The 116,968-nt window shown below is 47.4% G+C and overlaps 9 protein-coding genes across 9 annotated transcripts; 7 read left to right on the top strand and 2 right to left on the bottom strand.

Moving 5' to 3' along the window:
* Positions 1-5,413: 5,413 nt before the first annotated feature.
* LOC102447886 (olfactory receptor 6F1-like) lies at positions 5,414-6,358 on the bottom strand. Its single transcript, XM_006135720.3, has one exon. It carries the CDS (start codon positions 6,356-6,358, stop codon positions 5,414-5,416), a length of 945 nt encoding a protein of 314 aa, XP_006135782.3.
* Positions 6,359-17,556: 11,198 nt separating this feature from the next.
* LOC102448140 (olfactory receptor 13A1-like) lies at positions 17,557-18,489 on the top strand. Its single transcript, XM_006135721.3, has one exon. The coding sequence runs from the start codon at positions 17,557-17,559 to the stop codon at positions 18,487-18,489; it is 933 nt and encodes a 310-aa protein (XP_006135783.3).
* Positions 18,490-26,382: 7,893 nt separating this feature from the next.
* LOC102448380 (olfactory receptor 14A16-like) lies at positions 26,383-29,713 on the top strand. The gene is made up of 2 exons (XM_089774420.1): positions 26,383-26,480; positions 28,734-29,713. The coding sequence occupies exon 2, from the start codon at positions 28,760-28,762 to the stop codon at positions 29,711-29,713; it is 954 nt and encodes a 317-aa protein (XP_089630546.1). The 5' UTR covers positions 26,383-26,480; positions 28,734-28,759.
* An 11,795-nt stretch (positions 29,714-41,508) lies between these two features.
* Positions 41,509-47,116, top strand: LOC102448613 (olfactory receptor 11A1-like). The gene is made up of 2 exons (XM_089774421.1): positions 41,509-42,450; positions 47,033-47,116. Exons 1-2 carry the CDS (start codon positions 41,515-41,517, stop codon positions 47,114-47,116), a joined length of 1,020 nt encoding a protein of 339 aa, XP_089630547.1. The 5' UTR covers positions 41,509-41,514.
* Positions 47,117-57,850: 10,734 nt separating this feature from the next.
* LOC102449090 (olfactory receptor 14I1-like) lies at positions 57,851-58,807 on the top strand. The gene has a single exon (XM_006135724.3). The coding sequence runs from the start codon at positions 57,851-57,853 to the stop codon at positions 58,805-58,807; it is 957 nt and encodes a 318-aa protein (XP_006135786.3).
* Positions 58,808-65,849: 7,042 nt separating this feature from the next.
* On the bottom strand, positions 65,850-66,847 carry LOC102449334 (olfactory receptor 14A16-like). The gene has a single exon (XM_006135725.3). The coding sequence runs from the start codon at positions 66,845-66,847 to the stop codon at positions 65,912-65,914; it is 936 nt and encodes a 311-aa protein (XP_006135787.3). The 3' UTR covers positions 65,850-65,911.
* Positions 66,848-75,688: 8,841 nt separating this feature from the next.
* On the top strand, positions 75,689-76,615 carry LOC102462636 (olfactory receptor 5V1-like). Its single transcript, XM_006135696.3, has one exon. It carries the CDS (start codon positions 75,689-75,691, stop codon positions 76,613-76,615), a length of 927 nt encoding a protein of 308 aa, XP_006135758.3.
* A 10,047-nt stretch (positions 76,616-86,662) lies between these two features.
* LOC102449562 (olfactory receptor 5J3-like) lies at positions 86,663-87,608 on the top strand. The gene has a single exon (XM_006135726.5). It carries the CDS (start codon positions 86,667-86,669, stop codon positions 87,606-87,608), a length of 942 nt encoding a protein of 313 aa, XP_006135788.3. The 5' UTR covers positions 86,663-86,666.
* Positions 87,609-98,828: 11,220 nt separating this feature from the next.
* LOC102449802 (olfactory receptor 6F1-like) lies at positions 98,829-99,840 on the top strand. Its single transcript, XM_006135727.4, has one exon. It carries the CDS (start codon positions 98,914-98,916, stop codon positions 99,838-99,840), a length of 927 nt encoding a protein of 308 aa, XP_006135789.3. The 5' UTR covers positions 98,829-98,913.
* Positions 99,841-116,968: the final 17,128 nt, after the last annotated feature.

The following is a 116,968-nucleotide window of genomic DNA, read 5'->3' on the forward strand; positions in this document are numbered from 1 at the left end:
GCAGAGAAAGACGTACCCTAGACCTGATCTGTAAAGGAAATCTTAAGAAGATCTGTGATATTGCCCATCCACACTTGTCATCCTGGAGTATCGTCTGCCCAATTCTCTCTTTCTCCATGTGTATAATCAAACTTGTGTTCTCCTGACCCTCCTTATCTATCTCAATCTGAACTCAGCCAGCTCTCTCCTTCTCTCTCTCTCTCTCCCCTTAAACTCTATCTATCTATCTATCTATCTATCTATCACTCTTTGGCCCATCCCTATGGGATGGACACTTCTCTGGGCTGGGGTTGTTGGGCAGGTGCATTTCACAGTCATGGTCATTAAACTCGAATTCAAAAGACGTCCTGGTTCCTGGTCCCTGCTGGACTCGTTGCCTGTATGAACTGCGAGTGCCCCAGGCCGTGTGGGGCGAGTGGAGCTGATGGGGGCTCACTCAGGGTGGTGCTGGGGGACTGACTGTCACAGGAGCTGTCACTGGCCGACGAGTGGCCATAGGGAGATGCCCAGGGTGTGTGATGTGCTGGGCCCTGGGGCTGCGGCTGGGCCAAGGGGTCTGATCAGAGATGGGCAGGGCAGACCCAGCGGGAACGCAGCCTGGGCAGCGTCGTGTGGAACAGGCTGATGTCCCTGACTCTGGCTTAGGACACAGATAATCATCAGCTAGAAACCCTGCTTTGTCCTGCGCTCATTAAACCGTCCTCGTTAGTGACACGGCGACTAACGAGCAAGTTCCCCCACTAGCCAGACGGCACTCGTCTCTCGGTGGGATTTACGGGAAGACTCCTGGCTCATTACACCTCCTCCTGCCTTAGCCAGAGCGCTGAGCAGCGCCGCGCCGGCCGGGGAGCCGACAAACCTCGCCCTCAATTAAGGGCCGGCGGCAGAAGCAAAGTTGCTGGTTGTTTAAGTGGGTCCTGTGGGAGGTCGTTAGCCGTTAGTGTTGCTGGGCGATGCGGGGGGCAGGCCTAGGGAGGCTGATCAGAGAGGAGAGTTGGAGGCGCTGAGCGGAGTTAGGCCGGGGAAGGGGCCGGTTGGTTTCTGTGGCCAGTCGCCCGGGCTGTGGGCAGTGACGAGGTCAGGCCTAAGAGGCCCTTTGAGACCCTTCACTCCCCCACGGCCCAGCCTAGTGAGGGGCGTGGATTGTGGGAAACCGAATTGTAAACACACCGGAGGGTCCCCCTGGGTCCGCCAGGCAGCCTGGCCCAGCTGTAGGGAGAGAGGCAGCGCCCGGCGCGCAGGCCTCAGTACCAGATCAGCCAACTTGCCTGGGTTGTTACAGGCTTTGCTGGGCTGCTTATGACCCCCTGTGCTGCGTCTGTCCACCCTCTGACCCTACATCCTCCTACCCCCTGCTTCCTCAGTCCTGGGATCAGCAACACACAAGCACACACAGGCCACCAGTCCTGCCAGTAACCACCAGTCCCCACAGTCACCCACTACCCTTCCATTTCTAGCTTCCTATGCACATCACTCTACTATTGCCCTTCCACCCTGCCCCACAGCCCCTGCTCTGTAGGCCCTGCCCCACGTCCAACAACCCTGCTGTTCTCCGAGAGTAGTTATTAATGGTTCATGGTCTGCTGAAAGGGCAGAACAAGTGGGGTTCCGCAGGGGTCTGTTTGGGGCCGGCTCTGTTCCATATCTCCAGCAGTGGTTTAGATATTGGCATAGAGGAGACACTTATTAAGTTTGCAGATGGTCCCAAGGTGGGAGGATAGGGTTAAAATTCAAATTGATCTGGACAAACTGCAGAAACGGTCAGAGGGAAATGGGATGGTGTTCACTAAGGACAAATGTAAAGTGCTCCACTTAGGAAGGAACAATCCGTGTCACACACACAAAAATGGGAAGTGACTCTCTAGGAAGAATCCTGCAGAAAGGGACCTGGGGTCAGAGTGGACCACAAGCTGAATACGAGTCAGCAGTGTGACACTGTTGCAAAAAAAGCAAACATGATGCTGGGAGGCATTAAAAGGGGAGTTGTGAGCAAGACACGAGGAGTCCTTCTTCCGCTCTACTCTGCACTGGTTAGGCCTCAGTTGGAGTATTGTATCCAGTTTTGGGCAGCACATTTCAAGGAAGTTGGGGAGAAATTGGAGAAGGTCCAGAGAGGAGCAACAAAAACGATGAAATCAGTAGTGTTGAATGGGGTTGACCCGGTGTCCATTTTTCTTTCAGGTCACCAACTCTACCTCTGTCCCCCACCTTGAATCCTAGAGACTGACCCAAGAATTCCAAAGGGTTGACCTGGTGATCCACTTGGTTTCAGAATACCAGGTAAACCCATACTCTATGTCTACGTAGGCATGATTTTGTGCAAAAGCGTTTGCTTTTGCGCAAAATCTTGCCACCTGTCTACACTGGCTGCAAGTACTTGCGCAAGAACACTGACGTTCTTATGTATAAATTCAGTGCTTCTTGCACAAATACTGAGACGCTCAGGGATAAGCCCTCTTGTGCAACTGGTCTTGCGGAAGAGGCCAGTGTAGACAGGCAACATCAGTTTCTTGCGCAAGAATGCCCAATGGCTAACATGGCCATCAGAGGTTTCTAGCACAAGAGAGCATCTACACTGGCACAGATGCTTTTGCTCAAAAGCACATGCCAGTGTAGACACTCTCTTGTGCAAACGCTTTAACGCAAAAACTCTTGCGTTAAAAGTATTTGCGCAAAATCATGCCAGTGTAGACGTAGCCATAAAGTCTAAAGGGGTTGGCCTGATGGCCAATTTCCTTTTCAGGACAGCAGGTAAACCCGTAAATTCCAAAATGTTTGACCAGATGGCCGGTTTCATTTCAGCGCATCAGGTAAACATCTACACTATGAGTTTTCTCAGGAAAATATGCTAATGAGTAACTCATTTGCATATTTTCTGCCAATCTGTTTTTGCTCGGTGATATTGTGCAAAACCACCTTTTGCTGCCAGATGGGCAGAAAATATGCAAATGAGATCATGACTCATGCAAATGAATCCCTCATTAGCATATTTTTAGCTGAGAAAACTCCACACCTCCCTATGTTACCTGGGGTTCTTTCAACCCAAACTTCTCTGTAACTTTCTGAGATGGTGTCAGGAAATTATTCAGGGGAGACACTGTCATCCGACCGACAGACGGATTGTACAAACAGGACAACATGACAACACAAGAGTGCTGTCAATTAAAGCTAAACTTTACTTAGTCTCACGCACTTACACACGTGCTCATCAGGTTAGTAAAACACCCCCACCCTCAATAGTTATCAAAGTTGAGTATGGCTCTCGAGTGACAGCGGGCAGGCTTCCGATGGCCAGTCTTCCGTCTGCCGGTGGAGACGGAGATGTGTCCAGATATGAAGAGTCCTCAAGGAATCCCTCCAAGTGTTCCCCCAAATTGTCCCCCTGACTCAAACTTTCCTTCCCTATTTATCCATTAGTATTACAATAACATGTCACTAAAACACTTGTAAGGCAAGCACTTTCTAAAGATTAGGCAAGAGGTTTTCTTCTGATATTACTTTCACCAGATGCGTTTTTTTCTTTTTCAGACCTAATGCTTGAGGGCCCTGATAGATATACGTCTTAGGGCATCTAGACGAACTTCCTGTTTTTCTATATATATAGTTGAGCAATTTCTATAGAGATTTGGGCCTCAGGAAGGATGTGGGGTCAAGCTGCCCTCTCTTTAGCACCCAAACTCCCTTTCTTCCCCCCTTCCTGACTTGGTCAAACTGTGTAGGCCTATTTTGGGCTAGTTAGCTTGGTTGCTAACGTTTAAGCAGGAAGCAGTAGTGGTTCAGGCACATTACTGGATTTGCCAAAATCTCTCCCTGCAAATGGACCTTGGGTCTGACCTAGGGTATGTAACAGACTCTGTGGAGTCAGGCTGATCTTCTGGGTAAAACGGTCTAGACACCAAGACACTACTCCCATCTATGCCTTATGAGTGATAGAAACTTATGGGAGCCTGGTGTTTTCAAATAAGTTAGAGCAATAGAAGCTGTTGTGAAAAGAATGGCTATTAGTTCAACCCAGCTCTTTGGTGTGTTACTTCACTTTCCCCACCCCATACCTCCGTAATGAGAATAGCCCATTCCTTCTTGACCCTCCTACTGTGGCCCTGGAAAACAGTTGGCCATAGTCTTCTTTCTTCTTTCTTTTGTCATGGTCTACTTTCTTTTTTTGTCTTTGTCATCTGTCTTCATTCATATTCATCTTCTTTCTTCTTTCATCTTTGTCTTTTCCTTCATATTTTTCTTCATCTTTTTTTGTCATCGTATTTCTTCTTCTTTTGTCATCATCTTCTTCATCTTCCATTTTTCTCCCTCCTCTTTGTGATACCCTTTTAGATACCTCAAAACCGCTATCATGTCCACTCTCGGTCTTCTCTTTCGAATCTAAACAAGCCCAATTCTTTCAGTCTTTCCTCATAGGTCATGTTCTCTAGAGCTTTATTCATTCTTCTTGCACTTCTCTGTATCCTCTCCAATTTCTCCACATCTTTCCCGAAATGTGGTGCCGAGAACTGGATACACTACTGCAATTGAGGCCTAATCAGTGCAGAGCAAGGCGGAAGAATGTCTTCTCACGTTTTGCTCACAACATTCCTGCCAATGAAGCTCGAAATCATGTCCCCTAGATTCTTTTCTCTATGACTCCTTTCTAGACAGTCGCTTCCCATTCTATGTGTGTGTGTAAAATGGACTATTCCCTCCTAAGTGGAGCACTCTGCATTTGCCCTTATTAAACTTCATCCTATAGATCTCAGATCATTTCTCCAGTTTGTCCAGATCAATTTGAATTATGATCCTACTCTCCAAAGCACTTGCAACCCCTCCCAGCTTGGTATCATCTGTAAACATAATAAGCATCCTTTCTATGCTGATATGTAAATCGTTGATGAACTGAACCAGTCCCAAAACAGAAACCTGTCGAACCCCACTTGTTATTCCCTAGTTATAATCTTCCAGCAGGTTTCTACTGTTAATATAAACCATGGTACAACCACATCTTGAATACTGGATAAGTGGTGCTTGCCTCATTAAAAAAAAGATATATTGGCATGGGAAAAGGTTTAGAGAAGAGCAAGAAAAATGATTAGGGGTTTTGAAGAGATTGCATATGAAAAGAAATTAAAAAACTTAGAAAAGAGGAGGCTAAGGAAGGATATGATAGAAGTCTATAAAATCATGACTACTGTGGAAAAGGTGAATTAGGAAAAGTTCCCATAATACAGGAAATAGGGGTCACCAAATGAAATTAAAAAGTTGCCGGCTAAAAAAAAAGCTGTTCAAAAGTTTAACAAATAGAGAAGGGACATCAAAGATGCTTCTGTTGGTGGCGCCATTTTGTCTAGTCTTGTCCCTGTCCAGTGCAAACAGGAAAATAAGTTGATAATCAAGCCAGTAAGATGTAAGTAATTCAAAGCTAACTTCATGTCCCACCGAATACCTTCCAGAAAGCCTTCTTCACCTCTTTATTTCTCAGAGTGTAGATGAAAGGGTTTAACAGGGGAGTTACAATAATGCCCAAAGTGTTGACAATCTTGTTGATCTCCATAGAGTTCTCTGTGGAATACCTGACATATAGGAAAATATCAGAGCCGTACCACATAATCACAACAATGAGATGAGCAGAGCATGTGGAAAAGGCCTTTTGCCGGCCTTGCGCTGACGGGATCCTCACGATGGTGGAGATGATGCAAATGTAGGAGACCATGGTTAACAAAAACGACCCCAGGATAACGATGATCGCTAGGGTGAGAGTTGCCAATTGATACTCAGAGGTGTCTGAGCAGGAGAGAATAACCAAGGAATCGGGGCTACAGAAGAAATGGTCGATGACGTTAGAGCCACAGAAGGACATCTTGGCCATCAGTGAAGTTGGGTAAGATATAATCACAAAACCAGCGACCCATGAGCCCAGGACCAGCTGAGCAGACTTGGTACTGCTCATCATGGTGCTATAGCGCAACGGGTAGCAAATGGCCAGATAGCGATCATAGGCCATGGCAGTCAAGAGGAAAAATTCCGTGCAGCCCAGAGAGAAAATGAAGTACATCTGCAGGATGCAGCTAACATAGGGGATGGTTCTGCTGTTCCCTAGGAAAATGGTAATTGCTTTAGGGATACAGGCTGTGGTGTACCAGATCTCCAGGAAGGCGAGGTTGGAAAGGAAAAAGTACATGGGCATTTGGAGGTGAGGATGGACCATGACTAGAGCTATTATGGCAAAGTTTCCTGCGATTGTCAGGACATACGTTGTGGTAAACACCACAGAAAGAGAGATCTGGACATATTGATTTCCCGGGAATCCCAGGAGGATAAACTCCTGTCCATTGGAGAAGTTTCCCTTCTCTACTCCATACGCGAGCTCCATCTGCCAAGAGAAAGGAGACGTAATTCAGAGGCAGTTTTGTTCTATAGGTTGTTGGACAGGACTTTTGCAAAGGTGTGGAAATGATTTAGAGGTCTAAGTCCGAATACAAAATCAGCTTAGTTGATCTGGACTCTGAAGAGTTTCTAAAGTGTTTTTTGTAGTGCAGTTGGAGATTTACAAAAATGCTTCAGAGGGTGAGACTTTTGAAAGTCCAAGCAATCGTCCCTCTAAACCTTTTGCCCATGAAATACCTTTGAAAATCTGGCACTGAAACATCAAAACTCTTTTGAATATTGGCCTTCCCAAGTCACCAACAGCCAGATTTTCAAGGTATTGAGGCATGGGGAGCCAATATCGTTATCTCATCTCACCTTCTTTGTAGCACAGGGAAGAGAACTTCTCCAAACAATGTCTAGAGAAGGTAGAGTTTTTTAAACATTATCTTGTTTTTAAAATTCTCACGGTTGGAGAATGCACCATTATGGTTAGTAAATGGCTACAAAAGTTAATTATTCCCAATTTTTCTTTAATGTCCCAGCCTGGTTTTGCCTGGCTGAAACTTCCATTCACAGTTTTGTGCTATACTTTTCTGTGCAGGACTGATTCCCCGTGAACAACTTTACATGTTGTGGTTAATTCCCACCTACACCTCCTTTTCATTAAGCTAACTAGACTGGGCTCCTTCAGTCTGTCACTACCAGGTGGACAGTCTAATCCTTAACACATTCGTGGGGCTCTTCTCAAAAATTACGATCGGTGTAATAACACCTTGTAGAGCTTTTTGGTTTTGGCATTTTAGGGTCTACCAGCATTTGTCTGACAATCTAACCCAGCCTCTAATTTTGTGTCCCTATGAAATAAATAACAAAGGAATGTCAGTATTACATTAGTGCTCTTGCTCATCCAAAGTATCAATAACAATAATAAATCTCTGTGAAGGCTATTGCAGATTTCAGAATGTATAAGTGTGACTGGAAAGGAGTTTCATACGGATTGATGCGTCCGACAGAGCTGACTTGTTCATTAATTATACTGCCAGGCTTTTCCCTAATGTTTGTCAGCAGCAGCTCTCAAAGTCTTTTTAAAAAGAGACCCAGAGCTGTCCTGGTGGTTAAACACTGGATTAAATTGCCTAGAGAGGCTGTAGAATCTCCATCACCATTTAAGGGCAGGTTGGACACACAGACACCTGTCACGGACGGTCTAGCCGGTGCTTGGTCCTGCCGTGGACTGGTTGCCCGCTCGAGTTCGCTTCCAGTCCTAGTGTTCTATGATTCTTTCGTTCTCCCTGCTTTACAAACTGAGAAATGATAAGCCAGAGCGAATGCCCCTGGTTTTGCAGGGATGGGTGATGCCACTCGCTTAGCTGAGTTGTGAAACTAAGAGTTTACCCAGGCAGAGAAATGATTCATTCTCCCTTTTAACTGGGATTTTGAAAGGAGTCTGGAGGTGATAAAACCCAACTGCCAGTGTCATTCAATCTTTGGTAGATGTTTGATTGCCATCGACTCGTTTGAAAACCCCTCCTGACACTTCTCTTTATTCCAAGGGAGCCCAATGTGTCAAAGCTCATAAGGCCTTTCACTTGGTCACCTCTTTCCATCTCCCAGTCGCTGTCCACTCCTGCGCTATTTTGTTCTCTGATGGGTTGGAAAGTTCTCCCTGGTATTAAGGACTTTAGTGCTTTTTGGAAGGGCCCAGCACCCCTTCGGACTCCTTAAATGGCTATTAGCCAGTGTGGGTAAGGAATGGTGTCTGCAGGCTCTGTTTGTCAGAGGGAGGAGATGGGCTGGCAAAAGGGAGATTGCTCGATCATTACCTGTTCGTTTCACTCCCTCTGGGACACCTGGCATTGGCCACTGTTGGTAGACAAATTACTGGGCTGGATGGACTTTTGATCTGACCCAGTTTGGCCGTTCTTATGTTCTTAGGTTCTTATGATCTAAGCCGTTATCACTTGTCTGTTAAATGAGGAGAAATTAGGGGAAAAGGATCCAGCCAGGGGATATATCAGAAGACCGGAACAAAATCCAGTACAGAGACGAGACGCTCTGGCCTTCTAATGACCCAAGTTCCATGCTTACCGAAGGCCTAACCCAAAGACAGGGGAATTCCACGACGGTCTCTTCATTCCTCCTGGCAGGCTTGGGAGAAGCGCACGGATCTCTCTCAGCTGCACCACCCCAGCGACGTGCTTAAGGAAGATGAGCAGCGTTAGTTCCTTTATTGACAGACAGGGAAACTGAGGCATGGAATTGTGTGAATTTCACACAGCAAGTTAGTGACAGAGGTAGGACAATCAGCAACTTCTTAATTCCCATCTACCGGAGCAGGCCACAGCTGAGAGAGCCAACGCTACCACATGGGCCGGATACATAAAGGCATTCAGGTGCTCAGAGAGATGTTTCACAGCAGCTACATGGATTGGGAGAAAGGATTTGTAGTTGCCTACATGCTTCTGAACCTCTCAGTGGAGACGCAATTCACTGGACACTCTAGTAGTGAGATGAACAAATTCTCCTGAATTTGAGCGAGGGGTGGGCATCAAGGGGTCTTTGGGGTTTTGAAAACAGCCCATGTCTGAGGGAAAGGACCCGCCCACTTTTAGTTTTCTGTCTCATTGACTCAACAACTTGCAGCTGCAGCAAGAGCCGCACCCCTGTGGTAGGGGTCTCTTATGCACACAGGAGTTGAGAAGGGACGAGATAAAGGCAGCACGCGCAGGAGGGGGGAAAGACATGGATGTATGTGACCGACATGCTTTCCTTCCCCCAGGTGGGATCACTCCCGAACGTGGTGACCATGTTTGTTAACGCACAGATTCACCTGGCCTCCCTCGGGTCCTTCACTCCACTCGTTTGGGGCGGGTGGGTTGGAACATAGAATGGAAGTGTCCTTGGTTCATTTCAATCATTGTTCTGGGGTGGGGCAGGGGAAGACAGGACAAGGAGTAATGGGCTTAAAGTGCAGCAGGGGAGGTTTAGATTGGACATTAGGAAAAAATTCCTAACTGTCAGGGTGGTCAAATATTGGAATAAATTGCCAAGGGAGGTGGTGGAATCTCCCTCTCTGGAGATATTTAAGAACAGGTTAGATAGACATCTGTCAGGGATGGTGTAGACGGAGCTTGGTCCTGCCTTGAGGGTGGGGGGCTGGACTCGATGACCTCTCGAGGTCCCTTCCAGTCCTATTATTCTCTGATTCTATTATTCTAAGAGGGTGCAGGCTCCCCCAGGGACAGGACAACCCCAGCCCTCTCTCACTGTAGCAGCGTAGGACCAGGTGAGACGTGTCTCTTCATGGCTGCTGCAGCTTCAACGGACACAGCCGAGGGAGGGGTGCATGTCCCCCACCTGGGGCAGGTCCAGGTTTATCTGCCCCCTGCGTTCCTCAGCCAGAGTGAGGATGCAGCAAACGGGGCACTTTCCCTTCATCCCTCAAGCAGGGGAGCAGCGGGCAATGTTCCTAAAAGAATTGGAAGGAGGGATCTTCAGTGCTCCATGCAGGTCCCTAAACAGTGCTTGGTGGGGGAGAAGTGGGGCTGGCGCAGTCCCAGACAGGAGTGGGGCTCACCCACAACCAGCCCCATTCACCTGCCTAGTGATTGTGTCTCTTTTCCATTTTTGGTTTTCTGAGAAGTGATCCCATTCCGGGTACGTCCCATTTTCCAGGCACCATCCACCTCCTACACCACTCTACGTTATGATCAAAGGAAGCTGCCTACCGAATTGTGTGGCCCTAGCTCTTATCATTTGGGAAGAGTTCTTGGACAAACACACAAAGACAGACACTCACACAAATACACAGACCCACAATCTCTCTCAAACATGTATGGTAAATACAGGAGGTTTTGGTAATATTTCTTGGGTAGTCTCTCTCTCTCTCTCTCTCTCTCTTTCATGCACACATACACATGCTTTGGAGGACTTTGCTTTTTAGCTTTTGTTGAGAGAACTAGCCAGACCCCTCCCTCATACTCTGTAGTCTCTCATTAGAAAGTAAAGTAGCACTCCTGGATTCTGAGGGGGAAAAATCACCGCAAAAGAGGGAGCCGTCTTTCTCCTCCACTTACACATCAAACATTTAAAGTTTCCATAAACCTCCTCCTGCATCTTACACCGATTTCTGTGCTGATTAGCATCTCGTTCTATTTTCATTTCATTACCCTGCCGGTGCCTTTCCCCTTACCTGCTTTGTTTACAGACGGCAACTCGGCAGGTCTCACAAATAACCCCAATTTATATTCCTCAAAAGTGACCCTGGAGAATGGGTCTCCACAGACTTTCATGGGCTTTTCTAGAATGTGCCAGCCCCTGGCTTGGTACGGGTGCTGTCCTCTGCTACAGACAAGCAGGGGCCATTAGGGAGCCTTGATCCCGTGTCTCCGTTCTCCTGCAGATTGACCAGTGTGCACTTGTTTAAGTTACTTGGAAATCACAAAAGGTCTGACTGAGAGACGCCCGTTGCTATTTTCACAGAGCACCTGGGAGCTAACCTCCACCCATGGCAGTGAGCGTTAGGTGTCCATGTGCATTTGAGAGTCCCATTAGGTGCCCAAACACCTTTCCAATTCTTGCCCTTAGTGCCTGTTGAGAGTTAGGAAACTGCATCAAAATTTAATCCTGCAGAAGAAAGGGTGAGGGGGGATTTGCGAGCAGCCTGCAACTCCCTCAAGGGGGGGTTCCACAGAGGATGGAGAGAGGCTGTTCTCAGTGGGGGCAGGTGGCAGAACGAGGAGCAATGGTCTCAAGTTGTGGGGCGAGGGAGGTCTAGGTTGGATATTAGGAAAAACGATTTCCCTAGGAGTGTGGGGAAGCACTGGGATGGGTTCCCTAGGGAGGGGGTGAAATCTTCATCCCTAGCGGTGTTTCAGTCCTGGCTTGACCAAGCCCTGGCTGGGATGATTGAGTTGGGGTTGTCCTGCCTTGGATAGGGGGTTGGACTTGATGACTCCTGAGGTCTCTACCCATCCTGGAATTCTGTGATTAATCAGTGTAATAAGTGGTGTAAGATACAGAAGTACAAAGTACCAAATGTTTAATGTCATTCAGATGTCTAAAGATACCCTGTAGTTACTTAATTACCTATAAGGGTATGTCTACACTCCAGCACTATTTTGAATTAACTTTATTTGAAATAGCTATTTCGAATTTGGTGTTACTTCTCGTAGAATGAGGTTTACCAAATTCTAAATAAGTGCGCCACTATTTTGAATTTATTTTGAAATAGCGGTTTGCCTGTGTAGATGCTTTTAAAGTTAACTCGAAATAACGGCTGTTATTTCAAATTAACTTTGTAGTGTAGACATACCCTAAAAGATCGTTCCTGATGCACCCTGCACTAGAAGTTCCCTAGTGTGCTTTAATGTACAGGTTGAACTTTTCTAATCCAGCACCCTAGGGCCTGACCGGCGCCAAACCAAAGCTTAGACATGAAAGGTACCTTTGAATATCCTGCGATATTGGTATTACTTGCCCCCTTAGCATACTTGCCTCCTTAGTACCATTGTGGAACTCAGTCTTGGTGCTTAGCTAGCCAGTGCTAACAGGTTGTCATTGTGCTCATGAACCCCGGAGCTGGCCGGAGCATTTGCCATCCCCATGCGGGTGACGATAACCGAGGAATATCAGGCCTCATAATTGGAAACACAATGAAAACATGCCAGACTAACGAGTAAATAACATTTGAGTTAGGGACAAAATCATTGCTGAATTTATGCAGCTGGTCTTCCTTCCCTTAGAATCATAGAATCATAGAGCTGGAAGAGACCTCAGGAGCCATCAAGTCCAGCCCCCTGCTCTAGGCAGGACCAATCCCAACTAAATCAATCTGGCCAGGGCTTTGTCAAGCCAAGACTTAAACACCTCTAGGGATGGAGACTCCACTACTCCCTAGGGAACCCATCCCAGTGCTTCACCACCCTCCTAGTGAAATAGTTTTTCCTAATATCCAACCTGGACCTCTCCCACCACAACTTGAGACCATTGCTCCTTGTTCTGCCATCCGTCACTACTTAGAACAGCCTCTCTCTAGCCTCTTTGGAACCTCCCTTCAGGAAGTTGAAGGCTGCTGTCAAATCCCCCTTCACTCTTCTCTTCTGAAGACTAAACAGACCCAAGTCCCTCAGCCTCTCCTCATAAGTCATATGCTCCAGCCCCCTAATCATTTTGGTTGCCCTCCGCTGGACCCTCTCCAATGCGTCCACATCCTTTTTGTAGTGGGGGGTCCAGAACTGGACACAATACTCCAGATGTGGCCTCAGCAGAGCCAAATAAAGGGGAATAATCACTTCTCTGGATCTGCTGGCAATGCTCCTCCTAATGTACCTTAATATGCCATTCGCCTTCTTGGCTACAAGGGCGCCCTGCCTTACTTATCTCCAGCTTCTCATCCACTGTAACCCCCAGGACATTTTCTGCAGAACTACTACTTAACTGGTTGGTCCCCAGTCTATAACAATGCTTGGGATTCTTCCATCCCAAGTGCAGGACTCTGCACTTGTCCTTGTTGAACCTCATCAGATTTCTTGTGGCCCAATTCTCCAATTTGTCTTAGTCACTCTGGACCCTATCTCTGCCCTCCAGCGTATCTACCTCTCCCCCCAGCTTAGTGTCATCCGCAAACTTGCTGAAGGTGCAATCCATCCCCTCATCCAGGTCATTAATAAAGATATTGAACAAAACCGGTCCTAGAATCGAACCTTGGGGCACTCTGCTAGAAACCGACCACCATCCTGACATCGAGCCGTTGATCACTACCCGCTGGGCCAGGTCTTCTAGCCAGCTTTCTATCCATCTTACCGTCCATTTATCCAATCCACATTCCCTTAACTTGCTGCCAAGAATATTGTGGGAGAAAGTATGAAACGCCTTACTAAAGTCAAGGTCCACATCCACTGACTTTTCCACGTCCACAAATCCAGTTACCTCATCATAGAAGCTAATCAGATTGGTCAGGCACGACTTTCCCTTTGTGAATGCATGCTGACTAATCACTTTCCTCTTTTTCAAGTGCCTCAAAATGGATTCCTTAAGGATCCCTTCCATGATTTTTCCAGGGACCGAGGTAAGATTGACCAGCTTATAGTTCCCTGGATCGTCCTTCTTTCCCTTTTTGAAGATGGGCACTACAGTTGCCTTTTCCCAATCATCCGGGATTTCTCCCGATCTCCACAACTTTTCAAAGATAATGTCCAAAGGCTCCTCAGTGACATTTGCCAACTCCCTCAGTATCCTTGGATGCATGAAGTTCGGACCCATGGAATTGTGTACGTTTAGCTTTTCTAAATAGTTCCTAACTTGTTTTTTACCCACCAAGGGCCTTTACATAGACGTAGCCTGGGATCTTCAAGAAGACCAGAGCTGCTGGCCAGGTTTTGTCAGAACCTATCCTGTCCGGAGAAGGACTTGCCCTACACCTGACCCACAAAATAAAAGTTAAAGAGGTCTCCATTCACTGCCTCATGCCAACAGAGTCCTCATACCCTCCGCTGTCGCTGTCGCTGTCTCTATCTATCTATCTATCTATCTATCTATCTATCTATCTATCTATCTATCTATCTATCTATCTATCTATCTATCTATCTAATTGGTCCATCCCTGCAGGATGGGCTCTTAATTGGGCAGGGCCTGCTGGCTGGGTGCATTTCCAGCACAGTTCTTGGTAAGTTGTATCAGTGTGTAACTACTGTTATCATTAAATATTTTCGCCCGATTTTCAGTTAGAATTTGTCCAGCATCCATTTTCAGCCACCACATCATGTTATATGTCCAATGGTCTTAAATTACAGCACTGAAAGTTTGGGTGGGAAATTAGGAAAAAAACTTCCTGCCTGTCAGGGTGGTCAAACACTGGAATAAATTGCCTAGGGAGGTTGTGGAATCTCCATCCCTGGAGTTATTTAAGAGCAGTTTGGACAGACACCTGTCAGGGATGATCTAGATGGTGTTTGGTCCTGCCAGGAGTGCAGGGGACTGGACTCGATGACCTCTCGAGGTCCCTTCCAGTTCTAGGATATATTGTGCTCACAACACAGTTCTAGGACCCTGGTTCTGTGTCTACAGGGAAACTCACACCAAGGTGCCCAGATACGAGGCCAATAAATTGCATTGCTGACGGCAGAGGAGACACTCCAGTGGGGAGAGCTGGTTCAGATGATTCAATATGGAGTAAGGGTCACTGATGGAGAAGGTTGGTGGGTTTTTTGGTACCGATTTACCTGTTGCCTTCTTCTCCTTTGAGGCCTTGTTTGAAAGTGAACTTTCCTCCACTTTCACAAGGGATACAGGACCTCCCTGCAGAAGGTTACTAGCTATAAAGAGTGAACATCTTCAAGAACTCATATCTCTGCCAGAGACTGTGTTTAAATCGACATATAGTTCAGTGTAGAATCATAGAATCCTAGGGCTGGAAGAGACCTCCGGAGTCATTGAGACCAGTCCCCTGCCCAAAGCAGGACCAACCCCAACTCAATCATCCCAAACAGGAATTTGACAAGCCAGGGCTTAAAACCTCTAGGGACGGAGATTCCACCCCCTCCCTAGAGAACCCATCCCAGGGCTTCCCCACCCTCCTAGAGTTTTTCCTAATATCCAGCCTAGACCTCCCCCATTGTAACTTGAGACTGTTGCTCCTCCTTCTGCCACTTGCCCCCACTGAGAACAGCCTCTCTCCAGCCTCTTTGGACCCCCCTTTTGGGGAGTTGAAGGCTGCTCTGAAATCCCCCCTCGCTCTTCTCTTCTGTAGATGAAGCAAGCCCAAATCCCTCAGCCTCTCCTCGTAGGTCATGTGCTCCAGCCCCTGATTTATTTTGCAGGACCCTCTCCAATGTGTCCACATCCTTTCTACAGTGAGGGGCCCAGAACTGGACTCAATAGTCCAGATTCAGCCTCCCCAGTCCCAAATAAATGGGAATAATCACTTCTCTGGATCTGCTGGCAATGCTTCTCCTAATGCACCCTAATATGCCATTAGCTTTCTTGGCTACAAGGGCGCCCTGTTGACTCATATCCAGCTTCTCATCCACTGGAATCCCCAGGGCCTTTTCTGCCGAACTGCTGCTTAGCCTGCCGGTCCCCAGCCTGTAACAGTGTTTTGGATTCTTCCGTCCCAAGTGCAGGACTCTGCCCTTGTCCTTGTTGAACCTCATCAGATTTCTTTTTGTCCAATCCTCCAATTTGTCTAGGTCTCACTAGGTGGATTGAGTGAGAGGTGAGAATATTAATTTGCTTGTGTCTTTCTTTCTTTCTCGCTTGCTTTCTCATGCTTGTAAATGATTCCTTCTGATTTCTTCTAGTGGATATTTTAACCTTTGCAATTGTACGTGGCACCAACAGGCAGTAAAATGTAATAAGAATCAAGTGATTAATTCTTTTATATGCTTTTGAAATTGAGCCAAATTTAATGTCTGTCATTTCATGTTTTGTAATTTGGCTAAATGTACTTTGCAAGCACACACATTTTCATAGGTATGTTGATGAATCTTGGACCATATTTTGATCTCAATTTGCCCAGTGTAATTCTGATGGAAATTCACATACAACTTTGGAGTTCACTTGCATGCTATTATGTGTGAACCTAAAAGCAATGGAAATGAGGTACAGTAATGCTGATGTAAGGACTAACACTTTCACAACCTACTCTCTGTACCCTTAAAGTTTGCAGTCCAATTTCAAATGTGACCCAAAGGGTGGCAATTTATTTTCTTAAAAAGTTGTTACATTATGAAATACGGAAAATCAGTCTGATAAAACCTCACCGCTAGTTACATTTATTCGTCGTGAATCTTTTCTCATTTTTATCAGATTTACTGTTAAGTAACTCCCCTGATTTCAGGTTCCTTGCACCTGGAGTGGGAGGAAAATCCAGAGAGGTAGAGAAGAAAGAAGACGAAAGTCAGAAGACAGTGAAGGGAGACTTAAATGTAACGCAGTAAGCCATATTTATCAGATCATGTAGATGATATTTCCAAAGAAGCAAAATGTACATAGTGCCATGTAACTTATCTTCAAAATTAATTTTTGGAGGACATGATTCACCTCCCATTTACACAACTTGTATAACAGCGTAGCTCTTGAATTCAACCCTGTTGACTGCAACATAGCTTTAACTGATTTACTACAGGGAGTCCAAATTCTTTTATTGTGCGTCTTGCTTCTTTATAAATATATGAATATGTTACTTCCTACAAATGATTGTTATTTTTCTATCATCCATGTTGCGTAGGTTACAGTCTCTGTTGGTGTCCTGTTTTACAAATGGTCTATTTCGCGAGATGAGGCTACAATTTGGAATCTTGGTCATTTATCAGATTGAGTGTGGATTGATTTTCCAGTCAAACGGTAAAATCCTCTGTCAGGCAGTAAACCAAACATATAGCTTTCATGCACCTTTGACAGAGAACATCTGGAAAGTTATTTTTCCCTTCTCTGTGCTGGGAGAACAGAGATTCAGTAATTCAGACAGATTTTTGTGCTAACATATTTTAATCCTCTTCAGTTGGTTCATGTATTGCATTGCAGGCCTCAGCTGGAGTATTGTGTCCAGTTCTGGGCACCACATTTCAAGAAAGAGGTGGTAAAACTGGAGAAGATGCAGAAAAGAGCAGCAAAAATGATGAAAGGTCTAGAAAACATGACCTATGAGAGAAGAATGAAAAAATTGGTCTTGTTTAGTTTGGAAAGGAGAAGACTGAGAGGGAACATGATAGCGGTTTTCAAGTATCTAAAAGGATGTTACAAGTAGGAGGGAGAAAAATTGTTCTCCTTGGCCTCTGAGGACAGGACAAGAAGCAATGGGCTTAAACTGCAGCAAGGGAGGTTTAGGTTGGATATTAGGAAAAACTTCCTGCCTGTCAGGGTTATTAAACACCAGAATAAATTGCTGAGGGAGGTTGTGGAATCTCCATCCCTGGAGACATTTAAAAGTGGGTGGGACAAATATCTATCAGGGATGATCTAGATGGTGCTAGGTCCTGCCGTGAGGTCAGGGGACAAGACTCAGGGACCTCTCCAGGTCCCTTCCAGATCCAGGATTCTGTGATTCTATCATTAAATGTGTAGAAGTTGCAAGTCCCTTTCTCTACCTCTATGTCAATTTTGCTCTGTCTAGATGGCTCAATGGCCATATTGCTGCAGTTTCTGGTGAAAATACCTGACACCAGGTTTCCTCTCTGTTCCTGCAGAAGGAGCTCTCCAGCCATGGAACCCGGTAACCACACCAGGGTGACTGAGTTTGTCATGCAGGGCCTCTTGGAACATCCTCACTACCGGGGGCTGTTCTTTGCCCTGTTCCTATGCCTCTACACAGCTGTCATCTTGGGCAACTCCCTGATCATTGTGGCTGTGGTCCTCCACCCGCCTCTCCACACCTCTATGTACTTCTTCATCGCTAACTTGGCCACGGTCGACATCATGTGCAGCTCCTCGGTTCTGCCCAAGATGATGGAAAACCTGCTGCGAGGGAAGAAATCCATCTCCTTCGAGGGCTGCATGGCCCAGCTCTTTGCCTTCTCTATGTCTGGGGCAATGGAGCTGATGCTCCTGACGGTCATGTCATGCGACCGCTATGTAGCTATCTGCCACCCCTTGCATTATGTCAACCTCATGACCAAGAGAGTTTGCATCACTTTAGCCATTGGCGTCTGGGCTGTCAGTATCGGCAATTCATTGATGCACACCTTGCTTATGCTGCGTCTGGATTTCTGTGGGCCCAACCTCATCCAGCATTTCTTCTGCGAGATCCCATCTCTGCTGGTGCTGTCCTGCAGCTCCACCTACCTCAACCAAGACATGGTGTTCCTGGCGGACATCTTCATAGCCATAGAGAACTTTCTGCTGACCACCGTGTCCTATAGCTTCATCATCATCGCCATCCTGAAAATCCGGAGCTCCAAAGGGAAGCAGAAAGCCTTCTCCACTTGCTCCTCTCACCTGCTCGTGGTAATCTTGTTCTACTCCACCGTCATCTACACCTACATCTCACCCACCTCCATTGACTTCCTGGCTAAGAACAAGATGGTGGCCATCATGTACACCCTAGTGACTCCCATCCTGAACCCTCTAATCTACAGCTTGCGCAATAAGGAAGTCAAAGTGGCCTTCAGGAAAATCTTCCCATTTGCCATGAAATAGGAGTCTTCCCAAGATTCTTACATAGCTTGCTGTTTCTTGGATAAGTCCTATAGGAGGAGTAAATAGAATCATAGAATCATAGAATCATAGAATAATAGGACTGGAAGGGACCTCGAGAGGTCATCGAGTCCAGCCCCCCGCCCTCAAGGCAGGATCAAGCTCCGTCTACACCATCCCTGACAGATGTCTATCTAACCTGTTCTTAAATATCTCCAGAGAGGGAGATTCCACCACCTCCCTTGGCAATTTATTCCAATATTTGACCACCCTGACAGTTAGGAATTTTTTCCTAATGTCCAATCTAAACCTCCCCTGCTGCACTTTAAGCCCATTACTCCTTGTCCTGTCCTCAGAAACCAAGAGGAACAAATTTTCGCCTTCCTCCTTGTGACACCCTTTTAGATATTTGAAAACCGCTATCATGTCCCCCCTTAATCTTCTTTTTTCCAAACTAAACAAGCCCAGTTCATGAAGCCTGGCTTCATAGGTCATGTTCTCTAGACCTTTAATCATTCTTGTCGCTCTTCTCTGTACCCTTTCCAATTTCTCCACATCTTTCTTGAAATGTGGCGCCCAGAACTGGACACAGTACTCCAGCTGAGGCCTAACTAGTGCAGAATAGAGCGGCAGAATGGCAAATAGTTGTAGACATTAATTTCTACTGAGGTCCATTCATTTCATGGAACACCAATGATTTGCATCAGCTTCAAACAAGTTGCCTTGATTTATACTAGGTGTCCTTTGGACTGTATTAACATCTTTGGAGCTGTGTTGAAGCACACTAGATGGACCAGGTTCTTTGGGCCAGAATTAGCTAACAAGTGTGATTTTCATATATCAGAAAACTCAGTGGCTTCAATGACCGTTAGCTGCCCTGATGCCTCTGAAAAGATCTCATGTGGTGTTTAAATATGTCTGAAAATCTGCTTATTGTGTAAATAAATATCTTGCATGCAACCTCAGTGAGTCAGAACATTTAGGCTATGTCTACACTGGAAGCTTCCTCTGGAAGAACAGCCGTTCTCCCTCTAAAACTTGCCGGCTGTCAACAGAGGGATGCAAATCAAGCACATGGAAATTGCTAATGAAGCAGGGTTTTAAATATCCTGTGCTTCATTAGCATAAACATGGCCACCGCTCTTTTTTTCGAAACCCCCCTGGCAGTCTAGACGTGGATCTGTCAAAAATAAACCATTTTTCGACAGATCCTGTATTCCTCAAAAATGAGTAGCCTTAAGGTGTATTAAGAAAGGGATTTAGGCACCTGATACTTCGGATGCCTAAGTGCCAGGATAAAGTGTCACTGGTATTGTAAAAAAGGAGACACCCCTTCAGCAGCTGCTGAAATGCAGTGGGGGCCCCAAACTCACTTTGCACCTACGCTTTTCAGCGTTAAGTCTCTCAGGCAGCGATGGGCATGCAAACTGCACTCCTCTCCCGGCATCTGGCCAGTCACAGAGAAGGAGAAGTTGGTCTTCTACCTCCCTTGATCCCAACTTTCTTTGGGACTAGCTACAGTCTGCTCAGTGATCCAATGGCTACGGACAAAAGACAACATGTCCCCTCTTAGTGTGTACAGTCTCCACTGGGAAGGTTTGTGATAATTACTCTGGAGTAATTATCGTGGTGAGCACCAAACACCCCCTAGGAGCATCTATCCAGTGCTGCAGAACATATGTAGACTGATGGCTCCCAGATAAGCATGAACATAGAATCCCAGAACACTAGAACTGGAAGGGCCCTTGAGAGGTCATCGAGTCCAGTCCCCTGCCCTCACAACAGGATCAAGCACTATCTAGACCATCCCTGAAAGGTGTCTGTCCAACCTGCTCTTACATATCTCCAGGGATGGAGATTCCACAACCTCCCTGGGCAATTTATTCCAGTGTTTCCCCACCCAGACAGACAGGAAGTTTTCCTAATGTGCAATCTCAACCGCCCTTGCTGCAGTATAAGCTGTCCTTAGAGGCCAAGCAGAACAATTTTTCTCCTCCTCCTTGTGACACCCTTTTAGATACTTGGAAACCACTCTCATGTCCCCCCTCAATCTTCTCCTTTCCAAACTAAACAAGCCCAATTCTTTCAGTCTTCCCTCATATCTCATTCTCTAGACCTTTCATCATTCTTGTTGCTGCTCTCTGGACACTTTCCAATTTCTCCACAACTTTCTTGAAATGCGGTGCCCAGCACTGGACACAGTACTCCAGCTGAGGCCTAACCAGCGCAGAGCAGAGCAGAAGAATGACTTCTCGTCTCTTGCTCACAACACTCCTGTTATTCCAGCGCAGAGCCATGTTTGCTTTTTTACAACAGTCGTATATAGCTTGTGGTCCACTCTGACCCCTAGATCCCTTTCTGCAGGACTCCTTCATAGACAGTCTCTTCCCATTCTGTGTGTGCGAGACTGATTGTTCCTTCCTAAGCGGAGCATTTTGCATTTGCCCTTATTAAACTTCATCTTATTTACCACAGACGGTTTCTCCAGTTTGTCCTTATCATTTTGAATTATGACTCTATTCTCCAAAGCAGTTGGAACCCCTCCCAGCTTGATATCTTCTGCAAACTTCAAAAAGTCCTCTCTATGCCATTATTGAAATCATTGATGATCGTCAACTAGTTCAAATCACCAACTTCATTGGTGCTTTGCAGAACAGCTGTTGGCCAGCAAATGTTACACGCTGATGTTACCAATGTTTTGTGTGCCTGCATTCTTCTGGGTGGACAATGTGAAGGGAACATATCCACTCCCGAATGAGCCTGATTTGACACTGGCTTACACCTGGTGTAGCCATTTTGCTTTGAACAAGACCAACGTGATTCTCCTGGAGGTCTGCAGTAGCGTCCAACCAGAAGTGGTCTCCAACACAAAAAGGAAGCTGTTGGAGAAACAAGTCCATGGCTTGCTTGGCTGTGTTTTCAAAGGGAAAGACAAGAGAAGAGAATTCAGTAAGGAGAAGCAAAGAAAATGGTGAAATGAAACACAGGGTGCAGATGAGTGGGGAATTCTGAGGTAATGCCCTTGATTCCTATCTACACTATGGACTAGAGTCACAGACTTCAGGAAATCGCTGAGCTGCTCAAAGTCTATGTCAGGTGCCCTATCCACCAATGGGAGATGCCAGAGGCTTATGTACTAAGCTATACCCCTCTTGGGATGTCAGCCCCTGAACCCAGACTAGAGGAAGACACCTAACTCTGGTGTCGCAGCTGTTGGCCTTCTCTGCTGAGTGAAGCCATGGGGAAGGCCTTCCCTCATAATTTATCACTCTGAGATGCAGACACTCCTCCGGGGTTGGGGAGACCTTGATACATGTCACTCTGTTGCTCAACGGGATGGGAGCTGTAACCTACGACTGCTCTGCTGAGTGTTACGTGCATCAGGAGAGTTTGCAGAGGGGTGCCCTTTGACATCTCCTGTGATGAAGACTCCAAGCATCATTAGATCAGAGGGAGACACAAAGAGGAAGTGTGAGAATGAGTCTCCAGACTATTTGGTGGCGTCGGCCCATGGAATGCAGCAGAACTACAATCCTCTGTCTCTGCTCTAGTGAAATTCATAAAAATATGTATCCATGATGGAACCGTGTCAACAAGAGACATTGGGGGACCCCAACGCCAGGTGCTAGGGCACTCATAGAATCATTGAATCATAGAATATTAGAACTGGAAGGGACCTCGAGAGGTCATCGAGTCCAGTCCCCTGCCCTCATGGCAGGACCAAATACTGTCTAGACCATCACTGATAGACATTTATCTAATCTACTCTTAAATATCTCCAGAGATGGAGATTCCACAACCTCCCTGGGCAATTTATTCCAGTGTTTAACCACCCTGACAGTTAGGAACTTTTTCCTAATATCCAACCTAAACCTCCCTTGCTGCAGTTTAAGCCCATTTCTTCTTGTTCTATCCTCAGAGGCCAAGATGAACAAGTTTTCTTCCTCCTCCGTATGATACCCTTTTAGATACCTGAAAACGGCTATCATGTCCCCCCTAAATCTTCTCTTTTCTAAACTAAACAAACCCAATTCTTTCAGCCTTCCTTCATAGGTCATGTTCTCTAGACCTTTAATCATTCTTGTGGCTCTTCTCTGGATCCTCTCCAATTTCTCCACATTCTTCTTGAAATGGGGTGCCCAGAACTGGACACAATACTCCAACTGAGGCCTAAACAGTGCAGAGTAGAGCGGAAGAAGGACTTCTCGTGTCCTGCTCACAACACACCCGTTAATGCATCCCAGAATCATGTTGGCCTTTTTTGCAACAGCATCACACTGTTGACTTATATTCAGCTTTTGGTCCACTATAACTCCTAGATCCCTTTCTGCTCAACTAAGAAGGCTTTCTTCTCTGAGCTCCTGCACACCATAGGTCCTTTATCTTTGCTCAAATAAAATTTCCTTGACTGAGGGAAGACCTTTCTAGGGAAAAAAAGTCCTATCTGGATTTTAAAATTGGTCATGAGGAAGAATCCATGAAACAATGGTCAAATTTTGCAAAAGGTACTAGATGTCTTAGCAGATATACCGGGCGTAGCTCAGGTCCTTAACCGGAGTAAAGTTTTGGGGTCTTTTTTTAATTAAATGGAAAATGTGTGCACTTCATTGGCATGATTGTCCAAGGCGGGGAATATAGAGGTGGGGGTGACTCAGAGCGCAGGTTGTGTGTCTGGAGACCATAGGGCAGAGATTGGGGTTGCAGGAACTAGGGCAGGGGATGGCAGGTGTCCTGAAAGATAGAGGGCTCAGGCAGGGGGCTTAAAGATGGGGGCTGCTTGCATGCTGGGAAAAGTCCCTGAGTTGGGGGGCATTGGCTGGTGCCGAGAGGGGATCAAAGCCCAGAAGCCCTTTAGCCTGGCTCTCCCCCCAATCCCTTCTCCACCTACTACCTTGTGTATCCCACCACGGCTAGGCTGAATCTCACCCCAGGGTGCCCAGTTGGAAGACACCCCATCTCTCTCTGTCTGGGGTCTCTCACAGAGTCAGGGTCACGTCCACTGGCGTTATGGGGTATCTGAGGTTGCGGAGAATCCAGCTTGCTCAAGTGGTGATGACTCCCTCTATGGCAGAGTCGCGCCTGCCGACGTTCTTTGCTCCAGCCGGAATGTCCACAGACACCTTGTCCCTGCAGCGCTGGGTCTCGCCTCTGCCCACATGGAGGGAGTCCTCGTTGCTGTGTGTATAACAGGGGGGTTTCCTTCAGCAAGAGCAAGAGCCTTGTGACCAGCAAGTGTCAATGGCAGAGGTTCCCCAGGGCTTTGTCTGTGGGTTTGGAAGTCCTGAGGGCGCCTGCCCCTCACTTCTAGGCTGGGGTGGCCGCGCGGCCGGAGTCAGAATACTCTCTCACCCTGCAGGGTTGACCTGGTGACTTTGAGTACAACAGTTAAATCCATGCTGTGCCATACGTTTGGCCTGGAACCTGGTTTGCTTTTGAGACACCAGGAAAACCAAAAGGCTCCAATGTGGTTTACCTGGTGGTCAGTTTTCTTTTCGGACACCTCTTAAACCAATAGACTTCAGTGGGGTTGACCTGCTGACCAGCTTGCTTCCGGACATCAGGAAAACCTGGAGAATGCAAAGGGGCTGACCTGATTGTCAGTTTCCTTTCAGGAGACCAGGTAAACCCCATAGAAGCTAAGAGGTTGACCTGCTGGCCAGCTTCATTTGAAGCCACCAGGTAAACCCATAGGATCCTACTGGGTTGACATGATGACCAGCTTCCTTTATGGACAACCAGTAAACCCTTGGAATCCAAAGGAGTTTACCTGGAGGCTCCTTGATTTCAGGCTCTCCAGTGAACCAAGATGTTCAATAGGATTGATCTGGTGTCCACCTTTATTTCAAGACACCAACTCAACCTTTACCCCATCCTTGATTCCTAGAGGTTGACACAAGGTTCCCAAAAGATTGGCCTGGTAGCCTGTCTGCTTTCAGGAGACCAGGTAAACCCATAGAATCTCATGGGTTGACCTAATGGCCAACTTCCTTTCGGGACAGCAGGTAAAACCATGGATTCTAAAGGGTTTGAGCTGAAGGCGAGCTTCATTTCATGAAGTTCAATTAAATCCTTTAAATTCAAATGTTGCATCTACAACTGCACCTCCCTTCAGTTTGGAGGATGCACACAGGCCTTGTTTCTCAGTCTCAAAACTATTAGAGGAAAAGGTTCCAGAATAAAAGCTGGCCAAGAGTCTACAAATAAAATAAAATAATAAAATAAATGTACAAATAAACTTAAAGTATATTGTAAATTAACAATAGTAAGAAACAAATTGCAAACAAGTACTAAAAATTAAATATAAAACAACACACATCGTAACAGCAAAGACAATAAAATATCAAATATAATAAAAATAATAAGAGGAAAATAAAATTATAGATACTTGCACAAATGAAAAATATGTGTACAACCAAAAAATCAAGGAAGGCATATGAGTGAAATTTGATAAATGAAAAGGTAAAAAATATAAATATTTTAAAACAGACATTTAAAAAAAAGAGGGAGAGAGAATAAAGCAGGCAGACCAAATGTTTTATTCTGAAATTTGCTGGGAGAGAATCCATGGGATCTTTGTTCCTAATCACACGAGAGGGGTTTCGGGGTTCCCCCGCTCACTCTGGCCCTCTGAGTAACTGCCGTGGAACCAGGCTCTGGAAGTCCCAAAGGGCTGGAATTCCAGCTCTCTCCCCACAGGAGAGTTCCAGAAGGCTGGGGGGATTCCCTGCCCAGCCTGGGCAGAGGCAGGGCTGTCCTTTTCCCTCCCCTCATTCTGACGGCTTGGCCCGGAGCTGTGTCACATGGTTATATTGGCAGGTTACATGCTGGGAAACGTCCTGAGTTGAGGGTCTCAGGCTGGTGCAAAGGGGGGATCAGAGCCCAGAAGCCCTTCAGCCTGGCTCTTCCCCCAGTCCCCTCTTCACCTAAGTACCTTGTGTAATCCGCCATGGCTGGGCTGAATCTCGCCCCGGGGGGCCCAGTCGAGGGACACCCCATCTTTCTCCTCTGTCCGGGGTGTGTCTCAGAGTCAAGTCACCATCCACTGACATTAAGGGGTGTCTGAGGCTGCGGAGGAATCCAGCTTGCTCAAGTGGAGATGACTCCGTCTATGGCAGAGTTGCGCCTGCTGACGTTCTTTGCTCTGGTGGGAACGTCCACAGACACCTCATCCCGGGAAGGCTGGGTCTCGCCTCTGCCCACACGGAGGGAGTCCTCATTGCTGTGTGTATAACGGGGGTTTCCGTCAACCTCCTGTAGAGCAAGAGCCTTGTGACCAGCAAGTATAAATGGGAGAGGTTCCCCAGGGCTTTGTCTGTGGGTTTGGAAGTCCTGAGGGTGCCTGCCCCTCGCTCCTAGGCTGGGGTGGCCGTATGGCCGGAGTGAGACTGCTGTCTCACCCTGTTGGGTTGACCTGGTGGCTTTGAGTGCCGCAGCTAAACCCATGGTATGCCATACGTTTGGCCAGGGACCTGGTTTGCTTTCAGTTCACTTGGTCAACCAAAAGGATCATATATAGTTTACCTGGTGGCCAGTTTGCTTTTAGGACACCTGGTAAACCTGTAAACTTCAGTGGGATTGACCTGCTGACCCACTTGCTTCCAGACCCCAGGAAAACCCAGAGAATGCAAAGGGGATGGCCTGATAGTTAGCTTCCTTTCAGGAGACCAGGTAAACCCCATAGAGGCTAAGTGGTTGACCTGCTGGCCAGCCTCACTTGAAGCCACCAGGTAAACCAAAAGAATCCTACTTGGTTGACCTGATGGCTAGCTTCCTTTAAGGTCAACTAGAAAACCCTTGGAATCCAAAAGGGTTGATCTGGTGGCCACCTTGATTTTAGGCCCTTTGATAAATCAATAGTTTTGAATGGAGTTGACCTGGTGTCCGTTTTTGTTTCAGGACACCAACTCAATTCTTCCCCCTACCTGGAATCCTAGAGATTGACCCAAGGATCTCAAAGTGTTGACCTGGTGACCGGCTTGCTTTCAGGACACCAGGTATATCTATAGAGTCTAATGGGGTTGACCTGATGGCAAGTTTCATCTTAGCACGGCAGGTAAACTCATAGGCTATGTCTACACTATGAATTTTCTTGTCAAAACCTATGCTAATGAAGGACTCATTTGCATGAGTCACAATCTCATTTGCATATTTTCTGTGGATCCGTTCTTTTGCTAGGTTTTTTGTGAAAAAACAAGAAGTGTGTTCATTTTCTTTTTGCACAAAACCCCCTTTTCCCACCAGATTGGTAAACCTCCTTTTTTGGAGCACAAGGATCTGGCAGGAAAAAGGGGTTTTGCACAAAAAGAAGACATCCACACTGTTTGTTTTTGTGCAAACACCCCAGCACAAAAACACATGGGAAGAAAATATGCAAATGAGATCATCTCATGCAACGGAGTCCCTCATTAGCATATTTTTTGCTGAGAAAACTCGTAGTGTAGATATAGCCTCAGGGTACGTCTCAACAACATCCCTTTTTCAATAAAGGGATGGAAGTTAGACGTATTGAAATTGTAAATGAAGCTGGGATTTGAATTTCCCACACTTCATTTATATAATGGCGGCCACGGATTTTTTTCAAAAAGCAGATTTTCGGGAAAAAAACACGGTTAATGGGGGCATTTTCAACAGAAATGCCCCATTTTAACAGATCCTCTACTCCTCAGAAAAGCTATGTCTACACTAGGAGCTTTCTCAGGAAAAAATATGCTAATGAAGGAGTTGCTATCTCATTTGCATATTTACTTCTGATCTGTTTCTGCCTTGGGGTTTTTGCACATAAACCTCTTTTCCCGCCAGATCAGTAAACCTCCTGTTTCAGGGCATACGGATCTGGCAGGAAATGGGGATTTTAGACAAAAAGAAAACGTCCACTGCTTGTTTTTGCACAAAAACCCCAAGGCAAAAACAGATCCGCAGAAAATATGCAAATGAGACTGCGACTCATGCAAATGAATCCCTCATTAGCATATCTTTTCCTGGGAAAACAGGATCTGAAGAAATGGGGCATTTCTATCATAGCTGCAGGGTTTTTTTTGAAAATCAGCTTTTCGACAAAAAAAACCTTGGCCACCATTATGTAAATGAACTCCAGGAAATTCAAATCCCAACTTTGTTTACAATTTCGATATGTCTAATTTACATCCCTTGATCGGAAAAGGGAGGTAGTTTACACATACCCAATGGCTGTGTCTACACTGGCATCCCTTCCGGAAAAGGGATGCTAATGAAGCGCTTTGGAATAGGCAAATCCGCGGGGGATTTAAATATCTCCCGCGGTATTTGCATTAACATGGCTGCCGCTTTTTTCCGGCTTGGAGATAAGCCGGAGAAAAGCGCAAGTCTAGACGTGATTCTCTGGAAAATAAAGCCTTTTCCGGAGGATCTCTTATTCCTACTTGAATATTTATTCCTCTCTTATTCCTCCTTCAAGTAGGAAGCACTGTAACTAGGCCCTCATAGCGTACCCATAATAAGCCAAGAAGCTTCCAAGGAGCTCATGGCCCAAGCCGCGAAGGCACAGGGAGGGCGAGCGGGAGGGGAAACTGAGGCACCGAGCGGGGCAGTGACTGGACCAAGGTCACACAGCATGTCAGTGGCAGAGCCTGGGCCCGCTCACCTCTCACAGAGGGAAGATACACAACTGTGCGGTCCCTTCCAGTGCTAGTGTTCTATGATTGTTTCTCCCGATCAATGGATACAATTAAAACTATGCTGCTTTATAGTCATGTCAGGGGGGTTATTGTCGTGAGGGGTGTGACGGCGCATTGGGGTTTTCCCGTCTCCTGCACCCCCGTAATGGCACAAACAGACTCCACCAGCTAGTAGAATAGATGTGTTTATTGCTTCTCCAGGATACAGCCCAGCACAGATTTAATCTGGTTACAGGGCAGGCCTAGGATGCCTCAGCCCCCCTTGAGATGGGGGGAGGCTGGGCCCCTAAATTCCAGCTCCTTTCCCTAGGCTGTCTCCTCCATGCTCCCAGACAGAAACTACCTCACTCACTTCCAGCCCTGACCCTGCCTTCTTCCCATTGTTCCGCTCCCTGGGAGATAACTCGTCAGACAGGTTCAAAGCCCCCTTGCATAATGACTCATCCCCTGCCCTGTTGGGCCATGCTGCAGCCAGCAGCCAGTGGAGGTCACTCACAACCCACTGCCCAGCATAGCAACCAGCAAGGTACCCCCACTACGTCACAGTGGGAATTGAGGCCGTTCCCTCTGCCACTGCCCTTCTTCCCTCCACAGGTCGGACACATCGTGCTGAGAAGAAAATGTCCAACCACACCACCGTGACCGAGTTCCTTCTCCTGGGATTCTCTAACATCCGGGAGCTGCAGATTCTGCACTTTGTGGTGTTTCTGGTGCTTTACCTGGCTGCCCTGATGGGGAATCTTCTCACTGTCACAGCCATCGCCCTCGACCATCGTCTTCACACCCCCATGTACTTCTTCCTGGCGAACCTGGCTGTTCTCGACATTGGCTGCATCTCGGCTGTTGTCCCCAAATCCATGGCCAATTCCCTCAGCAACACCACCCTGATTTCTTACTCGGGCTGCGTCACGCAGGTGTTTTTCCTCCTCTTCTCGGTGGGAGCAGATGTTTTCCTTCTCACCGTCATGGCCTACGACCGATATGTGGCCATCTGCCGGCCACTGCACTACGAGAGAGTGATGAACTGGAGAGCTTGTGTCCAAATGGCCACCAGCGTGTGGGTCGGTGGCGTTCTCAACTCCACACTGCACACCGGGAACATTTACACCATGTCCTTCTGCCACGGTCATGTGGTGGACCAATTCTTCTGTGAAATCCCCCGACTCCTCAAGCTGGCCTGCTCTGATTCCTACTGCACTGAAAATGGACTCATTGTCCTTAGTATCTGCCTATTGCTCATCTGCCTTGTGTTCACCTTTGTGTCCTACGTTCAGATCTTCAAAGCAGTGCTGAGAATCCCCTCTGAGCAGGGCCGGCGTAAAGCCTTCTCCACCTGCCTCCCCCACCTCATCGTGATCTCTGTTCTAATTGGCACTGGGTCCTTCTCTTACCTGAAACCGATTTCCGGCACAATCTCGCGTCTGGACCTCATTTCGGCTGTTGCCTATTCCATGGTACCACCCATGCTGAACCCAGTTATCTACAGCATGAGGAATAAGGAGCTCAAAGCTTCGCTGAGAAAACTGACTAGGTGGAGGTTGTTCCCTAAGAATAAAAAGTCGATGTCTCTCTGACGGTGATTTCACTCTGTGTTTGTATATCAACGTAATCAATAGGTGACATTCCTGGCTCTGTGAGAACATGCTTGGCCATCTCTCAGCAGGAAAGGGGTGTTTACACTGTCTGAAATGCAGACTAACTCAATTCAGAGGAGTGACTGTAGGTTTACACTCCTGTAAATACGATTGGAATCTGTCCATGTATGTCTCTGCCTTAGGTTTTCTCCTGCTGCCCATCCTCATGCTATCTGAGCAACTTCCGCATAAAAGCCCCATTGACATCCAGGCTGTGTCCAGACTCCATGCCTCCGTCGACGGAGGCATGTAGATTAGCCAGATCGGAAGAGGGAAATGAAGCCGCGATTAAAATAATCGCGGCTTCATTTAAATTTAAATGGCTGCCCCGATCAGCTGTTTGTCGGCAGATCGGGAGAGTCTGGACGCGATGCCCCGACAAAGAAGCCTTTCTTCATCGACACAGGTAAACCTCGTGAAACCAGGCTTACCTGTGTCGATGAAGAAAGGCTTCTTTGTCGGGGCATCGCGTCCAGACTCTCCCGATCTGCCGACAAACAGCTGATCGGCAGATCGGGGCAGCCATTTAAATTTAAATGAAGCCGCGATTATTTTAATCGCGGCTTCATTTCCCTCTTCCGATCTGGCTAATCTACATGCCTCCGTCGACGGAGGCATGGAGTCTGGACACAGCCCCAGAGTGGACTTGACGAGCTGTCTGGGTCTTTAAGGGGAAAAAAGTCTGCTAGGGGTATGGCGGGTGTCAGGTGATTGTTTGCTTGTGTACCTGGGTGGGATGTGATTCTACAAAATGATAGAATCATGGAATCAGAGAATCCCAGGGCTGTCAAAGACTGCAGGAGGCACCGAGTCCAGCCCCCTGCCCAAAGCAGGACCAACCCCAACTCAACCATCCCAGCCAGGGCTTGGTCAAGCTGGGACTTACACACCTCTAGGGATGGAGATTCCACCTCCTTCCCTAGGGAACCCTTCCCAATGCTTCCCCAGGGGAAATAGTTTGTCCTAATATCCAACCTAGATCTCCCCCACTGCAACTTGACACGATTGCTCCTTGTTCTGCCATCTGTCACCACTAAAACAGCCTCTCTCCATTCTCCTTTAAGCCCCCCTTCAGGGAGTTGTAGGCTGCTCTCAAATCCCCTCTCACTCTTCTCTTCTGCAGATGAAACAAGTCCAAATCCCTCAGCTTTGCCTTGTAGGGCCTGTGCTTCAACCCCCTCATCCTCTTGGTTGCGGTTCACTGGACTGTCTCCAATGCGTCCACATCCTTTCTGTAGTGGGGGGCCCAGAACTGGACACAATACTGCAGATGTGGCCTCCCCAGAGCCGAATAAAGTGGAATAATCACTTCCCTAGATCTGCTAGAATGCTCCTCCTGATGCACCCCAATGTGCTTTCTTGGCTACAAGGCCACATTTTTGAGTGAAAATCTCAAACTGTGTCTGTAAAAAAGTCTCAGAGGAGTCACCGTGTGAGTCTGTAGCTTTAAAAACAACTAGTGGTCCTGTGGCACCTTAGAATCATGAGTTTTCGTGGGCACAACCCACTTCTTCAGGTGCACTTGAATGGAGCTGTGTCACGTGGATATGGGAGCTGGGTGTGTGCTGGGAAAAGTCCTGAGTTGGGGGGCTCAGGCTGGTGTAGAGAGGAGCTCAGAGCCCAAAAGTCCAGAAGCCTGGTTCTAGACCCGGTCTCCTCTCCATCTGAGCACCTTGAGTATCCCGGCTGGGTTGGGTTGCGGAGAATCCAGCTTGCTCAAGAGGAGATGACTCCGTCTATGGCAGAGTCGTGCCTGTCGATGTTCTTTGCTCCGGTGGGAACGTCCACAGACACCTCGTCCCAGGAGTGCTGGGTCTCGCCTCTGCCCACACGGAGGGAGTCCTCATTGCTGTGTGTATAACGGGGGGGTTTCCTTCAGCCTCCTGTAGCACGAGAGTAAGAGCCTTGTGAGCAGCAAGTGTCACTGGGAGAGGTTCCCCAGGGCTTTGTCTGTGGGTTTGGAAGTCCTGAGGGTGCCATGAGGTCACCATGAGGGGTGGCCACATGGCCGGAGTGAGACTGCTGTCTCGCCCTGCCAGGTTGACCTGTTGGCTTTAAGAGCAGCAGTTAAACCCATGGTATGCCATAGGTTTGTCCAAGAACCTGGTTTGCTTTAAGGTCACCTGGTCAACCAAAAGGCTCCACAGTAGTTTACCTGGTGGCCAGTCTGCTTTTAGGAACCTGATAAACCCATAGATGTCAGTGGGGCTGACCTGCTGACCTGTTTGCTTCAAAACACCAGGAAAACCCAGAGAATGCAAAGGGGCTGACCTGATTGTCAACTTCCTTTCAGGAGGCCAGGTAAACCCCCTAGAATCTAAAGGGTTGACCTGAGGGCCAGCTTTGTTTGAAGCCACTAGGTAAACCCATAGGATCCTACTGGGTTGACCAGATGGCCAGCTTCCTTTAAGGATAACCAGTCAAATCTTGGAATACAAAGGAGTTGACATGGTGGCCACCTTGATTTCAGGGCACCAATTCAACCTCTACCCCCATCCTTGAATCCTAGTGATTGACACAGGGGTCCCAAACGGTTGACCTGGTGGTCAGCTTTCTTTCAGGAGACCAGGTAAACCCATATAATCTCATGGTTTAACCTAATGGCCAACTTCATTTCAGGACAGCAGGTAAACCCATAGGCTACGTTTACACTATGAGTTTTCTTGGCAAAAAATACACTAATAAGGGACTCACTTGTATGAGTCGTGATCTCTTTGCATATTTTCTTGCTTCCAGACGCCAGAAAAACCCACAGAATGTAAAGGGGCTGACCCGATTGTCAGTTTCCTTTCAGGAGACCAGGTAAACCCCATATAAACTAAGGGGTTGACTTGATGACCTGCTTCATTTGAAGCCACCAGGGAAACCCATAGGATCCTACTGGGTTGACCAGATGGTCAGCTCCCTTTAACGACAAACAGTAAAACCTTGGAATGCAAAAGAGTTGACGTAGTGTCCACCTTTATTTCAGGACACCAACTAAACCTCTACCCACATCCTTGAATCCTAAAGGTTGACAAAGTTCCCAAAAGGTTGACCTGGTGGTCAGCTTTCCTTCAGGAGACCAGGTAGACATTAAGAATCCAACAGGGTTGACCTGCTTGCTTTCAGGAGACCAGGTAAACCCATAGAATCTCATGGGTTGACCTAATGGCCAAGTTACTTCCAGGACAGCAAGTAAACCCATAGATTCTAAAAGGGTTGAGCTGAAGGCCAGCTTCATTTCAGGAACACTAATTAAATACTTTAAATTCAAAGGCTGCATCTACAACCACACCTCCCTACAGTTCAGAGGATAGCCTCAGGCCTAGTTTCTTGGTCTCAAAACTATTAGGGTAAAACTTCCCAAAATGAAAGCTGGCCAAGAGTCTAAAAATACAATAAAATAAACTTAAAAATAGTTGGTCAATTAACAATAGTAACAAACAAATTGCAAACAAGTATTAAAAATTAAAAATAAATCAACACACATAATAACAGCAATGATGATAATATGTCAAATATAAAAAAATGACAGGAAAAATAAAATTGTAGAAAGTTGCACTGACGAAAAATGCATATACAACAATAAAATAAAGGAAGGCATCTAAGTGGAATTACATAAATGAAAAGGTACAAAATTGAAATATGTTAAAACAGACTTTTAAAAAAATTGAGAGAAGAAAGCAGACAGACCAAGTGTTTTATTCTGAAATCTGTGGGGAGAGAAACCGTTTGATCTCTGCCCCTAATCAGAGGAGAGGGGTTTCGGGGTCTCCCCGCTCTGTCCACCTCTCAGTGTAACTGCCATGGAACCCGGCTCTGGAAGTCCCAAAGGGCTGGAATTCCAGCTCTCTCCCCACAGGAGAGTTCCAGAAGGCTGGGGGGATTCTGTGCCCAGCCTGGGCGGAGGCAGGGCTGCCCTTTTCCCTCCCCTCATTCTGACGGCTTGGCCCGGAGCTGTGTCACATGGTTTATTCGGCAGGTTACATGCTGGGAAAAGTCCTGAGTTGGGGGACTCAGGCTGGTGCAAAGGGGGGATCAGAGCCCAGAAGCCCTTCAGCCTTGCTCTGTCCCCCAGTCCCCTCTTCACCTAAGTACCTTGTGTAATCTGCTGCGGCTGGGCTGAATCTCGCCCCGGGGGGCCCAGTAGAGGGACACCCCATCTGTCTCTCTCTGTCTGGGGTCTCTCTCAGAGTCAGGGTCACGTCCACTGGCGTTAAGGGGTGTCTGAGGTTGCGGAGAATCCAGCTTCCTCAAGTGGTGATGACTCCGTCTATGGCAGAGTCGCGACTGCCGACGTTCTTTGCTCCGGCGGGAACGTCCACAGACACCTCGTCCCTGGAGCGCTGGGCCTCTCCTCTGCCCACACGGAGGGAGTCCTCATTGCTGAGTGTATAACAGGGGGGTTTCCTTCAGCCTCCTGTAGAACAAGAGCAAGAGCCTTGTGACCAGCAAGTATAAATGGGAGAGGTTCCCGAGGGCTTTGTCTGTGGGTTTGGAAGTCCTGAGGGCGCCTGCCCCTCGCTCCTAGGCTGGGGTGGCCGTATGGCCGGAGTGAGACTGCTGGCTCACCCTGCTGGGTTGACCTGGTGGCTTTGAGGTCAGAAAAATCCATGATATGCCATAAGTTTGGCCTGAGACCTGGTTTACTTTAAGGTCACCTGGTAAACCAAATGGATCCAGTGTGGTTCACCTGGTGGCCAGTTTGCTTTTAGGACACCTGGTAAACCAATAGACATCAATGGGGTTGACCTGCTGACCCGTTTGCTTCCAGACTCCAGTAAAACCCAGAGGATGCAAAGGGGCTGACCTGCTTGTCAGCTTCCTTTCAGGAGACCAGGTAAACCCCATAGAAGGTAAGGGATTTACCTTGTGACTAACTGCATTTCAGGCCATCTGATAAACCAATAGTGTTGACTGGCGCTAGCCTGGTTTCTATCTTTCATTCAGGACACAAAATGAAACTCCTCCACTCCTACCCCGAAACCTAAAGAGTGACCCAAGTGTCCCAAAGGGTTGACCTGGTGATTGGCTTCCTTCCAGGCCACCAGGTCAACCCTTAGAGTCTAAAGGGGTTGACCTGATGGCCAGCTTCTTTTCAGGACACCAGGTAAACACATAGTGTCTACAGGGGTTGACCTGATGGCTAGCTTCCTATCAGGACAGTAGGTGCATCATGGATTCCAAAGCGGTTGACCTCATGACCAGTTTATTTCAGCACAGCAGGTTAATCCATAGGCTTTGTCTACACTGTGAGTTAGTGTGATGGGGGGGGGGGCGTTAACATAACAGGGGGGTTTCCTTCAGCCTCCTGTAGAACAAGAGCAAGAGCGTTGTGACCAGCAAGTGTCAATGGGAGAGGTTCCCGAGGGCTTTGTCTGTGGGTTTGGAAGTCCTGAGGGTGCCTGCCCCTCGCTCCTAGGCTGGGGTGGCCGTATGGCCGGAGTGAGACTGCTGCCTATCCCTGTTGGGTTGACCTGGTGGCTTTGAGGGCAGCAATGGAAACCCAGGGTATGCCATAGGTTTGTCCAGGGACCTGGTTTGCCTTAAGGTCACCTAGTTAACCAAAGGGATCCATTGTGGTTCACCTGGTGGCCAGTTTGTTTTAGGACACCTGGTAAACCAAAAGACATCAATGGGGTTGACCTGCTGACCCCCTTGCTTCTCAGCCCCCAGTAAGTCCCAGAGGATGCAAAGGGGCTGACCTGCTTGTCAGCTTCCTTTCAGGAGACCAAGGAATCCCCATAGAAGTTAAGGGGTTGACCTGCTGGCCAGCTTCATTTGAAGCCACCAGGTAAACCTATAGAATCCTATGAAGTTGACCTGCTGGCCAGTTACCAATAGGGACGATCAGTACACCTATGGAATTCATATGGGTTAACCTGGTGGCCCCCTTGATTTCAGGTCCTCCAGTAAACCAATAGTGTTAAATGGGGTTGACCTGGTGTCCAGCTTTATTCCAGGACACCAACTCAACTTCTACCCCCAACTTTTAATCCTAGAGACTGACCCAAGGATCCCAAAGGGTTGACCTGGTGTCCTGAAAGCAAGCGGAGCACCAGGTCAACCTTTTGCGATCCTTGGGTCAGTCTCTAGGATTCAAGATGAGGGGTAGAGGCTGGGTCTCTTCTCTGTCCCTCACGGAAGGAGCCGTCCTTGCTGAGGGGTTTCCTTCAGCCTCCTGTAGAACAAGAGCAAGAGCTTTGTGACCAGGAAGTGTCAATTACCAACCAGGGCATTGTCTGTGGGCTTGGAAGCCCCTGAGGGCTGGGGTGGCCACATGGCCATAGCGAGACTGCTGTCTTGATTCATTGGGTTGACCTGGTGACTTTCAAGTTAGCACAAAAACCCATGGTATGAGGTAGGGTTGACCTGATGTCTGATTTGCTTTTGGGACACCAGGTACACCCAATCGATCAAATGGATCCAATGGAGTTGACCTGGTGGCTAATTTGCTTTCATTCCTCTAATGGAAAATTCCTTCTCCTTGAATCCTAGTGGTTGATCTGCTGGCTGATTGTCTGATGGAAATCCAGAAAACTTTCACCACAATGATGTGGGAGGAGCAGGTGGAAAAGGCTTTTTGTTTTCCAGTGGTAAACGGGATCCTCTGGATGGTGGAGATGATACACACATAGGATATCAGGGTCAACAGAAATGGGAGAACAATGTCTACAGAGGCCAATACAAAGGTCATCAGAAATGTATCACTGCAGGACAGCTTAATCATGGGGGAAAAGAAATGATTGATTTTACACTTGCTGCTAATGGGTGCACTGAGAGCCCCAAATAAAGTGTTTTCTGTCTTCTGTATCGTCTTGTCACCTCTCATTAATCCTCTCATCTACAGCCTGAGAAACAGAGGTAAAGGAGGCCCTGAGGAGGGCTTTGGAGATATGTCGGGTTTCCGAACATTTTCAGAGGAAGTGATTGAAATGGGAATAAATCAAATCAAGAGTCAGAGAGGAACCATCTAAATGCTCCAAGTTCTTATCAATCAATGCACCCTGGGTGATAGGAAAAAGACACTGAGGATATTTTAGACTTGTATCTCCCATTCAGTTGTAGGTATTTTAGGTAAAAACAGATCCTAATCCAATGTAAATAGTCATGGGTGTGAAAATCTCAATGGAGAGCTGCAATTTGAACTGGATATGTTTTTTAAGAAATCCCATCCAGGTCCCCAGCCGTCTTTGTGAAAGTGTAAAACACGGTTCAAGGGCCCGAGGGCCAAATGAACACATGATTATTTGGTATTCCCAATATTATTTCAATTTCTCTAACATGGCAGTGGGAAGGGCTTTCGAGTACCTAAAAGGATGTTACAAGGAGAAGGGAGAACAATTATTCTCCTTAACCTCAGAATACAGGGGGCAATTACTGTCTATCAATGAACTCCTGTTGCCTTGTGGATTTGGGGTTTTCTGTGTACATTTCCACCCGCAATTTACCAGACAGACTCAATGTCATTAGAGCCAAAAGCCCACACTGACTCTGAAAGGTTTGCATGTGGATTGTCGGGAAGTTTGGTCTTCCATCTGAGTCTGATCCGTCCTTTACAATACAGTGTAGATGTACCCTCAGGCTACATCTAGACAGCGTTCTTTTTCGAGGTTTTTTTTTTTCGGAAGAGGTGTTTACAACATTTGACCCATCTACATGGGGCCAACCTCTCTTTTGGAACATCTCTTATTCCCCATAAAATGAGGAATACAAGGCTTCCGAAAGAACACACCCACTTTCTGGAAACTTCTGAAAAAGTGGATGCGTTCCCTGGACGTGGCAGAGTTTTTCTGGGATACCTCCAGTATCCCAGAAAAACTCTGATAGCGTAGACATAGGCTGGGAGTCCTTTCAATAGAACCCTTTTAACCATCAAAAACTCGACTGTCCTGTAAATGTTTAAGTCTTGTCCTTTTCTTGAAACCCTCCATGCATCTATCAGCGCAGGCTGGGATGTTCCAAGAGGCCATGAAAAGTAGGTGCCTGACACCCCCACACCTCCACAAAGGAGTTGAATGGTTAATACTCATCAAGACCACTGAAAATCCCAACCGATGTCTCACATAATTTTGTCAGTCCTGTACACTAGTCCCACCTGAAAATGTGGCCTTGATGCAATTATTTCTCAGGGATATTTGTAGCAATGTTGCCTCCAGTCTAATCAATTGCTCTCTTTGGAAATGCAAAATAGCATATAGTCAAGCGTTAGGCTAATTTAAATATGACGACATGCAATCGGTTTCTGCTGTGATTTTTCTATCACCAACTGCCCCGGAGGGGCTGCTTTCTTTTACAAAGCCTATAATAACCAAGAGAAAACGTATGAGGGGCTTTGGGGTAATGCAGAAAGCCAAACGGAGGACCTAGGATAGCAGGACATCTCATCAAGGAAACAATAGAAAAGAACATTAATAGTGAGCGTGTACAAAGAAGACGATAAGAGACTGATAGTGGAAAACTGCAATTCTTCCCATAGCTAACCACTTCGTACTCGCAACCAAAGGTAAATTTTAGGTATGGTCAAAATTTTTCCATCAAAAATGTTATGTGCTTTGTTTTTTTGTTTTGTTTGTGGTTTTATAAGCCCGTTGGAGGATAAAGGACCTATTTGTCTGTCTCTTGCTCTTAGCTTTTGAGCCTTCCCTTAAGTTTCACAGTTTATTTGATTGCTTGTATTGGGTTCTGCTCTTTGATATTTCACACTAATTTTTAAGCACAACAATGTTTCAGTTTTCTAAGTTTAGTGTAAGAATGAGAAACAGCACTCTTTTGTTTTGGGTTTTGATCACTATTTCATAGAATCAGAATTATAAAAGATTAGGGTTGGAAGAGACCTCAGGAGGTCATCGATTCCAACCTCCCTCCCAGAGCAGGGTCAACCCCAACTCAATCATCCAAGCCAGGGCTTTGTCAAGCTGTGACTTAAAAACTTTTAGGGAGAGTCCACCACCACCCTAGGTTACCCTTCCCAGTGTTTCACCACCTCCTACTAATGAAGTAGTTTTTTTCCTAATATCCAACCTAGACCTCCCCCACTGCAACTTGAGACCATTGCTCCTTGTTCTGCATCTGCCACCACTGAGAACAGCCTCTCTCCATCCTCTTTGGAATCCCTCTTTAAGGCTGCTCTCAAATCCCCCCTCACTCTTCTCTACTGCAGAATAAAGAAGCCCAAATCCCTCATCCTCTCCTGTCATGTGCTCCAGCCCCTCACTCATTTTTGTTGCCCTCCGCTGGACCCTCTAATGTGTCCTCATCTTTGCTGACACGGTACTCCAGATGTGGCCTCACCAGTGCTGAATAAAGGGGAATAATCACTTCTCTGGATCTGATGGCAATGCATCTCCTAATGCAGCCTAATATGCCATTAGCCTTCTTGGCTACAAAGACGCCCTGTTGACTCTTCTCCAGCTTCTCATCCACTGCAATCCCCAGGTTCTTTTCTGCCAAACTGCTGCTTAGTCAGTCGGACCCCAGCTTGTAGCAGGGCCTATGATTCTTCCATCCCAAGGGCAGGACGCTGCACTTGTCTTTATTGAACCTCATCAGATTTCCTTTAACCCAATCTTCCAATTTGTCTAGGTCACTCTGGACCCTATTCCCGCCCTCCAATGTATTTACCTCTCCCCCTGGCTTCGTGACATCCGCAAAGTTGCTGAGGCTGCAATCCATCGTCTCAGCCAGGTAATTCATAAAGATGTTCAATAACACTGGCCCCAGGACCAACCCTTGGGACACCCCGCTTGAAACTGGTTGCCAACTAGACATTGAGTCATGGATCACTACACACTGAGCCAATGATTGAGGCAGCTTTCAATCCATCTTACTGTTTTTCCCATGTGACCATATTTTTACTGGGCCAAGCCGAATCAGCTCTTTTGAAAAAATAAAGAAAAATAATAGCCGGTTTGGGAAGATATGACCTGTGGACAGGTGCCTGCATGTTGGCGAGACCTTCTCTGTAGCCCGATTATAGCTTTTCTAAACTGAATGATGATTTGTTCACACAACAATTTATCGGATGTATCAATGGCAGTTAAGTGCAGCTAATAACAGTGACATTCTTCATCCAGATTCGCTACTTATTTATCCGTTTCTTTGAGGAAAAGTTAGATAGATAGATAGATAGATAGATAGATAGATAGATAGATAGATAGATAGATAGATAGATAGGAGGGTTTTATAAAGCTTGTTTGGGTTATGTTATTTAATGTTTGATTATGTGTTCAATACAACTGGTTAAAGGCGAGCCATGAAATTGTTACTGAATTTTTTATGGAAAATTGGGATTTTCAACTAGTTTTTCTATGAGTAGTTTTGGCTTTCCATGGGAAATGTTACAAAACAAAATAAAACAAAACAAAAAACCCACAACCACACCCAGACACAAACTAAAAAAAATTGAACTAAAAAAATTGTCAAAAGGCAAATTTTGACCTTTTGGTGGAAAAACGTCATTTTGAGTCCCCCACAAAACATGGCTTTCAATTTTTTGACAAAAAAAATCAACAATTTTTTTCTGTGAAACAAACAAAATATGAGTTTCCAATCACTCCTAAAGTAAAAAGTGATATCTGATACCTTCCCCAGTTACCATACATGTATTGAGTGAAGCAAGGAAAACATAATACATAGGAATGTATGCCAAACATGTACTCCACCTTCAAAGGTCCTGATTACAACATCACCCAGACAGCTGGAAATTGGGAATGCTTCCTAGACAAGTGACACCCATTCAGTTGTTATACCAATTAAAAATCATTCCTGCATGCTCAGAATTAGACCTGGTGGAATTATTCACGAGAGATCTCTTGTTGCTTCTCAGAGAAGCTGAATTTGGCTGGATTTGGTCCTTGCAGAACTACAGATGGGTTGTTGATTTACACAGCTCGTTTACGGTGCTGATTCAGTAAAAGCAAGCAACACTTTAATGGTGTTTAGGTGCCTAAAATGTAGGTAGGTATCTAGTGAGATTTTAAAATCAGCGAATGGTCTTCAAATATTCCATGAGCCAGCTTCCTGAAGCCTTCATCAAAGATCAGATTTCCAGCGGTATTTAGACATCTAGTTGGCTATACCATGAGTATAAATATCTAAATGCTTTTGAAAATCCCTCTGGTACCTAAATATGTTTATAATTTGACCCTATACCAATGGGAGTTCATCACTGTATCTTTGAGGCTATATCTCTGCAAATTAGCACAAGCTGAACCTCTCTAATCCGGCACTCTCTGGTCCGGCACTCTCTAATCTGGCAACATCCATGGTCCGGCACCATTTGAGTTAGCTGGATCTCCACGTGTCATGGATGTGGCCATGTTTCTGTACTCCTAGGAAGTTTGTTTACAGTCCCCAGTCCTGGCTCTGTGTTTTGTACTGTTATTTAGCCCTAAATTACCCCCTAAAGAGCCAAACAAGCAGAGGAAGGGTTGGTAGTGCTGTTAAGCGTTAAGAATGCTTTTTATGCTTTATGTATTTCTTTCCTTGCTCCAATGCAGTAAAATAGTGTGACAATGCTGACACTGTTATGAAGAGACCTGATTGGCCATGGGTATGTGTAGGCTGGGTATACAAGGATGATTAAACATTATTGAACAGCATTACATGCATTGGTCAGTTTATTTGCTCTGGTGAAATAAAAAGAACACACTCCAATATTGACCTCCGGTGGTTCGGCAACTTCTCTGGTTCGGGTCCTGAAGGTGCCGGACTAGAGAGGTTCCACCTGTGTTTGTCTCTTTACCCAGTTGGCCTTAATGGAGAATACAGAAGAAGACAATCAAACAGTCATCACTCAGTTCATCCTCTTGGGATTCAGGAACCTCCCTCATCTGCACATTTTTCTCTTCCTGCTGTTCCTAGTAATCTACATTTTGACCATGGCTGGGAACCTCCTCATCGTGGTGTTGGTGGTGGCCGATCCGCACCTTCACACTCCCATGTACTTCTTCCTGGGGAACCTGTCCTGTTTGGAGGTCTGTTACAGTTCCACCATCCTGCCCCGGATGCTGGCCGGGCTCCTGACGGGGGACAGAACCATCTCTGTGAGGGGCTGTATTGTGCAATTGTATTTCTTTGGCTCCCTGGTACCGACAGAATGCTCTCTTCTCGCCGCCATGTCTTACGACCGGTATTTAGCCATCTGCAAACCCCTGCATTATGCCACCCTGATGAATGACCGGCTTCTCCTCCAGCTTGCGGCCGGGTCTTGGCTAAGCGGCTTTCTGAACTGTACGTTAATCATCTGTTTTGTGTCCCGATTCACCTTCTGTGGCCCCAATGAAATTGACCATTTCTTTTGCGATTTTCTCCCTGTGCTCAAACTCTCTTGCAATGACATCACACTCATCACCTGGCTTAGTCTGCTCACCACGGCCGTAACTGCCCTTTTCCCGTTCCTGTTCACCTTGATGTCCTACGTTTATATCATCGGCACCATCCTGAGAATCCCGTCCACCATTGGGAGGCAAAAGGCCTTCTCCACCTGCGCTTCCCACCTTCTAGTGGTTATCATTTTCTATGGCACCATTCTCATTGTGTACATGTTCCCAGACACCAGTAGGCTAAGAAACCTGAGCAAAACGTTCTCTGTCTTCTACACAGTCCTGACACCCCTGATCAACCCTCTCATCTACAGCTTGAGAAACAAGGAGGTCAAGGGGGCCTTGAGAAAAGTCGCCCATAAATGTATGGTGCCCATGTGAACTCATGTGGACCCACAGATGTCAGCAGACAGGCTACTGGGCTAGATGGACCTTTGGTCTGACCCACTACAGCCGTTCTTATGTTCTTATGTAGATGTGGGAATGAATCGGCCTGCTGGAAGGAGCAATAGGCATAAAAGCTAGGCTGCCCTCAACTCATGATAGTGCAAGCCGTCTTGCAGCCATGTGTGGATGGGCTAAACTTTGGGAGGGTTACGTTCCCATTTGAAAGATTGTACCACCCACCCTGGAAACAGAATTGTCCTCTGCTCTGCATTCCATGCCATGGCATTTCAGATGTTAGTTGCCTATTGCATCTCCTTCTCTCCTCTGGTTGGGCTGGGAGAACTCCATATTTTGGAAAACATCTAAGATGCCATGGGGCTGGTTTTGCAGATGCAGACTCCGCCGGCGCCCCCTCTGAAACGTGTAGCACTGGCCTCAGATTCCTGTGGCTTGTGAAAATATTTTGCTGCTCACCTTGGTGGGAAGGCTCCTTGTGCAAATTTCTGTTGGGGACAATTGTATTGGTCTCCCAATTTGTGTGATAGGTGTTTTCGTTTCAGCATCACAGAACGTATATTTCTGTTCAATAGTTGGAGTGTTTCTTTTCTTTCTATTTTAACTATTCATCAATAGGCAGTTGTACAAAGTGATGGAATTTATTCCTTTTCAATGGTGATTGATTTAAATTTTCATAATTGCAGGAAATTATGCAGGGTCAGATAGTAGGGAGATTAGACTATAATTGTTTATTGACTATATATACATCTTCCCAGCAATTTAAAACACAAACTGTCAGCATCAAAGGTATACAAAGCAAGCATCCGTAAATCAAACTCTAGTATGTTCGTAAGCAACGTTTTTTCTTCCTTTGCATATCTGTGCATATTGATGTTTATCAATAGAAATTGTTTTCCTCCATGGGTGTGTATGTAGTGAAATTTACATTTACGAATGCTATTCTAAACATTCTCAGCCAAAATGTAGCTTATTCTTGGTGCCAAACCCACATCTAAGAATAAAAAAAAAGAAAGGTGTTTCAAAGAAAATTATAACTTCCTCTATTGATTCATCTGTCAGATGCAAGTAATTGATAATACATTAGGTGCAATTCATCCAGGTTGGGATTTTTAGTGAAGACACGTAACTCAAAAGGATTCTCATTAGGAGACGAGAGCAATTTTGAAAACTGAAGTCATTGTCTAAACAGACGGTCCGATTCTAATATAACCGGAAGGCGTTCCTTAGTGGCCGACATATGATTGAAATGTTGCATAGGCCTTTATTGTTCCATCACAATATTATTATTATTATTGTTGTTTGTTTGTTTGTTATAGGTTGAACCTCTCTAGTCCGGCACCCTCTGGTCCAGCAACCTTTGTGGTCCTCCATGATTTTAGCTAGCCGGATGTCCACTCACCATGGGTGTGGTCAAGTTTTCTGTAGTCCCATAAAGTTTGTTTACAGCCACCAGTCCTGATTATCAGTGTACTGCACTGTTATTTAGCTCTAATTTACCCCTAAATGTCTTCTAACAGCCCAACAACCAGTGGAAGTGTTGAAAGTGGTGCTAGACAATATTGACCACCTGTGGTCCAGCAATTTCTCTGGTTCAGTACCGGGCAGGTCCAAAAGGTGCTGGACTAGAGGGGTTCAACCTGTTGTTGTTGTTATTGTTATTATAGCACTAGCTAATTTCCTATCATGATCAACAACCATAAATTTTTTCAGAAGGGACTTTGAATACTCCAGTCATCTGAAGAAGGGACTTTGTGCCCACAAAAGCTCATGATACCATCTACATTCTTTGTTAGTCTCTAAGGCTGTGTCTACACTGGGCCACTTATTCCGGAAAAGCAGTCACTTTTCCGGAATAACTTGCCAGCTGTCTACACTGGCTGCTTACTTTTCCAGAAAAGCAATGACGATCTACTGTAAAATTGTCAGTGTTTTTCCGGAAAAACTATGCTGCTCCCATTCGGGCAAAAGTCCTTTTCCGGAAAAACTGTTCCGGAAAAGGGCTAGTGTAGACAGCACAGTAGTCTTTTCTGCAAAAAAGTCCCGATTGTGAAAATGACGCGGTGCCAGTGTAGACGTAGCCTAAGGGTATGTCTACACTACAAAGTTAATTCGAACTAACAGCCGTTAGTTTGAATTAACTTTAATAGCGTCTATACATACAAACCGCTATTTCTACTTTAATTCAAAATAGTGGAGTGCTTAATTCGAACTTGGTACACCTCATTCTACAAGGAATAACGCCTAATTCAAAATAAGTGCTGTGTAGACACTTATTTCGAATTAGGGGGCCTCCAGCCACTCGGGGCCAAACCAGGAAAACTCCTCTGCTCTCCCCCAGCCCCGAGGCCCTTAAAGGGGTAGACTCTGGCCAGATGGCACTTGCCAGAACCAGTCCTTCCAGGAATCTCTGCCACTCACCCAGTGGCCCCAAAATGAGCCAGGCAGCCAGTGACAGCCAGCTGTCCCCCGCCCAGTCCCACAGCACCCAGGGGCCAGCCAGGGGCCATAGACAGCGTGTGCCCTCTTGGACTAGTGCGGAGGTCATGGACCTCATTGAGGTTTGGGGGCAGGCCCCCAACATCCATGATCTCCACACTAGGTGGAGGAACACGGCCGTCTACGGCAGCATAGCAGTCACCATGGCCCAAAAGGAACATAGGGATCCCCAGGAGCAGGTGCGCCTGAAAGTCAAAGAGCTGCATCAGGCGTACACCAGAGCCACCAGGGGTGCCACTGCAGGAGGGAAGATCAACTAAATAAAATGCTCAGTGCTCCCCCTTTGACACTGATACTCCTACTCTTCACGAGGAGTAAGGGAAGTCAATGGTAGTGTTTCTCCCCTTGGCGTGCTGCAGGGAGGATGGTGTTGAAGCTTGGTTTAAGGTATGTCAACTCCAGATATGTTTCTTATGTATCTGGAATTACGTATCTTCATCTGACCTCCCCTCATACTGAGGACCTGGCCTATCGACCTGCAGTTTTAGATTAAGCATATTTACTCAAATTATCAGATAGGATTGCTGTGTTCCTATTGATTTATTCCTGACTGCCTGGAGGATAACATATAACTTACCACTGCTGTGGGTTCAGAAAACCCTGGGTAACACAGACTAGGAGTCTGTTTGGTTTGATCCCATGGAAGTAAAACACGAGGCTCTTATTGGTTTTGATGAAAGTGGGCAGAACCCTTGGAAAACTAATTAAATATATATTTAACAACCTTAACAAAGTCTGTGCTCATCTTATATTTAAGAACCTTAACAAAGTCTGCGCTCACTTTGACCTGTCTGCAGTAAAGCACAGCTTTATTACGTTTCCCCATATAATAATGATTCATGAGATTTGACTGTGGGCTTTCTCCATATAGCATAAAATTCTCATACCCACTTGCATCCCCTGGTTCATGGAAAACCTTAAGACTCCTCCGATGAGTGAAGAAGATTTAATCCACTCCCTGTATGAGGGTATGTCTACACTACCCCCCTAGTTCGAACTAGTGGGGGTAATGTAGTCATATGGAGTTGCAAATGAAGCCCGGGATTTGAATTTCCCGGGCTTCATTTGCATAAAGCCGGCTGGCGCTATTTTTAAATGCCGGCTAGTTCGGACCCCATGCCGCGTGGCTACACGGAAGCCTAATCCGAACTAGCTAGTCCATGCCGCGTGTAGCCGCGCGGCACGGGGTCCGAACTAGCCGGCATTTAAAAATGGCGCCGGCCGGCTTTATGCAAATGAAGCCCGGGAAATTCAAATCCCGGCCTTTATTTGCAACTCCGTATGACTACATTACCCCCCCTAGTTCGAACAAGGGGGATAGTGTAGACATACCCTGAGTGTGTAATGGTGCCTTTGTCCAGCCTTTGTCACAGAATCTTAGAACTTACGACCTCGAGAGGTCATCAAGTCCAGTCCCCTGTCCTCCAGGCAGGACTAAGCACCATCTAGATCATCCCTGACAGGTGTTTGTCCAACCTGCTCTTCAATGTCTCCAGTGATGGGGATTCCACATCCTCTCTGGGCAATTTATTCCAGTGTTTCACCACCCGGACAGGTAGGAAGTTTCTCCTAATGTCCAACTTTAACTTCCCTTGCTGCAGTTCAAGCCCATTGCTTCTTGCTCTATCCTCAGAGGCCAAGATGAACAAGTTTTCTCCCTCCTCCTTACGACACCCTTTTAGATACCTGAAAACTGCTATCATGTCCCCCCTCAATCTTCTCTTTTCTGAACAAGCTGCCAGGCAGGGCCGGCCTACGCAGCCCCAGCCCCATGGGGTGAGTCACCAGCTGGGGAGCACAGTTCCGACCCCCTGGGAGAAGCTGTCACTGGGGCAGCACCTCTATCAATGCCTCAGGCAGCTCTGGTAAGTTCCCCCGTCTCCCAGTCCCCTGCCCCGAGTCCTGCACCTCCCACCCCCTACCCTGATGCATGCTCCTCTCATCTCCTGCCCTCAACCCCCCCATGCCCAACCCCCTCCCCTGATAGGTGCATCCCAAGTCCCTAAAATTCCAATAGCATTTAACCACCTTTCTGAATCTGGCCTGTTAGCTTTTTCCATTTGAGACACAAAGACCTGAAACAACCACACAGAGATCAGCCATGCCTGTGAAAACACAGAATGAAGCTTTCTAATTCCCACGGCTGGTCTTTAACCTCAGAGATGACCCTTACCAAGCCAAGGGGCTGGCCCATTGTAGAGAAGACGGTGAAATTCACTGGAGACCACATCCCAAGAGCGGTTCTGCGGAGTATAAACTAGGCTTATTTGTAAGACCTGCCGAGTTGCCGCACGTAAACAAAGCAGGTAAGGCGAAATGGGTAAGGATGAAATGAGATGTGGAGGAGATTCGAATCATTATAATCTCTGGGCAATTAGTAAGAGGCTGTTTATGAAACCTTTATCTGTTCGATTAATAAGTAAAGGCACCGTTCTTTCCAGAACCGTTTTTTTCTCAGAATCTAGAGGTGCTACATTCTAACGAGAGAACACACGGTAGGAAGGAGGGATGTGGCTAGTTCTCTCAACAGAAGCTAAAAAGCTTGGTCCTCCAAAGTGTGTAGTGAGAGACAGATAGAGACAGAGAGACTGCCGCCGAAATATAATTTAAACCTCCTGCATCTGCCCTATATATTTGAGATTGTGTGGCTGCACAACAGTGCGTGTGTCTGCCTGTCTGTGCGTTCGTTCAAGAACTCCTCCTACATGGGAAGAGCTAGGATCGCCACATTCAGTACGCATCTCCCTGTGATCATAATGTAGAGTGCCGTAAGAGTTGGGTTGTGCCAGGAAAACGGGTTGTGCTCAGAATGGGATTGCGTCTCAGAAAACCAAACAGAACAGAGAGAGAATCCCCAGGCAGCTGGATGGAGCTGGTTGTGAGCCTTCCCCACTCCTGTCTGGGGCTGCGCTGGCCCCAAGCTGTCTCCCCCCTGCCAGGTGCCCTATAGGGTGCTCTGGGGGACTGAAGCTCCCCCCCTCCAATTTGTACGGAAATGTTACTGGCTGTTCCCCTTTGACAGGGAGCGAGGGGAGTGTCCAGTTTGCTGCATTCCTCTCTGACTGGGGAGTGCAGGGGGCAGATAAACCTGGACCTGCCCCAGCCAGGGGACATGCACCACTCCCCCAGCTGTGAGATCCTTCTCACCTGGCCCTAAGCTGTTGCAGTGAGAGAGAGCTGGGGTTGTCTGCATACTGCACCCTTCTCCCTAGCCCTGCCCCAGGGCAAGGATTCAAAGAACCATGGACATTTTCATTCAAGTTTCCAAACAATTAAAAATTAACAGAGTGAAGGACTCAAGGGAGACCGGGTAAATCTGTGTGTTAAAAAACATGGTCTCCACGTTCTGCTGTGATCCCAGCCGGTGGTCGGAAAGCATTTCCTACAGTGAGTCACTGGTGTATGGGTCACATATTTCCATGTCTTCCCTCTCTCTGGCTGTGTCTAGACTGGCCAGTTTTTCCGGAAAATCAGCCACTTTTCTGGAAAAACTTGCCAGCTGTCTACACTGGCTGCTTGAATTTCCGCAAAAGCACTGACTTCCTACTGTAAGAAATCAGTGCTTTTTGTGGAAATACTATGCTGCTCCCGTTCGGGCAAAAGTCCCTTTTGCACAAAGATTTGTTTTCGGCAAAAAAGTCCCGATCGTGAAAATGGCGATCGGGGTACTTTTGCGGAAAAGCACGTCTAGATTGGCACGGATGCTTTTCTGCAAAAAGTGCTTTTGCGGAAAAGCGTCCATGCCAATCTATACGTTCTGTTCTGAAAATGCTTTTAAAGGAAAACTTTTCCGTTAAAAGCATTTCCGGAAAATCATGCCAATCTAGACGGAGCATCTGCGTATTCTGTCTTTATCTCGTCTTTTTTAACTCCTGTGTGCGTAAGAGGCCACAACCACCAGTGGCACAGGGATGTGGTGCTCGCTGAAGCTGCAGGTTGTTGAGTCAATGAGATAGAAAACAAAAAGTGAATGAGTCACTTCACTCAGACGTGGGCTGTTTTCATGGCCCAAAACATTGCATGACGCCCACCCCTCGCTCAATTTCCTGGGAATTAGTTTGTCTCAGAATTAGAGTGTCCAATGAATTGCGTCTCCACTGAGAGGTTTAGAAGCATGTAGGTGCCTACAAATCATCACTCCCAATCCTCGTAGCTGCTGTGAAACATCTCTCTGAGCACCTGAATGCCTATAAGGATCCTGCCCATCTGGTAGCGTTGGCTCTCTCAGCTGTGGCCTGCTCTGGTAGATGGGAAATAAGGAGTTGGTGATTGTCCTACCTCTGTCACTGACTTGCTGTGTGAAAGTCACACAACCCCTCTGTGCCTCAGTTTCCCTGTCTGTCAATACATGAGCTAACGCCCTCTGTTAACATGGATTTTAGGGCATTAGAAGGCAGGAGCGTCTCGTCTCTGCACTGGACTTCTGATGCATCCCCAGGCCAGATCCTTTCCCCCTAATTTCTCCTCATTTAGCAGATGACTGATAATGGCTAATTATTTACTGCAGCAGGGTGCTGGGCCCTTCCAAGCAGCACTGAAGTCCTGGCTACCAGGGAGAACTTTCCAACCCATCGGAGAATGAAATAGCCCAGGAGTGGACAGCAACTGGGAGATGGAAAGAAGTGACCAAGTGAAAGGCCTTATGAGCTTTGCCAGACTAGTCTCAGTTGGAATAAGGAGGAGAAATGTCCGGGTGGGATTTTCAAACGAGTCGATGAGAATCAAGCATCAACCAAACAAAGAATGACACCGGCAGCTGAGTTTTTATCGGCTCCAGCCTCCATTGAAAATCCCACTCCAAAGGGACAATGAAACATTTCTCTGTCCGGGTAAAATCTTATTCCCCATCTGCGCTGAGAGAGGGCATCACCCACCACTGCAAAACCAGGGGCATTAGCTCTGGTTTATCATTCCTTGGCTCGTAAAGCAGGGATGATGAAAGAATCCCTAGAACTGGAATGGACCTCGAGAGGGCATCTTGACCTGTCCCCTGCCTTCACAGCAGGATCAAGCACCATCTCGGCCATCCCTAACAGATGTCTGTCCAACCTGCTCTTGTATATCTGCAGAGATGGAGATTCCACAAGCTCCCTGGGCGATTTATTGCAGGGTTTTACCACCCTGACAGTTCTGATTCTCTTTTTAAAAAAGCGTGGAGAGCTACCACTGAAAAGCATTGGGGAAAAGCCAGGTATTATAATTAATGAACAAGTCAGGTTTGTCGGGCGCATCAATCCGTATGAAACTCCTTTCCAGTCACACTTACACATTCCGATGTCTGGAATACCCTCGGCAGAGAGTTATTTTTGTTATTGATACTTTGGATGAGCAAGAGCAGGAACACTTCTTTGTTATTCATTGAACATTTCACGAAACAAAAGACAGGACTATGGGATATCTTCATACACTACAGGACAAAATCAAATCAAGATACGGAACTTCAGCCCCGTTAACTGCGTAGCTGAAGTCAAAGTAGCTTAACTTGACTTTTGGCACCGTCCACACTACAGGAAGTTGAAGAGGGAACACTCTTCCTTCAATTTCCTTTACTCCTTGTGGAAGCAGGACTACCAGCATCTACTGGAACACCCCTCTGACTTCAAATTAGTTTGTCTTCACTAGACCCGCTCGTTCAAACTCTGGAAGATCGAGAATGGCAGCTTTGATCTTCTTCTGCAAAGTAGACGTACCCACAGGGAACTGCTAAAGCGGGAAATGCAGATAGTGAGACCCAGAACCTGATTATTAGAGAGAAATGTAATGTTCCAGTGAGTGGAGAGAAAACACCCTTTGCCCCAGAAGCCTGAACACGTTTTGTCAACTGAACGTCAAATTTCAAGCCTGTTCGGAGAATTGGTCTGGAGAGACACAGATGAAAAGCGTAACTGCTCATGGAAAATAAAAGCTATTTCAAACATAGATCCCCATGTTTGAAAATATAGGCCCTCAACATCTGCTTGTGGGTGCGGAGGCTGACGTGTCTTCAGATGTGTTCTCCACAATGAGGGACCTCTCCCTACCATCCTGGTTTGAGTAACAATCCCTGAATCTCTCCCTATTGCTTGAATGCTCCAGAAATTCTAGGGGGAGCGATTTGTTCTGATTTGCCTTGGCGCTTCTCCAGGGATTCACAGGGGAGGGGAAAATAAAACCATGAAATATTAAGGATCCATGTCTGAGATGAGTCATTCACGTCTGTTTTTGTGTGTTTCCCTCCAGAAGCCACAGGACCAGGAGAAAAGGCATCTCTGCATCCCTCATGGCTGTCCACCAATGGGGTGAAGGAAAACAAGAACTTCAATAGCTTCAGAGCATTTTCACAGGTGGGCCCAGGAGCAGCAGAGCAGAGTCAATCGGCATCAACAACAAACAATATTCAAGAAATGGCTTTAGATTCACGGAGTTCGGAGGCTTTCTTCAATATGTAACATTTATCCTGTGAGAACATGTTGAATCTCTCTAGTCTGGCACTCTCTGGTCTGGCAACCTCCATGGTCCGGCATGATGTGAGTTAGCTGGATGTCACGTTTCATGGTTGTGGTCAATTTTACCGAGGTCCCATAACGTTTGTTTACTGCCACCATTCTTGGCTCTTCATGTTCTGTGCTGTTATTTAGCTCTATATGACCTCTCAATGTCTTCTTAGGATGAGTCTACACTGCAGGGCTTAACTTGAAATAAGCTATGCAACTTGAGCTATGTCAAATGTCTCGCTTATTTTGAAGTAGTTTATTTCGAAATTGGGCACGTCTGCACAGAACTTATTTTGAAATAAAGCACTCTTCCTCCGACGTCCCTTACTCCTCTTAGGGTTACAGGAGTCGGAGGAAGAAGTCCTCCAGCTTGACAGTATTTCAACACTATTTTGAAATAACTGCCTGCTGTGTCGATGTGGACTAAGTTATTTTGGAATAGCGCTTGTTATTTTGAAATAGTGTCGCAGTGTAGACATACTCTTAGAGCCCAGTGAACAGTGATGCTTCTAGCCAATATGGACCTCCCATGGTCTGGCCATTCTCTGGTTCATAGAATCATAGAACCATAGAACTGGAAGAGACATCAGAAGGTCATCAAGTCCAGCCCCTTGCTCTAGGCAGGACCAATCCCAACTAAATCAACCCGGCCAGGGCTTTGTCAAGCCGAGACTTAAACACCTCTAGGGATGGAGACTCCACTATTTCCCTAGGTAACCCATTCCAGTGCTTCACCACCCTCCTAGTGAAATAGTTTTTCCTAATCTCCAACGTAGACCTCTCCCACCACAACTTGAGACCATTGCTCCTTGTTCTGCCATCCGTCACTACTTAGAACAGCCTCTCTCCAGCCTCTTTGGAACCTCCCTTCAGGAAGTTGAAGGCTGCTATCAAATCCCCCCTCACTCTTCGCTTCTGCAGACTAAACAGACCCACGTCCCTCAGCCTCTCCTCATAAGTCATATGCTCCAGCCCCCTAATCATTTTGGTTGCCCTCCGCTGGACCCTCTCCAATGTGTCCACATCCTTTTTGTAGTGGGTCTGTTCCAAAGAGAATGGAGAGAGGCTGTTCACAGTGGAGGCAGATGGCAGAATGAGGAGCAATGGTCTCAAGTTGCAGTGGGAGAGATCTAGGTTGGATATTAGGAAAAACTATTTCACTAGGAGGGTGCGGAAGCACTGAAATGGGTTCTCTAGGGAGGTGGTGGAATCTCCATCCCTAGAGGTGTTTAAGCCTCGGCTTGGCAAAGCCCTGGCTGGATTGACTTAGTTGGGATTGGTCCTTCCTTGGGCAGAGGAGGCTGGACTTGATGACCCCCTGAGATCTCTTCCAGCTCTGATTCTATGATTCTATGACCGCCTCTCCCATAGAAGTTGTTCCATTTTATATGAGATAATCGACTCTACATTTTAGAGAGTTTTTCTGTTTCTCGGTTTGATCAAGAACATTTCCTAAATGCTAAGAGCTGGGACCACCAAATTCAGCAGGAAGTTTCCTATTATCATAACTGAAAGCAACACAAGGGTTGGGGTCTGTCAAGAAAACTGGATGTGCCTGGCAGGGGATGGCGTCCCCTAAAACCAAACAGAAAGGAGAGACACTCACCAAATCAAGCACAGCCCTCAAAATGGACATAGCTGAGGGAATGCCGAAAGAGGCGGAACCAAGATGAGCCAGAAAACTAGGATAAGCCTGGAATTGGATTGCGTCTCAGCATACCTTCCAGAAAAGAGACAAAATAGGGCAATTTGGAGCAGTGCTCTGTTCTGGCACCGCTAAATCGATGCTTAAGGTTTGAAAACTAGAAGTCAATGTTATTGGAAAGCAAGTTGACAGTAGCCTGGCTGTGTGTAACGATGAGCTAGTTCCCTTCCTCTGTTACTGCGGTGTCTTGTAATGTTGGCTCTGCTCTATGGCATTTGGTGGCAATCGGAATACACTTCTCTGCGACTGACCTACTATGCAACTTTAAATCAGGCCTTCCCCTGCCTCGGTTTCCCCTTCCTCTCTTTCTTTGCCTTGGCTACTAGGACTTGACGCTCCTCCGGAGAGGAGCTATTTAAAGGTATTTGGGAGCCTAGCGAGATTTACAAAGATATCCACCACCCCTTGAAAGCAATGTATCTTAGGGTCCCGACTGCCACTGAAAATCTCACTAGGTTTCTAAATACCTTTGTAACTGGGGTCTTGTGTCTTTATCCATTTACGGCATGTACACCAAGCCAGGAGTGACTTCCCATTGGCCCTTGACTGGGATCAAGATCATCGAATCACAGAACACTACAACTGGAAGGGGCCTCAAGGGGTCATGGAATCCAGTCTCCTGCCCTTGTAGCAGGACCAAGCACCATCTAGACCATCCCTGCCAGGTGTCTGTCCAACCTGCTCTTAAATATCTTCAGTGATGGAGATTCCACAACCTCCCTGGGCAATTTATTCCCGTGTTTAACCACCCTGACAGGGAAATTTCCTAATATCCAACCTAAACCTCCCTTGCTGCAGTTTAAGCCCATTGCTTCTTGTTCTATCCTCAGAGGACAAGGAGAACAATTTTTCTCCCTTCTTCTTATGACACCCTTTTAGAGAACTGAAAACGGCTCTCATGTACCCTCTCTGTCTTCTCTTTTCTAAACTAAGCAAGCTCAATTTTTTTCAGTCTTCCCTCACAGCTCATGTTCTCTAGACCTTTCATCATTCTTGTTGCTCTTCTCTGGACTGTCTCCGATTTCTCCACATCTTTCTTGAAATGCGGTGCCCAGAACTGGACACAATACTCCAATTGAGGCCTAATCAGTGCAGAGCAGAGCGGAAGAATGAGTTCTCATGTCTTGCTGACAACATTCCTCTTCATGCAGCCCAGAATCATGTTTGCTTTTTTTTGCAACAGCGTCACACTGTTGACTCATATTTAGCTTGTGGTCAACTCTGACCCCTAGATCTCTTTCTGCAGGACTCCTTCCTAGACAGTCACTTCCCATTCTGTGTGTGTGAAACAGATTGTTCCTCCCTAATTTGCACTTTGCATTTGTCCTGATTCAACTTCATCCTATTTACCTTTGACCATTTCTCCAATTTGTCCAGATCATTTTGAATTATGACTTTACCCTCCAAAGCACTTATGACCCTATGCTCCACAGAAGTGTCAACTCCTCCCAGCTCGGTATCATCTGCACACTTAATAAGCGTCCTCTCTCTGTGCCATCATCTATATTGTTGAAGATACTTGATGCTTGGTCCTGCCATGAGGGGAGGGGGCTGGACTAGATGATCTCTCATGGTCCCTTCCCATTCTAGTGTTCTATGCTTCTATATTTCTTAGCAATCAACTTCACACCCGGAGCATCCTGATCTGTGAGTTTCTCTGGTGGCGGCATCCCAAGAGCTGTGGATACAACACAAGAGAAAAAAAAAAGATCTCTACTCCCCCAGAGGTAATCACGTGGAGTTAATGAAGGACCAGGCTCGTCCAGGCCAGCTGAGGGTTTGGCGCCACTCGGATTTTCCCCATCGCAGATCACATGTTCATGCTCTAACTATATATTTTATCCTCTGAACACCCTGGGAAACCTCTTCTGCACCAGCCTCCCCTATTCAGCCGATGGTCCTTGCGAGGATGCAGCGTGAGACCCAGGGCACGTCATGTCGGGGAGGGCAGGGTGATGGGACGGTTTGCTCCAGAGGTGGGATCTGAGCTGGGGTCCGAGCCTCGGAGACCAGAGTTTCTTATTTAACCCTGGAGCTAGGACATTGGAAGCCTGCACGAGCCGGGATGTTCGTTACAGGTTGGAGGAGCATCCTTCCCTGCTCCCGTTTTGTCCTTCAGTACTCATAGAATCCTAGAGCTGGAAGGGCCCTCAGGAGGTCATCAAGTCAAGCTCCCTACCCAAGAAGGGAATTAGGGAAGGTGCATTCGTGGAGTGGAACGCTCTCTGCTGGGAACTGCAAAGACCCAACAAGTCCAGGGAAGCAGCCGGTGGATAATGCAGAGATGAGGCCATGACGGATTGATCGGGACCAGCCAGCGATCGCTACCGCAGGAGGATCAAACGCATCGCGAGTGGGGCAAAATTCCACAGATCCCAACACAGTAAGCTTGCTCTTTCAACTGCATATATTTGCATATTAAAAGACAGTCCAACGTGAAGACCATACAATGAACGAGGTATGGACTTGTTTAAGACTTTGGCTGTCTGTTACGTTACATCTCTAGCGCCTTTTACCAACATTTTTATCGTGAAAAGAAAAAAAGACCAAATCCTGTATTTTTGTGTGTGTTTTGGCTACTGTGAAATAACCCTATTCAGGTAAAATTGGACGACGACAGAAAATATTCAGCCTCGTTCTATTCCCGTGAATAGGAGCTCAGTTTTCCTCCGTACATAAATGCGATGATGATGAGGGGAAAAAAATCTGTTTAATTTAAAATTGGAAGCTGAGGGAATTACAGCTTATTTAGTCTACAGAAAAGAAGAGTGAGACAAAATCAGGGAAGTAAATTGGATATTAACCGAACATTGGAAAAAGTTCAGAAAAGGGCAACAAGAATTATTAGGGGTTTAGAAGGGATGCCATATGAGGACAGATTAATAAGAGTGGGAGTTTTTAGCTTAGAAAAGAGGAGACTAAGGGGGGATATGAGAGAGGTCTATAAAATCATGACCGGTATGGAGAATGTAGAGAACGAAAAATTGTTTACATGCTCCCGTATCACAAAAACTGAGGGGATTACCAAATGAAATCAATAGGTAGCAGATTTAAAACAAACCAAAGGAAGTTGTTTCTTCACACAGCACACAGTTAACCTGTGGAACTCCTTTCCAGAGGATGTTGTGAAGACCAGGACTTTAACAGGGTTCAAAAATGAGCTAGATGAATTAATGGAGGACAGGTTCATTGTAGGCAGGGATGGTGTCTCCAGCCTCTCTTTGTCAGAGGCTGGAAATGGATGACAGGGGAGGGATCACTGGATGATTGCATCTTCTGTTCACTCCCTCTGGGGCACTGGGGATTGGCCACTGTTGGCAGACAGGACACTGGGCTAGATGGACCTTTGGTCTGACCCAGTCTGGCTGTTATGTTCTTAAGGCTACAGGCCCATCACTGCGTAGAGATGTGATGCAGATGCAATTTATATAGAGAGTCTGGGGAGAAATTGTTACAGATAAACACTTGCTTTAGACCGGGGTGGGGAACCTGTGGCCCGGGAGCTGAATCTGGGAGCACTAGCATTGAGGAGGCTGTGCTGGCACTTCATCCTCCTCGCCATCCTCCTGTGTGGCTGGAGCTCACAAAATCTACTAGCCTGGGCCTCCTAAGACTTTGGAGGTGGGAAGGGTGTTTCTCTTTCTTAGTTGGGGGCCATGGCAGTGAGCGCTTGGGTTTTGTTTTTGCAAGGTTTTTTATTTCTTTGTTTGTTTTGCTTCTCACTTTTGTACACTCCTCCAACCGATTTTTCTGTGGGTCAGTGGCCTACTTAAAATCAGGAATAAGGGATCTTCCGGAAAAGGCTTTATTTTCGGAAAGATCCCCATCTAGACTGGCGCTTTTCTCCAGCAAAGCCCCAAGCCGGAAAAAGCAGCAGCCATATTCATGCAAATGCCGTGGGGAAAATTTAAAACCCCGGGGCATTTGCAATTCGGATGTGTCTCATTAGCATCCCTTTTCCGGAAAAGGATGCCAATGTAGACACAGCCTGGGGGTGTATCTAGACCATAGGGTTTTGGCAACAAAAGTGGACTTTTGTCGACCAAACTATACCTGTGTCTATACTGCCACTGAGTTCTGTCGACATAACGTTTTGTCGACGGCTGTAAACCTCATTCTATGAGGAATAACGCCTTTTGGCGACAGAGTTCTGTCGATAGAAGGCGTTATTGCATCTATACTGTCCTTTGCGTCTACAGTCTCATGTCGACAAACAAGCTTGCTTTGTCAACAGAACTAGCTGTAGTTTAGATGTTCTTTGTTGACAGAAGCTTTGTTGACAGTATCTGTCGACGAAACGTCTGTCTACAAAAGCCAGTAGTCTAGATGTACTCCTTGGTGAGTTATTTTTGTATTTCCCAGGAAATAGTAAACAGGCTATGATGAGGTGTCAGGATTTGATTGTCACCCTCAAGTTTTTTGTCTACTGTTTGACACAACGGAGAGACCGTCTTTGGTAGGTCTCTTGTGCTTGGGTTGTAAGCTGTTCCATTCTTTGGTGCTCTCAAGTTACATACTGGGCCAGATCTTCTAATGCTGTAAAATGATGCAGTCAAATCCTTTGCTCCTTGGACATTCATGGCATGAGATATTATGAAGAGGGAAGTCGGGGTCATTCTTCTGTCTCTAATCCTGACCATTGCTCTTCTCTTTCCTTCCCCAGCCTTCACACCATGAACTGAGGAAGAAAATGTCCAACCGAACCACTGTGACAGAGTTCCTTCTGCTTGAATTCTCTTATGTTCGGGAGTTGCAGATTCTGCACTTTGTGGTGTTTCTGGTGGTTTACCTGGCAGCTCTGGTGGGGAACCTTCTCATCATCACCACGGTGGCACTTGACCACCGTCTTCACACCCCCATGTACTTCTTCCTGGCAAATCTGTCCATCCTCGACCTCGGCTCCATCTCTGTCACCGTCCCCAAATCCATGGCCAACTCCCTCCTGGGCACCAGGTCGATTTCCTACTCTGGATGCATCGTCCAAGTCTTCCTCTTCATGTTCCTACTCCCAGCCGATCTTGCCTTACTCACCGTCATGGCCTATGACCGGTATGTGGCCATCTGCCACCCTCTACACTACGAGCGCGTGATGAACCGGAGAGCCTGCGTCCACATGGCTGCTGGCGCCTGGATGAGCTGTGTTGTCTACTCAGCCCTGCATACTGGGAACACGTTCACATTAACCTTTTGTGACAACAATGTGGTGGATCAGTTCTTCTGTGAAATCCCCCAGCTCCTGAAGCTCATCTGCTCCGGCTCCTACGTCAATGAAGTGGGGGTTATTGCATTTGGTGCCTGTGTAGCCTTCGGTTGCTTTGTTTTCATCATCGTGTCGTACGTTCAGATCTTCAAAGCGGTGCTGAGAATGCCCTCGGAGCAGGGCCGGCACAAAGCCTTCTCCACCTGCCTCCCCCACCTCGCCGTGGTCTCCTTGTTCCTTTGCACTACGTCCTTTGCCTACCTGAAACCGTCCTCCAAGTCAACCTCCATTCTGGATCTTGTGTCCGCTGTTCTCTATTCTGTGGTGCCGCCGGTCATGAACCCGGTCATCTACAGCATGAGGAATAAAGAGATTAAAGACGCTTTGAGGAAGCTGACGGGATGGAGGCTCTTCACCAAGAAGAAAAGGACCGTCTGTCTCCCTTGACTGCATTTCTTATTCTGTATTTCTTTGTAAATATAATCCATGGATCGCACCCATGTCCCCATCGCGGTCAGTTGCTTGATGCAGGGGTTCAAAGCGATCCCTACTCCACTGTGGTCACTGGCGGTCCTGCTGAATTATACAAGCCTAAAAAAGATTGGAATGTATCTATCTGAGGGATTTAGATTGCATTTTGCATATAAAATGGAAGCCATGGGGATGCTCCTGGTGGACTTCATGGGAGTTTGTGACTCTCCCGTTTCGGGATAAAAATTCTGCTTGGAATCTGAGAGTTTTTGGTTGTTGCGTCATCGGTCTTTCTTGCTTTGTTTTATTGACTGGTTGGTTGCTTTATGTCTTTGTTTCAAGGGTTTACCCCTGCAGAAGTAAGTTCACAATCTACCTTTCCAACTTACAGCTCTACAACAGGGCTACTCGACACGTGGCCCGTGGGCCGCATTCAGCGCATGGACCATTTTTTTGCGGCCTGCAGTGAGGTTTGGGTTTACGCGGGGTTCAACACGCGGCCTGTGAGTGGAATCCTTTGAACATGGCCTCCACTGGGAACACTCTCCACAACAGCGAGGCATCTCCCAGGTGGGGAGAGCATTGAAAGACGCAGGCGGGCGGGCTGGCTGGAGCTGAGGGATACAGGGTGTCGGTGTTTCTAGGCCCCAGGGAGGAGGAGCTGGGAGTGCTGGGGCATGTTGGAAGTGCTTTGTATTCTTGGTGTGAAAGAAGCTATTTGCATATATTTGCATGTAAATACAACCACACTTAAGTTGCAGCCCTCGGCATGTGCTCTGAGTATGATTCTGGCCCCCAGGGCTTCCAAAGTTGAGTAGCCCTGGTCTACATTATAGAGTCATAGAACACCTGGGCTGGAAGGGACCTTGAGAGGTCAAGTCCTGTCCCCTGCCCTCACGACAGGACCAAGTGTAACCATTACCCCTAAGAGGGATCTATCTCTTCAAGAGACCCCTATGGGGGTGGAAGAAGCAACTCAGCATGTGGGGCAGATTTGATGATCAGAAGCACAGACTGAGGCTTTGGTAGACTAAAGCTAAGTAGTTGTGATCTCTCCGTCTCTTCTTCTTGTGTTTGTGTGGACAGAACTGTTCCAATTTTACTTATGTTTACTGCAACCATGGACAATATCTCCGTGGGCTATCCAACAGCTGTGTTGTGTTGTGAGAATTAGATTATTGTTTGTTTCTTCATAAGATGTTATAAAGTTATTTCATTACATTCATTTCTTTAGTGTCTTTTGGAACTTGAATGCAGGAAGGAGACGACGAGGCCATCTCCTCTGAAATGCCTTTCAGACTAACTCTGGGTCTCCAGCTACTTTCTATGGCCGTGGGTATTTTTTAGACACTGGAGAAGTGCAGTGAAGTCTAGCCCACCCAAGGGTACACAAGGACGACAGGACCAAGGTTAGATAGACATCCCTGATTCTCTCTCTCTAACCTGCTCTTAAACACTTCCAATATCTCCAGTATCTCAAAGATCTCTTAAAGATCTCCAACATCTCCAATATATAGTAGATGACAGAGATTCCAAAACCTCCCTCAGCAATTTATTCTAGTGCTTAACCACCCTGAAAGGTAGGAAGTCCAACCTAAACCTAAAATCCAAGCTAAACCTCATTTGCTGAAGTTTAAGCCCACTGTTTCTTGTTCTATTCTCAGAGGGCAAGGAGAACAATTTTCTCCCTCTTCCTTGTGACACCCTTTTAGGTACTTGGAAACTGCTCTCATGTCCTATTTCATAGAGACATAGGGCTTGAAGAGACCTCAGAAGGTCATTGAGTCCAGCCCCCTCTGTCTTCTCCTTTTATAATTAAACAAACCCAATTCCTTCAGTCTTCCCCCATGTTCCCCAAAGTTTTCTAGACCTTTAATTATTTTTGTTGCTCTTCTCCAGACCTTCTCCAATTTCTCCACATCTTTCCTGAACTGGGGCACCCAAAATTAGACCCAGTAGTCCAACTGAGGCCTAATCAGCGCAGAGTAGAGCGGAAGAATGACTTCTCGTGTCTTGCTCACCACACTCCTGTTCATGCAGCCCAGAATCATGTTTGCTTTTTTTTTGCAGCAGTGACTGTTGACTCATATGGCCATCACTGACATATTATCCAAGTACGTTACCCATAAAATCAGTAGCCGTAAGTAAGTTGATATTGGACTTTATGGAGTCCCTGTTGTCATTTCTCTGATTTGAGGATAGAACATGTACTTTGAGGTGTGAGAGTATTTTTTTTCTTTGATTCTCTTTCTGACTCTGTGTTTTAATTTGTATATATTTTTTAAAATTGGCTGTTTGATTTCGTTCTTTGTTGTTGATTTTGGGGGGTATTATAGAGAATGGGGTATCCTTGATCCTTTGGTGGCATCTTTTACGACACCTCTTTAACGGGGTTCTCTGTCAAGGGTGATTTTTTATCAGCAATTAAGGGGGATGGAAAAGAAATTCTGGAAGCATGTGGATGGCTGAGTTCCTGTTGAAATGATTATTTTAATGTTTGCAAGATTTTACTCTTTTATGAGTTTCTTTTCAACCATGGATAAATGTCGTTTTACTGTTTTTATGGGAAGGAAGAACATTTTTGATAGGAGTGAAACACTTGTTGGAACAGAAAGCACTTGCCGTGTTTGCTAAAGATGTTAGCACGACCAGGACAATGTTGTATCCCATCGGGATTTTTGGTGGAGGCTCTATGTAACCTTCTATCACAGAGCATGGGGGAGTCATCAGGCCCTGCGCCGCCAGACGTGACTGTCAGCCAGCAGGTAGAATGGAAGATATATTGGTTCTCAGGGACACAGTGTAGCACAGACTTGTAGTTACAGGAATTCAGCACAATCCTTCTTGGGGATGGGGAGACCACAGCCCCAGCTCTGGGCTGCTGCCTTGGCCCCCAAGCCAGCTGGGCTCCCTTCTCCCCCATCCAGGAGAAAACTAACTCACACTGAGGGTACGTCTAGACTACCGCGTTTTGTCGACGGAAGTTTTGTCGACAGATACTGTCGACAAAACTTCTGTAGACAAAGAGCGTCCAGACACATTGAGTTCTGTCGACAAAGCAACCTGCTTTGTCGACAGAACTCCGTAGTCTGGACGCAACGTTACAGGCAATAACACCTTCTGTCGACAGAGTTCTTTCGACAGAAGGCGTTATGCCTCGTAAAATGAGGTATACCAGCGTCAACAAAACTGCTGAGTTCTGTCGACGTTATGTCGACAGAACTCAGCGGTAGTGTAGACGCTGGTATAGTTTTGTCGACAAAAGTCCACTTTTCTCGACAAAACTAGGTAGTCTAGACACACCCTGACTGCTCACAGCCCTGCAGGCAGCCCCGCCTCCTGCTTTTTCCTGCTTCCTGTCCCAAGGAGTTATCTGCCATCACCTGGTCCTCAGGACTGAACATACTTCCCCAGCGAGTCATGCCAGGCCTCTCCCTCCTCATGCAGCTAGTGCTGCAGTGCCCGGGGAAACTGAGGCACACACACATACCGAGTTACGACAGAACAGCCCAGGACAGTAGAATCACTCACAATACAAATCAGAATTAATACAGAGACTACAGGAGCCAACACAGCCCCCGCTACGTCCCACCTTCTCTCTGAGGTTCTGCTCTGTTTCTGGGGTGGTTAATGGACGCGAGCTGGTTTGCAGAAGGCAGTCTGGTTGCTCCCTAGACTGCAGATCACAGGACCCAAAGCAGGTCCGGTCTGCTGGGTTGATGAACCAGAAGGTGTTGCCTTGGACAGGTGTTAGAGGAGGAGCATCATGCGGTATGTCCTACAAGAGGGGTGGGTGTGGGAACCTGATGGTGAATTTAATAAAATCAAACTAATGTGTCCATATTATGGGGAAGCCTCAAAAGGAGTCTGAGGCAAGCTCCGCTCATGCGGGCACGCTACCTCGGACATAGCGCCCCAGGAAGCCATGGGAAGTGATGGGTTCGAATGACTCTGGGGAGGCGTTATTTCGAAATAGCGGCACCGGCACCACCACACTGTTGTTATTTCGAGATAAAAGTTTCAGAAGGAGCGTTACTCCCAAGGAAAGGCAGGAGTGCAGAGTTCCAATTCCACGGCCCGTGATTTCAAAATAATGGGCTTGGTAGTGTGGACGCTCGGCTTATAAATTCGACCTTGCGGTGGGGGGTTATTTCAAAATAAAGTCCTAATGTAGACCGGGGCCTTGTGAACATTCGTATGGGGGAAAAAGTGGCTCTTTGGGGTTCGTTTAAACATACCTGAAACTGGAAAAAGACATTTCATTCCGGAATAAAAATATAAACTGGGAGAGTTGCACTGGATCGCTTGATTGCTCTTCATTCCCTCTGCGGAAGGACTGGGTTGGATAGTAGGAAAAACTGTTTCTCTAGGCGGGATGGGTTCCCTAGGGAGGGGTTGGAATCTCTATCCCTAGTGGTGCTGAAGTCCCAGCTTGACCAAGTCCTGGCTGGGATGGTTGAGTTGGGGTTGGTCCTGCTTTGGGCAGCGGGCTGGACTCGATGACTTCGGAGGTCTCTGCCAGCCCTGGGATTCTGCAATGCTCGTGGGGAGAAGGAAGATCGAACGGACAGGGTGGGAGAAGAGAGCAGGGGAGCGAGGATGTTATGTGGGTATGAGGATATGCCAGGGGAGGGGATGGCTGAGCAAAGAGGTTGACTGGGGATTTCTGAACTCCAGGTGATTACTTGGCTCCTGGCCACGGGAGGGGGAAACTCGAAGAACAGGGGCTGACAGGGCCCGTGAATGTAAGGACATCAGAACGGCCAGACTGGGTCAGACCAAAGATCCATCTAGCCCTGTGTCCTGGCTGCCCACAGTGGCAGAGAGAACAGAAGGGTGATTGGTTCATGGGGACACAGCATGGCCCGGACTTGTCAGCACAGGGACCAGACACAGCCAGTACCATCCATCTTCAGGAGACGGGGCCCAGAGCCAAGGGCCTGCTGAGTTGTTCCTTGGAAGGCTGAAGTAAAACATCCGTAAATGAGTGGGGTTCTGTTTGCAAGGATTAGGGTGCATGAATTAGATTTTCATCTAGGCCTGTGATAATTAGTCATCCAACGGCTATGAATTTTCAGAGGTTTTCAGCAACTCCCTTGGACCCCTCCCAGTTGTTTCTAATTTACTATTTCCAGAACCATGAAGGATGGCTTTGATGGACTCTTCAGGGAGTGTAAACACAAATGGGACGTGCATTCAGCTGATTGAAATGTAATAAAAAACTAAAATGAACATTAACAGAAATCTGTTTTGTTTTTGTTTTTTCTGTATTCTTTCAGTTCTTCAAATGAGGTAGGCACCCATTTGGGATTCTTTGAGACTTAAATAAATGTTCTGTACACAATATTTCTATCTTAAAAATAGAAACACCAATGACCAATCATCACCTATCAGGGCAAACTCCTAGTTTTGAACCTCTCTAGTCTGGCATTCTCTGGTCTGGTAACATCCGTGGTCTGGCATGATTTTACTTAGCTGGATGTCCACTTATTATGGGTGTGGCCAAGTTTCCCACAGTCCGATGAAGTTTGCTTAGATCCACCAGTCCTGACTCTAAGGGTGTGTCTAGACTACAGGGTTTTGTCGACAAAAGTGGACTTTTGTCAACAAAACTAAACCTGCGTCTACACTACTGCTGAGTTCTGTTGACATAACGTCGACAGAACTCAGCAGTTTTGTCAACGCTGGTAAACCTCATTTTACGAGGAATAACGCCTTTTGTCAACAGAGTTCTGTCGACAGAAGGCGTTATTGCATCTAAACTGTCCTTTGTGTCTACACTGCCATGTCGACAAAGCAACTTGCTTTGTCAACAGAACTGAATGTAGTCTAGATGCTCTTTGTCGACAGAAGCTTTGTCGACAGTATCTGTCAACAAAACTTCGGTCGACAAAAGCCTGTAGTCTAGACGTACCCTAAGGGTATGTCTACACAACAAGCTGTTATTTCGAAATAATTTCGAGATCGTGGACTTCTTACTCCCACTTCTGTAACCCTCATTTCATGAGGAGTAAGGGAAGTCAAAGGAAGAGTGTTCTTCTTTTTACTTCCTGCTATGTAGCCAGCGCCAACAGCTGAGTTAAGCTATTTCAACTTCAGCTATGCAGTTGAAGTAACTGAAGTTGTGTAGCTTAATTTGACTTTTGCCCTACAGTCGAGACGTGCCCTCAGTTTTCTGTGCTGTTATTTATCTCTACATTCTAGCCCAGGAAGCAGTGGAAGTGTCAATAATGCTGCTAGACAATATGGACCAAATTCTCTGGTTTGGCGCTGGTCAGGTCCCAAGGGTGCTGGTCTAGAGAGGTTCAACCTGTAGCTGAAGTGTCTTGAGTATGTCTACATTTTATCTGAAAGGAGTCCACCCAACCTGTGTAGACAGACTCACATTAGCTTCACTGGAGCTAACATGGTAATGATGGGAAGACTCAAACTTGCATTGAGAAGACTCAAACTTGCAACCTGAGGATTACAATGCTTGGGAGCCATAGCTGCTGCTTCTCCTGCAATGTCCACCACACTGCTTTAGCATGCACGCTTATGTACAGCCACCCTAAGTCTGTCCGGGTGGGTTGGAAGGCTCACTTCAAGCTGTAAAGCAAAGGCTCCTAGAAAAAACTCCCCACGGTTCACCAGTCCTTTAAAATTATCCTAATTCCTAACCATTGATAGATTGGTCCCAAGCACCCACCGCTCTCCCCTACAACCATGCACCACCCAAGTTTAGCAAAAGTTGGAGTCTAAGTCCACGTCTTCATTAAACGGAAGACTGACGATGGATCATGCGGAGTTTGGTTTAGCACGTCTAGTTCAGACTCACTGGAGTTGCGTATCTTGAGTGAGCATTCCCTTTTATTGTAGACCTAAGTCTACATCTAAGAAGTTAGGTTCAACATTGGAATGTCAATAAATAGCTAACACCATTAGGTGATTGTGAAAATCTCTTCCTAGGCCCTCCATAGGGCAGACGTTGCTTCTGCCCACACCTGAGTGGAGTACAATCAACTCCTCTCAAGTCAATGGCATTACTCACACCAAAAAGGGCTTTCTGTCGCTCAGGTCAAGTCAATTGAAAAATGGATGTTAAACTCTTTGGAAAGACACCCTTGCTATCACCCTCCCCAGAGCCTCCCTTATCTCCTTGTTTCTCAAGCTATAAACGATTGGATTCGATAACGGCGGCAGCACGGCGTAGAGCACAGATGCCAGCAGGTCCCAAGAGGAAGATGTCGCGGAGGTTTGCCTCATATACACAAAGCTGCCCGTGCCAAAGAACAACCCGATGACCACGAGGTGGGGTAGGCAGGTGGAGAAGGCTTTATGCTTTCCCGACATGGATGGGATCCTCAGCACGGTGGAAAAGATCTGAATGTAGGACGTGATGATGAACACAAAACAGCCCAGAGCGAGGCACACCCCGAAGAGGACCACCACCACTTTGTTGGGGTACGTGTCAGAGCAGGCCAGCTTGAGCAGCTGAGGGATATCACAGAAGAACTGGCTGATAACATTGGCGTGACAGAAGGGCAACCGGAAGGTGTTGCCCGTGTGAAGCAGCGAATAGAGGACTCCACTGACCCAGGAACCAGCTGCCATCCGGGCACAGGTGCCACGACTCATGATCATCTTGTAATGCAAAGGAAAACAGATGGCAGTACGACGGTCATATGCCATCACGGAGAGAAGGGCACACTCGGTGGCCGCGAGTGAAATAACCAGGAAGACTTGGGTGGCACAGCCAACGAAGGAAATGGACCTGGTGTTGGTTAGGGAGTTGGCTAGCATCTTGGGGATGGTAATGGAGATGTAGCAGAGATCTAAGGAGGAGAGGTTGAACAGGAAGAAGTACATGGGGGTATGGAGGCGGAAATCGAGGACTACTGCTGCAACAATCAGAAGATTCCCTATGACCGTGGCTAGATAAATAAGCAGGAAGACCATGGAGTAGAACATCTGCCGCTCTTGGAGGTCAGCGAATCCCAGAAGAATGAACTCACTCACGGTAGTTTTGTTGGCCATCTCCTTCCATGTACTTTGTGCTGCCTGCAAAGGAATAAAAGAAAGAAATGAAAGATTCTAAAAATTAAGGCACAAAATGTCCAGTTTCAGTTATAATCGAGTTACAGTTTTGCATTGTTTTTTCATGAAAATGTTGGTGGAGGTTTTACTACTCATGACGGAAAGATTAGAAGTTACCTAGAAGACATTGGTGCTGGAAAGCAGTGACCATGAAAAGGATCTAGGGGTTAACATCAGTTCCTAAGGTGATATTTCACACACTTATGAGGAAAGTCTACCTGATTGACATTTGCTGGAGGTCTTCTGTGGAGAGTGCTAACATAACAAAGGAGAGGACAATTTCCTAATTCAAAAAAGTGTTGCATCCCACACATGTTAACTCTAGATTAGACCTCAGATAGGGTGCATCTACACAGCAACCAAAACTCGAAATAAAATATGCAATTTGCGCTACTCAAATTGCGTATCGTATTTTGATTCTATTTTTGAAATAGGTTATTTCAAAATTTGGCGTGTCTACACTGCACCCAATTTTGAAATAATGCACTATTTTGAGACATCCGTTAACCCTTGGGTTACAAGGATACCAAAATAGTGTGTCCGTTATTTCGAAAAATATTTGAAATAACGAGCAGCTTGTTACGACATGGGGTAGTTATTTCAGGATACTTCCAGTACCCCGAAATAGCCACGCCGTGTAGACATAACCATAAAGAGAAATGTGTCACAAAACCTAGTGTCATCTTAGACACAAAAATAATGACTTCACCTTATTATGTATAATATGCAAGCACAATGAACTCCAGACCATTCATATGCATATTTGGTCTTAACAGGGCTAGTTTCACAAAACTGAAAAAAAATTCTGAGCCAAATCAGCTGGCAGAAAGACTTTAACTACAAAAGTGTGGATGCCAAATAGGAGTCATTTTACCAGCACCTTATCAGATGTCCCCAATACCACAGTCTCACAGTCAAGGAGGAAAGATATTCAGGATAACATAAATCTGTTTTATAGAGGAAATTAAGGCAGCTATCCAGATAGATATATAGATAAGAGGAACGTATGGAGATAGGAAAGTTGGCAGTAGTGAATATCAATGAGAAATTACGATTTGTAGAAAATGGATAAGAGAAGCCAAAGGACACAAGGAAAAGTTTATAGCCTGCACAGTTTTGGACAATAAGATGGGAGGTTGTTTTTAAAAATATATTAGAAACAAATAATTTGATAATGGCTTTGGTCCATTACTAAATGAAAATGGTAGAATTCTCCATCTTAATTCTGAAATGACAGAAGTGTTCAATGATTATTTCTGTTCACGATCTGGAGACAATATAACATGGTCTTATAGTCTGGTGTTGACACACTATTCCACTAACATCCATGGAAAAATAGATGTGTATTAATGACAGACATATTAAAATAAGCAGCACCAAATATCTTGCAGCCAAGCGTTTTAAAGGAGCTGGCTAAGGAGACTGCCTGACCGTTAATGTTGATTTTACTGAATCTTGGAGCACTGGGAAAATACCATCAGATTAGAAGAAATCTAGTGTGTCAATTTTAAAAAATAGTAACTGCTAATTATGAACTTCTTTCCAGGAGATGGTAAGGTACCAATTGATAAAGAACTTGAGGAGGATAATGTAATATAAATAAATCAAAATGGATTAATGGAAATTAGATCCTGTAAAACTAATGATGTTTTTCAATGATCTAGCAAGTGATTCTGTCTCTTTTCTGTTTGATTTTATGGGAAGCAATTCCATTATGGGCACATCCCATTTTTCTGACACGAAGACACCCTGACCTCACTTTAAAGTTGGATAAGAGGAAGCTGCCTACTGAATTTGGTTGTCCCGGCTCTTACCATTTAGGAAGAGATCTTGAACAAGACAGACACATGGACGGACACATGGAAAAAAACTCTCTCAAATGTATAGCAGAGTTGTTGAAAATTCCTTTCTTTTGGGGAAAGTGTATCATCAAAGAACTGAACCTCCATCAGAGTCTATAAAAAAGATTTTTCAATAAGTATTCCCTATGCTTCAGAAGAGATTTTTTTTCCAACTGAAATCTTCCATTTGGATCTAAACTCACTCAATATCAAAGGGATCACATTAGGGTCAATATTCTGGTCTGCCTTTGAGCCTGCTTTTGAGCTCCCCTGTCAATTTTGAAAATGGGTCATAAGCAATCAAGCCATCTGGGTGCTTTTGAAAATGTGATCCCTGCCCAGAATTGGTCTCCCTGCATAACAATTTCTCACATTTATTCTCAGTTTTAAGCTTAAGAACATAGGTCTGACTCAGAATGGTCATTCTTAAGGTCCATCTAGCCCAGTACTTGTCCTCTGATGGTGGCCAATACCAGGTCCCCCAGCAGGAATGAACAAAACAGGGAATCATCAAGTGATCTCTCTACTGCCACCCATTAACTGCCTCTGACACACAGAATCTAGAGACATCTGCCCTACCCATCCTGGCTCATAAGTACCGATGAACCTATCCTCCATGAAACTATCTAGAATTTTTTGAACCCTGTTAAAGTCCTGGTCTGCACAACATCCTTTGGCAAGGAGTTCCACAGGTTAACTGTGTGTTGCATGAAGAAAAACTTTCTTTCTTTGTTTTAAAACATTCACCTATTAATTTCGTTTACTGAGCCCCCTAGTTCTTGTAGGTAGCTCTTCATCTAAGCTGCTTCAAAAAATGCAACAGAAGACCTTACATGAAGCAGCAGCAATAATCCAGCTGGGGCAATTTGCCATAAACACATCCCCTGCCACGATCAATGTCTCTACAGCCATTGCACCTATTGGGAAACCAGTCCCATAAAGTGTAAAGTTGTTCTGATCTCATGCCGGTGGAGTTACTCTTGATTTACACTTGGCTGATGGGACAAGACTACAACCCATGGACTGATACGAAACAAAGATACTCCAAACCTACCTCAGCCGGCAGGAAAGCCTTGCCCAATAAGCGAGAGATGTCAGCTCAGGGTTCAGCGTCAGCGTTGGTGCTTTCCAAAGCAGACTGAGTCAGATATAGTCTCTGTGGTCTTTGGGGAATTTCCTTTGTTGAGGTGAAAATCTCGTGTCTCTTGGGGCTTGTCGAAGGGAAGAGACTCGGGCAAACACGAGGCAGCAAATTCACCACTCAGGCCTGACCGATAAAAAACCCACATGCCGGATGGTTCTGGTTCCTTGGTGGATCACGCCGCAGTACAGAGAAGAGAATTCGGCTTGCAGGGCAAATCCAGTCACACCCTGCTGGAATTTTCCAGCATGCCGGACTCCCCGGCCGCGAGAGACCTGGGTAGGGGAGCCGAGATGGGTGCCCATGGCACCAGGGAGTGGGCCAGCTGGGAAGATAAGAGTTGGACCACCCAGCAAGGGGACAAGCTAGCTGAGGGATGGGTGTTTCTAGGAGCTAAGCAACTCAGGAACCCAGAAAGGCCGGGCAGAGAGCGGGAAGCCCTGGGTTCCAGCCAGCCAAGGAGGGTGGAAAGGGGAGCCCTGTGAGAACAGCAGGAGATCCTAGGAGACTGGGGTCCAGGGTTCCTCAGACGGGGCTGCCCATGCGGAGTTTTGGGAGCTAGTCAACCCATGGACCTGGGGGCGCAGGGAGGTGGGTTGTCAGGAACCCCAGCTCAGGGACAAAGAGTGAGATAGGCCACTGAGGCAGATGGGGGAGCCAACCAGAGCTCACCTGAGGGGGTTGCAGGGCCTGGAGCGACCCACACAGGGCCTGGGGCAACTCCCCATTTCAGGTCCTGCTCCTCCCCCCACTGTACCCATCCCCCAAGTCCTGCCCTACCTCATCTCTGCCTCCATAATCCCCCATAATCAGCAGGCTGCTGGCATGCGAGGAAGGTAAGAGAAATGGAGCACGTATCGTCTTGAGGAAAGCAGACAGGAGGGAGACCAGAGAATGGTCTTTCAGGGTGTTATGAAGACGGTGCTGTCACGGCGGGGCATGGGGGAGTCACCGGATCCTGCACCCCCATCCTCAGTCACATGTGGCCCTCAGCCATCCGAGTCTGACCCACTCCCAGCCCCTCAGCCAAGCGCCGCCTGCGTCCTTTCTCCGGTTTCCTGGGCAAAGGGGGTAGGAATTATATGGAGGGGGGCAGATTTCTGGCCTAGTCTTGATCAACACACAGGTGCTTTCAGGCCTCCAGCTCTATACCTCTGTGAGGAAGTGAGGGGTTGTACTCACTCTGTTCGCTTTGGGTACGTCTAGACGGCATTGCTATTTCGGGGTACCGGAAGGATCGCGAAACAGCAACGCTGCATCCAAGGCACACGTCCGCTATTTCGAAAAACAAAATCGAAATAACGGATGTGCTCTTTCGCCATCCCTGTGAGCCTTGTGCTGCGAGGAGGACGGGATGGCTGGAAAGAGCACTTGCTTCCAAAATTTGGCACCGTGCGGATGCGCCAAATTCCGAAATAGCCTCTTTCGAAATTCAATCGAAAAAAGATATGCAAGTTTCCTCCTGGCCGTGGGCCCATTTTTCTCTGGCACGCCGAGGCCCTGCTCTGAGTACGCCGTTTCCAAAGAGGAGCCGGCCCAGGCCTGTGATGGGGCAGGAAGTCACAGGGACAGAGGGACCCGGCTGAGGTTTCACCACGGCCAAGGAGAATTTGGCAGCATTCTTCCACATCACACACATGACCCTCCCCGGTCATACCACAGAAAAGGAGAGTAGCCTTTTTCGCATCTGCGACACGATGCTGAATTGAATCCAGTTTGTGGTCCATCACCATTCTCCTGGAGACCACGGCTCCTCGTTCCAACCTAGACCTCCCCCACTGCAACGTGAGACCACGGCTCCTCGTTCCAACCTAGACCTCCCCCACTGCAACGTGAGACCACGGCTCCTCGTTCCAACCTAGACCTCCCCCACTGCAACGTGAGACCACGGCTCCTCGTTCCAACCTAGACCTCCCCCACTGCAACGTGAGACCACGGCTCCTCGTTCCAACCTAGACCTCCCCCAGTGCAACGTGAGACCACGGCTCCTCGTTCCAACCTAGACCTCCCCCACTGCAACGTGAGACCACGGCTCCTCGTTCCAACCTAGACCTCCCCCACTGCAACGTGAGACCACGGCTCCTCGTTCCAACCTAGACCTCCCCCACTGCAACGTGAGACCATGGCTCCTCGTTCCAACCTAGACCTCCCCCACTGCAATGTGAGACCTTTGCTCCTCATTCTTCCATCTGCCCCCACTGAGAACAGCCTCTCTCCAGCCTCTTTCGAACCACCCTTCAGCGAGTTGAAGATCACAATGACTAGTCTAATGACTCCCTCTCCAAAAAAGAAATTGGCTCCTTCATTGTCCAAAACGATATTCCACGTTTGACCAAGAGGCCCCCCAAACGCCCCACCATTTTCTAGTAAATTAAATCAACAGGGACTATGCCTGTTGCATAATAAAAAGCCTCCGCGTGAGCTTACTTGGTTTTACACATGCATTTTCTGAAAATACACAGAGGCTGTGTCTAGACTGGCCAGTTTTTCCAGAAAATCAGCCGCTTTTCCAGAAAAACTTGCCAGCTGTCTACAGTGGCCGCTTGAATTTCCGCAAAAGCACTGACTTCCTACTGTAAGAAATCAGTGCTTTTTGCGGAAATACTGTGCTGCTCATGTTCAGGCAAAAGTCCCTTTTGAGCAAAAGGGCCAGTGTAGACAGCTGAGATTTGTTTTCCGCAAAAAAGCCCCAATCGCGAAAATGGCGATCGGGGCTTTTTTGCGGAAAAGTGCGTCTAGATTGGCCAAAGATGCTTTTCCGCGAAAAGTGTTTTTGCGGAAAAGCGTCCGTGCCAATCTAGACACTCTGTTCCGAAAATGCTTTTAACGGAAAACTTTTCCGTTAAAAGCATTTCTGGAAAATCATGCCAGTCTAGACGTAGCCAGTGTGTAAGGTCTAAGGTTTTAAACTGCAACTGATGGTCATCTTTGTTAAACCTTGCAACTTGCAGTGCAACGATGCCTGCACTACAAGGAAAAGTTGGACAAAGATACGCAAATTGCGAACTTGTGAATCTTTTTTCCACTTTACTTCTGAAAGAGGGTTTTCAGACATTTAGCCTATCTACATGGGGCCACATGTTGGGGGAAAACCCCTCTTTTAGAACATCCCTTCTTCCTCGTAAAATGAGATTTACAGGGATGCCGAAAAACACGTCTGCTTGTCCGAATTTTTTTTCAGAAAAGCAGAGATGTTCCGTTATCCCAGAAAAGCTCCAAAGTCTAGACATACCCTGGATGTTGGACTTGTTACTCGGGTGCTTTCAACTCCCCCGCCCGTGTGTTCAGCAGCCAGGAAGAAAATCTCTCTCTAGTAGCAAATTTCCCGGGGGACATGAGCATATCGCACAAGACAAATATTTAAGGCACTAATAAGCCACCAGCCCTTTACGAGTCTTGCTGAGCTCAGACCACTGCAGTCTTCACTCGATGGTAAGTGGGGAAAGGTGGCATTTTGGTTTTCTGTAGCTACTTTCAGCATTTGATTGAAAAATGAAACCTTGAAGTGTGACATTTGTAGCTAAATCCTTAAAAAAATCAGCGGAGAAGTGTCTATAACTTCTCAGCTTAGACAGAGGGAGTGTTGGATGTGCAGAACACTGCGGTCATCTGAAGAAATGGGCTGCGCCCTCAAAAGCTCATGATCCCATCTACACGTGTTGTGAGTCTTTAAAGTGCTACCAGAGCATTTGTAGTTTTTTCAGTTTATCCTTTCACAGACTAACTCAGCTCCCCCTCTGATGCTTTTCGAGTGAAACCCCGGGGTGCAAAACAACGAGTAGTAACAGCTTTGTCACTCTCTGCGTGGCCACAGGACCACTTGTTTTTGGTTTTTATGTTACAGACTAACACGGGCACCCCACTGAAAAGCTAGATGTAGTTTGACAGCTCTATTTGGGGGGACAGCCCAATGCTTAGCAAGAGGGGGAAATCCAGGCTTTTCTGAGGTCTGCTAGTTGGAAGGGGAGAATATCCACCTGCCTCCTTCCCCCCAAAATAACTATACTGATGTTGAAAGCTGCCAAAATGATCTATTTCCAGCTCAAAACCGATGAAGAACTTTTTCTTTCCTAAGTGAGATGATGGAAATTTTTATCACCTCCCCCACCCCCACCACCTTCAATGACAAGTCAAAAAAAGAGAGGAAAAGAGAGACTTCCTGTGAACGTTTTCATTATTTTGTAAAACCAAATTTTATAGTATCGTAAGGTAGGTAGGAAGGATAGATAGATAGATAGAGGGGTGTATGGGGATAGATAGATAGATAGATAGATAGATAGATAGATAGATAGATAGATAGATAGATAGATAGATAGATAGATAGATAGATAGATAGATAGATAGATAGATAGATAGATAGATAGAGGGGGTGTGCAGGGATAGATAGATAGACACCTCGGCACGTTATAGGCAGAGCTGGTTGGATGGGCTGAAAACTTTTCACTCAGTAATCAGTCTGTCTTGACTGTCTGTCTATCTCCCAAAACCCCTGTATCTATCTATCTACCCCCATTCACCTCCTCTATCTATCTATCTCCACACACACCATCTATCTATCTATCTATCCCCACACACCCCCTCTATCTATCTATCTATCTATCTATCTATCTATCTATCTATCTATCTATCTATCTATCTATCTATCTATCCCCACACACACCATCTATCTATCTATCTATCCATCTATCTATCTATCTATCTATCTATCTATCTATCTATCTATCTATCTATCTATCTATCTATCCCCATACACCCCATCTATCTATCTATCTATCTATCTATCTATCTATCTATCTATCTATCTATCTATCTATCTATCTATCTATCTATCTATCTATCCCCATACACCCCATCTATCTATCTATCTATCTATCTATCTATCTATCTATCTATCTATCTATCTATCTATCTATCTATCTATCCCCACACACACCATCTATCTATCTATCCCCACACACACCATCCATCTATCTATCTATCTATCTATCTATCTATCTATCTATCTATCTATCTATCTATCTATCCCCATACACCCCATCTATCTATCTATCTATCTATCTATCTATCTATCTATCTATCTATCTATCTATCTATCTATCTATCTATCTATCTATCCCCATACACCCCATCTATCTATCTATCTATCTATCTATCTATCTATCTATCTATCTATCTATCTATCTATCCCCACACACACCATCTATCTATCTATCCCCACACACACCATCCATCTATCTATCTATCTATCTATCTATCTATCTATCTATCTATCTATCTATCTATCTATCTATCTATCTATCTATCTATCTATCTATCTATCTATCTATCCCCATACACCCCATCTATCTATCTATCTAGTATATTGCTCTTTTCCCTTTCTGTTTCTACATAGTTTCTAGTAGCCTTGTATGAAGCCCCCAGGAGCCTATGCAAAGATACCTACCGAATTGTACAATGAGTCGTGTGCTGTAATGGAAGGGCCCATGGACCCTTGTCTATGTCACGGCCCCTCCGTGTGCCTGTGTTCCCCCTTGATGTAACGGGGGGTACCCTTCTTTACCTTGTTTGTAATTTACTTTGCCAGGGTGGATGGAAAGACCGTTACAGGGTCTTGCTATTAATATACAACTTTCATCTCCAGGGGCTTCTCGCATTCCTCTATAGTCAATGCATATTTCCAAATAGAACATTCACACATCGTTTTTTTTCTCGATTGCAGAATTGCTCTCAGTGTGTCCATACTGCAGTCTCGTGATGCTCTCTTTTTCCAGTGGCAGGGACCCAAATCAAGCCGGAAGCATGGAGAGGAGAAATCAAACGGCACTGAAGGAGTTCATCATTCTGGGGTTTTCCAGCCTCCGGGAGGTGCGGCTTTTACTCTTCATGGGCTTTTTGACCACTTACGTCTTCACCCTGCTCGGGAACACCTTCATCATTGTCCTCGCCTGGCTGGACCAGCGACTCCACACGCCCATGTATTTCTTCCTGGCCAACCTATCCTTTCTGGACATCTGTTATACCACCACCACTGTCCCCCAGATGTTGGTTCATCTCCTCTCCGAGAGGAGCACCATCTCCTACATGGGCTGCGGGCTGCAACTTTTCTTCTTCTTCTCCTTTGTGGGCACCGAGTGCCTCCTGCTGGCAGTGATGGCCTTTGACCGCTACGTGGCCATTTGCAACCCACTGCGTTACACGCTGATCGTCAACAAAACCATCTGCCTCTGGCTGTCCACTGCTTCCTGGGTAAGCGGCTTCCTCAACTCGACAGTCCATACGATCTTCGCCTTCCAGTTGCCCTTCTGTGGGGACAACCGTATCGACTACTTCTTCTGTGATATCCCGCCGCTTCTTGAGCTGTCATGCGGGGACACCTCCCTCAACAAACTCCTCATCATCTTCATCGGCCTCTTCATAGCTTGGGCCCCCTTCGCCTGCATCCTTCTCTCCTACACTTACATCCTCTCAACCATACTGAAGATGCCTTCTTCCAAGGGAAAGAAGAAGGCATATTCCACCTGCTCATCCCACCTGACGGTGGTGATTCTCTACTATGGCAGTTGTATCTTCACTTACCTGAGACCCAGTTCCAGTTACTCACCAGATAGCACCAGACTGATCTCATTGATGTACAGCATCTTAACGCCGATGCTAAACCCAGTCATTTATACCCTGCGGAACAAGGACGTGAAAGAGGCTTTGAAAAATGTTCTGCTTAGGACATGACTGGATATTATCTTCAACTTCCTCATCCTCTTCCGCTCGGCTGATGTTTCCCTTTCTTCTTTTTTTCTCTCTCTTCTTTTATCTTAATTTTGTTGTCATCCCTTTGTCTGCTTTCTCAGTTTTTCTTCTACTAATGTGGTTTTTTTTGTCAATATCATAATCCTCTTCTTAGCTATTAGAACCTAAAAATTCCCATAAAACTGGCCCTGATGGGTCAGATCAATGGACCATCATGCCCAGTATCCAATCTTCCAATAGTGGCCAATGCCAGATGCTTCAAAGGGAATGAACAGAACCAGTAGTTGTCTAGTGATACATCCTCCATTGTCATATCACAACAAATGAGAGACAATGAATAGGGGCACCCAGAACATGGAGTTGTCCCTGTCCACGTTGGCTAATAGCCACAAATGGACTTATTCTCCACAAACATTTTTCATTATCTTCTTTTTCCATCGTCATTTTCTTCTCTTCCTACCACTCTTCTTCTTCTTCTTCTTCTTGACTTAGGCTACATCTACACTACAGAGTTTTTCCGGGATATATCCTGGAAAAACTCTTCTGCGTCTCATCGGAACGCATCTGCTCTTCCAAATTTTTTTCCGCAAGAGCAGATGTGCTTTTTCGGCATCCCTGTAAACCTCATTTTACGAGGAAGAACAGATGTTCCGAAAAAGCCTCTTCCGAAAAAAGAAGTGGAAAAAGCTACGCAAATTGTGGTTCACAATTTGCATAACCATTTCCAGAAGAACAGTGAAGTGTGGATGTAGCCTTAGAAGACTGGAAGAGACCTCAGGGTGTCATTGAATCCAACCTTCTTCTTCGCCTCCTCCTCCTCCTCCAAATATTTGAAAACAGCTTCTGGTATTAACCAATACATTGCAGTGCATAAATTCTCATTCATTTTAGAATGGGATACTATACCTGCTTTTGTATAATTTCTTCTTACTTTCTTTAATAGCTCTTTTCTGCACAGAAGCATGCAAATCCCATGGCATGTAGTGTGTGTTGCACAGAGATCACAAAGACAACATAGTTTAAGACTTTGATTTTTATTGGTAAATGTTGATAAATGCCAGTTGCCCTGAATATACACACGCTTTCTTCCATAATTGAATTTACAGAGAGCCAATGCAAAAACAATTATTTTGTTTTTGCCTGAGAACTTCTTAGAGCTTGGTTAACGAGCTGTACTTTGTTTTGATATGTGCAGCTGAAAATTTGTGTTTTAACTGTGATACGTTTTTGGAATCAATTTCCACGGCCAGTAACTAATTGTGATTGCTCTGTGGTCCAACTCAAGTCAGTTTCCTGCCACTGTAAAACTTTAAATTGATACCCATGATTCCAAATTGTTTACAACTCTAGCTAGATTGGCAGATGTACCCAGCATTGCTTGGGTTCTTAACTGTAGTAATGGGGGTTTTTTAATTAAAAGAAAATTGGGCATGCTTTATTTCAGTGATGGAGCTCAGGGCAGGCGATTGGGGGCGGGGTGTGTGGGTGGGGGGCCAGGGCAAGGGCTGGAGGGGCAGAGGGCTGAGCAGTGTGGGGGGGGGGCTCAGAGAAGGAGGTTGGGTATGTGGGGAACTTAGGACAAGGGGAGGGGTGCAGGATTTAGGGCAGGGGGTTGGGCGTGGGGGGGAAAGTTTACGAGTGCCACCCATGGCAACAAATGTGTCACTTCTCCAGTGGTGGTTCCACCCAGGGGACCAGGGTCTGCAGCTGGTCTGAGGGGGCTGTCCTCCACCCATTCCAGAGAGGGGGTCTGTGCCCAAGGGGATTGGGACTGGGGGAGCTGGGGTTGGCGTGTGTGGGTGGGAGGAGCAGACGATTTGCCCCCCACACTATTTTGAAGCAGGAGGATCCTCTTACTTACTCCATTGCTGAGCACGATCTCTTATGGGCCAGTGTATTACTGGTATTGCTGCCCCCAGTGGTCACTCTGCAGTATCACTGGCCTTGTACTTGCTCCCCCAGTGGTGACGGTGAGTATTGCATCCCTCCTCTCTCTGTCCCCTCCCTTTCCATGTTCTGGAAACCAGTCCCGTTCCTGGCACTTTCCATTTTCCAGGCACAACCAAACCCCGGCCTTGCTTTAGGGGTAAGAGGAAGAAGCGTGACAAATGTAGTGGCCCTAGTGCTTACTGTTTAGGAGAAGGTCCTGAACATACAGACTCACAGAGAGACACACTCTAAAACAATGTTTCTTAAACTGTGTTCCGTGGCACAACAGTGAGCCACGAGGCAGTCGGAGGTGTGCTGCGGAGAACAACAAAGTTCAAAATGGGGAAGGCGACCTTTTTTCCCCCCTCAATAACTTTCCCCCTGACCTTTTTTTTTTTTTTGGTCAATAACTTTTCCCTGGCCCCTCCCCCCCCCCATTTTTTTCTCTCAACAAAAAATCCTTGGTGTTCTTCATAAAAAAAAAATTGGCGTTCTTCAGTCTTAAAAAGTTTAAGAAAAACTGCTTTAAAATATGTATATCATAGAATCATAGGACTGGAAGGGACCTCAAGAGGTCATCGAGTCCAGCCCCCCACCCTAAAGGCAGGACCAAGCTCCGTCTACACCATCCCTGACAGATGTCTATCTAACCTGTTCTTAAATATCTCCAGAGAGGGAGATTCCACCACCTCCCTTGGCAATTTATTCCAATATTTGACCACCCTGACAGTTAGGAATTTTTTCCTAATGTCCAATCTAAACCTCCCCTGCTGCACTTTAAGCCCATTACTCCTTGTCCTGTCCTCAGTAACCAAGAGGAACAAATTTTCTCCTTCCTCCTTGTGACACCCTTTTAGATATTTGAAAACCGCTATCATGTCCCCCCTTAATCTTCTTTTTTCCAAACTAAACAAGCCCAGTTCATGAAGCCTGGCTTCATAGGTCCTGTTCTCTAAACCTTTAATCATTCTTGTCGCTCTTCTCTGTACCCTTTCCAATTTCTCCACATCTTTCTTGAAATGTGGCGCCCAGAACTGGACACAGTACTCCAGCTGAGGCCTAACTAGTGCAGAGTAGAGCAGCAGAATGACTTCACGAGTTTTGCTTACAACACACCTGTTGATACAACCTAGAATCATATTTCCTTTTTTTGCAACAGCATCACACTGTTGACTCATATTCAACTTGTGGTCCACTATGACCCCTAGATCCCTTTCTGCCATGCTCCTTCCTAGACAGTCGCTTCCCATCTTGTATGTATGGAACTGATTGTTCCTTCCTAAGTGGAGCACTTTGCATTTCTCTTTATTAAACCTCATCCTGTTTACCTCTGACCATTTCTCTAACTTGCTAAAGTCATTTTGAATTATGTCCCTACCCTCCAAAGAAGTTGCAACCCCACCCAGTTTGGTATCATCTGCAAACTTAATAAGCGTACTCTCTATCCCAATATCTACATCATTGATGAAGATATTGAACAGTACGGGTCCCAAAACAGACCCTTGTGGAACTCCACTTGCTATCCCTTTCCAGCAGGATTTAGAACCGTTAACAACAACTCTCTGACTACGGTTATCCAGCCAATTATGCACCCACCTTATCGTGGCCCCATCTAAGTTATATTTGCCTAGTTTATCAATAAGAATATAGGTGATGATGATTGATTAAAATCATGGGTGTCATATACTCTGGTGTGCTCATAACTAGGAGTGACCATCCCAGGGCAAACTGTCAGAAAATGGGAAGGCACAACGAATTCCTGGTGTGGATCATAATTAGATTTCACCGAGCGATTAACTGTCATGACCTTCTGCTGTTCTCATGATAGAATTACAGACAGTCCCTTTAGACTCTCCAGTTTATTGCGCCACCCAGCCAAATTGGACTTTGTAACAAAACAGTCACTCACTCCAAAATCACAAATATTCCAGGTTGCTCACAGTCCCCAGAAACCAATCAAATTGCCGTCGTTCAACTGATGCCCTAGATACGACCCCAAAGTTCACGGTCTTAGCCAATTTTGCAGTCAACTAACTGAGGGTTTATTAGCTAAGGAAAGGGAATGAGACTTATTGAAAAGTTAAAGCAGGTAAAATATATGTACTGGTGAGTCACAGTCTATCATTCCAAATGGTAGCAGAGATGTAGTAACCTGCTAGTTCCTCAAAAGTCTCTCAGGGCTACCCAAAATATCTCTGGGGCTCTCCATCTCTTCATTCAGTCATTTCACCCTGTGAAAACCCAAAGAGTCCAGAAACGAGGGACCTTTCCTTGACTCCCTACTTGTTGCTTCTTCACAGAAAACAAGATGAGAGTGTCACATGCCACATGGGCTCTGGCATTGAGCATGGAGAGTGAGCAATGTGTTTTAAGTTTTTTACCTCCAATCGTCACACACAAAACTTCCTACCTGTCAGAGTGCTGAAGCACTGGAATAAATTGCCCAGGGAGGTTGTGGAATCTCCATCTCTGGAGATACTTAAGAGCAGGTTACATAGACATCTATCAGGGATAATCTATATGGTGCTTGGTCCTGCCGTGAGGGCAGGGGACTGGACTCGATGACCTCTCAAGGTCCCTTCCAGTTCTAGTGTTCTATGAATCTATGATTCTATGCTTTGAAATTAGCACTTTTCACTTAAGATTCTTCAGTCGTTGGGCCAAGAAGCAATGGGCTTAAACTGCAGCAAGGGAGGTTTAGGTTGGACATTAGGAAAAACTTCCTACCTGTCAGGGTGGTTAAACACGGGAATAAATTGCCCAGGGAGGTTGTGGAATCTCCATCACTGAAGATATTTAAGAGCAGGTTGGACAGACACCTGTCAGGGATGGTCTCGATGGTGCTTGGTCCTGCTGCGAGGGCAGGGGACTGAACTCAATGACCTCTCGAGGTCCCTTCCCATTCTAGTGTTCTGTGATTCTATTATTTGTATTCCACAACACTTCATTCTCAGGTGATGGGTTATCAAGTGACAGGGCTACACCCAAATCAAGTGTCTGCTACTACATTATAACAGGATTTAGATATGGGGAAACAGATATGGATACAGATATGGGGAAACAATGCATACAACATGCCAATTATTTTTAAGACTTTTAAGCACCAAATGCACTCTTTATGACTTTGATCCATACTCATGAACAGTTCAACTGGTCTGAATAAATTTCCTTGGGAGGTTGTGGAATCTCCGTCATTGGAGTAGGCTAGACAGACACCAGTCAGGGGTAATCTAGATGCTGGTTGGTCCTGCTGTGAGGGCAGGGGACTAGACTCGATGACCTCTCGAGGTCCCTTCCAGTGCTAGTGTTCTATGATTCCATGACTCCCAGCATGTATTGTAAGCATTCAACAAGGTCTGGGGTTTTAGCATGAGCTGCATCTGGACTGCCAGCCTCCCATTGGCCGGAACATTGTTGAAGCCGAAAGGCAAGCCATGGTGGTGTTAGGCACCGAGAGGAGCAGTAGATGCCAGAATCCCTCACTCTGCCACACCTGTGGACTTCATCACGTGCCGGGCTTCACTCAGATGCCGGGTGTCTGGAATTGGGTGGGTACCAGAATCTGAGCTTTCCTTTCCAAAAGTAAGTTCTATGGTTGAGTTGAAAAAAAAACCTTGAAAGCATGAGCCAAACGTAACTGACATGGTGGCACTTGCTGGAGTTCGCAGAGAGCCAGGAACAAGAGTTGTAACACCTATGCACCACTTCCTCTGAGCACTTAAATTGGAACGTAGGATTCTTCTTTTGCTGTTTCTAGCTCTTATCAGTAGACAATGCTCCCTCTATGATCTGGTGTTCTTCATTCATATAACTCACAGTCACTTCCCTTATGTATTCTGGAAAACAAATCAGACAGCTTGAATGCCCTGCTCTTACTACTTGAATTTGGTCTTGTTAGAATCATAGAATCATGGAGCTGGAAGAGACTTCAGGAGGTCATCAAGTCCAGGACCAATCCCAACTAAACCAACCCAACCAGGTCTTTGCCAAGCCGAGATTTTAAAACCTCTAAGGATGGAGATTCCACCCCGTCCTAGGTACCCCATCCCAGTGCTTCCCCACCCTCCTAGGGAAATAGTTTTTACTAATATCCAACCTAGACCTCTCCCACTGTAACTTGAGACCATTGCTCCTCGTTCTGCCATCTGTCACTACTGAGAACAGCCTCTCTCCATCCTCTTTGGAACCCCCCTGCAGGAAGTTGCAGGCTGCTCTCAAATCCCCCCTCACTCTTCTCTTCTGCAGACTAAGCAAACCCAAATCCCTCAGCCTCTCCTCATAGGTCATGTGCTCCAGCCCCCTCATCATTTTGTGTTGGGGGTTGGACTCAGTGACCTCCTGAGGTCTCTTCCAGCCCTAGGATTCTATTATTCTAAATTTCCTTCCTTTCACCCTCTGTTCTAGCTGTACTGTGGTTCTAGGGCATTGGCTCATAATTCCTTCCTGCCGTAACTATGCTGTCATGTGCCTGTGGCCACGTGGCCGTGGTAAATTTGGACGAGTCATCGGGAAGAAGCACAGAGCTCCTACCTAGCCATCCTGAGAGAGTGTTATTTTTTTTAAAAGGCAACCACGTGGTTTAAATGGCGTGGAAATGCTTTTTTTATACAGTGAATTTGGTGGCAAGACATTTGACCCTGTGCGTATGGCCCACAAGTCTCAACCGGTGGTGTGGTCTGCAGACCACTCGTGGTCCATGACCATCTTGCCGGTGAACTATGGGCTCCAGGCTCACGCTCCCACGCTGCAGGGGGAGCCTGCACTGGCACTCCAGCCCCGTGCCATCCCCACCCCCGTGAGTTTGTGCTCATCCCACTGTGATGAGCAGGGAGCCTCATGGGCCAGATCAGCTAGTGGGGGAAGGACGTGGCTCTGCATACTGCCACTACACCCCCATCCTGGCCAGAGGAACAACACCCCAGGAAACTGCTCACCTGGAATGACAGCCAATGGGGGGCAGTGGTTGCTAGTGGTGGGAGTCATGGAGCCAGGTAAGCATCCCCCATCCTCCTCATGCCCAGCTCCTACATCCCAACCCCCTTCACACATTCCCACCCTGCTCCTGCACCCAGACACACCCTTCCACCCTCTCCTACACCCATATCATCATCATCGGTGGTTGGCTGGTGGTCCACAGAAAGGTCTGCATTGAGCAGGGTGGGCCATGGGCCAAATAGTTTGAGACCCACTGGTCTAGTCTCTCCACTAAAGAAATGGTGAATTAATAAATTCTATAGCAGAACCTAAATGGAGGGAAAGAGCACATTTTGGCTTCTAAAGTCTAACCAAAAAGATTTGTTGCTTGCATGATCCACAACATGCTTGAGTCAACTGGTATCATTTCCAATTAGTGCTATCAACGTGATTGGAGGTAAAGGGTAATTAATTACTGGCCCATAATAAGGGAAGATTGTTGACCGGGAGAAACATCGGGGATTAGGTCTTTAGGGAAAAACTATTTTTTTCATAGATTCTACAGGTATAAAATGTTAATCTCTCTCCCAGATGTCTTAACTTTTCAGTGATTGTTCAAGGTTCTACAGGTCCTCTCCCCGTGAAATCATATTCCACCAAAGGGGCAGTTTTTGAGGGACGTTCCACAGAGGACTTAGATGTGTGCTTGAACATGGCTCCATATTTCTGGACAGCACCACCATCCCATACTCTCTATGAGCGGCGTTTGGATTCTCGGTGAGTTTCCTTCCATTTAATGTTGGTGAAGTCCCGTTTCATCTTCTAAAATAAATGAAATAGCGACAATGCATCTATGAGTCCTTAGCTTTATTCCCAGTCCTGCCATGGAACATGGGAAAGTCTTTCTTCTTCGTTTTGCCCATTTCTAAAATGGTGATAAGGACACCTACCCCAGGGTAAAATGCTTTGAGGCCTACAGATACAAATTTTTCCTCACTGATAGGATTTCTATTTCTATAGTATCTCACAGTTGTTAATAGTCTAATCCTCATACACACCTATGAAGTAGGGAAATGCGATTATTCCTCATTATTACGAATGTGGGACTGAGGCAGCATGAAGCTAATCCACCAGATTTTGAAACAAAAACCACTTTAAAGTAGCACTTTAAAGACTAACAAGTTGGTTTAATAGCTTTCGTGGGCCAGACCCACTTCCTCAGATCAAATAGTGGAAGAAAATTGTCACAACCATATACACCAAAGGATACAATTAAAAAAATGAACACATATAAAAAGGACACATCAAATTTCAGAACAGAAGGGAAATGGGGGGAGGGAGGTAACCAGAACTTAATTCTTACTATAGGATGAGCCTCTCTAGTCCAGAAACATCCATAATCCAGCATGATTTTAGTGAGCTGAATGTCCACATTTCATGGGTGTGGCCAAGTTTCTCGCAGTTCCATAAAGTTTGTTTACAACTCCCTGTCCTGGCTCTTAGTGTTTTGTGCCATTATTTCGCTCTAATTGACCCCTAAATTTTCTCTAACAACCCACTAAGCAGTTGAAATGTTGCTTTATGAAAACTGATTTATGAATATTAGATACTTCAAGCAAAGTGTCCAAAGTAACATCATGTTTTAAAGTTGGAATCCCCTGATTCCGCATAGCCTATGTTTGTGCATGTATTTTTCTTGTATGTGAAGTTCGAAATATTAAGTGGAAATTTGTTTTAAAAGTGCAGATTGTCTCACTAATGGCTTTTATTAGACTTAGGGTGCATCTACACAGCAGGACTTAACTCAAAATAAGCTACACAAATTGAGCTATTTCAATTGCCTCGCTTATTTCAAAGTGGCTAATTTTGAAATTGGGAGCATCTATAATGCACTTATTTCAAAATAGTGCGCTCTTCCTCTGACTTCCCTTACTCCTCGTAAAATGAGGGTTACAGGAGTCGGAGTAAGAAGTCCTCCCGCTTGCCAGTATTTTGACATAATTTCGAAATAACTGCCGGCTGCGTAGGCGCGGACTAAGTTATTTCAAAATAATGTTGCTGTGTAGATGTACGCTTAGTGGCTTAGTGATCAAGTTAGCAACCTGTAAATGGTTTTCAAAGAATCATAGAACACTAGAACTGGAAAGGAACTCAAGAGGTCATCAAGTCCAGTCCCCTGCCCTCATGGCAGGACCAAGCACTGTCCCTGACAGGTGCTTGTCTAACCTGCTCTTAAATATCTCCAGTGATGGAAATTCCACAACCTCCCTAGTCAATTTCATAACTTGTTTTTCCTTAAAACAATGAGTAGCCCTGTGGCATCTTAGAGACGAACAAAAATACATGGATAGTATCATGAGTTTTTGTGGGCAAAACCCACTTCATTAGATGATCTTAAGTGGAGAAAAAAGGGGGATTCCCAGAATTTATAACAGAAAAAGTAGGAAGAGGAGAATTAAGTATCTGTCAGTTGTAGTCCCGGTGCTAATGAGGGAAATTGAATGGGCTAGAAGTGTCTTATGCTTAGCTTTTTATGTCAATGAGATGTTAAATGTGGGGGAGACTGGTCATGTCTTTGTTCAGGCCCAGGGAAACAGTGTCAATTTTACATCTGTCTGGCTCTTTGTAGTTGGCTTGTGAAATTCCTTTGCTCTGTTGTTTGGTGCTGTGGTCGTGGGGTTCCTGATCCAAAAGGCAGGTCATAAACCTGTTATAGGGGATCATGGGATTGTCACCCTCACGTCTGTGCTGCCTTCAGAGGTCTCCTGCCAGAGCTAGACATCCTCTTTGAGGGATGCTCCCAGGAACCAGGGTTGATGGCTGTTCTCAGTGGGGGCAGTTGGCAGAACAAGGAGCAATGGTCTCAAGTTGCAGTGGGGGAGGTCTAGGTTGGATATTAGGAAAAAAGTTTTCCCTAGGAGGATGGGGGAGCACTGGGATGGGTTCCCTCAGAAGGGGGTGGAATCTCCATCCCTAGAGGTGTTTAAGTCTCGGCTTGACAAAGCCCTGGCTGGGATGATCAAGTTGGGGTTGTTCCTGCTTCGGGCAGGGGGGCTGGACTTGATGCCTCTTGAGGTCTCTTTCAACCCTAGGATGCTATGACTCTATGAGTTCATGGGGAAGGGCTAAGAATTGGCAGGGACCTATTCATTACACACATCTTTCATTTTATGTTTTACAGCTCACAATTATGAACATGGAAAACCAAACTGTGGTGACAGAATTTGTTCTCCTAGGACTTTCCAGTAACCCACAGCTGCAGATTTTCCTCTTTCTGGTGTTTCTGGTTATTTACGTTATAACCCTTCTCGGGAACATGATGATTATCCTGCTGATAAGGCTCAATCCTCAACTCCATACCCCCATGTACTTCTTCCTGTTCCATTTATCCTTGGTTGACATCTGCTACTCCTCCGTCACAGTCCCGAAGATGCTGCAGAACTTCCTAGCTGAGAGAAAGACAATATCAGTCAACGGCTGCATTGTACAGAACTTCTTCTTTCTTTTCTCAGGAGGCACTGAGGTTTTCATCCTCTCGGCGATGGCCTATGATCGATACGCTGCCATCTGTAACCCCTTGCATTATGTAGGGACCATGAATAAACAAGTCTGTGGTCACTTGCTTGGTGGCTCTTGTCTATCTGGGTTCTTGTACGCGTTGGCCAACACTTTGTCCATATTAAGCTTGCATTTCTGTGGTCCTAACGAAATCAACCATTTCAGCTGCGAGCCCCCTCTGCTCTTGATCTTGTCCTGTTCAGAGACACTGATGCCTAAATTGGTGCTTCTTACATCTATTATAATTTTTGGATCAAGCTCTTTCCTTCTCACCTTCGTGTCCTACACTTACATCATCTCTGCCATCCTGAGGATACACACTGCAAAAGGCAGGCGGAAAGCCTTCTCTACCTGTAGTTCCCACCTCATTGTGGTTGTGTTATTCTATGGCACAGGTTGTTTCCGGTACATGAAGCCTACTTCTGAAGTGTCTGGCTTTGATAGAATAATTTCCATCCAGTACAGCATCTTAACCCCCATGGTCAACCCCATCATCTATAGCCTGAAGAACAAGGATGTGAAAATGGCTCTCTGGAAGCTATTTGCAAAATTCAAGTTTCCCAAGGAATCTTAATGTGGTTAAGTCTAGAAGAAAGCTACATTGAATGGGTGGTAAAAGATCAAAAAACCCAAGCTCGTGTAAAGGACAATGTATCTGTACCTATGCATTTGTGTCCAGAAATTCTTTAGGTTGAAACCTCACAGATACCAATGGGATTTGGGATCCACTTCCTCTACAGGTGAATTTGAGCAACTTAGCTTTCCAAAAAAATCACACAGTTTGTACTTTACTCTCCCTTCTCTCATCCTGCGATACCTGTGGAGTAACTTTTGTCAAGTCCGTGAGACTGATTGTCCTCTCTCTCACCCCAGTATAAACTAGAAGCAACTCCTACAGTTGGCCAAAAGTTTTTAATAAGCATTTTTATCACATACAGATAGAACCTCTCTAGTCCGGCACCCTCGGAACCCGACCGATTCTGAATGAGAGAGTTTTCTGGACAATGGAAAGTCAATACTGTCTAGCAGCAAACTCACATTTTCACTGCTTATTGGGCTGTTAGAGGACATTCAGGGGTAAATCAGAGCTAAAGAACAGCATGAAACACTGAGAGCCAGGACACTGAGAGCTATAAACAAACTTTATGGGGCCGTGGGAAACTTGGCCACACCCATGAAAAGTGGACATCCAGCTAACTCAAATCATGCTGGACCATGGATGTTTCTGGATCAGAGAGTTCTGGACTGGAGAGGTTCAGCCTGTATTAGTGTTCTAAATTTTCTTCACAGAAAGTGGTATTTTAATGGAAAAAATAGAAAAAAAAAGTCTAGGTTTAATCTTGCCAAGAGAAAATGTTTTATTTGGGTTTTGAAGGAAGTACAGCATTGCAAACACCCCTCTGCCATCGCCCAGGTCTGAAGGCAGCACAGACATTGGGGTGGCCATACGGTGACCCTCCTAAAATAACCTCATGACCCTCCTGCCATTCTCTTTAGGGTCAGGACACCCAAGTTGAGAAACATTGGTCTCCCCCGTGACATCTGTATAGTGTAGAGTCAAAGGCCAGATTTCATGGAAGGCCACCACATCTCATGGTCCAAGGGCTATGAATTTGGTAGGGCCATGTTGATAATCATGAAAACACAAAGGGACATCATGGGCAGGACAGCAAAGTGTATCACAGCCCAGGTACATGGGCTGGTCTCGGACACCCAGTGTTGCCTCTTGCCCAAGGTCATGGTAGCCTCGTGGGATGCCCTGGTTTGTTTAAATGTCAGTTTCACAGCCACCTCTTCTCCCCCGGCCTTGCCTCACTAGGGTGGATTTTACAGAGGAAGGACTGGCCTTTGTCAGGGACAAACCCATTTCTTCCTACATCCATTTTTAATCCACGCCTCCGACTTTCCTTCCTAATCACAGAAGCTGCCACGGAGACGGACATTTCCAGATGTTTCTCTTCTCGTGGTCCTTCTGGGACCTTTTAAAATAGCAAGTAACATTGGTCATGTCATTCCTTGAGACGTCTGACCCATCTTCCAGGCCTCGGCTGGCTTTGACAATTCGCACAGTCCCGTTAAGGCATGCGATGTTCTAACGACCTGTATGCGCTATTGTAAGTCTCTAGGGGGCCACTGGTTAATTGGAGCTTTTTCTTTGTGGGTTGCTAATGAGATGGTTTTCACAAGCACATAATGAAGCCGGGTTTTCATTCCGTGTTGTGAATGATGCGCTCCAACGCAAAACACTAATGAAAGGAACATGTTCCCAATTAATCGTCTCAGCGTTCCTTCATTCTGGGGACTGGTTGCTCCAGGTGCCGTGATCAGACTGATAGAAACAGCCGCATCTTTATGGTCAAGCACCATGGACAGACTGTTCATGGCCACTAATTGGATCAGTCACCAGGGACTTGAATAACATTCACTTCACTCTATTCCCTTGCTGTTGCTGCCCTTATTAACGTGTTACAGCTTCGTGTCAGGTCCAATTCCCATCTGCTCTGCCTGCAAAACTAGTTGCACACTGAGCAAGAAGGAATATTCCTTGGTAACCAAAAAAAAAAATAAAATCAATCAATCAAGATATAACTTTAAATTGAACGGAGTCCCTGTAAGCATGACATAGTTCCTCTCAGCAGCCCCTGCCCATGGAAGTCCCCCTCCCTTAGAGATGGGTCCACCAAGGCCAACAGAAAATGGCAGTGTCGACACATTTAACCAGATAGAACACACCAGGATCAGGGGGCTGGAGCGCATGACCTATGAGGAGAGGCTGAGGGATTTGGGCTTGTTTAGTCTGCAGAAGAGAAGAGCGAGGGGGGATTTGAGAGCAGCCTGCAACTTCCTGCAGAGGGGTTCCGAAAAGGATGGAGAGAGGCTGTTCTCAGTGGGGGCAGGTGACAGAATGAGGAGCGATGGTCTCAAGTTGCAGGGGAAGAGGTCTAGGTTGGACACTAGGAAAAACTATTTCCCTAGGAGGGTGGGGAAGCGCTGGGATGGGTTCCCTATGGAGGGGGTGGAATCTCTATCCCTAGATGTTTTTAAGTCTCAGCTTGACAAAGCCATAGCTGGGTTGATTTAGTTGGAGTTGGTCCTGCCTTGGCCAGGGGGCTGGACTTGATGACTCCTGAGGTCTCTTCCAGCTCTAGGATTCTATGGTGGGATAGATGGAGAGCTCTTGCAAGTCAGATTCACACAAGTGTACATGGGCAGTGAGCGAACCAAATGGGGAGGTAACTGGTGGAACGAAGAACAGATGAAGTTAAAAATTGATGGAAATCGCAATGGACAAGACAATTGAATGGATGGACAGACAATTAGTCAGATGGATGGATAACTAGATAAAGAGAGGAATAGATCGATTGGCGTAGAGAGGATGCGTATGAAGTCTGCAGAGGATACCACGCTGGAAGAGGTTGCAAGTGCTTTGGAGGATGGGTCATAACTCAAATGAATCTGGACAAACTGGAGAAATGGTCGGAGGGAAATAGGATGAAGTTTAATAAGGACAAATGCAAAGTGCTCCACTGAGGAAGGAAAAATCTGTGTCACACACACAGAATGGGAAGTGACTGTTTAGGAGGGAGTCCTGCAGAAAGGGATCTAAGGGTCAGAATGGACCACAAGCTAAATGAGTCAGCAGTGTGACTCTGTTGCAAAAAAAGCAAATGTGATTCTGGGCTGCATTAGAAGGAGTGTTGTGAGCAAGACACGAGAAGTCATTCTTCCGCTCTACTCTGCACTGATTAGGCTGCAGTTGGAGTATTGTGTCCAGTTCCGGACACCACATTTCAGGAAAGATGTGGAGAATTTGGAGAGAAGAAGGTCCAGAGAAGAGCAACAAAAGTGATGAAAGGTCTAGAGAACATGAGCTATGAGGCAAGACTGATAGAATTGGGCTTCTTTAGTTTGGAAAAGAGAAGACTGAGAGGGGACATGAGAGCGGTTTTCAATCTAAGGGTATGTCTACACAACAAAGTTATTTCGAAATAACTTTCCTAGCGTCTACACAGCCATTCCGTTATTTGGAAACTAATTCAAAATAGCGGAGGATTTATTTTGAAATTGGTAAACCTCATTCTACAAGGAATAATGCCGATTTCGAAACTGCTATTTCGAAATAAGCGCTGTGTAGACGCTTATTTCAAAATAGGGGGCCTCCAGTCCTTCCCAGGGTGCCCTGCTGGCCGCCCTGGCCACAAGGTAACTTCTGACCTGATACCCTGCAGGAACTGATTCCAATGAGCCTTAAATGCGATTCAACGTCCTCTCAGTGTTGATACGCTATTTCGAAATAGAAAAACGCTATTTTGAAATGCATTTTGTGTGTAGATGCGTTATTTTGAAATAAGCTATTTCGAATGAACTGTTTTGAAATTAGATATTTCGAAATAATGCTGTAGTGTAGACATACCCTAAAAGGGTGTCATAAGCAGGAGGGAGAAAACTTGTTCTCCTTGGCATCTGAGGACAGGACAAGAAGCAATGGACTTAAACTGCAGCAAGGGAGGTTTAGCTTGAACATTAGGAAAAAGTTCCTAACTGTCCGGGTGGTTAAACACTGGAATAAATTGCCCAGGGAAGTTGTGGAATCTCCATCCATGGAGATATGGAAGAGCAGGTTGGACAGACACCTGTCAGGGATGATCTAGATGGTGCTTGGTCCTGCCATGAGGGCGGGGGACTGGACTCAATGACCTCTAGAGATCCTTCCAGTTCTATGAGTCTATGACAGATCTGGGAGGATACAAGCTTTCTCTCTCCCACCAGGCAATGTTCTTTAAAAAACTCCCAAATCTGATTATGTCTATTAGCCAAAATCCAGACACTCGAAGCCACATCTAGAGTATTGAATCTAATTCTGGGGTCCCTGTTAAAGAAAGGATGTGTCCACACCAGAGAGAGTCTAGCGGGATGGAGTGATTTAGTTGGGGGTTGGTCCGGCTTAACAAGTCGATCAGCATGGTTGGCGGGATTTTTCAGATGAACCTAAGACAGCTGGATGCCCAAATCTCATTCAAAGTCAATAGAGGAGTTGAGAGTAGAAGGGATGGGTTTTTCAAGGTATAAACTACATGGCTCCGTCGATGGAGCCATGTAGTGTTTGTTCGGCAAAGGGAAATGAAGCCGTGATTTAAATAATCGCGGCTTCATTTAAATTTAAATGGCTTCCGCGCTGAGCTGACAAACAGCTGATCAGCTGTTTGTCAGCTCAGTGCACTAGTCTGGATGCTCCTCTGCCGACATGAAAGCCCTTTATCGACCTCTCCAGTAAACCTCATCCTACGAGGCATAACGGGGAGGTCGATAAAGGGCTTTCAGGTCGGCGTGGGAGCGTCCAGACTAGTGCGCTGAGCCAACAAACAGCTGATCAGCTGTTTGTCGGCTCAGCGCGGCAGCCATTTAAATTTAAATGAAGCCGTGATTATTTATATCGCGGCTTCGTTTCCCTTTGCCGATCAGCCTAATCTACATGGTTCCATCGATGGAGCCATGTAATTGAGACACACCCTTAGGGTGTGTCTAGACAGGGATTTTTGTCGACAAAACTATACCTGCGTCTACACTGCCGCTGAGTTCTGTCGACATAACATCGACAGAATTCAGCAGTTTTGTCAACAGCAGTAAACCTCATTCTACGAGGAATAACGCCTTTTGTCGACAGAGTTCTGTCAACTTAAGGTGTTATTGCATCTACACTGTCCTTTGCGGCTTGCTTTGTCAACAGAACTGGCTGTCGTCTAGACGCTCTTTGTCAACAGAAGCTTTGTTGACAGTATCTGTCGACAAAAGTTCTGTCGACAAAAGCCTGTAGTCTAGATATACCCTTATAGATGACAACAATAAGATTTGGAAACACACCTAGTTTCCAAACATCCAGTGCAATCAATGGGAATTTGATTTCTAGGTGCCTTAGAAAATCCAGGTAGGGATCTAACCACCTTTAATCATGTGACCTTAAACATTTTAAACCCCACCGAAGAATTTTAGACCTCCGCCATCTTCAGCCCAACACAACAAACTGAGGAAATATCCATGATTCCCCGGGTCAAACCAGGCCAGATTCTGAGCGGGTGTAACTAGCATTGCTCAGTCAAAATGACACTGAGTGCCTGATCCACATGGTTTGAATAGGGCTGTGATTCCCTCAGGTCCCTGGGGAGCCAGTACGTGGGTGTAAACATGGGGTGAGCTTCTTTCCCCATGTCAGTGCGAATCTGGAGTAGCCCCCAGACGGCAATGTAGTTTTACCTGTGTAAACCCAGAATAAGTGTGTGGATGACTAAACTGAGTGACTCTGGTGGTTTTTGGCCCATGGAGTGAATGGGTCTGATTCTGCCTTTCTTTCACTCCAGTGTAAATCAGAATTAACTCATTGGGGCTCTTTCCCCCTCTCTCATTCCAGTGTAAATCATCAGCATTCCGTGCCTCAGCTTCCACATCTGTAAAATGGGCGTATTAATCCTGATCTCCTTCATAAAGTGCTTTGAGAAGCACACGAGAAGAGTTAAGTATTATTTGGTACGTCTACACTACAGAGAAGATTGAAGCTGATGCTGTTGATCTTCCAGGGTTCGAATGAGCACGTCTAGTGAAGACACGCTATTTCGAACTGAGAGGGGACACTCCAGTTGATGCCGGTCGTCCTGCTTCCACAAGGAGTAAGGGAAGTCGAAGGAAGTGTTCTCCCTCCAACTTCCTGCAGTGTGAACAGTGCCAAAAGTTGAGTTAAGGAACTTCGATTTCAGCAATTAATGTAGCTGATGTTGCATATGGTAATTCAACCTTATACCATAGTGTAGATTTACCCATTCTGATTCCCTGGCTGGCAAAAGCATCTTCTCCCTATGTTTTGTTAGTCTGCCCACCACTTTTGGGAACAATACCCATGGTTGGAGGTTTGTCATGATACAAGAACCTGTAAAATATTAGTTTAGTGCAGGAAATTCTATGCAAATAAAGTATGAGTTCACAAAACTCACAACACGTGTGGGATTTTCAGCCAGCTCCTCCGAGAACTGACTTGAGTTATTTATTTCATGTCTCCCCAAGCAAATTACCCCGTCCCTCCGAGAAAGCGGGGATTTCTCCGAAGCCCGTGTCTCAAGGTGACACCTGAGCTGATGAAATAAGTCGCAGTGAGCTGAACACTTTTATTTTGCTTGAAGAGAGCACATAAAAAGACAGGCGCATATGAGGTGAGACAGAGAGGGTCAGACACACCAAGGAAGGAAGGAAGGAAGTGTGTCTGAGGATAGATAGGTAGATAGATGAGGGTTAGGGGATAGAAAGAAAGCAAGAAAGAAAGAAAGAACGTTAGTAAGTTAGGGTTAGGAAAACACAAGCATATAATTGGTCATTTTCAATTAGAAATGCATATCCTGTTAATGAGAACTGATTTGTGTCTCCATTAGGGCAGGCTGAGTGTTAGAACTTTTGGACAAATTTCAAAGTCTCTGTGTGTGCGAAGCAAATTATTGTCCTTTTTTCAAAAAAATATGATTCCTGAACTGGTTTTCTCTCCATGCTGACAAATCACTTTCTCCTACGTTTGACGTGACATCCAACATCAATTCCCATTCACGAAGTGACCACGGATTCCCCATTCCCCGCAGTGAGTGTGTTTTGAAAGTTTTTTGTCTGTCTTCCCACCATATTTAGGATTTCACATCAGCGCAGCTAAAATCAGAACCTAATCTTTTATCTTTTTACTATGGTAATTCCTAGCACTCATATGAACGTCAGTGTGGATTCCCGAAATGGAACAATTTTTGCAGTCTGATTTTCTTTTATTGTTTCTGTTGTTTTATTTATTTTTTATGCTTAGATTTTCATCAGGTTCTAAAGGACTTTGCTTCAGAAATCCCACTGAAATTCGATAGATTTGAGTATGTAATTCCCAGGAGATACTGCTCTGTGCTCACTCTGCAGTATAAAAATATCTTGAACAATTCCCCTTGCATTTCTGGTTTCTGGCCTCCTTCTTCTTGTCTTGCAAAAATTGTCATTTTGCAAACACTGCAGCCAGATACTTTCCAAAATAAAATAACTGTCCCCTATTTTTATTCTGGGTCACAGACAGTATCGTCGGAGGGAAGGGGAAGACATAGTCCTGCAATTATCTAAGCTCACTAAGGATCATGGATTTCATTCCAACTTGTGTATTTCACCACGGAATTGTGAAATTGTGCAGCTGCTTTTGTGGATAAAATTGCCAGCTATCTACACTGGCCACTTGATTTTGCGCAAAAGCACTGACGTTCTACTGTCCGAAATCAGTGCTTCTTGCACAAATGCTTTGACGTTCCCGTTCGGGCAAAAGCCTTTTTCTGAAAATGATTTTGTGCAAAAGGGCCAGTGTAGACAGCTAAAAAGTGTTTTGCGCAATAAAGCCCTGATGATGAAAATGACAATCGGGGCTTTCTTGCTCAAAACCGCATCTAGATTGGCACGGATGCTTTTCTGCAAAAAGTGCTTTTGCGCAAAGCGTCCATGCCAAACTAGACGCTCTTTTCCGCAAATGCTTTTAACGGAAAAGCTTTTCAGTTAAAAGCATTTGCGGAAAATCATGCCAGTCTAGACGTAGGCCAAGGGTGTATTGACACAGCACCCTAAATTCAAAACAAGATACGCAAGTTGCGCTATGCAAATTCCAACTTATATTGAATCTATTTCAAAATATCTTATTTTGAAATTTGGTGTGTCTACACAGTGCTAAATTTCAAAATAATATGCTATTTTGAGACATCCCTTATCCCTCGTGCAATTAAGGATACTGTGTGGAAAAATAGCGCACCTGTTATTTTGAAAAATATTTCAAAATAACGGGCAGCTTATGTAGACATGGGATAGCTATTTTGGGATACCTCCGGTATCCCAAAATAGCCAAGCACTGTAGATATACCCTAAGTACAAAAGCTATGCTTTTGAAATATCCTGAAGACCGTGTAGTTTTCCAAATAGTTCATTACACTGAAGACAATGCCCCCTCCTCTTTATATTTACTTTATAAACCCTTGATAAAGAGGCTCTGAAGGAACGGCAAATTACTTAAATAATGATTTCGTCATCCACAAATCAACTAACATAAACATTTGTACATTGATACCCCAAATTCATAGGAAGTCACAGAAAGGAAAATCATAGAATCAGAGAATACTAGGACTGGAAGGGACCTTGAGAGGTCATCGAGTCCAGTCCCCTGCCCTCATGGCAGGACCAAATACTGTCTAGACCATCCCTGATAGACATTTATCTAACCTACTCTTAGATATCTCCAGAGATGGAGACTCTACAGCTCCCCTAAGCAATTTATTCCAGTGTTTGACCACCCTTGATAGTTAGGAACTTTTTCCTAATGTCCAACCTAAACCTCCCTTGCTCCAGTTTAAGCCCATTGCTTCTTGTTCTATCCTCAGGGACCAAGATGAACAAGTTTTCTCCCTCCTCCTTGTGACACCCTTTTCGATATCTGAAAACTGCTATCCTGTTCCCTCTCTATCTTCTCTTTTCCAAACTAAACAAACCTAATTCTTTCAGTCTTCCTTCATAGGTCATGTTCTCTAGACCTTTCATCATTCTTGTTGTGCGTAAGGACATGAGTTTCACTGAAGGCCATTTTGTTTGTACATTCTGATGTGTGTTAATGAGAGGTGGTGGTTTACTTGGAATTTCAGCATCTATTGTGGTGAATTATTGCCTGCCCTCTTCCTTTAATTAAGGAGAAGCATGAAAAAAAAATAATCTGTGAAAATAGAAACACACGCATCAAGTCGCAACTATGAATTTTTAAAATAAATTTAAACTAAAAAGCAAGGCTGAAATGTAAACATTGATGCTGTCAATTAAATGATCACAAATAATCAAATTCTGCCTGGCCTATTTAGTATGTTACAAGCATGTTGAAGACATAAGCAACATAAAATCATTTTTAAACTTGCTGTTGATGTGTGAGAACCTAAGTTAGATTCACAAACAACATGTCTGCCATGGTTGGACTTGATTCAGATCGGTGAAGCATTTATTAAGGCTTGGCTTATTGAATTGTTTATTAATGGCATCGTAAGAGAAAGAATGCCTTGAAGGAGAGGTGAATGTTGTCTGGAAATTTGTAGGGCCATCACAGTTACCAGTGGTTCAGAGGAGGGATACGTCAAATATGGAAATATCACAGAATCCCAGGGATGGCAGAGACCTCAGGAGTCATCGAGTCCAACCCCCTGCCCAAGGCAGGACCAACCCCAACTCAACCATCCCAGCCAGGGCTTGGTCAAGCTGGGACTTAAACACCTCTAGGGATGGAGATTTCACCCCCTTCCTAGGGAACCCATCCCAGTGTTTCCCCACCCTCCTCAGGAAATAGTTTTTCCTAATATCCAACCTAGACTCCCCCACTGTAACTTGGTCATCAACATCAACAGTCATCTTCAACAACAGCAACAAGAGGAGACTTTCATTTAATGCTAGACCAAGGAGACCAGGTCAATGTCTGTAAAATATCTTGAGGTCGACATCAAAGTACAGAGACATCCCAAATCAGCTGTCCCTTTGGAACATTTAAGTCAAGGGGTTGTTTCAGGCGCCGGATGAGGAGTCTGTTCCATGGACCCAGATGGGGCTTGGATTCAGAGTGGAATGAAGGGTTAAAGTTGTCGGGCTAGGAGTCGGGACTCCTTGGTTCCCTTTCCAGCTCTAGGAGGGAAGTGGATTTCAGTTAGCTTGGTGGTATGGAGACGAGTCAGTCCGGGCTCTTCTTGTAGTTTTGGGAGGTGAGGCCGGACAGCTTTCCCAGTTCTCTGACGGTATGTCTACACTGCTGCATGCTTATTTTGGAATAAGCTATTCCGAAAGACATATTCCAAAATAGCTTATTTCGAAATAGCACATCTATACTCCAGGGAATCCTCAAAATTAGTCTGAGGCAGGATCCCTTAATGTGGATATGCTACCTCAATTTAGAGTCCTGGGAGGCACTGGGGAGTAATTACTTTGAATGGCCCTAGGGGAGGAGCTATTTTGAAAGAGCAGTAGTGGAGCGTCCACACTACCGCTATTCTGAAAGAGCTATTTCGGAAGAGGTGTTATTCCTTGTGGAATGAGGTTTACAGAAGTTGGAATGAGCCATCTGTTATTTTTAATATATTTCGAAATAACGGAATTGCTGTGTAGATGCTCGCATTGTTTTGGAATCATGGCCGTGATTCTGAAATAACGCTGCTGTGTGGACGCGCCCAGGGGCAGGGAGAGGAAACAAAGTCTGGGATTTGGAAAGGAACCTAAGCGAGTTAGTTGCCAGCCTGCCATAAAGAATCTAACTCTGAGAGACAACATACTCATAGCTCCCAATAGGAGCTCAAATATGTACCCCTCCATTCATGTTGTGTTGTGTGCCCGGCAGGGTACAACAGTCTAGTGTGACAAGGGACATCTGGTCAATGTGTGTTTTGCCTTAGCGATAGGTTCTACCACTAGCTGAACCATTAGGGTGTGTCTAGACTACAGAGTCTTTTTTAAAAAAGTCACCTGTGTCTAGACTGCCGCCACATTCTTTCGAAATTAAATCGAAAGAACGCAGAGGTTTTTTTCATCAGCGGTAAGCCTCATTTTACGAGGAATAACACCTTTTTCAAAAAAAGATCTTTTGAAAATGCTTTTTTCGAAAGAAGCATGTTGTCTAGACGTACCCTTAGTTATTGGGCTTTTTGGGTGAAATTGTCAAGTCTGCGTCATGCAGGAGATCAGTTGACAGAATTCCTTCTGGTGTGCAACGGGCTTTACTTTTGTGCCAGTAGGTAGTTACTCAGAGAGTAGTCACTTGTCCCTCATGTCTAACAAGATTGCTTCTGTTTTTCTTTCCATTGTGGCATGCAGCGCACTCAATGGTGACGGGAAACCAAACCTATGTGAAGGAATTTGTTCTGCTTGGGTTCCCTGGCTCTTGGTATCTGCAGATCTCGCTCTTCATGCTGTTCTTGTTCATGTATCTCCTGACACTCACAGGAAACATCACCATCATCTGCGTGGTGGGGACCCACCGTCTCTTCCACACTCCGATGTACTACTTCCTCTGCAACCTCTCCTTACTGGACCTCTTGTTCACCACAGCGTACATTCCCCAGACACTTGTCAACCTGGTGTCACCAAGCAAAACCATCTCCTTCCTCAGCTGCCTCCTCCAGATGTACTTTGTCTTCTCCCTGGGCTGCATTGAATATCTCCTCCTGGCCGTCATGGCCTATGACCGCTTTTTGGCCATCTGTCACCCATTGCACTATAGCTCCACCATGAACAGCACCTTCTCGGCTCAGCTGGCCTTTGGCTCATGGGTAGGTGGCTTCTTGACGGTTTCTGGGCCAACGTTTCTGATCAGCAGGTTGGCCTTCTGCGGCCCTACAATAATCAACCATTTCTTCTGTGACATAGACTCTTGGATAGCTCTCTCTTGCACAGACACACACCTCATTGAGAGGGTCTATATTACTCTCTCATTTATTGTCGTTCTGGGTTCCTTTGTGGTCACCCTGGTCTCCTACATTTACATCATCTCAACTGTCCTTCGAATCCCATCTCCCCAACGCTGGCAAAAGGCCTTCTCCACATGCTCTGCCCATCTCACCGTTGTGGTGATATGGTACAGCTGCTCCATCTTCCTCTACGTCCAGCCTTCGAAGCAGAACTCACTGAATATGAACAAAGTTGTCACCCTCTTGAACACGGTCATGACGCCATTACTCAACCCTTTCATTTACACACTCAGGAACAAAGAGATCAAGGATATCTTGAAAAAGGCTTTCAGTTCAACATGACCGTTCTTGTCTCTTGGCCCAGATATTGTTGATATAAATGGGCAGTGTGGGTAAATCAAGTGATCCACTAAAACAAAGCAATGTTAACCATATTTCTCTGGTAGCACTATGCTTCTTTCTTTCTTTCTTTCTTTCTTTCTTTCTTTCTTTCTTTCTTTCTTTCTTTCTTTCTTTCTTTCTTTCTTTCTTTCTTTCTTTCTTTCTTTCTTTTAGAGAGTTTATGTGTTTGTCCATGAGGAGGTCCATCTGTCCGTCTGTGCGTCCATTTGTTGACGAACTCAAGAAATGGTAAGAGCTAGGGCCATCCAATTTGGTGTGCCAACTCCTCTTCTTGTAATTTGAAACAAGGTCCGGGTTTGCTCATTTCAAGAAAAATGGGATGTGCCAGGAATGGGATTGTTTTCCAGAATATGGGAAGGGCGGGAACTGATAGGATGGGATAGTTCTACTGCGGAGTGACCATAGTTGGGGGTACCACACCAGGAAGAGTGGCCATCTGGGGATGGGGCTTTCCACACTGCCTGTCACCAGACAAGAGTCCTTTCTATCCCAAACGATGCCGGAAGGAGTAAGGGGGAGCCACGGCTTCAATGGGACCACCACCAGGACCAGTCAGTACAATTCAGCCCCACTGTCCTCAAGAGATTCTGGGGCCAGGAACTGCTGCCTGGCCCTCACCTGAGGAGATTCTGGGACCCAGGGCCCAGCCCCCTCTCCCAGCGGAGACATTGGGGCTGGAACCCCTGACCCTCCCCGATGAGATGCCGAGGATAGGAGTGACTTCCCCCCTTATGTCTGAGGAGACACTGGCTCTGCAAACCACTGTCCTGCTGAAAAGATGGAAAAGGGGCTTTGTTTTAAAGGTGGACCAGACCCACGTTGTCTGTGTGTGTGGTCATGTCCGTTGTGAGGTATTTCTCCATTTCACCCAGGCAGTTGCTAGTGACACTTGACGCTTTTGACTAACCTCCACGTGCACTGACAGAACGTCGTTTGTGTTCCAGAACAGGTTCTTAAGATGCGCTGGCAACGACTTCGGTGCCACCATAAAACTGTGACTATATCACATCTGTCAGCGCTCGGTGTCATGTTTTAATAAACTTTTCTTACATGATTACACCACTGCCTTGTGCCCTTTTAGCAGAGTTTTCTGGCCTAAACCCTCAAAGGTAGTAAGGCCTTAACATCAAGGTGGTGGTTTCAAAGGAGCCTAAGGGAATGAGACACCAAACTTTCATTAAAATGTGATGACTCAATTTTGACATTTGTAGACTCCTTAAAATATTAAAACCTAAGGAATACCAAAGTATAAATACAGATCCAGGAGTTGGTTAAACCACACCAGAAGGAGTGAGGGGGAGTAACGTTTACTGTTACGTGTACAGAAAGTTGGAAAGAATAGATTTTTTATCAGCTAGGCCTTTCCTAGACTTCAGAGTTTTGTCAATGAAAGTCAGCCTTTGTCGACAAAACGGTGGAGCCTTTGTCTACAAAACAGCGAAGGTGTGCACACAACAGCACAAACTTTGCTAAGAAAAAGCTCTGATTTTGCCGACAAAGTACAGTCCCCTCGACAAAAGGCAGCTTTTTTATAGCTACGTCATATCAACAAGCGGCCGGCGCTGATGCCAACAGCCAACAGACAGAAACAGTTGGTTTTGTTTCTGTAAATGGCTCCTAGGAGGAGTCCTCCAATGCTTATCCTGACTGGTCTGGTCAGCCGCTTGAAGTCCTCTCCCCTACAGCCAGAAACCAAGGAATCCTACATTTCCTCATTCAAAGGCCTAGGAATTGTTGAAATTCCACTTGCTATTTATTCTGCCTTGGGATGGGTTGGGCCACAGAAATCCCCTTCAGACTGTCACCTGATGGTACCAATAAGCCCACTCATCTGCTATTGGGGCCATCCCTCCGCCTTGTTCTGCTGAGCCAGGACCTCTGCTCTTCCCTAGAAAAAGCAGAGTTGGGGTCACAGCCCCCAACAAAGCAACACAGACATTGAGAGCAGCTCAGCTGTGAGAAGGCTCAGTCACAAGGACTCCTCCTTGCACCTAAGCGCCTTGCTTCAATGGGACCAAAACCCCAGATAAATGTGTCTTGCTCGGCATAACGTTTTTTTTACAGAGCAACCTCCTAAGCAGTTCACCCCTTTTCTCGATGAAAGAGAGAGATGCCCAGCTCTTCTTCCCCCATGGCAATTATTTACACGAGATTTTGTAATAAAAAAAGTGATTTTATGATGTATAAAGAATAGGATTCAGGTGGTCACAAGCAACAGCAAAAAAAACCCCCTCAGTGCTGTATATACTTGAGCAGAAGTTGAATTTTGTGGGTAAAAAAATCAAGCTGTGAAGAGCGGGGGTCGGTTAGGATTGGGTCACGGTGCTTCACGTTTTTTCCCACTGGGGGAAGAGGTCGTCAAACTTCAATTCCCGGCCCAGCAGGGCAAACCGCCGACGTGCCAGGATATTTGTTTCCTTGCGGAGTCTGAGCGACGTCTCTCCACTACCATTGGTTGCCAGTTTGCTTCGCATTCCTTGTAAAGAATTTCCTCAGCCTGGGGAAAATTTGTTCAATCCCCCCACCCGAGTGGAAAAGTATGATACTGACGATAGATTCCAGTCTATGTGGGACCAACCACAAGCCAGACTTACGTGATAAGGGACATTTCAGGAAAGAGGTGCAGAAATTGGTGAAGGTCCAGAGAAGAGCAACAAACATGATGAGAGGTCTAGAGAACATTGTCTAGGAGGGCAGACTGAAAGAACTGGGCTTGTTTAGCTTGGAAAGGAGACGACTTAGAGGGGCTCTCAAGTATCTAAAAGGGTGTGTTAAGGGGGTGACGGGCTGAAGGAGTAAGCCCCGTCCCCCACCCCAGAGTGGCGCTTGGCCCCGGCGTCGCAGCACCAAGCGGCTCTGCAGATTCTGTTCAGCTGCAGCCGCTTGCACAGGCGCTGGAATTCCCCCGGCAAACGCACCAGAGGGCCGAGGAGTGCATGCGCCGGTGCCCCGGGAAGAGGGAGCCGGCTTTAAAAAGGAGAGCGCCCACCCTTGGTGGGGATGGAGGACAGGAGTTGTGGAGGCTGCAAGAGCCCGCAAGGCGGGCAAGCAGTGGGGAAGTCCCAAGGAGCAGCGAGACCCCAAGAAGTCAAGGCCAGAGAGGCACCAGGGGACCGGCGTGGCCAAGAGGGAAGGAAGGAGCCCAGGACGGTGAGTTGGGGGGTGAGTTGCGGCATTGCTCCCCCCCCGGCCAAACAGGACGTAAGTCACATCTGTTCTTAGGGTCCTGGGCTGGGACCCGGAGAGAGGGAGGGTCCAGGTCCCCCGTCCCTCCCGTCGGACACGAGGGCTCCTCGGGCAGTAAGGAGTGTTATCACCAGACTAAAGGACATTGGAGTGAAGAGGGGGTTGCAATGACTGCGAAGGGGGTCAACCCCAAAAAGGGGGCAAACCCCTAACAGGGTGTCCCAAGGAGGAGGGGAAAAACTGTTCTCCTTGGCCTCTGAGGACTGGACAAGAAGCAATGGGCTTGAACTGCAGCAAGGGAGGTTGAGGTTGGACATTAGGAAAAACTTCCTGCCTGTCAGGGTGGTGAAACACTGGAATGAATTGCCTGGGGGGGTTGTGGAATCTCCATCTCTGGAGAGATCGAAGAGCAGGTTGGACAGACACCGGTCAGGGATGATCTCAACGGTGCTTGGTCCTGCCAGGAGGGCAGGGGACTGGACTCGACCTCTTGAGGTTGCTTCCCATTCTGGTATTCTACCAGATTGGGGGCAGAAGGGTAGAGGTAGGGGATGCCAGCTCTGCTTCCATGCTGCCATCCTCTCCAGGAAAGAGATTCATAGGCAGCCATGAGGCTCTGTGTCTGGAAGACATGGGGGTGATGTTTTGGAATTGCCACAGTACATAGGGAAACTGAGGCACGCTTAGTGTTCATGCAGAACAGTAAGATTCCCATTGGCTCCATACCAGATAACAAGGGGAAATCCTCAATTTGTTGCAATCTGCAACCCAGGCCTGCCTGCGCCCGAGCCCCACCGGCCTCTGCACCACGCACACTGGCCGGATCCCCAGCCAAAGGGGGATCTGGACCAAACTGGGCAGCTGGGGGAGGGGGATTAGAGGCAGCCCAGGCTGAGGGGGTTCCAGGCGTGGCTGGTCTGAGGGGGATGGGAGCCAGCTGGCCCCAAGGGGATTGGGTCAGGCCAATACGGCGGGCACCCCACCGGATCCACCATCCAGTCTGGCCCTCCCCGTTCTCTGTCTCTGCCCCCTGACGTGCCCCAAGCCCCAGGTAATGGCAGGCAGGGATGGATCCAGCCCCTTCTCCCCAGTCTAACTGGGTCTGGAGTCCACCCGGGCCCCTCTGGGCAGGCTCCTGTCCCATTTACCTTATGGGGCCCGCTGTGCTCACAGGCTCCGGGTCTCACACTCTATGGGCTGGGGACAGGCTCAGATCAGGCGCTAACTGAGCTGCCCACAGCCTGGGCCCGTCCTGTCGCACCCCAGGCAGGGAGTGAGGCCTAGGGGCGGCTTCCTTCCTGTGCGTGGGGCCGGCTGCTCTTCCCAGAGCGAAAGGGGACCTTGCAAGAGGAGGGGAAGTGTTGCAAGCTGCGCTGGGGCCAGGCGCTAGGAGCTGTTGATGCCGCAGGCTGGAGCCATGTGCCAGGGGTCACCCATGGCCCCCTCCAGAGCCCTGTGCCTCCGTGGGTGTTGGAGCATGGGAGGAGGGGGCAGGGCAAGGTCTGGCCTCAGGGGACCCACATGATGCAGGGGCTGAAGAAGCTGGGAGCAGCCTGGGGTGGGGTAATTAGAGCGTCACATCCAGGACACAGGAGGGAATCGTCCTGCTCCAAAGGGCCCTGGGGAGGCCTCGAGTGGGGCCCCGGGCCCCGTGTTGGGTGCCGCGCTCTGGGGAAGCTGGGTAACTAGGGGAGGAGGGTGGAGAGGAGCGACGCAGTTGGTTTTCGCTTGCAGTAAGAGACACTGGATGGAAATCACTGTGCTGCCCTTGGAAATGCCGCCGCACGCTGCCAGTCTTAGTGCCCGGAGCCGTTGTACGACACAGCAAACACGTCGGCTTTTCAGCCACCTCGGTGCGTTCCAATTCCTGCTTCCCTTGAAATTTGCAGTTGGTGTCCTCCCAAGTTCCCGATTCAAAATCAGCAATAACATTCATCACAATGATTCGGGGGCTGGAGCACATGACCTACGAGGAGAGGCTGAGGGATTAGGGGCTGTTTAGTCTGCAGAAGCGAAGAGTGAGGGGGGATTTGAGAGCAGCCTTCAACTTCCTGAAGGGGGGATCCAAAGAGGATGGAGAGAGGCTGTTCTCAGTGGGGACAGATGGCAGCACAAGGAGCAATGGGCTCAAGTTGTGGTGGGAGAGGTCCAGGTTGGATATTAGGAAAAAACTATTTCACTAGGAGGGTGGGGAAGCACTGGAATGGGTTCCCTAGGGAAGTAGTGGAGTCTCCATCCCTCGAGGTGTTTAAGTCTCGGTTTGACAAAGCCCTGGCCGGGTTGATTTAGTTGGGATTGGTCCTGCCTAGAGCAGGGGGCTGGACTTGATGACCTTCTGAGGTCTCTTCCAGCTCTATGGTTCTAGGATTCTACGATTCACACCGGTTTCTGCACGGGTGTGCTGGATGTTGTTGTATAGAAAGGCCGTAACCCTGCCATAGAGAAAGAAGAGGAAGCGTTTGAGAAGAAAAGTTTTCATGCGCCGTTATTGAACAAAACGTTGGGATGCTGAACAGCCAACGCTGGAACCTGCAGGGAAGCTGCATGTCAACTGAAGGGTGACATGGATGCTAAGACAGTGGCCAACTTGAAGACCGGGTCCCTTGGGACACACACAAATCATTTCCCACAGAGAGCTCAGACCTGCTTTCCGAAAGGGCTCCAACGAGGAATACCAGTGGGAATCTAGTCCCTGGACATACCAGCCGTGGCGTATGACGGTGCCTGATGATTTCCAGCTGAGGCAGCATATCGAAGCTATTCCACGAACGAGGGGAGTCGCCCTCCCGCAGACGGGTCCAATGGACGGACAGCAGCTTTAGAACGCGGCAAGATCGTCTGGATATATTTTTTTAATGTAAGGATTGTTTTTCTATTGACTTTTCCTTGTTCAAGCCAAGTAGCCCCACCCAGCCGGCCTCATCACCCCCCGGGGCAGGTCGCTAGCGTGGGGGACACCGCAGCTCTGGAATATCCGGGATCTGGAATATCCGGGCTCGGGTTGTTGGGCCGGTGCGCACAGCTCAGCGTTGCTCAACCTTGGTTCATTTGCGTCGCTCCTCTCACCTCCGCAGTTACCCACCTCTCCCCGGAGCGCGGCACCCAGCACAGGGCCCAGGGACCCACGCGGGGCCTCCCCAGTGCCCGTTGGAGCAGGACGACTCCCTCCCGTGTCCTGGATGTGACGCTCTAATTACCCCACCCCAGGCTGCTCCCGGCTTCCTCAGCCCCTGCATCACATGGGTCCCCTGAGGCCAGACCCTGCCCTGCCCTCCCCCACACTCTGACGCCCATGGAGGAGCAGGGCTCTGTGACCACTGGCACGTATCTCCGGTCCGCGGTGTCAGCAACTGATCGCGCCTGGCCCCAGCGCGAATTGCGACACTTCCCCTCCTTGCACAAGGTCCCCTTCTGCTCTGGGAAGAGCAGCCGGCCCCAGCCCACAGGCAGGAAGCCCCCTCCCCCCCAGGCCTCGCTCCCTGCCTGGGGTGCGACAGGACGGGCCCAGGCTGTGGGCAGCTCGGTTAGCGCCTGATCCAGGCCTGCCCCAGGCCCACAGAGTGTGAGACCCGGAGCCTGTGAGCATGGCGAGCCCTGCAGGGCGAATGGGACAGGAGCCGGCCCGGCAGCCTCCAGACCCAGTTAGACTGGGGCAGAGGGGCTGGATCCAGCCCTGCCTGTCATTAGCTGGGGCTTGGGGGACAGAGACAGAGAATGCAGGGGGTCAGACTGGACGGTGGATCCCTATGGTCCCTGGCCATCCTTGGCTGACCCAATCCCCGTGGGGCCAGCTGGCTCCCATCCCCCTCAGACCGGACAGGCCTGGAAGCCCCTCAGCTCGGGCTCCCTTTAATCCCCCTTCCCCAGCTGTCCAGCATGGCCGAGATCCCCCCTCGGCTGGGGAGCCGGCCAGTGTGTGTGGTCCAGAGGCTGGTGGGGCTTGGACACAGGCAGGCCTGGTTGCAGACTGTGGGTATTTCCCCCTTCGGATCTGGCAGGGAGCAAACGGGATTCTCACAGCTCTGCAGGAACACTGGGCGTGCCTCAGTTTCCCTCTGTTCCACACCCATGCTTAGGCGATGGGAATGAGGGTGTAGCACTAGGTGGGGGTTGCTCTGGCTGCCTGCATGGCTGCTCCGGCGGCATCTCGGTAACCCGGGACCAGGAGGGGATGGGAGAAGCCAGGGACGTGGCAGCTGGACGTGGGCCAGTCTGACTAGGGGTGCAGGGGGAGACCCGGGCTCTGGGCTCCCCTTTACCCCCGAGATGGACTGCACTGAAGGCTGCTGGTGCTAACGAGCTTTGTCCTACGCTGGACTAATGACCCTCCTGTGTCAGCCTGGCTGCGAGGCCCTGCTCTCTGCGGTGTGGGGTGCAGGCCCTCTGCCCCCAGGAGCCCTGCCCAGGCACAGTGGCTGTGGGGCACGCCCAGCATGAAGGGGAAAGCTGAGTTCTCTGCTGCCCGGCTCTGAAGGGCCTCAGCTGAGTCAGCACCTTGTGCTGCGAACGGGGCGGGACGCGTAGCCCCGGAGCCTGGACCAGCCTCACGCCCGGAGGTTCCAGCACGTCACCCCCACGTCTCCATGTCCCAGGGGCCAGGCGCGGGCATCTGGGAGCAAAGAGGTGTGCAAGTAAATGCCACTTGCTCTTGCAGTCCTGTCCCATGGCCATCCACCAGGCAGGACCCAGCACCGTCTAGACCATCCCTGACCGGTGTCTGTCCAACCTGCTCTTCAATATCTCCAGGGATGGAGATTCCACAACCTCCCTGGGCAATTTATTCCAGTGTTTCTCCACCCTGACAGCCAGGAAGTTTTCCTAATGTCCAACCTCAACCTCTCTTGCTGCAGTCTAAGCCCATTGCTTCTTGTCCTGTCCTCAGAGGCCAAGGGGAGCAAGTTTTCTCCCTCCTTCTTTCAGATACCTGAAAAACCGCTCTCATGTCCCCTCTCCGTCTTCTTGTTTCTAAACTAAACAAGCCCAGTTCTTTCCGTCTTCCCTCACAGCTCCTGCCTTTATGCCCTCTTACCATTTACCACATAAGGTTCTCTGTTGAATTATTCAGTGAAGTGTATTAAGGATGGGCGTATCAATGCCAAATATGAAGTTCAAGTCTTATGTTTCCCTGTCATCAGTTCTTTCTACAGAGCTAAACTGTTTTTTCCCCAAAAAAGCCTTTTCTCTTTTCCAAAATGACCTCTTGTGGAGCAGGATCCTATTGGGATGAAGCACAAAAATTCTTCCTTGGAAATGTCACCACCGGGAAATCGAGCAAAGAGCGATTTGCCCTCTGTAAGAGCCGTACGTTTGGCAGGTTTTTGCAATGAGGAAACCATCCTCAGGAATTCACTCTCGTCTTTGCACTGCCGTGGAACGAGATAGGGGACTTGCTTCTCACCATTGACGTTGTTATCTGGGCTTTAATCTGTAGCAGAAGCCTGTCCCCACATTTCCCCACTGGGGTACACAGAAAAGGGTTTATCTGTGGAGCTCCACCCCGGCATTATCTGACGAGGCAGCTGGTGCTTTTTCCTGTGCAGTCGCGGCTGCTGTGAGAGTGATGTTTGAAGGGTTTTACGCCTTCCACAGAATGTCAATTGTGTCACATCTTGTCATGAAGCGAAGCGGCATCGAAGTGTCTGTGAGCACGGCCGGCCCTGCGGGATTCTGGGAGCGTCGGGGGGCAGAGACAGAGAATGCAAAGGGTCAGACTGGATGCTGGATCCGGTGGGGTGCCTGTCGTCTTGCCCTGACCTAATCCCCTTGGGGCCAGCTGGCTCCCATCCCCCTCAGATCGGCCAGGTCTGGAAACCCCTCAGCCTATGCTATGTTTAATCCCCCTCCCCCAGCTCTCCAGCTTGACCCAGATGACCCTCGTCTGGGGAGCCGGCCAGTGTGCGTGGTCCAGAGGCCGGTGGGGCTCGGGCACAGGCCGGTGTGGGTTGCAGACGGCGACAAAGTGGGGATTTTCCCTTCTTCTCTGGAATGGAACCAGTGGGAATCTCCCGGCTCTGCATGAACACTGGGCGTGCCTCAGTTTCCCTCTGTACCACACCCGAGCTTAGGTGGTGGGAATGAGGGTGTGGGAGTAGGTGGGGGTTGCTCCAGCTGCCTGCACGGCTGCATCTCAGTAACCCAGGACCAGGAGGGGATGGGAGACGCTAGGGGCGTGGCAGGGCATGGAAGCTGGACGTGGGTCAGTCTGACTGGGGGAGCAGAGGGAGGCCCGGTCTCTGGGCTCTCCTCGTGCCCCTGAGATGGAGTGGAATAAAGGCTGCAGGTGCTAACGAGCTTTGTGTTATGCTGTAGCCCTGCCGACTAATGACCCAGCTGTGACTTAGCCTGGCTGCGAGGCCCTGCTCCCTGCTGTGAGGCCCTCAGCCTCTCTTGCTGCAGATTAAGCCCATTGCTCCTTGTCCTGTCCTCAGAGGCCAAGGAGAACAAGTTTTCTCCCTCCTTTCAGATACCTGAAAAACCGCTCTCATATCCCCTCTCCGTCTTCTTGTTTCTAAACTAAACAAGCCCAGTTCTTTCCGTCTTCCCTCACAGCTCCTGCCTTTATGCCCTCTTACCATTTACCACATAAGGTTCTCTGTTGAATTATTCAGTGAAGTGTATTAAGGATGGGCGTATCAATGCCAAATATGAAGTTCAAGTCTTATGTTTCCCTGTCATCAGTTCTTTCTACAGAGCTAAACTGTTTTTTCCCCAAAAAAGCCTTTTCTCTTTTCCAAAATGACCTCTTGTGGAGCAGGATCCTATTGGGATGAAGCACAAAAATTCTTCCTTGGAAATGTCACCACCGGGAAATCGAGCAAAGAGCGATTTGCCCTCTGTAAGAGCCGTGCGTTTGGCAGGTTTTTGCAATGAGGAAACCATCCTCAGGAATTCCCTCTCGTCTTTGCACTGCCGTGGAACGAGATAGGGGACTTGCTTCTCACCATTGACGTTGTTATCTGGGCTTTAATCTGTAGCAGAAGCCTGTCCCCACATTTCCCCACTGGGGTACACAGAAAAGGGTTTATCTGTGGAGCTCCACCCCGGCATTATCTGACGAGGCAGCTGGTGCTTTTTCCTGTGCAGTCGCGGCTGTTGTGAGAGTGACGTTTGAAGGGTTTTACGCCTTCCACAGAATGTCAATTGTGTCACATCTTGTCATGAAGCGAAGCGGCATCGAAGTGACTGTGAGCACGGCAGGCCCTGCGGGATTCTGGGAGCGTCGGGGGGCAGAGACAGAGAATGCAAAGGGTCAGACTGGATGGTGGATCCGGTGGGGTGCCTGTCGTCTTGGCCTGACCTAATCCCCTTGGGGCCAGCTGGCTCCCATCCCCCTCAGATCGGCCAGGTCTGGAAACCCCTCAGCCTACGCTATGTTTAATCCCCCTCCCTCAGCTCTCCAGCTTGACCCAGATGACCCTCGTCTGGGGAGCCGGCCAGTGTGCGTGGTCCAGAGGCCGGTGGGGCTCGGGCACAGGCCGGTGTGGGTTGCAGACTGCGACAAAGTGGGGATTTTCCCTTCTTCTCTGGAATGGAACCAGTGAGAATCTCCTGGCTCTGCATGAACACTGGGCGTGCCTCAGTTTCCCTCTGTACCACACCCGAGCTTAGGTGGTGGGAATGAGGGTGTGGGAGTAGGTGAGGGTTGCTCCAGCTGCCTGCATGGCTGCATCTCAGTAACCCAGGACCAGGAGGGGATGGGAGATGCTAGGGGCGTGGCAGGGCGTGGAAGCTGGACGTGGGTCAGTCTGACTGGGGGAGCAGAGGGAGGCCCTTGCCCCTGAGATGGAGTGGAATAAAGGCTGCAGGTGCTAACGAGCTTTGTGTTATGCTGTAGCCCTGCCGATTTATGACCCAGCTGTGACTCAGCCTGGCTGCGAGGCCCTGCTCTCTGCGGTGTGGGGTGCAGGCCCTCTGCCCCCAGGAGCTCCGCCCAGGCGCAGTGGCTGTGGGGCACACCCGGCGTGAAGGGGAAAGCTGAGTTCTCTGCTGCCCGACTCCACAAGGCCCCAGCTGAGTCAACGTCTTGTGCTGCGAACGGGGCGGGATGCGTAGCCCCGAACCTGGACCAGCTTCATGCCCGGAGATTCCAGCACGTCACCCCCACGTCTCCATGTCCCAGGGGCCAGGCGCGGGGTCGGCCTGGTGGTGGGCGCGTGTCCGCAATGGGCATCTGGGAGCGAAGAGCTTTGCCAGTAAATGCCACATCCCTTTGCCATCCTGTCCCATGGTCATATACCTGGCAGGACCCAGCACTATCTGGACCATCTCTGACAGGCGTGTGTCCAACCTGCTCTTCCCTATCTCCAGAGATGGCGATTCCACAACCCCCTGGGCAATTGATTCCAGTGTTTCACCACCCGGACAGGCAGGAAGTTTTTCCTGATGTCCAACCTCAACCTCCCTTGCTGCAGTTTAAGCCCATTGCTTCTTGTCTTGTTCTCAGAGGTCAAGGAGAACAGCCGCCTCCTGCCCCCGATACCCCTTTAGGTCCATGAAAACCGCTATCATGTCCCTTCTCCGGCTTTTCTCTTCTAAACTAAACCAACCCAATTCTTTCCGTCTTCCCTCACAGGTCCTGCCTTTGTGCCCTCTGACCATTTACCACGTAAGACTGTCTGGTGAATTTTTCAGTGAAGTGTGTATAAGGACGGGCGTATCAATGACAAATATAAAGAAAGGCCTTATCTTTCCCTGTCAAAGTTCCTTTCTAGTGAGCTAAACTGTTTTATTTTTCCAAAAAAGCCTTTTATCTTTCCCAAAATGACCTCTTGTGGAGCAGGATCCTGCTGGGATGAAGCACAAAAATTCTTCCTTGGAAATGTCACCACCAGGATATCTAGCAGAGTGATTTGCCCTCTGTAAGAGCCGTGCATTTGGCAGGTTTTTGCAATGAGGAAGTCGTGCTGAGAAACCATCCTCAGGAATGACCTCTCGTCTTTGCACTGCCGTGGAACGAGACAGGGGCCTTGCTTCTTGTGGTAAGTTGAGGGTCAGTAACATGGTGTCCGCAGGCCTAAGGCCTGTAACATGAAAACAGCAACAGACCTGCAATCTAGTGAGCAAGACTCTGGTTCAGTAACACAGGAGCCAAGAAAGAGGCCCTACTGACAACTGTGTAATCGTGTAACTTAGGTGGAGCATGGAAGGTCATAGGGAGGCACTGGATACAGGCTGTAAGCCAAAGGGGAGTAGCGGAACATCTTAATAAGAAATGTCTTGGTACAAAGACTCCCCAAAAACTAATGCACAGACCGACCTAGGTTCAGGACCTAGTCGAGATTGGCAGCATGAAGGATAGTAAGTGAGCCCCCCTTCCGTAAGGTGAGGGGTGGTAACTAGGCAACAGTGGGTGGTAACCTGGTGCATAAAGAACTGATGTAAGTTGTTTGTACCTGTCTATAAAAGGACACCTCAAAGGGTGCTCTCCGGCCGACCTTGGGGGGGAGGGCGCAGTAGGCGCCTGAACGGCAGGTGTCATTGCCTAAACTTACAGAGTGCACAATAGCTTAACTTTGATTGACCGCTGTTAACATCTGTTCTATGGCAATAGGCCTGCCCAATGTTGGTCCCTTGTCAACGCAGGCCATAGCGCCCAGTGGTGTAACCTTGGTCTGATCTCTGTTACCAACCGGTAGAGCTTCGCATTTGACAATAAACCTGCTCGATTGATTTCAAACCTTGCCCGCATCTGTCGTTTCCGGGGCCTCTCAGAGATCTCGTGGCTACATCTAGACTGGCATGATTTTGCGCAAATACTTTTAATGGAAACGTTTTTCCGTTAAAAGTATTTGCACAAGAGAGCGAGTACAGTGGCACGGATGCTCTTGCGCAAAAGACATCTTTTGCACAAAAGCATCCGTGCCAGTGTAGATGCTCTCTTGCGCAAGAAAACTCCGATGGCCATTTTAGCCATCGGGCTTTCTTGCGCAAGAAATTAATGGTCCTGTCTACACTAGCCCTTTTGCGCAAGAATACTTGTGCAAGGGGACTTATGCCTGAGCGGGAGCGTCAGAGTATTTGCGCAAGAAGCACTGATTTCATACATTACAAAGTCAGTGTTCTTGCGCAAATACTCATGGCCAGTGTAGACAGAGCGCGGCACCCAGCACAGGGCCCAGGGACCCACGCGGGGCCTCCCCAGTGCCTGTTGGAGCAGGACGATTCCCTCCCGTGTCCTGGATGTGACGCTCTAATTACCCCACCCCAGGCTGCTCTCGGCTTCCTCAGCCCCTGCATCACGTGGGTCCCCTGAGGCCAGACCCTGCCCTGCCCTCCCCCCACACTCTGACGCCCATGGAGGAGCAGGGCTCTGTGACCACTGGCACGTATCTCCAGTCCGCGGCGTCAGCAACTGATCGCGCCTGGCCCCAGCGCGGCTTGTGACACTTCCCCTCCTTGCACAAGGTCCCCTTCCGCTCTGGGAAGAGCAGCCGGCCCCAGCCCACAGGCAGGAAGCCCCCTCCCCCCCAGGCCTTGCTCCCTGCCTGGGGTGCGACAGGACGGGCCCAGGCTGTGGGCAGCTCGGTTAGCGCCTGATCCGGGCCTGCCCCAGGCCCACAGAGTGGGAGACCCGGAGCCTGTGAGCATGGCGAGCCCTGCAGGGCGAATGGGACAGGAGCCGGCCCGGCAGCCTCCAGACCCAGTTAGACTGGGGCAGAGGGGCTGGATCCAGCCCTGCCTGTCATTCGCTGGGGCTTGGGGGACAGAGACAGAGAACGCAGGGGGTCAGACTGGACGGTGGATCCCTATGGTCCCTGGCCATCCTGGGCTGACCCAATCCCCGTGGGGCCAGCTGGCTCCCATCCCCCTCAGACCGGACAGGCCTGGAAACCCCTCAGCCCGGGATCCCTTTAATCCCCCTTCCCCAGCTGTCCAGCATGGCCGAGATCCCCCCTCGGCTGGGGAGCCGGCCAGTGTGTGTGGTCCAGAGGCCGGTGGGGCTCGGACACAGGCAGGCCTGGTTGCAGACTGTGGGTATTTCCCCCTTCGGATCTGGCAGGGAGCAAACGGGATTCTCACAGCTCTGCAGGAACACTGGGCGTGCCTCAGTTTCCCTCTGTTCCACACCTGTGCTTAGGCGGTGGGAATGAGGGTGTAGCACTAGGTGGGGGTTGCTCTGGCTGCCTGCATGGCTGCTCCGGCGGCATCTCGGTAACCCGGGACCAGGAGGGGATGGGAGAAGCCAGGGACGTGGCAGCTGGACGTGTGCCAGTCTGACTAGGGGTGCAGGGGGAGACCCGGGCTCTGGGCTCCCCTTTACCCCCGAGATGGCCTGCACTGAAGGCTGCTGGTGCTAACGAGCTTTGTCCTACGCTGGACTAATGACCCTCCTGTGTCACAGCCTGGCTGCGAGGCCCTGCTCTCTGCGGTGTGGGGTGCAGGCCCTCTGCTCCCCAGGAGCCCTGCCCAGGTGCAGTGGCTGTGGGGCACACCCGGCATGAAGGGGAAAGCTGAGTTCTGTGCTGCCCGGCTCTGAAGGGCCCCAGCTGAGTCAGCACCTTGTGCTGCGAACGGGGCGGGACGCGTAGCCCCGGAGCCTGGACCAGCCTCACGCCCGGAGGTTCCAGCACGTCACCCCCACGTCTCCATGTCCCAGGGGCCAGGCGCGGGCATCTGGGAGCAAAGAGGTGTGCAAGTAAATGCCACTTGCTCTTGCAGTCCTGTCCCAGGCCATCCACCAGGCAGGACCCAGCACCGTCTAGACCATCCCTGACCGGTGTCTGTCCAATCTGCTCTTCAATATCTCCAGGGATGGAGATTCCACAACCTCCCCAGGCAATTTATTCCAGTGTTTCCCCACCAGGACAGGCAGGAAGTTTTTCCTAATGTCCAACCTCAACCTCCCTTGCTGCAGTCTAAGCCCCTTGCTTCTTGTCCTGTCCTCAGAGGCCAAGGAGAACAAGTTTTCTCCCTCCTTTCAGATACCTGAAAAACCGCTCTCATGTCCCCTCTCCGTCCTCTCTTTTCTAAACTAAACAAGCCCAGTTCTTTCCGTCTTCCCTCACAGCTCCTGCCTTTATGCCCTCTTACCATTTACCACATAAGGTTCTCTGATGAACTATTCAGTGAAGTGTATTTAAGGATGGGCGTATCAATGCCAAATATGAAGTTCAAGTCTTATGTTTCCCTGTCAACGAATCTTTCTACAGAGCTAAGCCTTTTGTCTTTTCCAAAATGACCTCTTGTGGAGCAGGATCCTATTGGGATGAAGCACAAACTTTCTTCCTTGGAAATGTCACCACCACGATATCGAGCTAAGAGCAATTTGCCCACTGTAAGAGCCGTGTGTTTGGCAAGTTGTTGCAATGAGGAAGTCGTGTTGAGAAACTATTCTCAGGAATTCCCTCTCGTCTTTGCACTGCCGTGGAACGAGACAGGGGACTTGCTTCTCATCGTTGACGTTGTTATCTGGGCTTTAATCTGTAGCAGAAACCTGTCCCCACATTTCCCCACTGGGGTACACAGAAAAGGGTTTATCTGTGGAGCTCCACCCCGGCATTATCTGACGAGGCAGCTGGTGCTTTTTCCTGTGCAGTCGCGGCTGTTGTGAGAGTGACGTTTGAAGGGTTTTACGCCTTCCACGGAATGTCAATTGTGTCACATCTTGTCGTGAAGCGAAGCGGCATCGAAGTGACTGTGAGCACGGCCAGCGCAGCGGGATTCTGGGAGCGTCGGGGGCAGAGACAGAGAATGCAGAGGGTCAGACTGGACTTTGGATCCGGTGGGGTCAGCCCCTATGGTCCTTCTGTCCTTGCCTGATGCAATCCCCTTGGGGCCAGCTGGCTCCCATCCCCCTCAGACCAGCCAGGTCTGGAAACCCCTCAGCCTGGGCTGCCTTTAATCCCCCTCCCCCAGCTGTCCAGGTTGGCCCAGGTCCCCTCTTGGCTGGGGAGCGGCCAGTTTGCTTGGTCCAGAGGCCGGTGGGGCTTGGGCACAGGGATATGTCTACACTACAAAGTTAATTTGAATTCACTTTAATAGCATTTACACAGGCAAACCGCTGTTTCGAAATAAATTCAAAATAGTGGAGCCCTTATTTCGATTTTGGTAAACCTCATTCTACGATGAGTAATGCCAAATTCGAAATAGCTCTTTTGAATGCAGTGCTGTGTAGACACTTAATTCGAAATAGGGGGCCTCCGGCCCTTCCCAGGGAGCCCTGGTGGCCACTCTGGGCACAACCAGGAAAACTTACTCTCCTCTCCCCCAGCCCCGGAGCTATTAAAGGGGTAGACCCTGGCCACAGTGCCTGTGCCAGCTCCAAGCCTGCCAGCCCAGGGCCAGCAGTGGCCACTGGGGGCCCTGACCCAGAATTGGGAAAGGGTTAGGATCCCTTTCTCAGCCCATGGTATGGGTCTTGTTGTACTTGTGTTGTACACTGTGGCTACGTCTACAGGGGCCCCTTTTTCGAAAGGGGCATGCTAATTTTAAACTTTGGAATAAGGAAATCCGTGGGGGATTTAAATATCCCCCGCGGGATTTAAATAAAGATGTCCACCGCTTTTTTCCGGCTTGGGGAAAAGCCGGAAAAAAGCGTCTAGATTGGCCCGCTCCTCTGGGATGAAGCCCTATTCCGGAGGATCTCTTATTCCTACTTATTCCAACCTGCCCTTCAATATCTCCAGGGGTAGAGATTCCACAACCTCCCCAGGCAACTTATTCCAGTGTTTCTCCACCCGGACAGGCAGGAACTTTTTCCGAATGTCCAACCTAAACCTCCCTTGCTGCAGTTTAAGCCCATTGCTTCTTGTCCTGTCCTCAGAGGCCAAGGAGAACAATTTTTCTCCCTCCTCCTTGTGATACCCTTTTAGGTCCTTGAAAACCGCTCTCATGTCCCCCCTCAGTCTTCTCTCTTCTGAACTAAACCAACCCAATTCTTTCC

Source organism: Pelodiscus sinensis, chromosome 30 (genome assembly GCF_052426305.1).
Source record: "Pelodiscus sinensis isolate ZL-2025 chromosome 30, ASM5242630v1, whole genome shotgun sequence".
NCBI lineage: Eukaryota > Metazoa > Chordata > Testudines > Trionychidae > Pelodiscus > Pelodiscus sinensis.

Excerpts from the sequence above, each read along its gene's own strand:
- LOC102449562 (XM_006135726.5), top strand. The coding sequence starts at position 86,667 with ATGAACATGGAAAACCAAACTGTGGTGACAGAATTTGTTCTCCTAGGA.
- LOC102447886 (XM_006135720.3), bottom strand. The coding sequence starts at position 6,358 with ATGGAGCTCGCGTATGGAGTAGAGAAGGGAAACTTCTCCAATGGACAG.
- LOC102449090 (XM_006135724.3), top strand. The coding sequence starts at position 57,851 with ATGTCCAACCGAACCACTGTGACAGAGTTCCTTCTGCTTGAATTCTCT.
- LOC102449802 (XM_006135727.4), top strand. The coding sequence starts at position 98,914 with ATGGTGACGGGAAACCAAACCTATGTGAAGGAATTTGTTCTGCTTGGG.
- LOC102448140 (XM_006135721.3), top strand. The coding sequence starts at position 17,557 with ATGGAACCCGGTAACCACACCAGGGTGACTGAGTTTGTCATGCAGGGC.
- LOC102462636 (XM_006135696.3), top strand. The coding sequence starts at position 75,689 with ATGGAGAGGAGAAATCAAACGGCACTGAAGGAGTTCATCATTCTGGGG.
- LOC102449334 (XM_006135725.3), bottom strand. The coding sequence starts at position 66,847 with ATGGCCAACAAAACTACCGTGAGTGAGTTCATTCTTCTGGGATTCGCT.
- LOC102448380 (XM_089774420.1), top strand. The coding sequence starts at position 28,760 with ATGTCCAACCACACCACCGTGACCGAGTTCCTTCTCCTGGGATTCTCT.
- LOC102448613 (XM_089774421.1), top strand. The coding sequence starts at position 41,515 with ATGGAGAATACAGAAGAAGACAATCAAACAGTCATCACTCAGTTCATC. Across the intron at positions 42,451-47,032 it reads AAGTCGCCCATAAATGTATG|CTTTTTCCATTTGAGACACA; the intron begins GTGCCCATGTGA and ends CTGGCCTGTTAG.